Genomic DNA, 101589 nt, shown 5'->3' with positions numbered 1-101589 from the left:
ATATAATTGTCAAGAGTTTTAAATAAGTATAAGGGTAATATTTTCCAGGCATCAGTTTTATTTACTAAAAGCACTATGTACACTGGCACCTAGAAACTGCAGCGATATTGCTTTTTAACCTGTTTCCTATTCTATACCCGTACCAATCGGGTTTCAGACCTGGGTATAGCACGGAGACGGCATTGGTCGCGCTGGTGAATGATCTCTGGCGGGCCCGAGATAGAGGTTATTCCTCTGTCCTGGTCCTATTAGATCTCTCAGCGGCTTTTGATACCATCGACCACAGTATCTTACTGCGTCGTCTTGAGGGGTTGGGAGTGGGAGGCACCGTTCTGCGGTGGTTCTCCTACCTCTCGGGCCATTCGCAGACGGTGTTAGCAGGGGGGCAGAGGTCAAGCCCTAGGCCCCTTAGTTGTGGAGTGCCTCAGGGGTCAGTGCTCTCGCCCCTCCAGTTCAACATCTATATGAAGCCGCTGGGAGAGATCATCCATGGCTTCGGGGTGAAGTATCATCAATATGCTGATGATACCCAGTTTTTCATCTCCACCCCGAACCAACCCAGTGATGCCCTCGATGTGATGTCCCGTTGCCTGGAAGCGGTACAGGTTTGGATGGGAAAGAACAGGCTTCGGCTCAACCCGGCCAAGACTGAGTGGCTTTACGTACCGTCATCTCGTTTAGTCCAAGAGGTTCCATCTTTGATTATAGGAGGACAGATGTTACCTCCCGTTGATAGAGCACGCAATCTGGGCATCCTCCTAGATTCACAACTCAGTTTTGAAGATCATATTGGAGTCATAGCTAGGGGGGCATTTGCCCAGATTTGCCTAGTATACCAATTGCGCCCCTTTCTGGACCGAGATGCCCTACGTACAGTCACCCACGCACTCGTTACCTCCCGTATAGACTACTGCAATGCTCTCTACATGGGGCTGCCCTTGAAAACCACCCGGAGGCTTCAGCTGGTGCAGAATGCGGCTGCACGGGTAGTGATGGGAGCTCCCCGATACTCCCATATAACACCTCTGCTCCATGAGCTGCATTGGTTACCGGTTGCCCTCCGGGTGAGATTTAAGGTGCTGGTACTTACCTTTAAAGCCCTACATGGCTTAGGCCCGGGATACTTGCAGGACCATCTGCTACCGGGAACGAATTCCCATCGCCCAGTACGCTCACACAGAGAAGGCCTCCTCAGGGTACCGTCGGCTAGACAATGTCGGCTGGCGAACCCCAGGGGAAGGGCCTTCTCTGTGGGAGCGCCAGTCTTATGGAATCAGCTCCCCCCTGAGCTTCGGATGGCCCAAGATCTCCAGTCCTTTCGCCGCGGCCTCAAAACACTCCTTTTCCACCTGGCTGACCTGGACTGACAGGCATTTTAATTATGTTTACAATTTTTAATTTATTTTTAATTTTTAATTTTAATTTATTGCACAGAAGACTTTAATTTTAATTTTATCTTAATTTCTGTACTTATTATATGTTATTGTTGTTAGCCGCCCTGAGTCCTTCGGGAGATAGGGCGGGATATAAGTCCCATAAATAAATAAATAAATAAATAAATAAATAAATAAATAAATAATGACCTGTCTGCAGATGGATCCTATCCATATTTATCGGAGAAGCTCACTGAACTCAATGGTGATTCCCAAGTAAAAATAAGCATGGTTTCAGTCTTAATATTTTAAGAAGTGAGAAAAAAAATCAATTACCTTAGCAATAGGAATTATTTTGTGTGCAGTGGCAAGATCTAGACTCACTTTTCATTAGATTCATTTTGGGAACTGAAGTCCACAGGTTTTAAAGTTGCCACTCCTGCCTTAAGGTGTATCAGATTCATGCCCTGATCTCTTTTTATATTCTGCTATCATTGAGCTGACAGGAGGTCATCTGTCAGTTTGGAATCCAATATCATCAATACACCACTGATACTAATTCATATCTCAATTCTGGACTGCAAGTGAAGCTATCAATGTACTTACCTAATGACTCTAGAGGTTGTTCGGGTCTAGATGGGCAGAACAGATTTCAGCTCAGGTACTGACAAGACTTGAGTGGATGTAGCTGTCTGCCTGACCTCCAGACTTGAGTACGTTTCCATAGTTGGCTTTGGATGGGGTTGCAGTTCCCTATTCTAGACTGGTGAACACCTTGGGGGTCCTTCTGTACTCATAGTCACTTCTCAAAAAGCAGGTGGCAGTTATGGTGAGGAAGGTCTTTCCACAGGTTCATCTTCTGCACCAGTGGCAGCTCTTCAACTGGGAGGCTTTTCAGGTATTCATGCCCTGGTCACCTATGACTGGACTATTGTAATGCATTCTAATTTAAGATGCTCTTGAAGACCTTGCAAAAACTACATCTGGTATAAAATGTATTTATCATCAAACATATTTATATATTTATTTTATTTATTTATTTAATTAAATTTCTATACCGCCCTATTCCCGAAGGACTCAGGGCGGTTTACAGGGCAGCATAAAATACAATATAAAAATAATATAGAATTAAAATACATTAAATTAATTAAGCCCAATTAAACATTTAAAAAAGCTAAAACTCCTTCAGTCCAGGCCTGATAGATCGAAAAACCAGGTTTTCAGGTCCCGGCGAAACGAACACAGATCGGGGGCGGTTCTAAGTTCCACGGGTAAATAATTCCAGAGGGCAGGTGCGCCCATAGAGAACGCTCTTCCCCTAGGAATAACCCGCCAGCATTCCCTAACCGGCGGTATCCTGAGAAGGCCCTCCCTGTGGGAGCGCACGGGACGAAGGGAGCTTGATGCCGGCATATATCCACCCAACTCACACACAGTGACTCTAGGTGGTGTACAACATTTAAAGTTCATGCTTAAAAATTCAGTTTTAACTCCTCAATCCCCACCATACTGCAATGCAGTTGCATGCACAGTATTGGGTGCCTCATGGTATGCCCATGTGCCACCATTATTGCGGGAGCTGCATTAGTTGGCAGTTGGCTTCCAGGTGCAATTCAAAGTGCTGGTCCTAACCTATAAAGAACTTTACCACGCAGAACCAGGTTATTTGAAGGACCACCTGTCTCTGACTGTTGTTGCCACCAGATACATTAGGGCAGACATGTCAAACACAAGGCCCAGGGGCCAGATCCGGCCCGCGAAGTGGTTTCATGTGGCCCGCGAAACCATCCTGGAAACAGTGAGGGAATGGCCCCCACTGCCCTGGCCCTGAGACCCTCCTTCTGCCAGAGACCCTCAGATCTGTCCCACTCCTGCCCAGGCCCCCATAGGCACTCTTGATGTAGAGCTGGCCACGCCCACCCTGGCCATACCCACCCAGCCCCCTGAGGGCAACCGCAATGCTGATGCGGCCCTCAATGAAATTGAGTTTGACACCCCTGCATTAGGGCATAATGAAATGTCTATGGAGATTTTCAGTCATCCAGGTCATGGTTGTCCCAAAGGTGCTTTTTCAGGAGGCAACTTGACTTTCTTGTTTTTCTTTGAAGACACTTCCCTTCTCATCCAAGCAGCTTTTTCAGCTCTGACTGAAGTGAGTATCCACCAGACCTTCTCAATTAAACACTACTACTTGGCAGGACCAAGAAAGCCTGCCTTCTCCATCAGGGCTCCTGCCCTCTGGCACAGCTTCCCCCAGAGATAAGGAGGGCGCCCTCTCTTCTAGGCTTCTGACCCGGTTTTGGTTTCCGATCTTGGGTTGATGTGTTTGTGGTTTGCTTTATTTGAGTCTAAGCCAAGGGTGTCAAACTCAATTTCATTGAGGGCCACATCAGCATTACGGTTGCCCTCAGGGGGCCGGGTGGGTATGGCCTAGGTGGGCGTGGCCTACTGGGTGGGCGTGGCTAGAGTGCGTATGGCCTACTGGGTGGGCATGGCCAGCTCTACATCGTTTGCATCAAGGGTACCCATGGGGGCCTGGGCAGGAGTGGGACAGAACTGAGGGTCTCTGGCAGAAGGAGGGTCTCTGGGCCAGGGCCAAGGCAGTGGGGGCCGTTCCCTCACTGTTTCCAGGATGGCTTCGTGGGCCACATGAAACCACTTCGCGGGCCAGATCTGGCCCCCGGGCCTTGTGTTTGACATGTCTGGTCTAAGCTGTATGTTTCTAACTGCTTTTCTTTTGTATGCCTCCATCAGTCTATGGGAGTGAGCAGTTCCAAGTAATTTAAACACGTGTACACAATGAGGTTCCCTAAATTGATGCTATGCTACAAACCAAGAGCGGTATTAACTCAGCTTGCAGAAGGTTCCTACAGAAGTGGTTTTTTAATTATTATTTTTCTATGAACTATTTCACTGATGCATTTTATGTAAAGCTACGAAATAAAAAAAGCGACAGATTATAAGGGTGCTGTACATTTCCCAGCAGCAAACCTCTTGATGGGCTTGAAGTCATTTACCTCCAGGACTGCCATCTCCCCCCACCAGTATACACAGCACCCCGCGGGCCAATTAGGCACATGGAGCAATCAGACCGGCCGACTCACCCCGGCCGGTAACCCGGACCGAGGTGAGCAACGCAAGACTTCAGCTGCTCGGCGTGACCATCCGAAGAACTTGGAAGTATTCCCGTCCTTTCCTTGTGCCAGTTTTCTCACCTGCTTTTGTTATACGCGTAGATGTGGATTTGGGAACCGAAGCCCAAGAGACACGGATTGCCTCGGGCAGCGTTGCCTCTCGCCCATCCTTCCCGCTTTCTCACTTCGTCCCGCCAGCCGCCACAAATCCAGCGGCGGGCGGGGGGTCTCCTCGTGGTCCCGCTACGTCACAAGCGGCCATGGTTGCGCATGCGTCAGCTGCCCTCTGTGTTACTCTACCAGCCGGGCGACTCGAGACGTAAACAAACCTCGGCGAGCGAGCGCTCGAGCGAAGCACGTCCGCGCGCGCCCGCCCGCCTGCGAAGCCCTCTCGCTTCTCCTCCGCTTTCGCGCGCCCCCTTTGCCCGTTCCTGCCGCCGCCGCCCGCCGTCTCCGCCAGCTCTCTGGCGCCCGCAACGTCCGAGCCGTTTTTCCCGACGCCGGCGACTGCCCGCTTAGCCTGCAAGGGAAGCCGCCACCGTCGCCCCGTCTGTTTCACCCGAGAGCGGCTTTGGGGATCGGCAAGGCGGGTGAGGAGGGCTCTTCTCGCCTTTACCGCTTCTAGGTGGATGGAGTTCCTGGAAAAAAGCCGTAAAAAAGCACGAAATGCCTGCGCCGCGTCCCCCGCCCTCCTCCGCGCCGGTCTCGGGGAAGGGGAGGCGAAAGGTCGGGCTGGCGCAGATCCCGGCGTGGGGGGGGGGGGGGGGGTGGGAGGCGAGGACGCCCAGGGCTCGCCGGTGTAGCTGTATAGGTCGGCCTGGTTCTGGTCTTGGGAATGACCCCCGGTCCTGGAGCCAACGAGCCCCGCTAATTCAGAAGGAAAAGCGTCGCCTTTTACTTTCCCAACTAAGATGGAAACCGAGCAAAAAGGCTCTCTCGAAAGGTAGCAATGCAGAAGCCACAGCTGATTACTAGCAAAACTCCCGGGGCTAAAGCTTGACGATAGGCAGGCCATCTTCCCGAAGACAGGAGGGCGGGCGGGGGGGGGAGAGAGAAAAGGCCCAAATTTGTTGATTTGACCAAGCGGGAGCTTTCAGAAGTATTACTTGGGAGTAAATGCTGAGGGCATTCGTTTGGGGCACTTCACCTTTATTTTTATGGAAGGGGGAAAGGAGGGTCTTGTTTCCACTTTGCACCTAATCATTTCCCCAAATGTTTGCCTTTAGACTTTTATTAAATTGTCTCGTTCCTTACCTAGGTGTGAAATGGGTTGAAAATCAGCGATGATGTCAGTGGTTAGAAGAGCTTTCGCTTCAAATTAGGAAAATCCATCTGCTTGCAGTACAGGAGCTAGGAGTATAAAATTCGTTTTTGTTCCCTATTGCCTCAAAGGAAGAAAGAGGAGAGGCACGAGTAATGGGGCATCCAATTTCATGATGGTATAATTTTCTGCTGACCAAGAATAGGCTGATAGCTCTTGGCACCTATTCTCTTACAGCACAAGTTCAAGTATTATTTTGAACTCGATGCCCTCCTGTCTAGTAAATATCCGCTCAAAGCTTTTGGGGAAGACAAGGTTTTCTTTCCAATGCAGTAACAAAAGGATTGTTTTTATTGGATACTTCCTACTAATAATATAACATACCCTGTTCTATAATTTTAAAAAGGATTTTAGCTTTGGTGGGCTATTTGAACAATAAAATACATCCTGAGACAAAAAAAATAACACCTGCTTTGAGCCATAAATATAAACTAGCTCAGGGGTGTCAAACTCAATTTCATTGAGGGCCGCATCAGCATTGCGGTTGCACTCAGGGGGCCGGGTGGGTATGGCCAGGGTGGGTGTGGCCTAGTGGGTGGGCGTGGCTAGAGTGCGTATGGCCTACTGGGTGGGCATGGCTAGCTCTACATCGTTCGCATCAAGGGTGCCTATGGGGGCCTGGGCAGGAGTGGGACAGATCTGAGGGTCTTTGGCAAAAGGAGGGTCTCTGGGCCAGAGCCAAGGCAGTGGGGGCCGTTCCCTCACTGTTTCCAGGATGGCTTCGCGGGCCACATGAAACCACTTCGCGGGCCGGATCTGGCCCCCAGGCCTTGTGTTTGACATGTCTGAACTAGCTTATTAAACGGCAGCATCTAAAAAAATAGGGGAATATCATCCTTGTTACTTGTTTTCACCAGAAAGTAGAGAAATCATCTATATCTTATTTATATTTTTATAAAACAATACAGAACTTCTCTTAGATTCAGAGACTGAAAATTTAGTATAAACCATATTTTTATTAGATATTTCTGTGATTGCCAGACTAATTATATATCTTTCTAATTTAAATCCTTAAAACATCAACATAATATTTCCAGATAACTCTGTTAAAATCATTCTATATTCTTATGCAAGTCACTGGAAATAATCCACAAAGACTCTTTTACAGTTCTCACAAAGAAAAAAGTGTCAGCAGCTACTCTCCCAGTTCATCATCTAAATGAGTGGCAGGTTTGGAGAAGTAGCATTGCTATGTTTGCATTAGGGCTTAATATTTTAAGAAGAGAGGGCTGTATACACTGTCTCGAGTTCCTAACCATAAAAAGTAAAAAAAAAATGCCAGGAAATATGCATCACTTCATGAATCTTTGCTTTATATTTCCCAAGAATTATTTTGAGGTTTCATTTTGACTTTTTAAGTATTTTTATTTTGATTTTATGTGTTTTTTTTTCTTAGAAAAATTCCTACCATTTAGACAAGCTTCCTACAATTGTTTTTTGGGAAAAAAAACTACTACTGGTCATATTAATTATAAAAATATTTGCAGTTAGCAAAAGAATTTTTTCCCCCAAACTTGACAGCTGTAAAATTTGGGGACTTCAACTTGCAGAATTCCTCAGTCAGCATCCTGAAAATTTTAGGAGTTGAAGTTCCCACATCTTACAGTTGCCAAATTTGAAAAACACTGATTTAGAACCTTTCAGGATAACAGTTGTAGTAGGTAATACAGCTACCCTTATTGAAAAATTATTATTTTCCTGTATATGAGGCAAGTTAAGATTGAAATGTACTGTTAGGGTTTTTGATTGTGCTTTCTATGCCTGGTCAAACTGGATATGATTGTCATTCCATTTATGCTGAGCTATAGGGAGTCCATAATTTCCTATTATATTCTTGTTGTTCCAGGAAATACCGTGATTTGGAGGTCTGCTTTCAGACGCTTGCAGAACTAGAATGGCTTCCGCTGTAATTAGTTCAGTCCCTACGACTGCATCTCGATTTGCTCTTTTGCAAGTTGATAGTGGCAGTGGCTCTGATTCAGAATCTGGAAAGGGAAGAAGTAATCAGAGTGGTGGAAAGACTCACACTGCAGGCAACAAGTCAACTATCAATGAAAAGAAAAAGGAAAAGAGGAGGAAAAAGAAGGAGCAGCAGCAGAGTGAAGCAAATGAGGTTAAGTGTGGGTTAAATTGGAAAAAAAAACCTAAATGACCTTAATAAGAGAAATAAATCACCATACAGTTAAACCGTGAAAATGGTTTCAGCGAATCATTCTTTCATATGTGAAAATAGTTCATTCTTCTTTTTTTTTAGCTCAGAAATCTTGCTTTTAAAAAAATTCCTCCAAAAGCTTCCCATGGAGCCTGCTTCTCTCTGCACGAGCAAGCTATCAACCATACAGGGAGGAAAGACTCCCAGGAAGAGGATTGGCAACAGTGGAGACAACGAGATGAACAGGTACTTCAGTATTTTATTTTTCAGTATATTACTGTCAAATACTAGCATTCCCTCCTTCGTTATTTCCCCATAGCTACAACTTTAAGCAGTTTGGGCTCAAGTGAGAGTAACCAAAGTTACCTTGTGTGGTTCTGTGACTGAACGTAGACTTGGAACTCATGGCTCTCCAATGCCAACCTAGCATTATAATCACTATTTAATATTGGCTCTTACTTGTGCTTCTTAGATCTTCTGGCAAGCAAGTGGATATAAAACTGAAGCTTAAAGTTTGGATATACCTGAAATTAAGCCCTATGAATATAATTCTGAGGATGCATGCATAGAATTAGGATGCAATTGACTGCAGCCTTGAGCAAATTTATTTAGAGATCCCCAAACCTTTCAGCTCATCAACCTCTTTATTCAGTCTAAGGTTGTTTATCAACCCCCAAACATTAATTATATGAAAAAAAAATAGTTTGATATTATGAATAACAACGCCAACTATAATAGATAATACCTTTATAAAAATAATATTGGAAATATGAAAAGTAAAGGATTTACCATACCATTTTTGCTGTAACTTGATATCATTAATGGGAAGGATGACCGTCAAAATGGACACTGATATTTCATTGGAGATTGGTGAATTTTAGTCATAAATCACCACACTTCCAAGTTCAGTCTGTTCCTATTGTTCCCCATTTATTGACCTCCTTTTGACCCTCAACTATATCACTTTAGAGAACCCTTATTTACAGCAAAGTCTTCCTTAATTCAGAATTTGTGTCACTGGGTTTTTGAATTTGGAAGGGTTCAACATCAATAACTGTAACGCAATTGCCTTTAATATTCGCTACAAAATCTTACTAAAGATGTCGATGAGAAAAATATTTTGTAGATCCAGCATACATGGTATTTATACACATACTGCTATGTATATTTACTTCACAGAAGCAAGATTTTACCAATTTTATCCTGGTCTTGACTTAGTTTCACTTAAGGAATACAGTAAAGGACAGTGAAAAATAGTCTGAGTTCACTTCATCAAAGAATAGTTTTAAATTAAAGTGTATGTATATTAAATGTTTTCTAACAACATTTGCTTTTTTGCCTTGTTTTATCAGCTGACTTCTGAAATGTTTGAAGCAGACCTTGAAAAAGCTTTACTTTTAAGCAAACTGGAATATGAAGAACACAGAAAGGTATTTCTTACTTTCATTAAAATTAAAGCATAACAAACATCCACTCCAGATCCTGGATCTACCATAATATCAATTATTTTCTTAATGTGCAAAAGTTTTGAGGGGCTTAAAAATATTTAAATATTGGGTTAGGAAAGAAAGCCTCAGTTCGTTATATCATTTACTTAAAATGTGTTCCCAAATCTTGTCTGAACAACAAAAAATAAGAACAAGAGATATGACTTTGTCTTCCACTAAAAAAAGGAAACATTTTTAAATTTCTTCCTTCATAAAAGTAGTCATCAAATTACGACCACTCGTTCAGTGACCATTTAGAATTACAAGGGTGTCAAACTAGGGTGGACTTTCGATTTTCCTCGCAGAGCCCCTGCAGTCAAGATTGTAATACAGGCAACTGGCTTGTACTTAAAACTGTTTCAGGGTTCTGTGGTCATCCTTTCCTGCTGGCTTCCCTCAAAATCAGTGGGGAAACCGACAGGAGGATCACAGGTCACTCCCACTCTTGCCTCTTGTTCGCTTGCCTACTTGTTTTGTTCTGTAAGGTCCATCTGCTCACATTTCATAGTGCCTGCCCACAGCACCTGCCTGCCTGTGGCACACACTAATAGCTCTCACCTGCGCAGCTTGCTTGCCTGGGACACCCATCTCTTCTCATGCCATGGTCAAGTGAGTTCCTTGTTTAACAAGCAATACAGTCCTGGGGTTACAACAGCAACCTGCACTGCCGGGATTGCCACCACTAAGCAGTGTGATCATGTGTTGTTCACAACCACATCCTGTAACAGTGGAAATTCCAGTCCCAATTGCCAGTGAGTCCAGTCCTAAAGATTACCAGTACATACATGTATAGGTTTTATATGATTCAACATGAGTTGATTAAATAAACTGGCTTACTAATCTAACCTCAATGTTGTTTTTAAACATCCATTGAGAAAAATTATGTGTAAGTATATAAAAATATCAGAAGAGAAGGAATCATTAATCTTTTGTCATAGCTTATATTAAAATATGGTGTTATAAAATTGAAAATTAATTATAAAATGCCTGAATCAATTACTAAGATATTAATCTAAATTATATAATTTCAATTTAAACAAAGTGTATGCTAAACAGATTTATCAGTAAACTAGGCATTTTATCATTTCATGTGAAAAATACTAATCAAATCATAGAACCGTAAAGTAGAATTAACATATTCGCCAGCTGTGTATTAGAATACCTACAGTCTTCTCATTTCAGTTTTGTTCTGTTATTAGAATTAATAAACTAAGAAATGATAGCTTTCTGTTACATGCAATCTGGGATTCTGCTTGGTTCTCCAAAAAAATAAATAAATAATCAGTATCTGTAAACAACAAACTCTGCCTTGTCTGGGAACAACAAACTACATTTTTTGTTTAGGGCAGGGGAAAAATGAATAAAATATACACAACAATGTGAAACTTGTTCCTGAAAACTAGTGATACTGCCTTTCTGTTATAAATGTATTCAGACCTTTCTGATTTATTCCAATAGCAGGGTACTTGTAGAAAATACAATTACCTATCAATTTCTAATGTCCCATGTAAGAGAACGTAATCTATAAAAGAGTGGTTTTTCAGTATGGTAATGAAATTAGAGTAACAAAATGTAATTAGATCTTCTCTAATTTTAGATCATGGGTGGCAGGTATTCCATTATATATAACTGATTTTGTAAAAATAAATCATAAGCAGTCTTTGTAATAATATTGTAGTAAGATTGTCTTCTGTTTTAGTAGGAAAAGTATTGCCGGCATAATAGTAGAAATACTTAAATCTACCTACCTACCTACCTACCCCTCTCCTGTTAAAAAGAATCTCCATTTTTAAAAATGTTCCTATAAACATTTCCTAGCTATATCATTTTCTCTCTTTTAAAATACCTTTTTGCTAAGAACTCAGTGTAAGCAATGAGGAATGAATTGGGTCTTGAGTTTAAAATAGTATGATAGATCTTCCAAGGAGGAAGTCAAAACATGTAATTCTCCTGCACATATTTTAGGCATTCAAACAGGAATTTCCATTCACAGGGGCTAGGGTTGGTGATAAGTTCCAAGTCAGGACAAGGAAAAAGGAAGCAAAACCTATGTGCTTTGATTGTTCCTTCAATAAAGAGTCACTGCTGTTTGCTGTGATGCAGAAGAAGGTCCAGATGGCTCAGTGACCAGTTAGTGTGCCTCTGCTGAGTTAGTGATAAATGTACTTAGGATACTGATAAACATACTCAGAATACTAACTGAATCTTATTTGGAAATAGATAAGGTTTGAAAGAGAGGATTTGCTCAGGAAATATTTTCGAGCAGCAGCTTTGCCCTTTTTGATTTGAGATAAGGGATTCTTCCACTAAGACTGGATAAACCACCTACCATTAAGGAGCTGATAAAGGAAGAAGATTAAAAAACACTAAGCCCTAACTGATCACAATTAAACTTGCAAATATAAAGAGGCTCTTACAGCAAAATAAGATATTTTCTAAACTTATTAAATTGCTGAATAACTGATCCAGTAGTCAGTTAGCCCAACAGTCTCTTGTCTGAGGTTCCTTTGGTTTTCTCTCCAAATTCTGTTATATTTACAATAGATAACAGAATGAAAAATAATTCTAAATGCTTTCTGATGAGGAGATTTCCTTTTGGAAGATGTAGAGTCATCTGAGATGCAATTTCAGCTTCCAATAGAAATTTGTTTCCCAGAAAAGAATTCTGTGCAAGAGTTTACAGCATTCAGTAACTATATATACATTATCCAAGTGGTGAAAAGACACTACAAGGGACAGTAGGAGAAGTACAGTTTTTTAGAAATCAATTCTTAGGTCCTCATCTTCCTCCTCTTATAGTCAGTAGAGTAAGCCTCTCTTGATCAAATTACCCTCTACCAGGCTAAGAAACTCCATAGATTTCCATTAGGATATAACCTAATAGCTATAGATTGCGATCAAATTGTCTACGGGAGTAGCTGTGATGGGTTCTGATACCATGGGATTCAAGGATAAAAATGAGGCCATGAATTCTGATGACGAGAAGCTTTGTCCTCAAATCCTGTAAGCTTCAGTCTTAGTTATTAAGTCGACAACTATAATACCTTTTTCTTTTCAGAGAAGGAACTGCTTTCTTACAGCAGAGGAGACATTCATGACTGGGTTCTCTTCCTACATACTCCAGAACAGAGGTCCCCAACCTTTTGGGTACCGGGGACCAGTTTCGTGGAGAGAGGTTTTTCCACGGACCAGAGGGTGCGTGGTTTTGTGTGCTGCCTGCATCCCGTGGATGGGGCTTTGCTTGTTTGTGCGGACCGGTTGCTGGCATACCGCGGACCGGTACTGGTCCACGGACTGGAGGTTGGGGCCCCTGCTCCAGAAGTCAATGCCAAACTTTTTTATTGAGCTTCCTGTGTTGTGATATTATATAAGCTGCTGCAAAAGCTATGAGAGCTAATGATGTGACAGAATTTCTTATTAAAGAACTATCAAATTATTCTCCTTAATGGGGCATAGTGTCTTTGGAGCTTCTTCATGACATGCATGTTGAAATATAAGAGAGTATAAGAAGTCTCGAGAAAAGACTAGAATTACTTTTGCTCCAGTACACCTCAGCCAAGAAGCAGAAATAGTGAGCATGATTGGCGGATATTTTTATCCTTTCTTTCCAGGTTAGATAATTTTTATGTTTATTATAGCCCGATAACTATTTTCCTTTGTCATGAACATGCAATGAAAAGTATAAAAACTACTGGGTTAAACAATTCAAATAGTAAAATCAAGATAAAATGAGCAGCAAGAATAAAAACCAACCCCTGCTTCCTCAAGGTACAATAAATGATAGATCTTAGCATGATACGCTACACTTAGTAGTAGGAAAGATTCTAGTAGCTTGTAGTCTCTTGTGAAATGTTTATTTTAGATCGCTGAGCCCATGCACTGCCAAGGAGGGCTGTGCTCTTGAGCTGTTTTCAAAAGTTCAAAATGTTTTTCCTCTCTTTAAAATTTTAAAATGAATAAAAGTGCCATTCATCTGATAAGCAGCATTTCCTTCAAACAACAGGATCTCAGGCATATATTCAGTTTTTGCTTTAGTCCCAAAATAATGGAATGGAAGAGTCGTTAGATTCTAAAGACCTCAAGAAGCATGTAAAGTCACATCAGTTTATATGGAGATTTTCAGATCTTTCGAATGTGCTTTATTGAAAGGAGACATTATTTGGTGGATCTCATAGAGGCCTAAATGTATAGCTCTACCCTTTGAAGACATTGCAAGTTTCTCTGGTTTATGTATCAAGCACATTTCAATGCACATCCTCACCCTTTGAGTTCTTCTCAGCTTCCAAGATAGTTACAAAACTGCTGTCCATCTTAATTTCCCATCTTGGATATTGGGAATCTCGTGGCATTTCAATAAAATATAGCAGATACCACAGTCTTTCCTTGGAGAAGATAGTTCTGCAATTAGAACAGTTCTCACATCTTCTATTTTAGACCTCGTTTTCCTGCCCTCATTGGCAGGGAATCAAGACTAAAGAATCCTCACACAAATGAATCTTTCGGTGCTACAGTGCTACTCATCAGAGTCTTGTCTAAGTGAAAGTTTCCCTGACATTCTGGACATCAACAATTCTTGAGAAGAACAATTCCCCTAAAGGGAAGAAATTACAGAGTAAAAGAAATATTAGTATCAAAAGCTGAGGAATATATATTGGGAGGGCTTACTGGCACGAAACAGGGCACCTACCTCAGATTCCCACCATAGTGTAAAGTGATAAGAACTACTGGCTTTCCTGTTTGGGCTGAGGGGCAAGCATATGCTGATATTGGTGACAATGTAACTGCAAAGACTCATATCAACAGGAATGAAGCAGCTGCCAGTTGCAAGATATTTGGCCAAGGTCCTTTCTTCCATCTGGATACAGAATGGCTGAACCTTCATGACTGAAGACTGAAGAGCACATATTTAAGGCACAAGTAGGTGAGATGAGTTTTACAGACGTCTAAAGCACCTAGATGGAATCATATTAAACAGCTATGAAATCACCTAGAATTTTGTGTTTCTTTGGGATAAGAGAAAAGGTAAAAATTTTCTATCAGCTGTCATATTTCTTCTGTTTTCTGAATGATGCTGTCAAGCATGACAGATGCTATTAGGGAAGAGCTACAGCTTACTATTGCAAAGAGGTGATTACAGCTAAGTTTTGGGAGTTTGTCCATCACGTTGAACCAGGATGGAAGGCATTCTCTGGATGTATTTAAAGCTCTCAGTCTCTCAAACATTCAGGACATTCAGATGTGTAGATAACCTTTTTATATCCTCTTTCCTTGTAAGAACCAAGATGAATCTGGACACCTATAGTTGACATATTTTTTGTTTCCCCCCCAAGAAAAACCTCAGTGCTTCTACTCTGGCAACACTTAACATTGGTATTCTCACTGCATATATCTGTGAGCAGCCATTTGGCTGTTAGTGTCCATGTTTATTAAGATGCTACCTATGGGACACCTTTGCTTTTCTAACTTTTTTGATGGATGGGTATTACAGCATAGAATTGAAAGAGTTGAAAGCGGTTTGGGCTGCATAAGGCAGGGCTTTTCAAACAGTGGTACGGATACCACCTATGGTACATTGGCACCTGGCAGGTGATACGCGGCCATCCTAGAAAAGTGGTAGCGGGGGAGGGGAATGAGCTGAATCAGTGGCAGCACCGCACAAGCCTGAGCGAGAGACAGCTGGAGCTGCAGGGCTGTCAGGGCTCAGCGGAAGCGCCAGGATCAGCACCAGGCTCCAGCTGGAGCTCGGCACTGATCCTGGTGCTTCTGAGCCCAGAAGAAGTGCCAATCAGCTGGAATGTTGCAGCATCTCCAGGGTCTTGTGATTTACATTCAGATGCTTGGCAACTGATTCATATTTATGATGGTCACAGTGTCCCAGGGTCATGTGAATTGACCAAAACCTGCTGCAACCACCCAGCAGATGGGGGGAATAAAAACCAAATACCCTATACCCCACCCCCACTGCCAATCCTCAACAGAAATGCTCACAACAATGAAAACCTCAGACAGGAGGAAGAGCGCCGCCGGGAGGGCAGGCATCTTGCTTGGCTGTGGCTTGGGGGGCACTTTTTTCATTGCCATTGTAACTTTGAACAGTCACTAAGCGAACTGTTGTAAGTCGAGGCCTACCTGTACTTCATCACTTTTTTCCTTCTTTTTGGTCATCCAAGTTTTTGACACCTTGCTAGGTGACTGGTGGTACTCGGATGTTGCCATATCCTTAAAGTGGTACAATGGGTGAAAAGGTTGAAAAGCCCTGGCATGGCATATAATTATATGCATAATTTAAAGTATCCTTAATTGGTAGCTATCCATACTTTGCCTGAATATAGCGAAAGATATAAAACACTACCTCACTGAACATTCCATTACTGAATTGTTCTTAAGGAAGTTTTTTTCCTGATGATCAGTTGAAATCTGAAGTTACAGAAAATAGATTGACTTTTTTTGAATGACAGGTTTCAGGTACTTGATGCTTCATATTCTTGTTCAGTCTTTCTCTTGTCTAAGCCAAACTGATTCATTTCTCCATTTTTTTTATTTAAAGAGGATTTTGTTTATCCATTCCTTTATTTCCATCTTTGTTGAACTTCCTCGCATATATTGTAAGTTGCCTGGATTCTCTTTTTAAAAAACAAAAAACAAAATAAAATGTAATCATAAGAAATATGAGAAGTAATTGAAGTGCTAAATTTGTAGATTGTAGCTCCCAGTTGAATTTTCCTAGATTTGAAAGCTAAGCACAATTGTAACTGGTTAATACCTCATTGGTACACCACCAAGCAATCCCAGGTTTGTAAACTAGATTCTTGTGGAGAAATATAGACATCCATACTCAGTACTTCATTGTGTCAGTTTTTCACACATAGCAATTTCTCATTCTTCTAAATGCCAGTGCTCTAATGAAGATGTAGAATAGTTAGTGTCTTGCTGTAACAAATTTTATCAACTAACAATAAAAACAATCAGTTTCTTATGTTGCCTCAATTTATATGCTATATGAAATATGGACAATAAACTAGCAGGATTCATTGTAAATGACTGTTGGGTGTTTCTCATATTTTCTTTAAATATTTTGACCAGATGTAAGACTGACTATATTATAGGAGAGGACAATATGTATGTTTTTGTTTATATCTTCTCTAATGTAGTCCAGAAATTATATAGAATAATTCTGTTTGACAGCATTTATAAATTGCTCCAGTAAAAATATAAATAAAAATTATAGTAAATTCTCTCAAGACAGCAAGATTAAGAAGCTATTAGAAGAAAGATTCTTAACCTTGTGGTGTTGTGGCCCCTACGATAATAAATGTTGTGTAAGCCCCCTTCATAGGGACCATTAATATGACTAGTGATTGTATGGATTTTATGTTTATGCAATCAATATTTAAACAGACCACTTTTTATTAGCTTAAATTATTAAATTTTAAGCAATATATTATAGTGTGTCAGGCACAGACAATCACATGTGCAGAGTTCAATTAGTTGTTTTATTGCTCAAGCCTATACACAGGCTTCTCAGGAATCTTCTGAGTTATAGTTTGCACCTGGGTGAGACTAGATAAGGTTCAGTGGCATTCAAAGGGGGGGGGGGTATCAAACTTCACCTTCTTGGGCCATGTAGGCTAATTCCCCATTTGACTCCTTCCCCTGGTTTGGACAATCTCTCCAACACAGTGTTTCTCAAACGTTGGAGCACTGTGTATTTTGTCCAGGAAAAATGAAGAGCAAAGTCTAGTGGAAATTTTGACAGTGGTTCCATTTTGTCTATAGATGCCTGATCATTTTTTTTATTATTATTATGAACCCTCATATGTTATTCCTGATAGAACCCAATAATATTCAATGAAGCTAAACTATTGTGTCCACATAAATAATTTAATTTCACATTTCTTCTTTATAGTCTATAAAATTTGGTTAATCTACGTAATTCAGTAATACAAAAATACAACTTAGGCAACTGATTAGAGAAATTTATGGATGTTAAAACTATTATTGGCTACTCATGATGACACTTACATCCTGTTTATGTTCCCTTGAGTAGGATCTAGCTGGATACTATGACAACAGAATGCTAGACTAATTAATATATAGTACTGTCATTATTTAAGATATATAAAATAAATTTCATTGTTCAGCCTGTGAGTGAGTTCATTTCTATTCACTGAAGTAATATATTTGTGACAGTAAAACTATAGAATCATATTTGAAGTTATTTATTTATTAGATTTTTATCTCACTTTTATAACTTGACAAGTAATTCAAGGCGGCGAACATATCTAATACTCCTTCCTCCTATTTTCCCCACAACAACAATCCTGTGAGGTGGGTTGGGCTGAGAGAAAGTGACTGGTCCAGGGTCACCCAGTTGGCTTTGATGCCTAAGACACGACTAGAGCTACTTCATATGGAAGATAAAAGCATTTGGGACAATCAAGTGAATAGCAAATTAAGAAAATAGTGTTTATACTCATGTTACATAATGTTATGCAGTTCATTGTATAATGTTAAATAGAGTTCACCTATTTAGAGAAACATCCTGAAATAATAAATTGTATCAATCAAAATATTATACCATGTGTTTTATTTCCTTTTTGTGCTTAATTTCATTTTGATAGAGATTTACTGTATATATTTTTGAAATAATTAGAAAAAATATACATTTTTATTCTGTTATAGGAATATGAACATGTTGAAAATACATCTCTTCCACCAAAGGCTATACACAAAAAAGAGAAACGAAAAATTCATCAAGGAAAAGACAAACCTCTCACAGTATCTTTAAAAGATTTTCAGTCTGATTCCAACATAGGTATGTTTTTATTTGTAATTGTGAACCTGAATAGATGCTCAGAACAGTCTTTAAACTTAGAACTTTTGCCAGTTTGGGAAAACTGACTTTTAAGGCAATTAAAAGGAATTGCAGTTAGGAAGTTAATGGGAAATATTAAAATTACTGGAAATACCACACATACAGTACATTGCATATACTACTTGTTCAGAAGATCATGGATAACTGAGGAGACAGTTATTCCCATTATTACTTTATGGATCATCATTTAAATTTTAGAGCAGTTGAACCTGAGTGAAATCTATCATCCAGGAATTCAGAAGTCAGTGTAGAATGTAATCCTTGACTTAGAGAAATGGTTTAGGAAGATTATATTTTTGAAAGATGCCGAGAATTTCTAGCAAATCACCAGACTGAACTACAGTTGTTTTCCAGCTAAGGTCATTCCTCAAGATAAAGTCAGTTTATGTTTTATGTTTATGTCTTTTGGTTTGTGTTGTGATTGGTGGGGTAGATGTTGAAGGACATTAACTGTTAAGAACTAAGAAAATTAACAGAGATCTTGATGAGAGAGAAAAATCTAATTGTTTAATGGATTAGAATTTAAATAAAAACACATGGATGCTGGAAATTTAGTTGAATTGGAAAAATCTTCAGGAGAGCAGGCTGAAATTCTGTTTTCTTGAATCCTGCAGTTTCTAATCTCCTTTCCAATGCCCACTCAGTATTTCCAGTGAAAACGAGAAAAAGAGATTGGAGAACAAGTTTCAAAATGTCTCTATTTCCTCTACAGTTACTATGCAAAAATACTACTCCGCGTACTCTACAGTATTCCTATTTGTATGGTTAATGCTTAAGACTCAAAAAAACCCCTGCTAAATCAAGAAAAAAGGAATTTAAATTCAGGGTACCTTGCTTTATAATTTTTGTAAATATATGGTATTGAAATCTGATTTTTTTTTTGGCCTTCAGATTGATTTTAAAAATTAATCTGTGATATATCTCATGTTTCAGATCATTTCCCCAAAAGGCAAGAGGTAAGTTCTTGAGTTTAACATGGGACAGTTTAGATCAGATGACATTAATTATTCTAAATTTGTTGGTGGTGTACTTTTTATTTTTTGATTGCTATTTTGTATAACTTTTTCAATTATGTATGGTAAGTTACTGCTGAATACTTGCTTTTATATAATAGACCAGTTCTCAATAGTCCTGAGAACTACTTTATTTCAGCCCAACAAGATGGACTAGACTAAAAAATGAACATCTTATAGGTTCAGATTAATTTTATTGTAACAGCTATGGTAACAGAATCTTGTAAATTTGAGTATTCTTTCCCTCTCTCACTTTATCTTTGTGTGAACTAGGGAGGGGCTTGTCTGAGATGTATTCTCACATTATTTTCTTGACCAAATCTCAAGCCTTTCTTACCTGACCACTGCCTTGGTAACGGTTCTTCCTCCTGTTATCCAAGGCCATTCCATGTACCTCTACAGTTTAATATACAGGTTGTCCTCAACTTATGACTACAGTTGGGACTGGAATCTCAGTTGTTAAGAAGACACCCATATGACTGCTATGCTCAATGACTGAGCCTTGGGAATAGAGCTTCTCCCCACCCCACCACATCTTGGTCCACTTATTTTTGCCTTTTTCGACAGCTTCAGGCATGCCTAGTCGATGTGGAGCATGGTCCTCCAGCAAGGCCACCTCATACAATGCTGCAAACATTGACACCTGCAATGATTGTGATCGTTCGAAGGTTACTTCATCAACTTAACGTAGTTTGGAGAAGGGCCCTTCTGAGTGTTCATGTGGACAATTATATTTACTAGCTTCCCAGGGGAGGAAGGCTAGAAAGCTAGTGAATGCTACCATTCTAAAGGCCTGAAATCAGTACGCTGCAGGAATGCACCTACAGGCCTAAAACCAAGAATATGTGGTTATTCTTCCTAATTGAGTTCTTTATTTTTCCACTATAGACAGAATCTTGCCAGACTAAATACTCTTAATATCTGCATCTACCATATATACTTGTGAACTCTGAACTTTTAGGGAGGGGCTTTCTCTCACATAAAATAAGTGGATTGAGTTGTCTCTTAGTTCTCTGGAATACACCTCCCTCCCTCCTTCCTGGGAATTCAGTCAAATACATTCCATCACAACCTCAAATATTCCAAACCACATTTTTGTTCAGAGAATCTAAGTAACTGAGAATCCAAAAAAAATAAAGATTTTTTTTAAAATTTTCACACTAAATTAAATGAATAGCAATACAAATAGTTTAGTTCTGTTTCTTATACATTCTTTAGTTGTGAATAATGACTGATTAAACATTTTTCGGAATAAATTTGTAATGGACAATAGGGTTTCTTAAGGTGCAAAATACTAATCCCAAACTCCATTTCAGGGGTCTTCAAACTTGGCCTTTTATGACTGGGAGGAATTCTGGGAGTTGAAGTCTACAAGTCATAAAAGGGCCAAGTTTGAAGACTGCTGCTCCAGTTAGTTGTTGTGTATTGATTATGCTTGCTCACGTCTTACCTTTCTATTGATTCATCGCTACTTTTTTCTTCCTTCTTTGAGGACTCTTTCTTAATAACTATGTATGTCCAATTAGTTGGAGTCCACATAGCAAACATTACATAAGCAAACCTTGCTCCCCTTGGATTATGAGTTTTGTATCAATATAGCTTGTGAACAATTCAAGACCTATTTTCAATTGAGTTTTACAAGACAAACTATGATTAAATTTAATGAGACCTTGTTTGAGTCATAGCGGCTTAAAATCATTGGTTATGTCACTAGTTCATTTCAACAAATTAGAGTTAATGTTAGCTACAAGTAGTCCTTGACTTACAACCATTCATTTAATGACCGTTCCAAGTCACAGTGGCACTGGAAAAAATTACTTATGATCTATCCTCACACCTACAACCTTTGCAGTATTCCCATGGTCGGTCAAAATTTGGATGCTTGGCAACCAGCATGTATTTATAACAGTTGCAGCATTCCAGGGTCATGTGTTCACTATTTGCAATCTCAGCCAGCTTCTGACAAGCAAAGTATCTGGACCCCTACCAATCGGGTTTCAGGCCCGGGTACAGCACGGAGACGGCATTGGTCGCTCTGGTGAATGATCTCTGGAGGGCTCGGGACAGGGGATATTCCTCTGTCCTAGTCCTATTAGACCTCTCGGCGGCTTTCGATACCATCGACCATGGTATCTTGCTGCGGCGTCTCAGGGGATTGGGAGTGGGAGGCACGGTTCTTCGGTGGTTCTCCTCCTATCTCCTGGGACGTTCGCAGTCGGTGTTGGCAGGGGGTCAGAGATCGGCCCCTAGGTCTCTCGTTTGTGGAGTTCCTCAGGGGTCGGTTCTCTCGCCTCTCCTGTTCAACATCTACATGAAACCGCTGGGTGAGATCATTCGTGGTTTTGGAGTTGGGTATCATCAATATGCCGATGATACCCAACTTTTCTTTTCGACCCCAAACCACCCCAGTGATGCCCTCGCTGTGATGTCCCGTTGCCTGGAGGCGGTTCGGGTCTGGATGGGGAGGAACAGACTTCAGCTCAACCCTGACAAGACTGAGTGGCTGTGCATTCCGGCATCCCGGGACATTCAAAATGTTCCATCTCTTTCTATGGGGGGTGAGCTCTTACCCCCCGTGGATAGGGCTCGCAACTTGGGAGTCCTCCTAGATTCACGGCTTACCCTAGAAGATCATGTAGTGGCCGTGACTAGGGGGGCTTTTGCCCAGGTTCGCCTGGTGCGCCAGTTGCGGCCCTATCTGGACCGGGATGCCCTGTGCACGGTCACTCATGCGCTCGTGACCTCTCGCCTTGACTACTGTAATGCTCTCTACATGGGGCTTCCCTTGAAGACCACTCGGAGGCTCCAACTGGTACAGAATGCGGCCGCGAGAGTTGTCTTGGGAGTTTCCCGGTACTCCCATGTTACACCTTTGCTCCGCGAGCTGCATTGGCTGCCAGTTGTCTTCCGGGTGAGGTTCAAGGTCTTGGTTATGATCTTTAAGTCCTTACATGGCATGGGTCCGGGGTACCTCGGGGACCACCTGCTGCCGGCTTCAACTCCCCTCCGCCCTGTGCGTTCCCACAGAGAGGGCCTCCTCAGGGTGCCTCCGGTCAGGGAATGCCGACTGGCGGCCCCCAGGGGGAGAGCCTTCTCTGTGGGTGCCCCGGCTTTGTGGAACCAACTGCCGGTGGAGCTCCGGACGGCATCGGACCTCCGAACTTTCCGTCGTGGTCTGAAGACCCATTTGTTTGAATTGGCCGGTCTGGCCTGATGGGGGAGCTGGGTTTTAAATTGTTATTTTAGATTGTATTATTGTTTTTTAATTGGGCATTGATTTAATCTCTGTTTTAACTTTTGTATAGTATTGTATTTTTATTTATATGCCCTGTGAACCGCCCTGAGTCCCTAGGGAGAAGGGCGGTATATAAATTAAATAAAACGTAAACGTAAACGTAAAACGTAAAACGTAATGGAGAACTCTGGATTCACTTAATAGCTGACGTGATTTGCTTGACAACTGGCAAACAAAGTCATAAAATTTATTCACTTAACAACCACCTTTCCTAGCAATTCAAATTCTGGTCCCAATTGTGGTCATAAGTCAAGGACCACCTGTACTCTTTAGGCTTAAGGTTCTCAAACAGGTCATGACTCCCCCAGGGGATTATGAGCAGCTTGGGACAAAAATTTCTCTCTTGGTTTGAAAACTGAATCAGATTTAGTAACAGCAAAGCAGAAGTGATGTCAAAATTCACTCTCATTGACGTGATTTGCTTGACAACTGGCAAACAAAGTCATAAAATTTATTCACTTAACAACCACCTTTCCTAGCAATTCAAATTCTGGTCCCAATTGTGATCATAAGTCAAGGACCACCTGTACTCTTTAGGCTTAAGGTTCTCAAACAGGTCATGACTCCCCCAGGGGATTATGAGCAGCTTGGGACAAAAATTTCTCTCTTGGTTTGAAAACTGAATCAGATTTAGTAACAGCAAAGCAGAAGTGATGTCAAAATTCACTCTCATTTTGCCCTGATAAACCTATAACAAAGCACAGGGTGAATTTGAAGTAGTTCCTTTTGCCTCCACAAATTCCTTTCTTTTAGGAGGCACAGTATAATTTAAGATCCCTTGTTTTAGGTGGCTTATCTAAAATAGATGGAAAGCTGTAAAACGAGAGGACCACATATGTGGCTTTAAGGCTTATTATAACTTCTTATAACTATAGTTCAGCATTACTTTCAAATGCAGTTGGACACATATTTATCATATCCTGTTATGTAACGGCATGGGGAATTATTACAACTTGATCAACAGTGACAGTTCATATTTAAATCTATCCACAAGCAGAGGAGTTCTGGATAACAATTTATTACTTCTGTTTTGAAATTGATCCACGAGCCTTAAAACAATTATTGTCTAGCTGCTGGGTGGTTTTTGTTAGAAGTTAATTATAGTTTCTTTACAGGAATTGAACTCGCCACATAGTGTCTTGAATGATGGCGAATTCTTCAATAGACTGGAAGATGATATGCATAAAATTCTAAATAAAGAAAAAAGAAGGGAGCCTATCACAGATTATGGAATAGATAACAGTACATTTTGTGACCGCACACAGGTATATTTAAGAGGAATTAAATACATATAATATCAGCAGTTTAAGGAGTATAGATGAATTAGAGGAGTCAAAATTGATTATCTTAAACAACTCAAAGGAGAAACAAGCAGCATAAGGCTTGTCAAAAAAATAAATCAGTAAATTTTTTAATATTGGAAATTATCTGACAAACAATTACATCGTTTTAAGAATGGACCATGGTTTTGCTTGTTCTCTTTCTCTTCATCTTTGTTTTTATTGTGTCAAAAATATAGACAAAGTATCTATTAACCTTAGTTAAGTCACTCTTTTATATTTCAAGAGCATGATAAAAATATTTTAAATAAATATGAAACTAATATCTGGTTTGTTACGTCACAGAAAAGTCCACAAATAGAATACAATTGTTAGTTTCATATATCTGCCAATAATGTAAACTACGTTAGCAACAAAAGATTTTTAAATGCTTGGGAAAGCTAATGTTAATATTAGTTAGGATATTCTTACTGCCTTGCCAAGTCTGACAGTACATCAATTTTGAACCTGTCTTGAATGGAACCTGCATATTTGTCCTTCCAAAAACATCTCTCAGTAATCTTTCTTATATACTATTGAAATTCTTGTAATCTTTTAAGTGGGTGAAACAATATATGATAGGGCAGCAGTTTTTGAACCAAGGTACCTCAAATTGAGTAACTGACAGAATGCATCCAAAATCCAGGACCCCTGACTCCAGTGGAATTGAAATTTGACAAATTTATTTTATAAAACATTTGATGACATACAAATGATCATAAAACAGTTTATGATATCATACAAAATGTAGTGAAACTTTTGCGTGCTGATGTTTGACTCTGCTACATAGTTCAACCTGGGCTGTTTTTAAGGCAGCTACAACTCTGAATGTATCCCAACTTTAATAGTGAAAACAATAATTAGAAGTTCAGCAATTATTGAAGGCATTGAGGAATCTGGTAAGGAAATAATCTCTGAAAAGATGATCCCACAGGTTTCAGGTGGTCTGGTTACTGCTAAAATTCTCCTGTCTCTTTGTAACATTCTATTCTATGACTCAAGGTACAGGTAGTCCTCAACTTACAGCTGGTCACTTAGCAACCACTTGTTGTTCCAATGGGCCCTGAAAATGGGACTTACAACCCGGATTCTGTTGTGGCAAATTTGGGGGAGGTTTGGGTACTTGGCAGCTGGACTGCATTCACAGCTATTTGCAGTATCCCACAGTCACATGACTGCAATTTTCGATGGTAAGCTCAGATCTGACCCGATTAACAATCATCATGAATTATGATCAATTGTGGGCTCAACTATGGTTGTAAGTTGAGAATCATCTGTACTTCAAATGAGATAACTTAAAAAGAATGCATCCAAAGTCCAGAATCCATTACTGAATTAAATTCAATCCCATTGGATTAAAATTTGAAGGATCGTCAATATTGGCAAAATTGTAGCCCTTGCAGCATCTCTGCAGTCATTTTGGTCATATGATCATGATTTTCGATGCTCCCTGCCAGCTTCCCACTAGCAAAGTCAATAGGTAAGCCAGCAGGAAATTGGAAGTTGTTCCCATTCCGGCTGCTTTTTTTGCCCGCCCTTGGTGATTTTGTTTATCTGTTTAGGTAAGGATCTCTCTCTGAAATGATGGCCCAGTGAGTCATGGGTTGTCTAGTATACTGCTAAAACTCTCCTGTTTGTTAATTTGTAACATTTAACTAGGCAAAACAGTACATTGTAGGGGAACAATGCTTGAATTAAGTTACCTCAAATGGGTTAACTTATAGAATGCATCCCAAATCTGGGATCCATGACGCCAGTGGATTTGAAATTTGGCAAATGTTATAAAACATTCGATGAAACAATAGAAAATATTGAAACATTTCCTGTGTAAACTCCTGATGTTTTGCTATGTTATACATTTCAACATGGGTTATTTTCAAGACAGGTGTACATGCACACCCCCCCACTTGCGCTAGTACCACTGTGCAGGCGCTAGTGGCCCCATTTGCACATGTGCATGGGTGCTGTCCGTTTGTGCATACGTGTGGACACCAGCGCATCGCCAGCACAGCACAGTGAGTGCATGCAGCCTGCTTGTGCGAGGGGCCGCAGGCGCGTGCAGGGCTGCGCGTGCACACATTTCCCTGCTCCTCCCTTTCCTTCTGGGCCGCCAAGCAGGAAATGTTGGGGAGCTCTGCATTAGAAACTCTGTTATGGTAGTCACTGAGGAATCTGGTAAATAAATATCTCTGAAACTGACTTAAACATTCACAGATTGCCTAGTTACCTCTAAAATTCAGTTTCCATATAATGGTCAGATTGGTGCAGAATAATTAGGATTCTGGAAAGTCGCAGCTTATGGATGACATGTACTGATAAAAACAATCTATTCTTTCCTGTTCTATTTCTGTCTGCTAGCATTTCTTGCAAACAAACAAAAATATTTTGATGCCTTTTCAAACAAAATTCTGAATAATTTGATTCTTTGTAAACTAGGTTCAGAAACTAAACTTTCTCTTAATTTTCAAATGTCTGTTTAGAGTGAGAAAAGGTATCCTTTCCCTGAACAAAAGTCAATGTAAGGGCAGGCTATAATCACATATTGTAAAAATGTTACAATAAGACAAAATTTTGCTAATTTTGCTAACCTGATCAATTCTATTGATATAAGATGTTCTATTGTGTTTCTGAGTTATAATAAATGTGGATGTATAGCATCACTGAGCGTATTTCAGTGTTTGAAAATGCATTAATTATTAATATTTTATATTTCTGTAACTCTGATATAAACCTTTAAGTTTATATTCTTTAATTCTTTATAGGGTATTTTTCTAAAAGATGGAAGACTAGAGAGATCAAAATTGGAACTTGAAAAGAAAGATGCAGAAATCCAGCAATTAAAGAGTATAATCAATCAGTGGGAGGTATGTGTTTTCCTGAAAAGCATATAATTTATTAACCTGTCACATGACCCCATTTCAGGCACTTGGCAACCAGTTCACATTTATGACTGGTTGCCAAGTGTCCTGAGATAATATGATAATCATAGCAATCTTCTCTGCTGGTTTACCCAGAAAGGTAACTTTGGGCCGGACAGTAGCTTTTGGTCCAACTCAGATCACACTATAGTCATTATGGGGGGAAGAAGGAAGAAGGAATATTAGATGTCTTCGCTGCCTTACGTTGTTTATAAAAATAATAAAGGTGGGCAATAAATAAATAAATCTGGCAGGAAAGGTTGCAAGCAGAGAGGACATTGGATTTGACATTCGTTCTCCCAGCACTTCGAGGAATTTCCCCTCTCCTCCATGCAGTGAGATAAATCCTCTTGCATGCTGGAGGAACAAACCTCCACATCCTGTAAGAACACTAGCAAACGCCAGCATTCTGAGCCTTTCGGATCACTGACGTTCAGTATTCTTTGCCCTTCTTTTTACGGACCCCTTCTGAGCCTTCCAGAGAGTAGAGCAAAATGAAAATGCCGGTGGTCTGAAAGGCACAGATTGCTGGTGTTCAGTAGCATTTTTGACTAATTTGAGGTCCATTCCTCAGAATGGAAGTATTTCTCTAGAGGGAAAAATCCCTTGATGCCCTAGAGCAGGGGTAGGCAACCTCGGCTCTTTTATGACTCATGGACTTCAACTCTCAGAATTCTGGGAGTTGAAGTCCATGAGTCATAAAAGAGCCGAGGTTGCCTACCCTTGTCCTAGAGAAACAGACCTCAAATCTAATGAAAATGCTACTGAATTGTTTGAGATCCTTCTTCCCAGGGGCCTGGAAGAGGGCCCAGGCCTCTCAGATATAATGGGAGATTAAGCTGCTTTCCCACCCTACCACACTCAGGAGTCCTGGGTCCTCTCCCTGCCTCACTACTCGCTGGAGGTTCAGCCCCTCTTCCAGGTGACCTGCTTAATGACTGCAACTGTAAGAGCCAGTATTGTGATTGTTAAGCGTAGTAGTTATGTGGCATCTCACAAACAAGATTCAGACTCAATTATGGTTGTAACTGGGGGACTACCTGTAATAGCCTAAATATTAATTTTAATACTTGTTTTGAGTTTTGTTGAATCTACCCAGTCATTTCTCAATCTCTGTTTTTTCATTGTTTTCTCAAATATTTTAGTTAACAATTAGTATTGCAGTGGTAGGTAGGTTAATCATTTAATGAAAAGCAAATAGAAATCATGTACTAAGTAGAAAGGTTATAACTATATATACTATTGGATATGAGTAGTCCTCAATTTACAACTGTAATTGAGCCCTGACGTACAGTCATATGTTGTTGGGGTCAACTTCACCACGCCCAATTTTACAACACTTTTGCAGTGGTCATTAAGTGAATCTGTTTTTATCAAAGAGGTGTTTCTTGCCAGAAACCAGAAATACACTTTGAAAACCAGCAAAAGTCAAAAATTGTCACATAACCATGGATTGTTACAAATGGCCATAAAGATGACCCTGTTGCTTAGTGCTAGAATTTGATTGTGGGACTGTGGATGGATGTGGCTGTCTGAACTTTGAAATCGTGGTGCAGGTAGCTTATGGGGAATCCATCATACCTTTGATTATTGCTAAGCAACCAGTTGTAAGCAGGGACTACCTGTATGTTGCAGTGAAAGCTACCTTAAAAATAATCCAGTTCTTCCTCAATGCATTTAACAGAACTGAACTAACCCTAATACTCTTAATGTTGAAACAAACGGTGAAATGTATCACTTGTATTAACTATTTTTTAAAAAATAAATCAGGCAAAATACAAGGAAGTAAAAGCACGAAATGCCCAGCTACTGAAAATGCTTCAAGAAGGTGAAAGTAAGTACTGCTATATGTTTTAAAAGTTTTTACTTTAAAAAAAAAAACGAACAGTCACTAAACTATATGGAAGCAGTTTAGGAAAATACTGAGAAAAATAGTTTTATTTAGCTTTTACCTCAGATGAGATATATACAATGAGATTCAAGGTACTGGTAATGGTGTTTAAGGCCCTACATGGCATGGGGCAGGAATACCTTAGGGAGCACCTGCTGCCGGCATCAACTTCCCTCCGCCCTGTACGCTCCCACAGAGAGGGCCTCCTCAGGGTGCCACCGATCAGAGAATGTCGGTTGGTGGCCCCCAGGGGGAGGTCCTTCTCTGTGGGCGCCCCGGAGCTATGGAATCGGTTGCCGGTTGAGCTCCGGATGGTGCCCGACCTTCGCTCCTTCAGTCGCGAGCTGAAGACACATTTATTTGAACAAGCCGGCTTGGCCTGATGGGGGATGGGTGGGGTTTTTTATTGTCATTTTTAATATATTTTTATTTTATTTTTTATTTTAATTCCATTTATATCCCGCCCTCCTCCGAAGACTCAGGGCGGCTTACAAGCTTAGCAGTAGCCTTCATTCTATATATATGCCTGCTTATTAGGGCTTTCACACACACCCCAAGCGGCATTATTACAAAGTCAGCTTAACTGCCCCCAACAATCTGGTTCCTCATTTTACCTACCTCGGAAGGATGGAAGGCTGAGTCAACCTTGAGCCTGGTGGGATGCGAACCTGCACTAATTGCAGGCAGCTGGTGTTACTTAAGGAGGCATTAGCCCACTGCTCCACCAAGGCTCTGTATTTACTGTTTTTAGCTTGGGCATATGTTTAATATTTTTTAACTTTTGTATTTTTGTATTTTTATATCTATGCCCTGTTCACCGCCCTGAGTCCTTCGGGAGAAGGGCGGTATATAAATAAAATTATTATTATTATTATTATTATTATTATTATTATTATTATTATTATTATTATTATTATTATTATTATTATTATTATTATTATTATTATCTATTAAACTTAGTGCAGACCACCATTTTTCTTTTTTAGCTTGCCAGGGCTGACATACCATTCTATTCCATTTTTGAAGATGTGGGAAATAGACTTAATATTTTCTCTGTTTGACTTTTTAGTGAAAGATAAAGCTGAAATACTCCTTCAGGTTGATGAATCTCAGAGTATTAAGAATGAGTTAACTTTACAGGTAAATATTTCAGTGGCTTTTTTATATTTTGTTGTAAATTAGCAAGTCAGAATAGTTGTTGGAAGAATTCTAAAGGAGTTCTGTTCATAGAGTAGGACCTTCCCACTTAAACTGCAATCAAGCAAACACTATTCTTGAAGACCAGGGGATGTAGGATCCTTAGAAACATGTTCTTTGGTGAAGAAAGCACCTCTCCTGCTCATGAAGTCTGCCCTGGGCCTCTCTTACCCCCTGAAGTACTCCATGTCCACTTCCCTCCCCAATGGGTACCAGTCCCTTGGGCCTTCTCTCCCTTGTCATAGAACCAGGATATCTTGTTACAGAAACTGAACCAATTTCTACCACATCATATTCTAGAAAACAGGAGAGTGTACATCCTGCCTTAGACATGAAAACTGATTAGGTGACATTAGGCCAGTCACACACTCTCAGGGAACCCACTTTGCAGGGTTGTTGTTGTCGGAAAAATAGGAGGCCGATTAGGTATGTTCACTACCTTAAATTATCTATATAAGGTTTCATTTCACTGACCTTTTATGAAGATAGCCTTTGGGACGGAGAACCGGCTGATCTGCCACACGGTCTTCCTATGCAGAAGTTTCATGGTGCTGTCCCGGGAATGGGCGCCATTTTGAGAGTGGCAGATACTGCTCTGTGCCCTTGTCGCTGCTTCCAAATGGCACCCACTTCCAGGACAGTACCACACGGCCTCTGTATACAAAGACCATGTGGAGGATCATCCAGTCAGTGAAATGAAGCCTCATATAGATAATTTAAAGTGATGAAAATATGTAATATCCAGCCTCCTATTTTCCCACAGCAACAATATTGCAAGGTAGGTTGGCCTGAGAGAGAGTGACAGGCCTAATCAGCTTTCATGCTTAAGGCAGGACTTACATTTTCCTAATTTCTAGAGTATGAGGTGGTAGAAATTGCTTCAGTTTCTGTAATAGAATTGTAAGGTCCCAGTCCCTTACTTAAACTTGAGATACCATAGCAATCAGATAATCCAAGCGGAGACTTCTTGATCAAGCAGCACTTTATTTGATCAAATTAAGCAGCTGGGTGGCCAACAATCTGGAACGCTAGCAGAGTTAAATCCAGAAGTGCCACGCATTAGAAAATTGGTAGCATTGCTTTATAAACTTAGCCAATGAAAATCAGACAACAGAGCCATTACATCATAAAGAAGACATCAATCATTCCTGTACACTCCCTTATTCCTTCCTTTAGTACATCCCATCCATGTACATGTATCCCAAGCCTGCATGAGATTTCCCTGGTGCAAAAGCTGATTACAAAAAGCAAGAAAGCAACAGTTAGACTAAACAATTTCCCTTTGTTCCAGAACTCTTCAGAATCCTATTGAATCCTTGTAGAAAAATAATTTGACATAAAAATAATTTGCAGTTGTTTCTTTACATAATTCCAGGGAATTTTCAAAATTCTGTTTTAATTACTATCATAGATGGTCTAAATTGTAAAGTCATTTTCTTGAAGAGTCACCAACATGGAATTAGGTCTAATGTTTAACAACACACAATTTTTTTTCCTAGTGTTTGTCCCATTTGCTTACAAAATTTTGCAGTTTTACACTGTTCTCACTTTCTCCATACTGCAAAGCAATCAGTGCAAAATGCCACGGGAGGTTTTACTTTTCAGCCAGCTTGTTGCACAGTGTAACTATGGTGTAGGATTAAGGAGTGACTGGCCCAAGGTCACCAAGCTGGTTTCTGTGCCTAAGGAAAGACTAGAACCTGTCTTCCCATTCCTAATTCACTGCCTGAACGCTCATGTTGTAAAATAATATAAGCAAATTATATTTTTCACTCTAATAAGATATATGATGTCATCCTGTTTAAAATGTAACTTGGATTAAAAATGTAAAATCTGTTTTAATAAATCTGTTTTGGAGTAACTATTTGACTTTCTTTAAGGTTGCCAGTCTTCATGCTGCATTGGAACAAGAAAGATCTAAAGTGAAAATACTGCAAGCTGAATTAACAAGATACCAGGTAATATTTAACTTCATAATCAAACTAAATACCGTATTTTCCGGAGTATAAGACGACTGGGCGTATAAGACGACCCCCTATATTTCCTGTTAAATTATAGGGTTTGGGCTATACTCACCGTATAAGACTACCCCTCTTCCAACACACACCAAATAAAAATTTAAAAACATCAGATTTGATTTTAATGTGGTAATTTTAATTCAAATGCTTATGACATGCAGGTACTTAGTAGGAAAACTGTCACTTATAAACATAAGGCTGTTTGTCATCAAACATGTAAACATAAAACAGTACAAGTGGATTAAACTTAATAATAATAATAATAATAATAATAATAATAATAATAATAATAATAAGAAGAAGAAGAAGAAGAAGAAGAAGAAGAAGAAGAAGAAGGGTGCCTCCGGTCAGAGAATGCCGGCTGGTGGCCCCCAGGGGGAGAGCCTTCTCTGTGGGCGCCCCGGCTCTGTGGAATCAACTGCCGGTTGAGCTCCGGATGGCACCGGATCTCCGCTCCTTCCGGCGCGGGTTAAAGACCCACCTATTCGAACAAGCTGGCCTGGCCTGATGGGGAGTTAATTTAGGGTTTTAAATATTTGTATATTTTATTGTTTTATTTTGGGCATTAATTTAATTCTATTTTAACTTTTGTATTTTTGTATTTTTATTATATGCCCTGTTCACCGCCCTGAGTCCTTCGGGAGAAGGGCGGTATAAAAATTTAATAAAACTAAACTAAACTAAACTAAACTAAGAAGAAGAAGAAGAAGAAGAAGAAGAAGAAGAAGAAGAAGAAGAAGAAGAAGAAGAAGAAGAAGAAGAAGAAGAAGAAGAAGAAGAAGAAGAAGAAGAAGAAGAAGTAGTTGTTGTTGGAAGGGACCTTGGAGGTCATCTAGTCCAACCCCCTGCTAAGGCAGGAAACCCTATACCATTTCAGACAAATGGCTGTCCAGTCTCTTCTTAAAAACTTCCAGTATTGGAGCATTCACCACTTCTGGAGGCAGGTTGTTCCACTGGTTAATTGTTCTAACTGTCAGGAAGTTTCTCCTTAGTTCTAGGTTGCTTCTCTCCTTGACTAGTTTCCATCCATTGCTTCTTGTCCTGCTTTCAGGTGCTTTGGAGAATAGCTTGACTCCCTCTTCTTTGTGGCAGCCCCTGAGATATTGGATCACTGCTATCATGTCACCCCTCACCCTTCTCTTCGTTAAACTACACATACCCAATTCCAGCAACCGTTTCCTATTTTCCTAATTCACTTTTTCACTTTTCCTAATTCACTCTAAAGCTTTCCCTGCGCAGAGCCTTAAGTAACACCAGCTGCCTGCAATTAGTGCAGGTTCGCATCCCACCAGGCTCAAGGTTGACTCAGCCTTCCATCCTTCCGAGGTAGGTAAAATGAGGACCCAGATTGTTGGGGGCAATAAGCTGACTTTGTAATAATGCTGCTTGTGGGGTGGGGTGGGGTGAAAGCTCTAATAAGCAGGCATATACATAGAATGAAGGCTATTGCTAAGCACATTGATTTGTGCTTTAAATTGTAAGCTGCCCTGAGTCTTCGGAGAAGGGCGAGATATAAATGGGATTTAAAAAAAAAAGACCAAATGGGAGATCCGCTCCAGATTTTCTTTTATTGAAAAGTTTTAAAATACAATTTTCCTTTAAGAATTCCCCCTCCCTCCTCCCCCCTCCCTACCTCCCCCCTCCCCCCCCCGGACTTCCCAGAGCTAAATACAAGGTATATATATAAAAAGCAATCATAAACAATCATATACTAACAACTATAAACTCTAAAATCCATCACTCTCTAACTTATTTATTTATTTATTTATTTTATTTAGTTATATTTATATACCGCCCTATTCCCTGAGGACTCAGGGCGGTTTACAGGGAATTAAAAATCCAAAATACAAAAATTAAGAACAAATTAAAAAGTATTAAATTAACCCTGTAGTCAGTTAAAAAACCCCAAATTAAAAATTCTTCCTCAGTCTGGGCCCGAGAGCTGAAAAAGCCAGGTCTTCAGGCCCCGGCGGAATGATCGGAGGTCGGGGGCAGTCCTCAGCTCCACCGGCAGCTGGTTCCAGAGGGCAGGCGCTCCCACTGAGAAGGCCCTATCCCTGGGTGTCACCCGCCGGCAATCTCTCACCGGCGGAACCCTGAGCAGACCCTCCCTGTGGGAGCGCACTGGGCGAAGGGCGTTTGATGCCGGCAGCAAGTGTTCCCTCAAATATCCCGGACCCTGGCCATGTAGGGCTTTATAGGTGATAACCAGCACCTTGAATTTCACCCGGAGGGCAACCGGAAGCCAATGCAGCTCGCGGAGTAGAGGTGTTACATGGGAGTATCGGGAAACCCCCATTACAACTCGCGCGGCCGCATTCTGCACCAGTTGAAGCCTCCGAGTGGTCTTCAAGGGCAGCCCCATGTAGAGAGCGTTACAGTAGTCCAAACGGGAGGTCACAAGCGCATGAGTGACTGTGCGTAGGGCGTCCCGGTCCAGATAGGGACGCAACTGGCGCACCAGGCGAACCTGTGCAAAAGCCCCCCTGGTCACGGCTCCTATGTGATCTTCAAAATTGAGCCGTGAATCCAGGAGGACGCCCAAGTTGCGAGCCCTATCAACGGGGGGTAACACCTCACCCCCCATCATTAGAGGTGGAATAACATGGTTAACCCGGGACGCCGATACGCACAGCCACTCGGTCTTGGCGGGATTGAGACGAAGCCTGTTTCTCCCCATCCAGACCCGAACCGCCTCCAGGCACCGGGACATCACGGTGAGGGCATCACTGGGTTGGTTCGGGGTGGAAAGAAAGAGTTGGGTATCATCAGCGTACTGGTGATACCCCACCCCAAAACCACGAATGATCTCGCCCAGCGGCTTCATGTAGATGTTGAACAGGAGAGGTGAGAGAACCGACCCCTGAGGAACTCCACAAATGAGAGACCTCGGGGCGGATCTCTGCCCTCCTGTCAACACCGACTGCGAGCGGCCCCGGAGGTAGGAGGAGAACCACCGTAAAACGGTGCCTCCCACTCCCAACCCCCTGAGACGCCGCAGCAGGATACCATGGTCGATGGTATCAAAAGCCGCTGAGAGATCTAATAGGACCAGGACAGAGGAGCAACCCCTGTCCCTAGCCCTCCAGAGATCATTCACCAGCGCGACCAATGCCGTCTCCGTGCTGTATCCGGGCCTGAAGCCCGATTGGTACGGGTCCAGATAATCAGTCTCCTCCAGGAACAGAGGGAGCTGATGCGCCACCACACTCTCAACAACCTTCGCCAGAAAGCGAAGGTTGGAGACTGGACGATAGTTGTTTAAAACAGCCGGGTCCAAAGCAGGCTTCTTGAGAAGGGGCCTCACCACCGCCTCCTTCAAGGCGGCAGGGAAGACACCCTCCTTCAAAGAAGCAGTTATTACTGCATGGAACCAGCCTCGTGTTCCCTCCCGAGCCGCATAAGCTAGCCAGGAGGGGCACGGATCCAACAAACAGGTGGTGGTGCTCAGTCTCCCCATGATCCTGTCCACATCATCAGGGGAAACAGGGTCGAACTCAGTCCAGATAACATGCTCAAGACCGCCTGATTCCTCCACGTCGGACTCTGCCCAGTCAGAGTCCAAGCCGGTCCGGATCAGAGCGATTTTGTCCGCCAGATGGTGACTAAACTCCTCGGCTCGTCCCTGCAAGGGATCCTCTCTCACCTCCTGGTTAAGGAGGGAGCGAGTCACCCTAAACAGGGCGGCCGGGCGATTATCTGCGGACGCGACAAGGGCGGCAAAGTAGTTAGACTTCGCCGTCCTTATCGCCGCAAGATAAGACCTTATAAAGGTTCTTAACTGCAATCGGTCGGATTCGGACCGGCTGGATCTCCAACCGCTCTCTAGACCTCGTCTCCGACGCTTCATCTCCCGGAGCTCCACAGAGAACCATGGGGCCCAACGGGATCTGCGCCGAGTCAGAGGTCGCATGGGTACAACGCAGTCGAGTGCCCTGGTGGCAGCCGTTTCCCAGGCCTCCACCAGAGCATCGACTGGGCTGTGGGTAAGGGTGATAGGTATCGGCCCAAGCGCCCTCTGGAACCGGTCCGGGTCCATTAGGCGCCTGGGGCGGAACCACCTGGTCGGTTCCGCCGCCCAGCGGCGGGGGATGGCATGACGGAAAACCAGCCTCAGGAGGTGATGATCTGACCATGACAGAGGGGTGATGGACGGAGAACCCCCTCCCAGATCATCCAACCACTGTCCAGACAGGAACACCAGGTCGAGAGTATGATCCCCCTCGTGAGTAGGGCCCTCAATAACCTGGGTCAGGCCCATGGCTGTCATGGAAGCCATGAACTCCCGAGCTGACTCCGACGACCCCCCCAGTGATGGCAGGTTGAAGTCACCCAGGACTATAAGCCTGGGGAACTCCACCGCCAACCCTGAGAGGGTGTCGAGCAGCTCAGGCAGGGCTGTTGCCACACAGCTGGGCGCCAGGTATGTGAGCAACAAGCCCAACTGAACCCGAGGACCACATCTCAAGAGAAGGGATTCACTCCCGGCCATCTGGACAATGGTGGCCTCCCGGGGGCACAAAGTCTCCCGAATAACCACTGCCACCCCACCACCCCTGCCCTGAGCCCGTGGCTGGTGCAGCACCCGGAAACCCGGCGGGCATAACTCGGTGAGAGGCACCCCTCCCTCCGAGCCCAGCCAAGTTTCCGTGATGCACGCTAGATCCGCACGTTCCTCCTCGATCAGATCACGGATGAGGGGAGCTTTGTTAACTACGGATCTAGCGTTAAAGTAGACCAACCTGAGCTCAGGGGCCTGATCACCCTCATCCCCGGGTAAGAGGGTGCTAACCGGAGGGTCGGAGCGCGCCACCGCTCGGAGATAGCGGGGGCGCGATCCCAGATGTTGATATGGCCCTCCGCGCAAACACCTGCTGCCATACCCTATCGCTGTGGGAATTCGATGCCCCACCCCCACACTCCCAGCGCCAGCCGCCACCTCTCCCGACCCCGTCCCGTCGGGACCTCTAACAGGTCCAGACTGAGTGCCGGTTACTGAGTGCCGGTTATATAGGATAAAACAAGCCTTAATAATATTAAATATGTAAAAAAAGAAACTAAGATAAGAAAAGAAAAAAAGACGAAAGAAGACTTATTCAAATGCTACATAAAACTTCTTAACCCTATACTTATTCTGGATAAACTCAATCCATTTTGTCCATTCCATAATATAGCGTTCTTGCGAATGATCTTTCAAATAGGCCGAAATCTTCGCCATCTCTGCCAGGTCGGAAACCTTTAAAGTCCACTCCTCTATGGTCGGCAGTTCCTCTTTCTTCCAATATTGGCCTATCAAAAGTCTTGCCGCCGTAATTAAGTTCAACATCAACTTGGTGTCCACAACTGTAGCGTCTGTAATTATTCCCAACAAAAAAAGTTGCGGACAAAACTTTATCCTCTGTTTAAAAATCTTCTGCATATTCCACCAGACTTTTATCCAAAAAGCCTTAACCTTCTTACATGTCCACCATATGTGAAAATATGTTGCATCTTCATCCCCACACCTCCAACATTTAGGCTGATAATTCGGATACATACTTGCAAGCTTTTTAGGATCTAAATGCCATCTATAAAACATTTTGTAAAAGTTCTCTCTTAGATTTTGAGCTTGAGTAAATTTTACGTTCCTCACCCAAATCTTTTCCCACGTGTCCATTGTGATAACTTCCTGAATGTTTTGGGCCTATTTTATCATACAATCCTTAACAAGCTCTGTTTCTGAGTCAATCTCTATCAATGCAAGATATATCCGTTTGATATGTGCTGGTCCCTGATTTCTAATTTGCTTTATCAAATTTTCATCAGTCATTGTAAATCCATTTTTCTGGTCTTCTTTCCACCTGGCCCGTAACTGAGTATATTGAAACCAATTTTGAACAACCTTCTCTTCTCGCAAGAGGCTATATGATTTCAAACACCAAACATTTCTTTCCAAACTGAGGATCTCCTTGTACGTAGTCACATCGTGTTTAAAGCCAGCATGTATATTTTCTATTGCGTGTTTTGGAATTGCCCACAATGGTATCTTGCAACTTAACTTATGTCTATACTTCTTTCAAACTCTCAGCAATGCCTGTCTTAAAATATGCACCCTAAACACGTTATCTACCTTCTTATCATACAACAAATATGCATGCCAGCCAAACAACAAATCGTGGCCCTCAAGATTTAATAACCTCCCTTGCGTCAAATTAATCCAGTCACTTATTCCTACTAATGCAGCAGCTTCATAATATAATTTAAAATTAGGCAATTTAAGGCCACCTCTCTCACGAGTATCCTGCATAATCTTAAGTTTAACTCGTGGTTTTTTCCCTGCCCACACAAATTTATTGATACCTCGCTGCCATTCCTCCAGATTAGAATCTTTCTTAAGAATCGGTATCATTTGAAATAAAAATAAAAATTTAGGCAGGACATTCATTTTAACTGCTGCAATCCGTCCCAACAAAGACAATTGCAATTTTTCCCAACTCTCCAATTCTTTTTGAATTTTCCCCCATAGTTTTTCATAATTATTTTTATATAGCTTTGTATTAGAGGGTGACAAAATCACCCCCAAATATTTAACCCTTTTAACAATCTCAAATCCAGTTAATCCTTCCAAGAGAGCCTTTTGCGAAACTGTCATATTTCTGGCCAAAATTTTGGTTTTCTGTGTATTAACTTTAAATCCAGAAACCTTCCCATATTGTGTTATTATCTCCATCAGGTCCACAACAGAGTTCTCTGGCTGGGTCACTGTAACAACCAGATCGTTCCGCTCCAGGTTTTCCAGCCAGCCCGCCCAGTTCCTGAGTCAAATGTGTCCTTAGAGCTAAGCAGCTGCTCTGACTGCGGCATTCCCCACCTGCCTTTCAAGTTGGGATAGACTACAGCTGCTCTTCAACTTTAGAAGGAAAGACGCCTAGACCCTAGCCTGTAAAAAAATCACAGACTGCAGCTTCTACTCCAATTGGTCCCGCTTTCCCTGCACAGACTAAATGGGAGATCCGCTCCAGGTTTTCCAGCCAGCCCTGTCCCTAAAGTTTCAGCACCCATTGTATAAGACGACCCCTGACTTTTGAGAAGATTTTCATGGGTTAAAAAGTCGTCTTATACACCGGAAAATATGGTAATGCAAGCTATTAAAAATTAGTTTTATATTCCTTTTTTTTAGTTGCAATTTCTTTACTAAAATGCTACTCTGATGGATTGGAAATTGCTGAACTACATGGAATAGAAAGAACATAAGAACTATTATGGGAGAGATAGACTATCCTAAACAGGGACAATAATTTTTCATACAGTTAGTACTCGTGTTATGTTGGTAATTGAGATACCGTAAGTATTTCCTTCAATAAGCAATGTGGTCTTAAAGCATGACATCATGAGACTGCATTACTTAATGATGGCAATTCCAGTATTCCCTGTTATACCATTATATATCATGGTTGTTAGGGAAGGACCTGTCCCAGTCTAAGCTATTTCTGACTTTGTTCCTTGCAGTTCTGAGGCTCAATAAGATAAGAGCTGTCTTTTTTTCAACTTCCCCACACCTGCCTATTTTCCCCTGCCATCTCTGCTCTTTTGTCCACCTTGGATTCTGCAGCCTCTGCTGGCCTATCCGCCCTACACTCCACTAGGCCTATTATTCTACTGATCTTGCTGGCCTTGCCATCCTGTACACCGTTGACTGTGCTACCTTGCTGGCTTTGCCATCCTGTACTCCGCTGGTCCTTTCAGGCTGCCAGGCTTGCCTGTCCTGCACTCACCAGCCTTGCCATCGTGTGCCCAGCCCACACAATTTGAAGAATGGCAGCCATAGTGTTATCTTGAGAATTTAGAAGGCTTCAGAAGTCTGCCAAACTTTTGGGAGTAAAGGGCACACTATTTAAGAGTAGCAAAAGGGACCTCAAGAAGAAAGCCTGGAAGCTGCTTGCATAGGCCTAGGCCAGGCGCTCCTCATCAATAGTAGGTAGAAGAGGATAAAGGGCAGCTGAGGGCAGCAGAGCTAGGAAGTATGGGCCAGTGAGTGCAGGTGGCAGGACCAGTGAATGCAGGACCAGCAGAGCACAAGGCAGCAAGACTAACGGTGGCAGGGCATAAAGGAACATAAAGCAGCACGGCCAGCAGGATATGGGAGTAGCTGGGGCTGTGATCCTGGGTAGCTAACTGTAGCACAGGACTTGAGGTGGCACTCCTTGGCAAAGGTGGAGTTGAAGTAGAGACCGGTAGCTGCCACCTGAGACTGCTGAAGCCTCAGGGCCTCTACTTCAGCCCCATGCTACTGCCATCAAGGAATACCATTATGTACAGTGGTCCAAAAAACAAAGATAAATGGTTGAAGATAGTTGAATCACCCCTGCAGTTGTCATGCAGGTGAGCTCCCAAATGCCTGAATTTTGATCAAATGTCTGCAGGGGCATTGCAACAGCTGTAACTTTGGGGGATGGCTATAAGCACCATTTGTTCAATGCTACCATGACTTTGAACAGTCACTGAGTAAATGGTTTTAATTTGAGGACTATCTGTACTTTGAACTTCACTTGGATCTAGAATAGTTAAACAAACTTGCACTTCCGTGTGCTCTAAAAGTGCATTTTTATATAGTAGTTCTCAACCTTTTCTTCACCATGGACCTCCTTTACATACCTTTCCAGCTTTGCAGACTGGGGAGGGGAGAGGGGATGGTTCCACCCAAGTCGTGGACAAGCATGCACGCACAGCTCCATTTGCATGAGTGACAGGCATGCACACAAATGGAGCTTTGCATGTGTATACCCGCTGCTTACACAAGTGGAGCTGCAGGCATGCATGCTCGACCACCACTTCTGCAACCCAGTTCTGAAAAGGCTGTGGCCCAGTATTGGGCCCTAACTCTAAGCCTAACCTGGGAGTTGGGGACCCTTGCCATAGATCATAGCCACAGACCTCCAAGATTTAACTCAAGATTTAAATCATAACATTTCTTCAAGCCTTTGCGGACCCACTGTAACATCGTGGATCCCCCAGTGGTTTATGGACCACAGGCTAAGAACCACTGTTACCGTGTTTCCCTGAAAATAAGACCTACCCCCCAAAATAAGATGTAGCGGGATTTTGGGGGTTGGGCCTAATATAAGCCCTACTCCCAAAATAAACCTTACTTAAGAGCCTGTGCCACCAGCCGGCTGCCTATTTTGTCACACCGTCTGGTTGCTGGACACAAAGCAGAGGAGAACTGCCCTATGCGCTACGCAGCCGCTTACCGTACTTAAAGGCCCCCGCAGCCGGGCCTATCACACCTGACAACTGTTGTACCTTGGATGTTCAGAAGTGGCTTCTCCCACTTTCTCCTTCCTCCTCGTTTGAACAGCCCTTCACTCCCGTTGCTGCTTTTTCAGACCCGGATCTTGGTTTATCTGGAGCCTGTTCAGATGGTCTTTGGAAATGAAGCCCTGCAGTGATCGGGCGGGATAGGAACCCTTTCCCTTTAGACTGGCTCAGAAATTGGCTGGAAGGAGTAGCCTAAATGCTCTAATCTGGCTTTGCAGCAAGCAAGGGGATTGGAGGCACGTGACTACACGCTAATCTGGCATCTCAAAAAAACAGGAAGGATTCTGCATCAAGTAAACTTTAAAGAAAGTTATACAGTATGGCAGTGAAAATCTGGCAGTGAGGAAAATAAACCCCGTTGTTTTTTTTGTTTTTTTTTTGAGCAATGGTACTGGTGCGATGCAGAAGTGGGGCGGCAGCACCACAGCTTCTGGACAGGGCTGTTGGTATCACTGCCGCGAGGCAAGTGTCAGGAAAAAAAATAAGACATCCACTGAAAATAAGACCTAATGCCTCTTTTGGAGGAAAAGAAATACATAAGATCAGGTCTTATTTTCAGGGAAACACGGAATATAGAATTAGAGAGTTGGAAAACAATTTAGGCTATTGATTCCAGGCCCTTGCTTATCACCCTCCCTCCTCCAGGAGTTTAAGATAGCACTCCCTGCCCCAATTTTTCCCCTTAACTCTCTTGTAAGATTGCTTGGATCAATAAAGTCCTTTTTAATGTATATCACAAAGGTCAGCAGATGAGAAGGAAGTTTTTTTAAAAGAGAATTTCCTTTTTTGGTATGCTCTTGTGAGAATAGCTGCTGGTGCTCTACAGACATTTTAAGAAACATTGTATTGCTTTCTTCCTCCCCCCCTTTTCCTGTTCCCCTTCCTGTTATCATTAGCATTATTAATTCAATATCCCTTCATTTGTTTTTTTTCAGGGTGGAAGAAAAGGGAAAAGAAACTCAGAATCTGACCAGGGCAGATGATTTCCTTTGTACTAAATTCAGAGCCAAAAAGAGGAATATTGTTCTTCAGGGTTTTGCAGAAATGTATATTTGTACTACTGCTTAACTATGCAGATTTGGGGGGGGGGTGTTAGTTATTAAAATTTAATTAACTAACAGTTAAGTCCTGCTATTTAGTTTAAATTTGGAAATGAAATACATTAATGCTGTGTCTAATGCTGCAGATCTAATTTTTCATCAATAAATTTGTCATTTTTATTATTCTAGTGTGCATAATTTCATTGAAAAATAAATAATGGTTAATGGCTCTTCTTCCAAGATTGTTTTTACGTTTTTATATTTTCATTATCTTTATCTTGTGTGTGTGTGTGTGTGTTTTACTGATGGGCAGTTACAAATAATATTTGGGTTGTGCTGGAAGAAATAAGACAGAAAAGAATGTGATAATACTGTCATAGCTCAAAGCATAGGTTTGTAAAAAGAATTCAATCAGCTGTAAAGGCAAAATGATAAGACACTTTAATACAACACATATATTTTGGAGGTCTTAATATAAACATTTTATATTGTATAATTTTATTTATCCTTTCACCAGTCAGTTGAACTTCCATTGGTGCAGGAAAAAAACTCCATTAAAAATCCTTCATTTTTAAAAAAATACTATTTTAGATAACATGCACATTTAATTTTCTATTTAGTTTCAACATGTAGTTTATAAACCCATTTGAATACAATTGTTTATAGCTGCAATAGAAATGCAGCTTTCCTAAAATAAGGACACAGGTTTTCATCCTACACTAGACATCTATTGCTTGCAATGATATCAGGTAATGAGTAATTTTTGCTAAGTAGGCTGCCTTCTCTTTAGGCATAGTTCAGAAAAGAACTAGATAGATAATGATAATTCTGTTTTAGTTCTCATAATCTCATAGAAAGCAAAGTAGAATTGTTCTTTTCCTTTACCAATGAAATGTCTTTGGAGATTCTCAGTCATCCAGGCCATCATTGTCCAAGTTGTTCTTGGATAAGAAGCAAAACTTTCAAGGGAAAAATACCAAGGAAGTCCAGTTGCCTTTTTGAAAAGCACCTTTAGGTTTACCAGGGAAACAAATAAAGGATGATTTTGATCTTGGCTGCATTATCCCACCTTAATGCATTTTCCTGACATATAGGTATTTTAATCATGGGTTATTCCATTCAGGCTGGGTTCACAGAATAGCTAAACAAAGTTCAACTAGATAGTAAGCCTGTATCATGTTGATCTGTCTTAATGAGGTTGTTTGCTTCATAGAGATGCATTTCCAAGTGCCTCTTAGAGTTGAGGTGTTCCAGCTTCATGCAGTGTTGTAATAGGTCTGATCTGTCAGCTTCAACAGATGTGGTTTTATGTATATGCAGAACCCACTGTGACAAGTGAAATGTCACAACTGCTCAATAGGAAGCAGCTATCACAGCATTTCATAGAAATGTGACATAGAACTCGCCATCACTCCAATCTTTGTTCAAATAAAGTGCTGCTTTGAAGATTTGCACGACGTAGTGCGCCTATGTTGTGCAAATTCTATCTTGCTAATAGCTGAGAAGTAGGTAGTCCATGAGATTTCTGTGGCCCCAACTTTGCCTTTTTTAAATACCCCTCAGTACTTTCAAGCTGAATTGCCAAATTTAATAGTACTAGATGTTTTCTGCCACTATGGGATGTAAACTAAAAGTGCGAGACAGATTTGAAATGAATCAACACTTCAGGTAGAATAAACCATGCCAGTCGCCTAAATTCATTGCTATTATTAAGACTATTATTATGATCTCCTCCCCAGACTCTTTTGCATCCTATTTGATCCTAGCTAGATTGGCCACCGCACAAGCGGGTAGATAAGTAGACTCCTTGTATTTGGAGCGTCAATAAAAAGTGGCTTACGGGTTTACTTTTCTCTTGTTGGCATTATAATTCATTGTGGACTCCCGATTCCAGCGGCTTATGCCTTCAGACATACTCCTGAGCCGATACATATTCAAAGAAGTCAAATAAAAAATCTCTTAAAAACAATTATGAATAATGATTTCAGAAACTTTAATAAAGAGTTCCTCCTCCCGAACCACTTGGAGAGAGTATTAAAGAAACACCCCCTTAGCTTTTAAAATGCAAAGCCTTCCACGAAGCAAACACGAGCCAAAAAACTGCGCCACAACCATCCATGAGTCGTCAAAAAATACGTCAGCAAGCGGCGCGCAAGTCCTTCCCCCCCCCCCACGACGTCAAAGCACCCGCTCACCTAACAATGCCAACTTAGGCCTTTCGGCTCAACTGCGTTTGCGCAGTAAAAAAAATAAAAGTCCCAATGCGCACGCGTTCTCAGTCCCCCCCCATAGCCTCCTTCTACGCACGCGCGTAAGTGCCTCTTAAATTTCTCCTGCGCCGGCCAAGTCAGTTCCTCTTTTCTAGTAACTTCCCCGATCCGTGACGTCATCGGCAGGCGCCACAATCGAGCCGGGCTGTTTCCGTTGAACTCTCCGAGAGTGGGAGAGCTTTACCAGCGGTGGGAGGTGTGTGCGCGCGCGCGCGCGAGCGAGCGAGACGGTGAGAAGAGCGAAGAGGGTCGACCTTACCCGGCATTCGCTGCGCGGCTCGGCTAACGAGCGCAGGAGGCCGCCCCGCCGCCGTTCGTCTACCCGCCCCGCGCGCGCGCCATGTCTGAGAGCGGCGAGAACCCTCCTGGGCCCCAGAGCCCCGCCGATCCCCCCGTCCCGGCCGCGTCCGCCTCAGCGTCGGCATCGGAGCCGCGGATCATTAAAGTCACGGTGAAAACCCCGAAAGAGAAGGAGGAGTTCGCGGTGCCAGAAACGAGCAGCATCCGGCAGGTGAGGCGGGCAGCGAGAGCTGCTAGGCAGGGGGAGGGGCGTGGCCGATCCCACCGCCCGTCGGAGAGGGAAGCGCTTGACCCCTCGCTTCTTTCTACCGGCGGCGTCTAGGCCGCCGGAAGGCCGGGTGGGTTTGCGCGGCGCTTCTGCCCAGTCACCGGCCCAGTCGTTGGCACGGGCCGGGGAGCTGGTTTGCCTCGTCGAAGGCCTGGTAAGGGACTGGACGGACTAGGTCAGGGGTAGGGCAACCTCGGCTCTTTTATGACTCATGGACTTCAACTCCCAGAATTCCTGAGCCAGCTTGGCTGGCTCAGGAATTCTGGGAGTTGAAGTCCATGAGTCATAAAAGAGCCGAGGTTGCCCTACCCCTGAACTAGGTCCAAAGTGGAAGTGGAGCGCTTTATCTTCCAAGGTGGGTTTGTGGAGAGAACTGTGGCTTGTGTTGCTCAGAGGATTTTACTTCACAAGTCAGCCTTTTCCTGGAGACAGGCCCTTGAAGGGGGGTTGGCTGACCGATGGAAACACTTCGATGTAGTTCTTGGAGGCCGGAAATGCTTAATGAGGGACCTCTCGGCTTTGGTCTAGAAAGGAACAAAAAAAAGGGCGAAATCTAGGCTTCTGAATACAGTCCTAACGTGCTAGCAGGCCTCGAAGTTTAGCATGGGAAGCCAATGGAAGGTATGGAGTTATTTCCAAACAGGCTGGTTTTCTACTTTACATTAGCCCCGAGATCTTTATTGAAAGGGCTGCTGGTGATGGTTTAGGCCTCTGGACATACAAGTGGGAGAATGCTGTAGTAGCTCTGCCTCCGGCCTTCCCAGAGGAACGAAATGGTGCACCAAAAGACCTTTGGTCTGATTCGGCTCAACGGTTCCTATGGTCTACATTAACAAGTAGATGGTTATACAGTCTGTTGGTTTGGAACATGGATTTTGTTTTCTTTACACGTTTACATATTGGAAGAATTGTAGTAATTGATACATACCTTCTTTTGTAGAAGAATGCTTTCTGGAAGCGATGTGTCATATAGAAGTAACTCGCAATACATATCGGATACAGAATTATAGCGGTGCATTATCTGTACCGGTCGTCTTGATGGTCTACCACTTGCATACAAGGAGTCCTTGGCTTACCACAGTTCATTTAGTGACCATTCAAAGTTAAAATGGCACTGGAAAAAGTTACTAATGACCATTGCAGCATCCCCATGGTCACATAATTAAAATTCAGATGCTTGTCAGCTGACTCATATTTATGACAATTGCAGTGTCCCAGGGTCACCTTTTGTGACCTTTTGACAGTCAAAACGGGGAAGCCAGATCCACTTAACAATCATGTTACTAACTTAACAATTGCAGTAATTCAGTTAACCTGTGGCAAGAAAGGTCGTAAAATGGGGGCAAAACTCACTTAACAAATGTCTCTCTTAGCAACATAAATTTTGGGCTTAATTGTAGTTGTAAGTTGAGGATTACCTGTATTTCAAAATCCATGTATTGCAGATATGTTTAAACATCTGTACGTGTGGCATTTTGCTCTTAAGCATACTATCTGCCAGCTTGTTGACATAACTGTCTTTATGCTGTGCCCTGTATAGAAAAATAATATGGTATGTTGGAATTGTAATTTGAATTAGGCCTAATTTCAGTTTTCAGATGGAAACTTTTATGAGCGAAACATCATTGTAGGATAAAGACAAATTTAGAAGTTATTGACAAAATCTGGAATGCTGTGAATAATTTAAATTTAGTCAACAGAATAAAAATTTACCAAACCAGGGAAATTTACTGATGCTAAATAAAGTGAATATTCATTAGATCAGTAAATTTGGGGTATTTTTTATTTTATCACTCTAGTTTTATCCTTTCTAAGAATAGACTGGTTAACATTCTGGTGTCCAACCTTTTAGCTTGCCCGTGCCACATTGAGTGAAGAGAAATTGTCTTGGGACAAATGTAAAATAGATAATGTATATAAAACAACATAAAAGTTTATGATCTTGCAGGGCTGCATTATTAGCTGACCAGTGCCGTGGGCTATGGATTGGAGCTAAAGTTTTGGTTCATACTGCTTTCAAAGAGAAGTTTCACTTTTATCTTACATTAAATTCTTTGTAACAGACACAGAATCGCCTTATTATTTGGTTTAAATCATGTCTTTGAGAGGAAATGTACAAGCTGCTCACAAATATTTGTTTTTAAAAGTATTTTTAATTTGAAATATTAGGCATGTATAAATTTGTAACAGCTTATTTAGTTAAAGTGAAACTATGTTTAGTCTGAAAACTGAAGACTTTGATCACAAGCATTATGTCCAACGTAATAACCTTTTTCCTATTTTTTTGAAATAATAAATTTTACAGATGTTAGAAACCAATTTGTATAGATTATTTTTCTCTGGCATACTGGCATTGAAGCTTTCAAAATTTCATGATTTATTTAAATGACGCTTCATTGTATGTTTTGCTACAATAAACAGTTACTGTCATATCTGTGGGGACAAAACTCATCTGTAGAATACAGTAAGAAGTTACAGCAAGAAAGGAACCAAATTAAATGGATTAAAATGCCTGTGAGAAATCATGAATAAATTCTCTTGTTAGATAAGTGTGTCTGGAGAAATGTTTCAAAAGCAGAATTTATTCTTTTACATTCTTGTGTACCTTAAGGTGCCAAGACCTTTTACATTTTAACTTCTGCATATTTCAATCATATCATTTACATATGACTGAAAAAATGTTTTCATATTGAGAAACCATGTTTCAGAAAACTGCATGTCAATGTCTAAGGGTGTTTTAAAATTATTTTTTGCTAAGATTCTATGCTGTTTATGAAGAGAGAAGCACATTTTTTATCTGTACTACAGGTGAGTTTTTATTACATTCTGTTGACTGGAAGAAGAAGTATTCATAGCGTTTGCCTTCTTTATCAAACAAATCTTAAGCTGTCATAGAAGTGGAAAATTCTCTTTTACCAGTATTAAAAAGGCAGTAGATTATGACTCTGAATAATATAGGACTTCCTATAGTATCTTACTGTTTGGTTCAGCAAGGAATAAGCTTTTTGATATAGCCTGCCCTATTATCAGAATTCTGATTCATGTTTTTTGTACAATAATATGCGGATTCTAGGAAGACTACAGCAAGGATTAAATTTAGTTATTAAACTAAGAAATTGGTTTATCATATTTAATTGTGTTTCTTCATTTGAGAACTCATGTAAGTTTTCAAAACCAGTTAGGCAAAGTTGCAAAAAAAACAATTAATTTGCCATCTCACAGAATCATCCCATATTAGCAGAATGTTTGGGCTAAAAACTGACATACTGAGCATCTAAACTTTGGATGATAAATTTATTATAAATTTGATTTAACCTAAAAAAGCTAAAATATTTTTCCTAGTCTCTGAAACCTTCATGTTAGATTGCATTGAAAGAATACAAAAAACACTATTGGTTAGTCCAGGGGTAGGCAATCTTGGCTCTTTTATGACTCGTGGACTTCAACTCCCAGAATTCCTGAGCCAGCTCAGGAATTCTGGGAGTTGAAGTCCACGAGTCATAAAAGAGCCAAGGTTGCCTACCCCTGGGTTAGTCAAACCAAAGTGTTGTAATATTTCATGGAATTTACATATAATTATTTGTGTAAGTGTACAGAGGGTATTTTAAAATGTGAATAATGCAAACATTCTTAAGTAAATAGTTACTAGATTAAATACTATATTCATAAAAAATTTTCCTAACCTCATAATAAGTTGCAGTGAGGCGTTTCATCTTGTGTTCCCCAAATAGAGGGAGACAATATCTAAAGGGAAAGTGCTGGCAGCAGGTGGAGGCTCATACCTGAACTTAAGCATGCATATGTTTATGAGTTCAATATCTGTACAACAGATATACAATCTGTACAACAGATGTACAATCTGTACATCTTTCTACAGTTAATTTCCCCTTGCCTTAATTCTATCTTGTTTTTCTTCCCTTCCCTTCCCATTGTTTTCCCCTCATTTCATCTTTCTCTTGTTTTCTTTGTACTCTTTCAATTTCTGTCATTTCTGTGAAGAGAAGGAAGGTCTTTATAAAAGTATACTTGTAGTTATGTATGTGTTGAAGAGAATAGTGTTTGTAAAAATTCATTTAGTTTTACATTTAATTACTCATTTACAGAGTATTAATCGGTTATTAACTCCATGAATATTTTTTTGATCTGACACTGGGTGTTTTTTTTAAATGCCCAATGTACATATGTACACATTACATAGACATACCCTTTAGAAGTATATCATTTACTGTGAGGAGTTGGCAATTAGCTGGTTGCAAACAATGTTGTCATTGTTTTAGATATTGATACAAATTTCTGTATGTTGGATTCAGTCTCTGAGCAAGTTCTTAAATATTCACTTTCCTATTTCACACTGTGTTACTTGAAGCTTCTCTACTTCAGATTTTCTTAGGTCACATGCTTTGCAGCTGTAAATCATTATTGGGATAGACAGGGGTTTGAATATTTGCACTTGCTTTACTGTTTTCCACATGGTATAGGTAGGATATCTATTTGTTCACTGTGTGCATGGCATTTATTCCCAGCCAACGTGAGGTGTAGGATTCACATTCTATGTCAACTCATCTTCTAGTTTCTTTTCATGGAATAAATTTTACAAGTGTTCAGGGTTTTTTTGTGCTGATTTCCAAGCCAACTGCTCTGTTTACCAAGCAGCAGGTAAACTCAGTTAGCTGCTACTTGGTATCTTGGAAATTGTGGCTGATTATTACAGTATCATCTGCTAAAACTGCAGGTAGGTGAGCTTCTTGCCATTGTTGTTAATACCTTTTAACTGCACAGTTGAGCCATCTGAAAATTTCATCGAGCCATTGTGAAAAGCTTCATGGATATTGTGTCACTTGTTCCATAACTTGGTGTAATAGGATGGGCAGTAAAAGAAAATGGTGTTGCCTTCTATTAGCTGGGTGTAGCTCTTATTAATATCTTGATTTCTCAATGTATTTCTGATTGGAGTCATTTATATACTGTCAAAAAGCATTTGACAGTCATCAAATACAAAGCATGTTGTTGTTAGCTGCGAAGTCGTGTCCGACTCATTGCGACCCTATGGACAACGTTCCTCCAGGCCTTCCTGTCCTCTACCATCTTCTGGAGTCCATTTAAGCTCACGCCTACTGCTTCAGTGACTCCATCCAGCCACCTCATTCTCTGTTGTCCCATTCTTCTATTGCCCTCAATCTTTCCCAGCATTAGGCTCTTCTCCAGTGAGTCCTTCCTTCTCATTAGGTGGCCAAAGTATTTGAGTTTCAACTTTAGAATCTGGCCTTCTAAAGAGCAGTCAGGGTTGATCTCCTCTAGGACTGATCTGTTTGATCGCCTTGCAGTCTAAGGGACTCGCAGGAGTCTTCTCCAGCACCAGAGGTCAAAGGCCTTAATTCTTTGGCGCTCAGCCTTTTTTATGCTCCAGCTTTCACTGCCATACATTGTAACTGGGCTTGACTATACGCACTTTTGTTGACAGGGTGATGTCTCTGCTTTTTAATGTGCTGTCTAGATTTGCCATTGCTTTCCTCCCCAGGAGCAAGCGTCTTTTAATTTCTTGGCTACAGTCCCCATCTGCAGTGATCTTGGAGCCCAGGAAAATAAAATCTGTCACTACCTCCATTTCTTCCCCATCTGTTTGCCAGGAATTGAGAGGGCCGGATGCCATGATCTTGCTTTTCTTAATGTTAAGTTTCAACCCAAGTGTTGCACTCTCCTTCTTCACCCGCAACAAGAGGCTCTTTAGTTCCTCTTCACTTTCTGCCATTAGAGTGGTATCATCTGCATATCTTAGGTTGTTGATGTTTCTTCCGGCAATCTTAATTCCAACTTTTGATTCATCTAGCCCTGCCTTTCTCATGATGTGCTCTGCATATGTTAAATAGGCAGGGTGACAATATACAGCCTTGCTGGACTCCTTTCCCAATTTTGAACCAATCAGTGGTTCCGTGTCCAGTTCTCACTGTTGCTTCTTGGATACAAAGCATAGGGACACATATTTCTCCTGTTTGTTTCAGTAACTTGTTAATTGTGAGGGGGATCATTGATGGTTGAGTATCCTTTGTGAAATTTGGTTTCCTTTCATAATGTGTTAGCTTTTTAATATTCTAATCATTATAACTTGAATGAACTTAAGAGTTGATGAGAAATTATGTTGGATGATAATTAGCAAATTTTTGGAGTCCCTTTTTTAAAAGGACTTTGAAAGAGTCTTTGAAGAGGTCCATTGGTCAGGGATATCACCTGTGTCTAGGTAGTTATTAAAGAATGTGGTCAGTTGCTTTTCTAGCTTTGTAAACTTCAAAGATAATGTGTGGCTCTCGTGTCTTACGTCATCTAGCTTGATTTTTGATAATTTGAATATTTACATACATGTTGGTGTTTGGACATAGCTACCAGTATTTTTGAGACAAAGATCATAATATGAAAATGCTTGTATTTTTTCAAATATTCATTGATCATTTGTGCTGGTATCATCCTTCTTGAAGGCCCTTCTTTCGGTTACATTTCCTTCTGGCATTTTTTTAATGCTGATTCTCACCTCTTCCTTGTTTTCACAAGTTGTAATTCAGTCATTTTCATAGTCTTCTTTTAGCTTCACTTTGCATTTCTGCTTATAGAATTTAATCCTTTTGAGTGTATTTTCTCCTTTGACCTCCTTCCTCTTCTCTAAGAGCTGTCTAACTCTGTTGCTAATGCAAGAGCTTCTTTCAGCTATTATCTGAATTTTTGCTGCCACTCTGCAGTTTTTGAGTTTTGTAATGAGATGGGATGACACTAAGGTTATGATTCCAAATTTTTTCAAAATCTTTTTTTAAGTACAGTTGTATATATTGTCATTATACTATCAATGTTGAGTCAGTGTACTGTTTTGACACTTTTATATGATTGCCCAATATGTAGTAGGTCTGATTTATTTTATAACATAGCCACCCATCTTTCAGTCAGCTCGGGCGGCTTCAAGCCTTGGTTTCCTTGTTTGGAAAATGCCAAGTCCAGCATTTCCTTGCTGATTTTTCAAATTAGGTATTCATCACATACAGGATTTGTAGCTTAGAGAAGGTTGCTAGTTGTTCATCATTTTCATTTGCTTCACATGAGAATTTGCCTATGAAGCTTTTACTTACTTGGCTTGAGCTTACTCAAGCATTTATATCTGTGATTTGCTTTTTATAGACTGGTTGGGTTAACTGTTATTCAGGTTTTTGGAGAAGCATTTGTTTTCATCTTTGTTATTGCTATTGTGGGGAGAATGACATTGACCAATGAATGGTAGGTCTTTGGGGCCTTTTTATTTTGAGGGTTGCAAGATACGGAAAATACTATAATGATTGTTTTGTGTATATTGGTTGGCAGCAGTGTGTTTAGATCAACCAGTGCGCTGTCAGCTTGCACCTATGTATGTTTCATTACCATTATTATGCCAGTTGTGTGTTTTAATTGATAGTCCTTTTTTGTTCAGGCCAGTGACAGTGATGTTGATTTTTGTGAGATCTTACTTGAGATGGTTTTGGTCTGGGATGGCCTATTGAATCTGTCCTTTTGTTCTACATCTTTCCTCCAAAGAAATTGCTTATATCTCTTATGACTCACTATTCCAGCACTCTGGGGTTTGTTTTTAAGCATTGTAGGTTGGTGGTTTCCTCCTTGCAGCTTGTTAGGCCTGGGGAAGGTTCAAACATCAGACATTTCTTTGTCAGCATTTTGTTTGCTGTTAGATGGTCAGTAGTTAACTTTTTGTCATGTTGGTGTCCATTTAGCTTTCTCTTTAAGCCTTCCCATAACTACCACTTGGAGAAGTTGACATTGGCAGTAGATGGGAGATAGAGCATGTAAAGGTTACATTGTCTAGCACATTTCTGGTGATGTGTTATTTTCCCCATACAACAATTCAGAACAAATTGTTTTTGCCAAAGGGCTAATCTATTTGCTTAGAAAGGTTTTTGAAATTAGGTTAAGGGATGCAAGTTTTCCACTGTTGGGGCCAATTACTGTACTACCATGTTTCCCCAAAAGTTAAACCCAGCCCGATAGTAAGCACTAGCTTGATTTTTGGGGGTGGGCCTAATATAAGCCCTACTCCAAAATTAAGCCCCTGTTTTAGGGTGAAGTGCACCCCTAATAATCAAGCTAGGGTGGGGGCATGGGGGGTGAAGCTGCCACACACACCCTGAACCCGCCTACCTTACCTGTAGGACCACCACAGCCAGGCCTCCCACACCCCGACAACTGTTGCACCACTCCTTGACTTCTGCGGCCACTTGTGGCTGACCGCCATATGGCACATTGTGCCATTGCTGCTCCTCCAGGCAGGATGCCACATGGCGCTTCGGGCCGCTTCCACTGCTTGCACATTTTGGGCCGCTTCCACTGCTTGTGTGGCGCTTTGGGCAGCTTCTGTTGCTCATGCACTTTGGGCCGCTTTTGTTGCTTGCAGCAGGAGACCATGGCGCTCTGGGCCATTTCTACTTCAGAAATGGCCCAAATAGCCATATAATGTCCTGCCACAAGCAGCAGAAACGGCGCAAAGCACCGTGAGGAGCGGCAACGGTACAGTGCGCCACATGGCATCTGGCCGCAAGTGGTGGCAAGCAGCCGCAGAAGAAGTCAAGCAGCGGCACGAGAGGTGTCGGGGTGTGGGGAGGCCTGGCTGTAGTGGTCCTAAGGTAAGACATTCTCTGAAATTAAATCCTAGTGCCTCTTTTGGAGGCAAAAAAAATATAAGACCGGATCTTAATTTCAGGGAAACACGGTCTCAGTTGAGACTTACTTAGCATGTGTTGTGTTTGCAGAATTTGGGGAAGGATTTGGTGATTCCCTTTCTGTTAGAAAACTGGGCAGATAGTTCTTTAAAAAAATGTATAGATATTGCTGGTGACTTGACTGCCTTTGTGGATTCCAGGTAAGGATGAAAGGATTGTTCACATTTGATGAACATCATTATGTTTTTTTATTTGCCATTTAGTGATTTTTCAGTTAAAAATTTGAATAGATTCCATTGAGAAAAATTTACCTTGAGTTCATGAAAATTGAAGAGATTATCAATATTCAAGTAATTCTTACTTATTATAGTCAGTAAGTTGCAAACAAATGCACAAAGCAGGCAAAGGTTTCAAATCCATTCTATTTTAATTGGGAACCTCGGATTAGGTTGAAGTTGCTTCATGTAAATGCCTATAGGATCACTTTGATTAAATAATTGGATATTGCCATTTATGTTATATGATATATGTCATAATCATGGTTTAGTGCTAGACTTTAATGAATAAGATTTTCTAAAAAAATATATTTAGCAAAGACATAGTAATTGTGCAAGTTATTTTCCAACTGTGAGATAAAATTTAAAAAAATCAAATTGAATACAAACAAAACAATTTCTAATGTTATTCTTCCTTTCCCTTGGTTTTCTTTTATTTGTGCATCTGATTCCTGATAAAATACTATGTTATTTCTACTTCTCTGTGGCCTTCTTTCTAACTCCATATAGCTTGATTATAGCTGGGCTACATTACTTATTTTTAACAAGCAAACATTTTGTTTTGTTTTGAGGTTTGAGGCCAGAATTGTTGTCCTATATTGCTCACAGTAAGATCAAGACTGTATTCTTTGTGTTACAAGTAAAAGAAATGCCATGTTAAAAGAAGAATTCTGCATGCTGTATAAACTGTACTATAATTAAAAAATACTGAATCTGGAATTGGAATGTCTGCTTAGGCTTTTATACGTATCACTTTAGAGTATAGGGTGATCTTCTAAAAATTAAAGCAAATTAAAGAAAAATTAAATTCTAAATCCAGTGGTAAAATATGTAGTTGATTGTTTTAATTGCAAGATTATGGCAGTTTCTATTATAATATTCTGCTTGCCAATAGAGATTAATATTTCTATAGGGAATATGCATGAATTCTTGAATATTATAATTGCTACATTATCCAAAGTATATCCTCTCCAATCTTCTACTTAGTGCAGGGGTAGGCAACCTTGGGACTTGCTCAGGAATTCTGGGAGTTGAAGTCACGAGTCATAAAAGAGCCAAGGTTGCCTACCCCTGGCTTAGCATTTCAGAGGATTGTATTTTCAGTATGACATAGCTGTTTCAGTGACCACCAAATATTATCAGATCACACATACTTGGAAAACACTTAAGCATGATTACTGCTGATTATAATCTGTGGCTGCATATGCATATTCACATGCAATGGCAAGTAACTGGATTTTCAGTGGTAATTTTTCTTTTAGATTTTAAATCCTGGTTTTATGCTTTTTATAAATAACTCTTAATGTTTAGTTTCAGACTAAACATTGAAACTAAACATTAAGAAAACCAAGATCATGGCATCCAGTCCTCTCAATTCCTGGCAAATAGATGGGGAAGAAATGGAGGTAGTGACAGATTTTATTTTCCTGGGCTCCAAGATCATCGCAGATGGGGACTGCAGCCAAGAAATTAAAAGACGCTCCTGGGGAGGAAAGTCATGGCAAACCTAGACAACACACTAAAAAGCAGAGATATCACCCTACCAACAAAAGTGCGTATAGTCAAGGCTATGGTCTCCCCACTTGCAATGTATGGCTGTGAAAGTTGGACCATAAAAAAGGCTGAGCGCCAAAGAATTGAAGCCTTTGAACTATGGTGCTGGAGAAGACTCCTGTGAGTCCCTTGGACTGCAAGGCGATCAAACCGGTCAGTCCTAGAGGAGGTCAACCCTGACTGCTCTTTAGAAGGCCAGATCCTGAAGCTAAAACTCAAATACTTTGGCCACCTAATGAGAAGGAAGGACTCCCTGGAGAAGAGCCTAATGCTAGGAAAGGTTGAGGGCAAGAAAAGAAAGGGACAACAGAGAATGAGGTGGCTGGATGGAGTCACTGAAGCAGTAGGCGTGAGCCTAAATGGACTCCAGAAGGTGGTAGAGGACAGGAAGGCCTGGAGGAACGTTGTCCATGGGGTCGCGATGGGTCGGACACGACTTCGCAACTAACAACAACAACAATAAATAACTCAAGGCAGTGAGCATACCCAATATTCCTTCTTCCTCCTATTTTCTCCACAATACCCCTGTAAGATGAGTCTGGTTGTGAAAGAGTGATTGGCCCAGAGTCACCCAGCTGGCTTGTATGCCTAAGGCAGGACTAGAATTCACAGTTTCCTGGTTTCTACTCTGGGATCTTACTTAGACCAAACTGGCTCTACGCTGCTAACTTTTGAAGAGGACACAGCCTTTCAACGTTTTGGTTAGCAAAGAGATCCTTCCTCATTTTTAAGGCTGAAGAACAATATGGCATTTGAAGGGCTGCTTAAGTTGAGCCTGTAAATACATTTATATGGCATGCATTCCCATTTAGATTGGCAACTTTTGTATTGGCAAAACATTTGCAATTTCTGATTTTTTTGTATCATTGGAAGGAATTTGAAAGGTGTTGGGAAAGATGAGACTTCCATGCTTTTGTATTCTCTGTTGTCTTGGTCTTGTGACTTTCCTTGTATCCTCACTCATTTCCCTGGTGAACTAATGGCTGGTAAATTATGTTAGTTTTGTTTGGGTAATGAGGTGAATTATAGTTAAATGTAGGTGAAATTTTAAACCAGTAAATAGTTACATTTAAAGTTTTTTGTGTTGACCACAGTGTTATCCATAGCTCAATTTGTGTACCACATAAATCAAACCAAATCACATTTCCATGTGATATGTAAACCTGGCTATTTAAGTCTGCAGAATGAAGCTCTAAATCAGAGGTCCCCAACGCCCGGTCTGTGGTTCAGTACCGGGCCGTGGCATACCATTAATCAATCCGCACAAACAAGCAAAGCCCCATCCGCAGGATGCAGGCAGCACACAAAAACCACGCACCCTCCGGTCCATGGAAAAACCTCTCCATGGAACTGGTCCCTGGTGCCAAAAGGTTGGGGACCTTTGTTCTAAATCATGAGTATCCAACCTTTTGTCTTGCTAGCACCACATTGAATGAAGAATAATTGTCTTGGGCTGCATATAAAATATACAATATAGTTTGTGTGTTTGTTTGTTTGTTTGTTTAGCTGCCCATCTTAACCATACGGCAACTCTAGGTAGCTGAAAATATTAAAAGGATAAAACTATGTAAAAGCTATATACAATAAAATAGTATAAAAATAAAAATACTTAACCCTAACTAAAAGATGAGGAAGGAATAGGATGAGCAGCGGGGGGAGATAGGATCTGTTATTAATCTGTCAACCACCTCCAATGTGAAGCTCCCCCATTGGATCCCCAAACCTACTGTAAGTTCTTGTGGAAGGTCAGAAGGGCTGGAACCAATTTCACTCTGGGGGCAGGATGTTCCAAAATGCAGGAGCAACGGCAGAGAAGGCTCTTCTCCTGGACCCCTCCAGCCAGAATACCTTGGCTGATGGGGCCTGCAGTATGCCTCCTCTGCTGGCATGGGAGGGATGGGCCAATCCCATTGGGATGAGACAAATCACATAAAGGTTTATGAACTTGTGGGGCCACGTTACTAGCTCTCCAGGGTCACATGAGGGCCATGGGCTGAACATGCCTGCTCTAAGTACTCAGACACCCTTCCTTATCTCCAGTATACATTTTCTACAAAGATGGTTTATATAGTTTTCATGTGTATTGTACGTATATGGATTGTATAAACATTTTGTCTTATAAAATATTTGGCATCTGAATGGGGCAAATTTCTGCAGTTGATATAATTGTGTGGTAACGTTTTATTGAGCATGGGAGCAACTCATGTTAATTGAACAAATTAATGCACTATCTAAACTATATTTCCCCCTTTTTTTTAGTTTAAAGAAGAAATCTCCAAACGCTTTAAGGCTCACTCTGACCAACTTGTGTTGATATTTGCTGGAAAAATCTTAAAAGATCAAGATACATTAACCCAACATGGAATTCATGATGGACTTACTGTGCACCTTGTCATCAAGACACAAAACAGGTAGGCTGGCTTGTGTAGCCTCTGATTAATACTTTCTTATCATCTTAATGATTTACATTGTTTTAGATGTTTTTTAAAAATAATCTAATAAAACCAAATAGAAACAAATGTGCTTAATTCCGTCAGTTTTGAAGTATATATGCTTTCTACAATAAGCCCCAGGAGCAAATATCCTTCTGGAATATGTTTCTGAACAAGCTGAACAATTATAGCAATTTGTTCATTATCTTGCATCATGTTATGGCAGTTCTAGGATTTCATATCTTTTTTCATCAGACAATAACTACTAATTAGGTTTGTATCCTTTCTGTTTGATCAGTTGAATAGTTATTGTAACAGCATTAATATTTTAACTATGAGGGGTCCTTGGTACTGATCTTTGTTGATTTCTTGCAGATGTTTAATTACCCAAAGTAGGTAACATCAGTGCTATTGATTTAAGTATATTTTAAGTAAGTTACAGATATCTTAATTGCAATTAATTTAGAGTCAGACAAGAGAGAAACATTAACTTAGAGAATACTATATATTACACTGATTTGTAATCAATAATACCTTTGTTGGAAAAGTGTGCAAATCATCAAATTGATCTGAATTTTTTTTAAGAACACAGATGTGATGTGTATCCATTTTAAATGTCCTTTAAATAGAAAATAGGTTATAAATCAAATGATGCCATATCTTTTGTTGTACTTTAATTGATATGTTAAGTACCTTGGAAATACAGTAATGAAGGAAGTGAAATTTTCTGTGTATAATTTTGAGCAGAACAGAATTTTGTTTTTTTTTTTTGCAGCTAATTTATGAAACACCAGTGATTATATATCTCTGATAAATATTGATCGTCCACTCATCAGCTTCTTTAATAGCAGTTGATGCAGTTTTAGTGCTCTTGATTTCATTTTCCTCCCTTTTTTGTCAGTGTAACCTATGGCATTCCAAATACTGCACAACTACAATTCAGAACATTATTCTCACAATTTGCAGTGCTTGCTAGGGATGCTGAAAAGTGCTGCTCAGCATTACATGGTTCATCTTAGTTTGACTATTCTGCTGTAGGCATACAGTGCATTCAGAAAGTATTCAGACCTCCTTCACTTTTGTCAATTTTGTTATTCTGCAGCCTGATTCTACAGTTGTTGAAATTCATTTTTTTCTCATTAATTTACACTCTGTATCCTATAATGACAAAGTGAAAACAGAATTGTAGAAATGTCTGTAAATTTATTAAAAAGAAAAAAATGAAATATCACATTGGCAAAAGTATTCAGACCCTTCACTCAGTACTTTGTTGAAACACTTTTGGCAGCAATTACAGCCTCTAGTCTTTTTGGGTGTGACACAACAAGCTTTGCACACCTGGATTGGGGGATATTCTGCTATTCTTCCTTGCAAATCTTCTCCAGCTCAGTCAGGTTGGATGGCAACTGTCAGTGGACAGCCATTTTCAGAGCCCTTCAGAGATGTTCAATAGGGTTCAAGTCAAAGCTCTGGCTGGGCCACTCTAGGGCATTCAGAGAGTTGGAAAATAAACCTTCGGCCCAGTCTGAGGTTCTGAGAGCTGTGGAGCAGGTTTTCACTGAGGATATCCGTGTGCTTTGCTCCATTTAGCTTTCCCTGACCAGTCTCCCATTCACTGCTGCTGAAAAACACCCCCACAGCATGATGCTGTCACTACATATGTTTCAATGTTGGGATGGTATTGGGCAGGTGATGAGCAGTGCCTGTTTTTCTCCAGACATAACGTTTAAAATTGAGGCCAAACACTTCAATCTCGGTTTCATCAGGCCAGAGAATCTTGTTCCTCACAGTCTGAAAATCATTCCGGTGCATTTTTGCAAACTATCAAGTGGGCTTTCATGTGTTTTGCACTGAGGAGAGGCTTCCATCTAGCTGTTCTGCTATAAGGCCCAGATCGGTGGAGGTTTGCAATGATGGAACTCTGTCCCATCTTCACACAGGATCTCTGGAGTTCAGTCAGTGCCCATGGGGTTCTTGATCACCTCTCTTACTAAAACCCTTCTCCCCCAATTGCTCAGTTTGATCAGGCAACCATCTCTTGGAAGAGTCCTGGTTGTGCCAAATTTCTTCCATTTGAAAATTATGGAGGCCACTGGGCTCTTAGGAACCTTGTCCAATCAATTTAATTTACCACAGGTGGACTCCAATCAAGGTGTAGAAACATGGCAGCAATGATCAAGAGAAACCGGAGGCACCAGAGCTAAATTTCATGTGTTGTTGCAAAGGGTCTGAATACTTATGCCAATGTGATATTTCAGTTTTTTAAAATAAATTTACGGGCATTTCTAAAATTCTGTTTTTACTTTGTCATCATTTACTTTGTCATTAATCTACTGAGTGTAGATTAATGAGAAAAAAATGAATTTCAACAACTGTAGAATCAGGCTGCAGCATAAGAAAAAGGAGATATGAATACTTTCTGGATGCACTGTAGTTATTTCAGATCACAGTTACGGTAATTTGTTCTGCATGCACAATGGTACTGATCAAATTCAACTAACTTGATGAATATCTCTTCTATAGTTCCTTCGTATTTCTATGCACAAAATTATCTCATTCAAAACTATAAAAATGTAGTGTACAGGTAGTCCTTGTCTTTTGATCACAAGTGAGACCAAAATTTCCATTAAACGAGGTTAGGTCGCACCAAATTTTATGACTGTTATGCCATGGTTGTTAAGTGAATCACTGCCATTGTTAAGTGAATTACACAATCATTAAACAAATCTAGGTTCCCCCATTGACTTTGCTTATCAGAACCCAGCTGGAAAGGTCACACATGGTGATCACATGACCCCGGGATGCTGCAACCTTCATAAATACATGCCGGTTGCCAAGAGTCTATATTTTCATATATCCTGAGACACTGGAAGTGCTGACACAGATGTAAGTGCGAAGACCAGTTGTAAGTCACTTTTTTCCAACTTTTGTAATGGTTCATAACTGTTGTAATTTTGAACGGTCCCAAATAAATGGTTGCGAGTCAAGGACTACCTGTACACTCTTTAAAAATACTTACGTGATATTTATAATTGAAAGTAACGAAGTCCATTCTCCGTGCATATGGCCATCTTTATTTCCCTTTGGTTTTTTTCTTTCCTCTTTTTTTAAAAAAAGAAAGTAAATTGCAATGCACCCTGTTTACATTGGAATGTGTGGATTCTCGTGACTCATCAGTTGAGGACTGGCCTGATGTTACAAGAGCCTCTAAATCCAACTGTAATTACTTTGGATAAGGGTAACTTAATCAGATATTTTTATGATAAATGAAAACTGAGCTGCTGCTTTCAAACACCTTTTTCTTCCTCATTCAGTTCCTCATTTTGACTAAATTTGTTCATTGCAGAAATGTTTTTTTAATGTTTTATAGATCACATGATAATTCAGCTCAACAAACAAGTACTTCAGGGAGTACTACTACCATAACAGCATCAACCAATAGTACCTCTACAAATCCAACAAATACCAGCCCATTTGGTTTAGGTAAGGCCCTTAGTAAGAAGGATATTCTCTAAATAAGCTCTAATTTGGGGTGTGTGTACACACACACACACACACACACACACACACACACACGGCTATTGCTAAATGGTAACTGATCTTACAAGTGTATGTGTATTGGGCATTCTTGTGAAATTTGGAAATACTGGTCCAAAATTCCCCATTACACCGGTTGTACACACAGGGATACTGTATGGAAAACTGTAAAACTGAATTTAAATAGATTAGGGCCAAGAGGATTCAAAGTAACAATGGCGCGGAACAAGGGGAACTTACGACAGGTCCTCATTGCAGCAGTTGCAAAATCATTGCAGTCACATGATTGTGATTTAGGCACTTGGTAACCAGCTTGCAATTACGATGTTGCAATGTCACACGATCATGCAGTCGCCATTTGCAACCTTCACTGTTGGTTTCCAACAAGCACAGTTATTGGGAAGCTGGCATTTTTATGAGAAGTCTCATGATATAAATGATTAAATAAATTAAAAAAATCAATGTTCTCCATTCTACCAGATTTCTTTTACTTGTGCTATATTGTATGCTCTGTTACAAACAAGAATATAATTCTGCTTTTCTAAACTATTAAATAAACCATTATTTGACGTTAAGGTAAGAAGAAACAATTCCTTAAGGAATACCTTACTATTTTGTCATGACCAAAAGAGGGAGAACCATATAGGCACAAACTGGTTTTCAGCTGAAAAGACAATTACTTTTAACAATGTCAGCAATCTTGCTGAATCACATATTGTCATCAGACTTTCTTTTACATATTTTAGTGCAAATGACAGTGACATTATTCCTAAAGTATTGGACACAGTTAACTCGAAAAATGGCACAAAACAAAATTGGACAGCTAACAAGAAAGCATACTAACCAAAGTTTGAAAAGAAATTTGATAACATGAAATCTCCTTTAACTAAAAAAACCCTTATTAATAAAAAGTGATACAGAAATAAATCCTGAAGCAATATTTAGTACTTTTGTTGTTTCTTGAAGGTGGTCTTGGAGGACTTGCAAGTCTGAGTAGCCTAGGTCTGAGTACCTCAAACTTCTCAGAATTACAAAGTCAGATGCAGCGACAGCTCATGTCCAATCCAGAAATGATGGTTCAGATTATGGAGAATCCCTTCGTTCAAAGCATGCTTTCAAATCCAGACTTAATGCGACAATTAATTATGGCCAATCCTCAAATGCAGCAACTGATACAGAGAAATCCAGAAATCAGTCATATGCTCAATAACCCTGATATTATGCGACAGGTAAGTAAAATTTTGATCATCTAATACAGACATGTCAAACACAAGGCCTGGGGACCAGATCCGGCCCGCAAAGTGGTTTCATGTGGCCCGCGAAGCCATCCTGGAAACAGTGAGGGAACGGCCCCCACTGCCTTGGCCCTGGCCCAGAGACCCTCCTTCTGCCAGAGACGCTCAGATCTGTCCCACTCCTGCCTAGGCCCCCATAGGCACCCTTGATGCGAACGATGTAGAGCTGGCCACGCCCACCCAGTAGGCCACGCCCACCCTGGCCATACCCACCCGGCCCCCTGAGGGCAACCGCAATGCTGATGTGGCCCTCAATGAAATTGAGTTTGACACCCCTGATCTAATAGGTATTAGATCATGATTTGTCCCCATATACAGTAAATTAATGGCTTATAACACATAAAATATAAGTATGGTTCATTTAGTAATTAAACATGAATTAGATAGTTACATATTTTATTATGAATTAGATAGTTTACATATATTAATTTTATCATTGCTTTATATTTATACAGATGAACTCAAAGTTAGTTTATAATGATTTATGCCTTGGGTCAATCTAAATATTGCCAACTGTCTGCACTTACTCCAACATTTCAAAATCCTTTCAAGTTCTTCCATTGGAGAAGATTTGATAGGAAGTTATTTGGATAACCTTGGAATCTCAAAATACAATCTTAATCACAGAATATTTATATTTTAAGCATGTTCAGATGAGCACAGTTCAAGCACTTATCATACCTAATCAATAAAGTTTGGTTAACCCTAGATATTGTGAATAGCCATTGCATTCCAGTAGTGGGATAGCCATTGTATTTTACTATATATCATTACATATTTAAAGATACAGTCTGTTTGTTTATCTATCAAATTTATACAGCACTCATCTCAACTAAGAGACCCTGGGCAATTTACAAATACAAGCCATGCAGACATATAAAAGAGACATAGGTAAAAACCAAGTTAAAAATAGAAACAAAAGGTTTTTTTAAAATGCAGAAGGAGCACCCTCAAGTCACCCAAAATCCCCCAAAGATGCATGCCATTCTTAGATCCCAGTGTTGGTTGGCAGAGCCAGAACTTGATGGTTTCCAGAAGGCCAGAAGAGTGGGGGGGGCTGCCTCCTTCTTTCATGGGGCAGGGGCAATGGCAGAGATGGCTATCTTCCTAGACCCCACAATCAAAATTGTTTAGTCAACAAGATCCACAACATACCCTCTCTGCCTGATTGGGTGGGATGGGTTGATGTAATTAGAATGAGATGTTTCTCAGGTAGCCTGGTTATGCCGTGATGAACTTTAAAGATAATCAACACTTTTAATTGGACCTGGAAGCAGGGCAGAGTTGTTACATGTGCAGCCGTAGGGGGACTCAAAATGCCCGCTCTGCTGCATTCTGCACCGGCTGCAGCTCTCAGATACTCATCAAATGTAGAGCACAGTCCATGTTTGCGCTGCAGCTCCAGAAGATCCTGGATATCTATATTCTCCCTTTCCTAAAAAGAGAAGCAGGGAGGCTGGGCAAAAATTATTCAGAATGGTGGGTCCAATAACGGCTTCTTGAAAAATGGGTTCAGTAGCACCTTTTTAAATGGTGCCAAGAGCGCCTCTGCCTTCAAGGATGAATTTACCCTGCTGTTATTACCTGCATCCAGACGTAAGAACATAAGAGCTGCTCTGGATTAGCGTCTTTTCTAACACTAAAGCTAATCATGTAGATTCAGGAAACTCACAAATGTAGATAGGACAGAATAGCAATTGTTCAGTGTTGTTTGTAGCAATAGGCATTTACAGTATGTTGTGATTTAGGAAGGTAATATATAGCTATTGATAGCCCAAATTCAGTGGGCCTTATTTATCAGCTATAGTTGGAATTGGCAGCTTGGTCATTAAGTGAAGTGGTTGCTAAGTGAAAATCATATGACCCCAACTCTGCTTTGCTTCACCTTTTCTTTGCTTTACAGCATTAGAAGGATATGACCTCAAACAATTGGGTGAGCCAAAATGGCAGAGAAAATTTCCAGAATGCAATTTATAAGGACGCTGAATAAAATAGCAAATCTTACAGTTCTTTTCCCTATTCCTTTGCCCCTTGGAATGCTCACCCTGAGGTTGGGATAATTAGCAAGAAGTGAATTAATGTTTGTATTTACATCCATTGGAGAGGAAAGGATTATAGAGAATAAGCAAACACAATACATATGAAAAGGAACATTTTCCATCTTCCTTATTTTTCGCGATTCAGACTGAGATGCCATTTATGAGATGAACTATCAAAAATCTTCTTCCCTGTCAGATGTTTCTGTCTGGAATATCTCCTTATTCTTTCTTAACCTCTTCAGCAGTCTCACAATGAATCTTAATTACAAAGCCATTCTACCTTTGTAGGTTTTGAATAAGCATGAAGGGGGTCTTTGGCTCCTGATTACATATTTGTTGGCAGAATTGTTCTTTTCTAATAGAGCTTACTTAACTTTTTTAGACTTTGGAACTTGCTAGAAACCCTGCAATGATGCAAGAAATGATGAGAAATCAGGATCGTGCCTTGAGTAATCTTGAAAGTATACCTGGTGGCTATAATGCTTTGAGACGAATGTACACAGATATACAGGAGCCGATGCTGAACGCAGCACAGGAGCAGGTGAGTAATCCTAGAACTTTAATTAAGCTGAAATTAACTGTCGTAACTTTGTCCTTATTTTCATTTTATGTGATAAGGGCCAAAACTGAGCTCTTTTGACTTGCCTTCTAGTATTTTGGTATAGCTTTCCTGCTAAACTGTTGAATGAAGAAATAGTCTGCTGTGATGGTGCAATTAGACTCATAATTACTTAGCATGTGATGCTTTAGTTTTGGAGAATTTTTTGGGGGGAGAAACCCCTGTAAATGGTGCTTAAAATACGAAATGTTTAGCAATGAATGTCTAGCTTGTGTTTTATTTTTTCCCCTTGATGCTATGATGGATTGCTGAACATAATAGCCTGCTTACTTAAAAAATCAAAACCCTTGTCTGAAACACTTTAAAGTAATTTATAAAGGTATTTCATACTATTGCTCAAACATTTTGTTCAGATAAAGATTCTCCTTAACGTAGAAACCTGTGGACAGTATTGTGCAATCATGCAAAATAGTACAACAATCAAAAAGTCTGTTTAAAAATTGCAGGTTTATTGTGAGTTTGTCAAGAAACTCACTCTCGGGATTTCATGTAATTATATAAAAACATCAAAAGTACATGTCTTGAATGAGATGAGAACAATGAAATCACGTGAGATTTGATCTTGTAACCCTGGTGACCATTTTTAATTAAATAATAATTTTTATTTAAACTTCAGGGTTCAGTGGATATCACCTTGGGTGGGGAAATCATAGACATGTTGGCACCTCATGTGGCAAGGAGGTTTGTTTGCACGCTCTTGCCTGCTTTCCATATATAAGGCAAACATTCGCAGAAGATCTCTTAACAAAGCAGAAAATCTTCAACTCTTATCTGATCAGTCTTAATGCAAAATCTTAGATAACAGTTTTGAATAGGTTGGTGTGGGTGAGGCCATCCAGGGAACAATTGGGTCACTCTGGTTCTGCAAGACAAATGTTCTGGTGTTTAGTGAACCACTCTGTTTCCAGAGGAATTGGTTTTTTTCCTGCTGGGTAACTCTGTTTGTTTCTTAACTTTTTTATAGTTTGGGGGAAATCCATTTGCTTCATTAGTGAGCAATTCATCAGGTGGGGAAAGCCAACCATCTCGCACAGAAAACCGAGACCCTTTACCAAATCCTTGGGCTCCTCAAGCTACCACACAGAGCTCTCCAAACAGCAGCAGTAGCAACAGTGGAGACAGTGGAGGAGGCAGTAGTGTTGGAAGCAGCAGCACTGGAAGCACAGGACAAAGCTCAGCAGTGCCAAATTTGGGACCTGGGCTAGGAGGTATGTTTGTCATACTTGATTTTTTTGAAATAACGATAGCACTCAGACTTATATACCGCTCCACAGTGCTTTACAGCCCTCTCTAAGCAGTTTACAGAGTCAGCATGTTGCCCCCAGTAATCTGGCTCCTCGTTTTACCCACCTTGGAAGGATGGAAGGCTGAGTCAACCTTGAGCCGGTGAGGATCAAACGGCTGGCAGTCGGCAGTCAGCAGAATTAGCCTGCAATACTGCATTCTAACCACTGTGCCACCAACTCATTGTTTCAATTACAAATTACCTATCCAGAAAGGCATGCATGTTAATGCTGTTCTAAAGTTATCCCCAGCAGGATTGTTTTATTGTTCACGTCCCCTTCTTTATTTCTCTGCCCGTATTTTCATTGGATGGTGTGACTCCCAGCTAGTGACGCAAGATGCACTCAAAATGGTGACCCGGCTTGAAAAATAGACCAACTAACTTGCAGACTTGTTTCAAAACAAGATCTTAATAAACTCTGGGAACCTATTAGTACTACTGATAGAATATTTGATTTGATTTACCCTACTGGGTAACTTCATCGGTGCTAGAAGGGAGTGGGAAAATAAATAAATAGAGCCTTGGTGGAGCAGTGGGCTAATGCCTCCTTAAGTAACACCAGCTGCCTGCCATTAGTGCAGGTTCGAGTCCCACCAGGCTCAAGGTTGACTCAGCCTTCCATCCTTCCGAGGTAGGTAAAATGAGGGCCCAGATTGTTGGGGGCAATAAGCTGACTTTGTAATAATGCCGCTGGGGGGGGGCGAAAGCCCTAATAACCAGGCATATACATAGAATGAAGGCTATTGCTAAGCACATTGAGTTGTGCTTTAGATTGTAAGCCGCCCTGAGTCTTCAGAGAAGGGCGGGATATAAATGGGATTAAATAAAATAAAATTAAATAAATTCAATTGAGCGTTAAACGAATTTGGATTGCAAATTAAATACTGGTTATTGACTATTATTAAACATCATGGTATCTCTTTATTTGGACTTTGAATTGCATGGTTTGGTCTTGGGTGATGAAAATAATTGCACTGATTAGATGGATGATCATCGAAGTCAGAGACAGAGATGGTGCCATAGCACTGTGTGGCTGAAACTTTTTCCCCCCTTTCAAGCTGGTATGTTCAACACACCTGGCATGCAGAGCTTGTTGCAGCAAATTACTGAAAACCCCCAGTTGATGCAGAACATGTTGTCGGCGCCTTACATGAGAAGCATGATGCAGTCATTGAGCCAGAATCCTGATCTTGCAGCCCAGGTAAGTCTATGACTAAAATCCATACTGAATTAAAGTTCACCTGTGGTCTTTCCCATAATTAGTAAAATGTGGGCTTCTATTAATCTATTATATTTCATTTAGATATAAATAGTTGCCACTTTGTTCCTTATCCTCTGCTTTAGTAAAGGTAAAGGTTCCCCCGCACATGTGTGGTAGTCATTTCCGACTCTAGGGGCTGGTGCTCATCTCCATTTCAAAGCCAAAGAGCCAGCGTTTGACCAAGGACGTCTCCGTGGTCATGTGGCCGGCATGACTAGACGCCAAAGGCGCACGGAATGCTGTTACCTTCCCACCGGAGTGGTCCCTATTTTTCTACTTGCATTTTTACGTGCTTTCGAACTGCTAGGTTGGCAGAAGCTGGGACGAGTAACAGGCGCTCACTCTGTTACGCGGCACTTGGGATTCGACCCGCCAAACTGCTGACCTGATCGACAAAGCTCAGCGTCCTAACCCACTGGGCCACCACGTCCCCCTACCCTACCCTATCCTATCCTATCCCCTATCCTATCCTCTGCTTTAGGTCGTAGTAATTACAAATACCCAGTATTTTCTCTTGAATTCTACAAAAGTTGTAATGACCATTTTGCCTTCATTGTTTCTAGCCACAGTCACTTTTGACTTGTTTTTAAATTGTTTTTATTTATATTTGACTTTTCAAAGACCTTTAAAGACATCCTGTGAAATTCAAATGCACCTTTGCTTCTATCTCTTACAGTGTCAAGTTCTTCCTTTTAGCTGCTTTAAAAAGCTGCTTTAATAAATATTGTAACATGCTAATACAAATTTGAATTGCCTGAATTACATGTCTGAGAAGTCAGAGCAGGCCTAATGATTGGTGCTGTTACTTTTGTAGATCCCTTATAGAATGTTTTCAAGAACTAAAGAATAAGGCACATGGGTGGGTTAATTTAGAGAATTTTAGGAATCCCTCCTTTTTCTTAGGCAGGGTATCTTTTATTGATTTGCCTTGTATGCACTTACTACTAGTAGTAACAGTGAGCATATATAGACTTTTACCATTGGGGAAAACAAGCTGTTTTCCCAACCCATTCATCTATAGAATAAAAACTAAGCATTTGAAGAGAAGACATCAAAGTAGGCTTAAACATAGTGGCTGACAAAAGGATGCTCAAGTGGGAAAAATCGGGAGGAAATGTATAAACATTTGTGCTCAGTGAAGAGGATAAAAGAAATTAATAGGTTGAGGGACATGGTGAATGATGAAAGGAGGTGTGATAGTTTGAAAGATGAGACAATAGGTAGGCATAATAGTAATAGGCCTGTGGAATTCTGTGGGTTGGGATGAATTAAGAAGTAAGAATATAGAAGCTTTGTTCCTGCCAGTTGTTTGAGTCTTGCAATATACTGAGCTGTAATTTATTTTAATTATTGTTTGAACAGTAGATTCATATAGAATACTGATCCATTAACCATGGTTTCCAAACTACACACTGGATTTATACATTGCAAATCTTATTACCATGATAAGTGCAGCCATTATCTATAATATGTATACATTGCTTTGCTTAACAATAGTCCTTTATTTATGACTGTAATTAAGCCTGGAATTACAGTTGTAAGTTGTGCTGGTCATTAAGCCGGTCACATATGACTGTGCTTTATTTTACATTCCTTTTTGCTGTGGACATTAAGTGGATCATTGCAGCCATTAAGCAAACACTTTAGTCGTTAAGCAAATCCATTGTCCACAATTGGTCTTTTCACAGGAAATCAGAAGTTAATGCAAGTTTCCAGCAAAAACCATAAGTTGCAGTCACATGAGCTTGAGTCACTGCAAACAGCTATAAATGCCAGCTGCTAAGTTCCCAAAATTTGATCATGTAGGGGGGAGGGCATGGTAACTTCAAATTTGGGTCATAAGTATCCTTGGGGAGGTTCATCATAATTTCAAATGATCACTAAGCAACCGATCATAAATCAAGGACTCCATGTATGTGACTGCGCCTCTTGTCTTGCCAAGTAAGGAGAGAGTTCAGCATATGTTTGCTAAGTAGAAGCTTAGCTGAGGGTTTATTTTATTTTATTTATTTATTTATTGGTGATAAATGTCTGTTTGGTTTTATGATGATAAAATGTCTGTTTATCCTTATAGATGATGTTGAATAACCCTTTGTTTGCTGGGAATCCTCAGCTACAAGAACAAATGAGACAACAAATTCCAACTTTCCTTCAACAAGTAAGTCAAAAGAGATTAGCATTGCACATGATAATCGTATTAAAATGTTATACTATTTAGATGAAACTTTTCACAGATCATTCATCTACAATCTGATCACCTCTGGTATTTAAGAAAAGGGATAATTCATCCTTTTGAACTTTCCTGTACTACGAGGATATGTATTGTTACAAGTTGCTTTTTTGTGAGTCCTTTAAAAAGTCTTCCGATCTGCACTGCTGAAAATTCTTGTAAATAGTTTTCACTAGTTTCAGCCACAAAATGCATAAAAACTAATGTAAGTCCAAGTCCAATGGTAGTCTCATTATAGCTTCAGAAAGTCTTTCCTAAAGCTAAAAAAGTAATTAACGCTCCTTAAATCATTGCTACATTCAGTGTTGTCCTCAAGCTCCCAGAAGGTTGCCCATTTTTGAAGAATTTTATTGTATTTTGGTGGTACAATTTGCATAATGAAATATTTCTTTCTTCTTCGTGTGCATTTGTGCATATTGCCAAATGTGTAAGTCCTTAAAGTATTTAAAATGTATTTAGTTAGGATTGAAGGCAATGCACACGGTGCTGTGAAACACTGCTATTAAGCAATTTCCAAAAGTGATTAGAAAAGGAAGTATTGGCAATCTCTAGGCTAAGAATGGCCAACCTATGGACAACCTGTACTTGGGAACAGGCTGCCTGTTACTAAAAGTGGCAAACGCCAATGTCTTTCCTTGAGCTGACAAGCTGCCGAAGCCGCCTGTTTTTAATATACAGCTTGTTTTCAGAGATTAATAAAACTCTGCAGTTTCAGCAGTTTATCTGCTCAAGGAAGGAAAATGTCATCTGCCATTTTTAGTAATAGGCAGTACATAAGTACAAGTTTCAACTTACATACAAATTCAAGTTAAAGACAGAGTTAGGAATGGAACTTGTTCTTAACTGAAGGGTTGCCTGTATGCGAACCTAGTGTCCTTCTGAAGGTACTGACCACGGTTTGAGCAAGATGGCTATTCCCTTACCTACCAGAGCTTTAAACCAGCCAGAGGTGGGTCATCTTACTGGGAGCAGCTGTCTGGAGCGCTTGTGGGTGATCTTGATTATTGGTCTGCTCTTTGGCCCTTCGTTCTGCTGCAGTTGTTGGCTCTGCTTTTTCTGCAGTTGTCTTTGGTCTGCCATTTCTTCCCTGGAAGTCTACACTATGTACTTCTCTTTCTTCTCCTCCCTTCATGGCGTGAGATAAATAATGTTTGCTCTCCTTGAAAGCTCAATTCTTCATTAAGATTTTGAGCTTGGGAGAACTGTAACAATGATAGAACGGAAGGTTTGGCACTTCCTCTTTCTTCTTCAAAAAGAAAATGAAAAGATTGGCTGTTTATTTACAGTTTTGAAGGGAGACCTGCTCAGTCATTCTCAAATGAACATTTCTTCTCATAGATGCAGAACCCAGATACTTTATCTGCAATGTCAAATCCTAGAGCGATGCAGGCTTTGCTTCAGATTCAGCAAGGTTTACAGACTCTAGCAACAGAAGCTCCAGGCCTTATACCTGGGTAAGTTTGGACAAGAATTTTATTTGTACAATTTGTGATTTTCCCCATACGCTTTCGTGCCCATATTGAATATATTGGCTGCTTGCATTTCTATGCATGATTCTTAGTGTTCACTGTATAAATAATTTATTTCCATGTTTCTTTTTGTTCAGGTTTAATACTGGTATAGCTGGACTAGGAAATTCTGGTTTAGGAAGTGCTGGATTAGGAAACACTGCTATTCCTACCGGAACAACAGTGCCCACTTCAATTGCAAATGAAAATACAAACCCAGCTTCAGGAACTGGTGAAACTGGACACCAGCAGTTTGTTCAACAGATGTTACAGGCCCTTGCTGGAGCAAATGCTCAGGTAAAAGAGTTGATCAACTTTCAATTTAGGAAGGAATTGTAGAAGCAGAGAGCTTAGTCAATAGAAACTGTTGATATAAATGGCTCAAAGCAATGGTGGTGCAGCTTTGATTCCCAAATCACTGAGGTGCATACAGGCCCATTGCTCCAAATTTGGTTTAAATGTTCAATCAAACCATTATATATGTATTCAGAAACTTTAAATATTTATTTATCCTTGGATGAGGTAGCTGGCTTTACCTCCTAGTCACTGAAACAAAGTAATAATTGTGTCTTTATATTCAAGTTGTAATTTATCCATTCTTGGTTTGGCGTGACGTTCGTGCTAGCCAATATAACTTGTAAATTTTGTTACCTAAGCCCCATCTCCCTTATGATATATTAAAAACCCCTGACATAATTCAGCATGTGCATCAAGCCTGAGGGATAATTGGAATCTGGCAGATTTTTTAAAAAATCAGCTGTAGGACACACTCTTTATGAGCTTTTTGTGGGAATTCTTATTATCCAGTTCTTATTATGTTATTATTATCCAAGTTCTCAGGATGGAAATCTTTTAAATGTATTCTGTATTACTGTATTCTTCACATGGTGTTTTGGGAAATAAGAGGATATTTGATTACAAAAGAGTGATTGAAGTTAACTTTCTAATTAACTTTTTTTTTCCAAAGTGCATCGAATGGAAAGGTACAAAAATATTAAAAACGTTTTTATTTATTTCTGTTTAGCAACTACAAAATCCTGAAATCAGATTTCAGCAGCAACTGGAGCAGCTCAGCGCAATGGGCTTCTTGAACCGTGAAGCCAACTTACAAGCTCTAATAGCAACAGGAGGTGACATCAATGCAGCCATTGAAAGGCTACTGGGTTCCCAGCCATCATAGCAACGTTTCTGAAACTTGAAAAATGTAATTTATTTTTGATAACAGCTCTTAAATCTTTAAAATTATCAGCTTTATTTCATTCTGACTCTTGGGAATTGTCTTGTTCTAACTAAGCCCAGTCTGATGCATTTAAGGTGGAGTGCAGTAGTTTTCTTCAAACAGTGGGAATCAATGCTTTTCACTTGGTTGTTGCATGCATCAAACACTTCTTCATTTCGCATTTATTGTGATTTTTTTTTAAGAAAAAGGAAATCTGTTTCAAAGTTGAGTGACCAGGTTTTATCTGACCTCCAACTGTCCAATTTAGTTGCTTCTTTAAACATTAGCCTTTGATAATAATTTATGTAGAATACAAATTAAAGAGGAAACTAATTGAAGCTATGATTTGTTGGTACATATTGCTTATTGTGACTTGGCATGTCTCTCTTACTAGCAAAATGCTGCAAGATTTATACCACTTGATTTAGCTATTATTCTTGCTCTTTTATCTCTACAAAATATATACATTTGGAAAAAGGTTTTTTTCCAAGCAGATTTTTTTTCATTGCAATAATATAAAATATCTCAAAGCCCAGAATGAATGAAATGTGCAAGATATCTCCAGTGTAATAGAATCTTACAGCATCTTTAGCGAGCATCTCTTGATAAAAGTGCTTTGACAGAGTCTTTTGAAATACTGAGATTGCTGATCTGATCTTGTTAAATGTACAGAATTGTAACATTGTCTCAATATTCACAAGGATTGATTGTAATTACCTTCATCTTTGTGCAGATTGGAGGAGCACATTTGATCTGAGATTGCTTTTGGCTAAAGCTTCTCAACTTTATCCCCTTGAGATTCTAACTTGCATTATGATTTGTAATTGACGCATATTTTCACTGACCCTGTCATGTGATACTCTAATTACTTTTAACCACCATGTAAAAATACTGTATATCTTTTGGGTTTTTATTGGTAGTTATTTCTCTTGTGCACAGGTAATAAATAAATTAAACTTCTTTGTGAGCAACAATTTAAAGTCATTTTATCCTGATAAATTCAGACTCTACAGTGTTAAAGCTGAGACCATCTTATTCAGCTTCTCTCTCTCCCAGTCCAAATAATTTGCATTTAGGATGCTCTTTCTGGAAATGAAGTATTTATCTGAAACACTATTGCAATGGAAGCTTCCTTCACAGATTTGAACATTTTACATTTTCTCAAATCAGCTTATCTGGATTTTTGCTGGATTTTTAATGTTAACTAAATAGATTTATCGTGACATTGAGTTTTAAATATTACTGTGATAAACACCAATCATTTGTTTTTTCCCCTCGTACCACATTAAAGATTACGGTAGTACATTTTGGGAGATCGTATTTAGTTCTGAGGTCTAAAGCTGCATTCTTTGCTCTAAACAAATATTCCTGTGTCCAATAATAGATTTCTTAGCTGACCTTTCACATGAATTGAGCTGGAAGATGCTGGCAGTGTGAAAACCTAGAACTACTTGCTTTAGATCAAATTGTTTGTCCATCTAGCCATCTCTGGCTGTATCTCTGATTTTTTCAGATCAAATATTAATCTTTTCTTTAAAACAAGGTACGAGAATTACTGTATGGAGCCCTATCCTGGGAATAAATTTCTATACTTATTGTTGTGCTCAGGACTTGAGGGAAAGAACCATTCTACTTTACTCTCTTAGAGACACCCTTGACTGCCAGAGGGAATCTTCAATTGCCCAGAGACTGTTAGATGTGATGTCAACTATGTAGTTTTTGCTGTTGTAGTTTGGCTTAGAAGGAAAAGGGATTTTGTCTTTACACCATTTTTGTACAAAAATAGATGAAAAGTTAAGAAAAGGCCAAAACTGAATACTGACTTTAATACATCTTCAGTTGTGTATTCTTTCCTTGGCTGATGTCTCCACTCCAATTTTTAATAATGCCACAATTGTAATTTATTTAATGAAACATACCTCATAGAACAGATACTACCACAACACTTCCCATATATTATTTCAGTGATCAATATAAATGATATCCTATAATATATAGATGTACAAGATTGGATTCATATATCCTCAATCAACATTTATCCATGTTTACTAAGTAAACCAATTTTCCCCCATATGGAAAGCAAATCTTATTACAGTAGAATGGAATGTGTGAAATGAATAATTATTGGCAGACTTGTCTCACATAGAGCATTTCCCCCCCCCCCCCAAAAAAAAATGTTTGGGCTGTTGGTTTGGAATTTGTAGGTTCGATTAGTTTACAGTTAATTGGCAGAGGCAGTATTGAGGAACATGATCTCCAGATGTTACTCAAATGGAAAGTTGGAGGGGGGTGGTCACAGGTCTCCCATTCTGAATTTTGCTCAAAACATTAAACTTGTTTAATGCTTGATATACTTTCAGATATGAAGAACTTGTCGGATGGCATAATAAAATATATCATGGAAATGCGTGATAATTTTAAGCATATTCAGAATGTTTCTAATCTTCAAACAACATGCCCGCATTGGGATACATCAAGTAACAATGTTTTGCTAATAATTCCACCACAAGAGGGCACATTTTATGTAAGTCTAAGTCTGCAATGCTTTGAACATAACATCGGTAGCTATCTTTGAAGTTCTGCAATCTCAGCATTCTACAGTAATGCATTTTAACAGAAAAACAACGTTTCATCTTCAAGGCTGTAGCTTTATGACTACAAGTTGTAACATTTGTGATTCTCCATCTATCCTGTGATGTAATAATCTTTGTAACAATTATTACAGCTGCCAATATCTGTGGAACAAAAGGTTAGAAAAAAGGTCATTTCCTTCCAATAGCAGGCCACCCGTGGAATTAAGACCAAAACTTTCTGGTTTATTCTAGATTTATGTGAATAACAAACCATAATTGTTGATTTGGCTCAGTTAACATAGTGCTGCCTTTTCCCTTTTAGCTATAGCTCCTATTTAACCTGTTTCCTTTTTTCAAAACAATGTAGCGTAACTAGTATTTCCAGTCTCTCTATCTCCTGTTACTCTAATTAAAAGTCACAGCTATGACACTTGCTGTGGGCCATTACTTTGAGCAACACTCTTTTCTGTTGGAGGTAATAAAGCACAAATTCACCACGTATTATATTGTGAAGTTTTGACGCAGTATATTTTTCTGGGTGTGATAACATATTATTGTAGTAAGCAAGCATTGCATAAGACAAAAGTGTCTCAAGTTGTTTGGTTTTGGCAAATGTGCCAGAAATTTTCAATCATCACGAAGTGGGTTCTATTATATGGATCATAATTCAGTTATATATCATGCTGTAAGGGTGGTGAAATGTCAGTAATTTTAGAAAACCCATGGTTGAAGGGTCATCTGCAAGGTTGCTGAACTGTTGGATATCTGTTGCATAAGGTCCCTTACCTTTGTTCCAAGTTGGACTCTGACTGTGAAGCAGATTCTATGTGGATGATTGAAACTTCAAATGCCTTGGTTATCTGGAAGGAGTTTGAACTTACCAGGTATGATAAAGTGGATAAAGTTGCTTAATGATCAGTCAGTGTTACAATATTCTCTAGGGGTACTTACAACCCAATTCCAGTGATCTCTCTCACACACTGCAGTCACGTGGCCACATTTTTGGCACTTGGCAATGGGCTCACGTTTATGGCCATTTGCAGCCTCCCACGGTCACACAATTGTTTTATGGCATTTCTGCCAAAACCTGGCATTTCTGATTTTAGAAAAAATTGGCTCATAGCAAAAAAATGGACTCGCTTAATGACTGGCATAAAATAGGTCAGTCACATGGATAACCCATTTTACAACTGTCATGACTTTTGACCGTACAGGCTGTATTGCAGTCATAAGTCAAGAAATATCTGTAGGATTTTTGGGCTACAGGTAGCGCTGGATTATATGTATAGGGAGGTAGGAGCAATAAATGGATATAGGGGAACATAGGAAATTAAATATAATAAGGCACTATACCAAAAAACTAGATACTCATTAAAGCTGGTGTGTGGCACAGGTTATCTGATTAATTTTAAGTGCAGCTGTGCAGAACCTGACAACATTATGTTGTGGCAGGTTTGGTATCCGAGACCTGCAGGGAGGTATAAAATTGTCCTGTTTTTTATGCAATAATGGTGAAAAAAGGCTAGTACAAATACCTGTAGAATAGGCAGTGGAAAAGTGCTGTGGTTTCTGTTCTGTGGTTTCTACGGATCCAGAGTCACAGGCCTTGTTTCTCTGGGTAGGGATCTTGTATTGGCCTTCAAGGACAAATGAGAGGTAGGTGTGCCAGAGTAAAGGTCCTGATGGTTAGGTACTTCAAGATGATTTAAGCACGCCTTAGGAGAGTAAGTATTAACAATAGTAATTGGGACCAGGAATTCCATCACTAAGCAACGGAGTCATAAAGTACAATGTCTTATGATTACACTGATGGTTGCATCCATTACAATAGTAGTTAAGCAGTTCCAGTTGTTAGGCACAATGTCATGTATTTGCAATTGCACTTGCCACTTCCCCATTGACTGTCAAGTCAGCAGTGAAAGTTGCAAATGGCAATCATGACCGCAGGGCACTCTGATGGCCATAACTTTGAGGACTGGCTGCAAGTCTCATTCAGCGCCTTCATAGCTTCAAATGTTAACGGAATGAATGGATATTAACTGAAGGCTACCTACACTAGCTCAACCACCTGTATATTTAGAACTATATCCTGGGAGGTGACGTGATTGGATTTTAACCATTGTCTCTTTAAAAGGGAAGGTTAACAGAAGCAAATTATCTTTTAGTTGGGATTCAGATCTGGGCATGAGACCGAGCATCCTGTTTTAGGTTTTAAACATATACCCACAGTTGCTAGGTGATAATAGGAATTTACTCAAGGCTGAGTAGATAAACAGCAGATAAGGAAAGGAGTGTAAAACAAAACAGAGTCTCTGGGAAAGAAAGCTTGTCTAGGTACTTTTGCTTTCAACAGGAATACACAAGGAGGTTGAAATCCAGTCCAGAGTTAGCCAAATCAGATTTGTCACCTAGTTCCAAAGTCAAGAGTTTTAGGATTTTATATGACCAGAATTCACAGGAATGACAAAAAAGAATAGGAGATCACTTAATTGTTTCCAACAGAATAATATGGTTCACAACTGGTCTGGTTTTAACATCTCAGTGGCTTTCCATACAATCATGGTAGCCTTCTGAATCAACTTTGTTGGCTGGGAGTGAGCAGCACAGTGCTATGTTGGTGCTCTCCTTCCTCTAGGGCTGATTCTAGATGGTGCCAGCTCATAGCTCAGCGTTCTCTCCACTAACATTTATATGAAACTGCTAGTGAGGTTATCTGAAAGCACAGGATGAAATAGCAATATACCTGGCTTTCTCTCTTTCCTCTTGGCCAAGGGATGCTCTGGATGTTTTCTCCGTGTTGGAGATTGGGGGTGGGGGCGGATGAAGAAGAGTTCACCTCTACCTATCAGATCCTTCAAAGTAGATCAGACTAGGAATCTAATGTCATGCAGGTACGACTTTTAATGTAAAGCTGTAGTGATGGTTCTAGGCTCAAGCGAAGGTGCTGCTTGCAGGCTACAAGACCCTCAAATAATGAGTCCCAACTGGTGGGACTGAGAAAGAGTATCTTGGTGGCTGTGCCTGCTGTTTGGAACATTATGAATTATCCTCAATCCTGTTGGCCTTTGGTAAGGCTTTGAAGAGGTAGCTATGAATCTGAGCTTGGGATCAGAATGTGTGGAAGAATCCATGAGGTGGTGATGTTGAGGGGTGTTTGTGGTTTTATCTCAGAGGCCAATTATGTATTTATTATGGTGTTTATTATGTTGGATTTTAACCACCGTTAGCCTCCCCAAGTCATCATGCTGAGATGATAATAATAATAATAATAATAATAATAATAATAATAATAATAATAATAATAATAATAATAATAAAGTTGGAAGGGACCTTGGAGGTCTTCTAGTCCAAAGCCCTGCTTAGGCAGGAAACCTTATACCATTTCAGGCAAATGGCTGTCCAGTCTCTTCATAAAAACCTCCAGTGTTGGAGCATTCACCACCTCTGGAGGCAGGTTGTTCCACTGGTTAATTGTTCTAACTGTCAGGAAGTTTCTCCTTAGTTCTAGGTTGCTTCTCTCCTTGACTAGTTTCCATCCATTGCATCTTGTCCTGCTTTCAGGTGCTTTGGAGAATAGCTTGACTCCCTCTGCTTTGTGGTAGCCCCTGAGATATTGGAACACTGCTATCATGTCACCCCTCACCCTTCTCTTCATTAAACTACACATATCCAATTCCAGCAACCGTTCCCTATATGTTTTAGCCTCCAGCCCCCCCTCCAGATAAGTGACTACATAATTTAAAATAAAATAAGGTGACAAAGTGGTGAGTTTTAATGTTATGATTTTGCCTTTTAATACAAATTAAAATGTATAGACAGATACAGAGTAGGATTTTGCATTAGTCATCCTAGAATAAAAGGTCCTGATGCTTTCAATATTCCTATTGTCCTTTTTTGGCAGCATTTTACTCCTATGAAATTACATTTTCAGCTGATTCAAGGATACTGTTATGTGTTTTCTGATACTCCACTTTACGAAATGCAACAGCAGTCTTCTCTCACTCAGCAAGTATAAATGAAATATATGATAAGCAATATCAAGTGTTTGTTTAAACTTTCAATTGCAGTTTTTAAAATAAATGACAATGTTACGATATTAAAAAAATCTTAAATTAGATATAAGATAATGAATAAATCAAAACCTAAGCAGGCTTAATTTTCTATTCATGCTACAAGTATAGTAAATAAAACATAAATATGTTGCTTAATCAGGAGAATAAATTATATGAGCAACATTTTATTTGGGGTTATCCAGCTTCAAAACAAGAAAACCTGGAGAAACATCAGTACAAACTTCTAAGATGTCTTTCAAGGTCAGATACTATTTCTGAAACAGACTTTTCCAAATTAACAGTGATAAAGTTTTCTGGCACACGTGGCGGTTCAAGAGTATCAAACTGAGACTGTAGTAGACTTGGTGGCATGAAATGTCCCCTTCTTTTTTCTAGACGACTGGCAATGAGCTCTATTGGACCTGCCAGGTGGACAAAAAGGATCTTTCTTGGCGTGGACTCTTTTTCTTCTTGTTGATTATTCAAACTCTGACAACCAGCCTCTCCCTTCTCCAAAATACACCGATATAGTTTTTTCAGAGCTGAGCAAGCTAAAATGACATTTTGTCCAGATGCATGTGCTCTGCAAAAATTAGAATTTGACAATATCTATGCATTAGGAAAAAAACAGTGGTTGTGTGTGTTTTAACTTTTGTCCCAATTCATCAGTTTATTTAATTAGTTTGCAGCTAAATAATTTGTAACAAACCACATAATTCCCCCACTTTTTCAGTTGCTACCTTTTTGGAACCCTCTGTTATAGTCCATCCCTTATTAACAATGTTCAGCAAATCCTTATCCAACACTGAAAAGTCCCAAAGCTAACAGTACACTTTGATTATGAACAGATTAAATGTATTAAAAATCAATGTACTGCAAACCTTAAGATGATAGAAGTTTGCAAGTATTTTGCTTCTGACAGTGATGAAGAAACAGTGCTACTCAAGGGATTTAGGACATCTCTTTCTCTATGGGATAGCTTACTCTACTCCAAGCCATGTCCCCAAAATTGTTCATATTTAATTCTTAGCATTTATGCTTAGGTTTAGAGCTGAGAGTTTTGAAGTTGTTCACCAAACTCAGGACACTAAAGCTAGATGAACTGCATTCTCATCAACAGAATCCACTCAAAACCAATTTCATGTTGCAATGGGAACATTCTTTTACCTCATTAATATATCATGCAGGTGGCAAAGCCATGGTATCCTATCCTGAAAAAAGAGAAAAAGACCAGTTTAAGCAAATGATGCAGATTCACCTGAAATAATCTCTTATCATTTGCAAAAGCTTGGAGTTTGTAATATTTTCTGTCAGAAATTTTGAAGTGTATCAGAGCATCATTATACTAGTGAAGATTACATATCAGCTTCAACATACAGTCTGTCTTTATGGCAGCAATTTCTGCCTCCTGTCTCACGTGACTCATATGAATCAGGTAAGTCACCCAAAATGATTAATACATTTCTTGGTATAATCCAATTAAGCTCTAACTTATTTAGATTTCATAGTTGCTTATGAAAGCATCACATTTTCACGTAAATGACATTAGTCAATTTTTTATAACTTGACAATTTTAAAGTTTACCAGTGTTGCAAGGTGGATGGAATATGCCGGGGGTGTCAAACTCAATTTCATTGAGGGCTGCATCAACATTGTGGTTGCCCTCAGGGGGCTGGGTGGGCGTGGCCAGGGTGGGCGTGGCCTAATGGGTGGGCGTGGCTAGAGTGCCTGTGGCCTACTGGGTGGGCGTGGCCAGCTCTACATCACTGGCATCAAGGGTGCCTATGGGGGCCTGGGCAGGAGTGGGACAGAACTGAGGGTCTCTGGCAGAAGGAGGGTCTCTGGGCCAGGGTCAAGGCAGTGGGGGCCGTTCCCTCACTGTTTCCAGGATGGCTTCGCGGGCCACATGAAACCACTTTGCGGGCCGGATTTGGCCCCCGGGCCTTGTGTTTGACATGTCTGGAATATGCATTCATTCACTAAAAAAGAAAGCGGTCATCGTTTCAGTTTTATATATGTAAGAAATCATATGCTGTCTGCACTGGAACAGAAAACAAACCACATATAGAAGTAATTCATAAGTCTATGGAGATTCTCAGTCATCCAGGTCATAGTTATCCCGAAGATGTTTTTTCACGAGGCCACTGGACTTTGTTTTTTCTTTCAAGACGTTTCGCTTCTCATCTAAGAAGCGAAATGTCTTGAAAGAAAAAAAGTTCAGTGGCCTCGTGAAAAAGCTCCTTTGGGATAATCTTGATCTTTTGGGGGGAGGGAGAAACATCAGTTCAAGCTGTATAAGTGGCACATTGTACCAAGCACATTTGGTAAGAGCCATCAAAGTGCTATTGCCAACATTCTGTCATAGTTTGGCTTCCCCCAGCAATTTCAATTCCAACTTCTATTCATTATTTCAGCATGTATCAGGGTAAATATGTTAAATAATGTGAAAGTATAAATCTTGCACTTCTGTCCCAATCTGAATCATGTATAAAATTGCTCCATATTCCATCTAACTCTTCTTTCTTAGTCATCATACAATTTATTTATTTAATAAGCAGATGATGTGACCTGGTACACCCATGTTTTCAAGGGCTATTGACAATTTGTTCTGGTCTATCATGTGAAAAGCCTTCGAATAAGCAATAAAGTAAAAATAGATGTATTTTTGGAACTCTTTCATTATCTGCTCAGTGTTAGCAATGTGACCTCAAGTGCCTCTGCCTCTTCTGAAATCAAATTCTGTACCTTGAAGTTCTCATTCCATGTATTTTTGAAATCTAGATACGGAGTCTCAATTGTTGGCTTACTCGCATGCGAGACAGGTGCAAATGTTTAGTAGTAGTTTAGTAACCTCTTTTGATATTGAAACACAAATCCTTTCCATTCCCTAGGCCATTGCTATATCTTCCATATTTTCTTGTAACTCCAAGCAGCATATTAACTGCATAGCATTTTCAAACTGCATGGTTTTTTGTTAATTCTTGCAACTTATAGCACTATTTTCTGAGTCCATTTAAGGTCATATTCCTGAATGTCTGTCTTGTTGAATAATTAAATCTTTGTACATAATGTATGATCAATATTGAGATTTTTTTAATGCAGTTTATTGAGGTAGCAAAGGAATGACTAGCCAATTATCAGTTTGGGAGAATCTGGATGAAAAGACTCCTCTCAAAGCCAGCTGAATTACAATCAGATGATCTAGAACAGGGGTGTCAAACTGCCGGCTCGCAGACCAATTACATCATGTGGAGGCTGCGCCCACCCCAGCTCCAGCAATGCAAAAAGTTGTGATGCATCACAACACATCACGTGACATGGTGAGTTTGACACCTGTGATCTAGAACTATTTTATACAATGCTATGCAAGAAGGACTGACCCCCAGTGGAAACAGAGATATCAAATGACATGGCTTTGAAGGACAGTATTTAATTCACTGATCTGTTATCTTCAGATTATTCAGTTTTTGTGCTAATAAAGTTTCTCCAACTCCACCACTAGCAATTTTGTTTATTAGATGAAAGTGACCTCAAGACTGTACAATACCTGGTCAGTTAGAGGTATTCCTTCAGCCATTTTCTTTCTGTTCTCCTCTGGATGATAATCATCACCCTCATAGAATTTCCAGCCTAGCTACATAATGATGGGATTAGTTTTAATAAAAATAGAATATGCTTATAGAGCAAAGGCAATTGTTATAGCAATTGTATATCATATGATTCACATTGATACTAATAGACTGTATCCCCACTTGAAATATATGTGTGTGTGTGTGTAAAAATTTTTTGGATTGCTAACAAAGAATTAAAGGGAGACTGATATGCATTTCAAACTTATTTGTTCTCATCAGTCAGCCATACCCTTCTGAGATTCGAACCTGGGCCGATTGCAACTTAAGCAATTGTTCTAACCTTTAGGCCACTGGCTCTTTCTCGCTTTGTTAGCTGAGAAGCAAGGGAGATATGTGTTAAGTATTTGGAATACCTTGCTAGGCCCCAAACATGGGACAAATCTTATTTCCTGTTTCGGCCTAACCCAAGGCTATCCACAGGCAGTAGTCACAGTAGTGACAGCTCATATTTGTGTAAATTTTTTTGGATTGCTAACAAAGAATTAAAGGGAGACTGATATGCATTTCAAATTTATTTGTTCTCATCAGTCAGCCATACCCTTCTGAGCTACCCTTCCCTTGCTTCTCAGCTAACAAAGCGAGAAAGAGCCAGTGGCCTAAAGGTTAGAACAATTGCCTAAGGTGCAATCGGCCCAGGTTCAAATCTCAGAAGGGTCTCCCTTTATTCTTTGTTAGCAAGCCAAAAAATTTACACACACACACACACACACACACACACACGAACTATATTTATGACGATATTTTTTCTTGTCTCAGGTACTTCCTGCCTTCCTAACCTTGCACCTTCCAGCTACATTTGGGGATTATAAGAATTAAGACCAACTTGCTTCATGTGCATCTGTGGGAGGGAGGCAAAAGATGGTATGTGTGATGATATAATCATGTAAATGCTGTAACTTGTGTCAGATATCCTGATGTACATATGAAGTATAGTACAGGTAATCGCTGAGTTACGAGCATTCACTTAACGCTTGTTCAAAGTTACGTGATGAGCACCCCCCAGTGCTCATAAGCAAGTCCTGAAATTACAAACACTGCATCACCATGGCAGTCATTTGCCCTTATGAGCAACTGCAGTGGCTCTGCAACATTCACCCTGGTTATTCCCTCCCTTCCCATCCCCGCCCAGGTCTCCCTAGGCAGCAGGCCTTCAATACTCGCCCTGCGAAAATCGAGATCCTTCACTTTCTTGACTGCTCCAGGCCTTCGGTGCATTCATAACGCAAGATCACGTGAGATCCGTGGGACGAGATCTCATGCTACTGATCTTGTGTGATCTCATGGTACTTTAGGCTTCTGTTTTCTGCAACAGGGAATGAAACCGAAGCCGGGGGACACTTCCACGTGCCTCCGGAGGGTGGATTGGGGCACTGGAGGCCTGACACTGGGGGACACTTCTATGCCCCTCCCCAGCCTGATCTGGGCTCCGGAGGCTTTTTCCAGTCTGCTGCTGCATGGATCTGACGCCCAGGGACGCTTACGTAGCCCTCCAACGGCCTGCTTCCAGGCAGCAGCAGCAGCCTGGAAAAGGCCTCCAGAGCCCGGATCGGGCCACAGGGGTGCAGAAGCATTCCCTACTGCAGATCTGGCTATCAGCCTGGAAAAGGCCTTCAGAGCCCGGATCAGGCCACAGGGGTGCGGAAGCATTTCCCGCCTGTAGATCTGGTGGCAGCAGCCTGGAAAAGGCCTCCGGAGCCCGGATTGGGCTACGGGGAGGGGGGCTCAGAAGCATTCCCTAGCCTCAGATCCGTGTGGCAGCAAGAACTGCGGCAGAGAGGAGACGGATCTTTTCCAGGTAAGTCGGCACGGCAGGAAGGAGGGGGAAGCATGAGGTATCTTAGTGGGTTGGGGAGGCCTTGGGGGCCTGTTCCATTACTAGGCCCTCCATGGCCTTCCCCACCCTCATGTTCAGTTAATGAGCCATGTGCGTTTTAACGAGCAAGGGAATGATCTCGTTTGAGGTAGAGTAGTGATCATCGAGGCAGGGTCCATTACACTCATAACTCAAGGGCTACCTGTATTTACATGGTTATATAATCACATGCATAATGTCATTTTGTTACCAAGATGATTTGCTGTGGCTGTTGGGACCTGGAAGACATGGAAAATCAATCTAGGCTACAACTCTGCTGTCTGCAATGTCAAAAGAAATATAATTAATGGGTTGTGTCACTATTTTTGCCTGTGCATGTCAAGGCAAACAGGATGGGTGCAAAAATCAAGGCTACTTTTGAATGTATAAACAGTGTGAATGATCAAGGAACAATACTCTTTAAGAATTTCATATTTGGATGTTATGATTTCACTGAGCTATTACAGTTCTTATATACCTTCAAAGATACTTATAAGAAATGATGAATACACAATCAACAGTTTTACAAATAACTACCTTATCTGCCAGAAGTGAGCCCACTGTGGATCTGTAAAATAAAACAAGTATGTATAAAAACTACATCCAAAGAAGAAAACATTAAATCTAGAAAAACACATCATGATAAGGTGGTTTAGTTTGATTTAGCATCTTGCATGAATCCGGTCTTGTAAAACACAGGGGTTTGTAGTCCATCTGTGGCCTCCAAACACCCCCAGGTGGACAGGGATACAATTTTACAATTGTTTATTGGTTGAACAGCCCACTCATAAGTAAAGAATTCTAATTTCTAATATAGTATATTAGTTTCTTCAAATTATATGGGTAGGGAATGAGAATACAAGTTTTCACTATTTCAAATATTTCTAAGAACAAAAAACGTGCAGTCCTATTGAATGTTTTTCTGACTCCTTTTTCCCTGTAACTATACTCCCTGAAAAAGATGGTTTAAAAGATTCTCTAGAAAAATAGGGGAAATAGAATTAAGAATTGTGAAATTAAGACTTCCCAACCCCACAACAGAACACATACTCTAGAACTTAGCATGAAGTCTGAGCCAGTTCTCAGTCTTATTAATTTTCAGGCCTGTGATGGAGTTAATGCCACAGAGGATAGCATAAATGATGGGATATAAATATAACAATTTAAAATGAAATTACATACATAATTCTGTTAAAAGTTGATAGTCACCAACACAGGTACCCACACAGTTGACACTTTAATGCTACCTTACTTAGGGATTGTTTCTGATGGTGGATTTGGCAAATAATTCATATATGAACAACTAGCGTAGATATTATCTCTATTGTGAAATGTATATGAAATACTAGTTCTGCCCAATAATCAGATGAAAAATGTCATGAATGCATCTTTGGATCATCATACGCAGCCATCATGAAAGAGTGTGCTTGGTATATAAATCTCACACTTCCATGGGTACGATGGAAAGTGAATAATTTTAATAGATAACCAAGAACACAAAGTGTACTAGCTGCAGAAGACTACAACAATCTTTAACAACTTCATCAAAGAAGCTAGTCACAACTCCTTGCAAATTTATTCTTTCAATGCTCTGCACTATTCTTTGGTAACTATTTGGGCTGTCTCTATTCTGAAAAATCCAAAAGCAATTAGTCATATTTAGACAGTAATCCTATATAATATACGGTAGCTACTTTGATTAAACAGAACTTTAACAGGGAGTTTGAGTAAGAATGTTTGCCCGTTCTTTCAAGGCAATATTTGGTAATATGGTGCCAGATTAATTTTACATATTTGTGTGGGTGGTGAACACACCCATATAATAGTTCCTTCATGCAATACAAAATTACATTTTCACATCAGAAGATTCTCCCAACAAAGCTATTAGGAAAAAGAATGCTAAACAATGTAGACTAAGTATATATACGTGTGAAGTATGTGCAGTCAACATAGTGTAAAATAAATTACCGGTATATGTTTTATGTTTTTTCACCCTATATTTGTAAACCTTTCTTATATTTTTAACCTCAATTGGCTAAATGCTAAAATAAATAAATTTTTCTATTTTAGTAAATTGTAGGAATTCTCAGTATGAACATGTCTTAATTACAAATAACTAATAACTGACTGATCAAGGACCTGAGTATAAGTGCTATTTCTATAATAACCAAGACTACATGATTTCATCTGACTCAATATTGCTGTTATTCAGATGGTCTGCTGCTTTTTTCTCTTGGGGAAAAAAAGCTGTTTGAGCCACACAAGTATCAGTAAACCTCATTCAGTGAAATATTTTAGAGCCAGATATGAAGACCCAGGCCAAACATACTCTCTGCATCTGCTAGTCCTGCTGTAAATGTCTTGGTCACAATATGCCTGTTCTTCATAAGGTTAACTGCATAATTATGGCAAGGCTGTAAACAAAGAAATGAGTGTGTCACTCTTTTTCCCAAAAGTGCTTGGGCTTAAGTACTAAAGAGAGTACTTACAAGTAAAGAATGGTGCCATACTATTCTGGAATCTAGATTCAAATAATATATTTGCAAATAAATACGTGAATGTATTTTTATACATATATTTGTAGCATTTCTATCCCACTTTTTACTGATAAATAATTCAGTGGCAAACTAATCCGTTCAGTACTTCAGATTCAAAGGCAAAAAAGCCTGCTCCATAATGTGCAGGGGTGTAAACCAAATGGATCTTTTCCTGGCTTTGTGTAGGAAAGACACTTTTGGTTTAAGGAGATACTGATGTTCATTCTATAACCTTGTATCTTACAGCCTATGAATCTTCAGTCCTATTAATTCAATGCCCATGACATACAGATTCATCTCCTGGCCATGATGGAATATGATTTGGAGTAATCCAATGGTGTTTTTGTTATTAAGGCAAATTTTGCCAAAGTTAACCGTGCCACATACACGGAAAAATGTTTGAACAGACAAGTCCCGGAGCACCTCGATTTATCTCCCAAACATGGGAACACACCCTGAAGTGGCCCCAAATCAAGCAGTAAGGTGTTATTTCTCAGATCCCTACATGTAATCATTATAGGGGATTATGATGCATTTTGTTTTCCTATACAATAAGAAGAACAACAACAACAATAATAAAGAGTTGGAAGGGACCTTGGCGGTCTTCTAGAAATCTAGACCAACCGCCAGCTCAAGCAGGAAAACCTATACCATTTCAGACAAATGGTTGTCCAATCTCTTCTCAAAAAAACCTCCAGGTTTTGAATACCTTCAGTTGTTTATCCTGAATGAGCGCGGCAAGATGTATCATCTAGTTCAGGGGTAGGGCAACCTCGGCTCTTTTATGACTCATGGACTACAACTCCCAGAATTCCTGAGCCAGCCAAGCTGGCTCAGGAATTCTGGGAGTTGAAGTCCATGAGTCATAAAAGAGCCGAGGTTGCCTACCCCTGATCTAGTTAGTTCCAAGCATCGTTGAAGACTAGATACACAAAGGGAGCCGGACCTGCCTGAGAGAGAGAGAGCGAGAGAGAGAGAGAGAGAGAGAGAGAGAGCGCCGAAAGCAAACTTCCCTCCCTTGCCATCGACGAAAGCAGCGCGGCCTTTTTTGTACTTCCGGCCGCGTATCTCTCTCTCTCTCCCCCCGCCCCCCCCCACCACCATCAAGAGCTGCGCTTACTTCCCGGAGCCGCTCACTCCCATGACCACCACTAAGACCATCGCGGGGCGCTCGGGCAGCAAGCAGTGGTTCCTTTTCTTCGGCTTGCCTTCCTCGACGCCGAGCTTTTCGCCCTGCCCCTTCCCTTCCCTTCCCTTCCCCGCCTCTTGCTCAGAGGTGCGGCTGCTGGGTTTTTAAACCCAGATCTGGCTTTTTCGATCCCTGTCCGGGTTTCCGTATTTGCTTATTTTATTTTATTTTTAAATTGAATGGAAAATCTCAGGTTTTTCTAGACGTCACGTTATAGCCTGTGTATTAAATAGGTACAACTTTGTTGTTCAAACACTTAAGTTGTGTGTCCATATACATAGAATGAAGGCTATTGCTAAGCACATTGGTTTGTGCTTAAATTGTAAGCCGCCCTGAGTCTTCGGAGAAGGGCGGGATATAAATGGGATTAAAATAAATAAAAATAAAAAAATAACTCTTCTCAACCCCCTGCATGCCGGACCACCTTGACCTCCACTGTCTTCCCAGAGTTTGCCCAATCCACGTTCATGACACACTGTCTCCTCTCATCCTCTGCCATGTCGTCCTTTCGCATTCAGCCTTTCCCAACATCAGGGTCTTTTCCAATGAGCCCTATTTTCTCATCAGGTGAGCAAAATATTTGAGCTTCAGCTTCAGTATCTGTCCTTCCAAAGGCCGGTTAGGGCTGTGAGGTTTTTTTGTTGTTGTTCGTTTTTGGTGTAGAATCAGTTTATTTGAATGGAACCTTTCTTTTTCTTTTTTTTTTGAGGAAAGCCCCACTGGCAAGTCTGTTCTTGCTGCTTCCAAACAATTCCACAGATCCTGATGGACATCAGCTGATGAGCTTTTTCGGGAGCTTGAACTGGTCTACAGATAGGGACCGAATGTTGTACTGGGATCTTCCCCCCCACCGTCCCATTTTTTTTATCTAATGCTGTCCTCAAACTTAATTTCTGTATATTTTTATATAGCAAAATTTAATTCTTTTGTGTGCGTGCTGGAAGGCTACAATCCTATTTAATCTGAATCCTTGTGTTTGTTGAACAAAAACTTATCTAAGTTGAATCTGGGAGCCTTGCCATCGTTTTCTGTATTAAATGCCTAAATGGCTTGGGTCCGGGATATCTGAGGGAACACCTGCTGCCGGCATCAAGCTCCCTTTGTCCTGTGCGCTCCCACAGGGAGGGTGTTCTCAGGGGTCAATATAATCTTTTTAATTGATTTTAAGTTTTGTAATTCGTTGTATTGTTTTTAAAAACCTTGTGAACTGCCCTGAGTCCTACGGGAGAAGGGTGGTATATAAATCTAATAAATAAAATAAATAAATAAATGTGAGGCAGAGAATTGACAAAAAAGTAGGAATGTCATATTAATAAAATCCCATTACCATTAGTTATTTCAATAATAACATCAGCTTCAATGCAAATACTGGTAGTCCTTGACTTACAGCCATTCATTTAGTGACCAAACTTACAATGGCACTGAAAAAAGTGATTTACAATGGTCACAGCATCCCTATAGTCATGTGATCAGAATTTGGGTGCTTGGCAACCAGCATGTATGTATGACAGTTGCAGTGTTGTAGGGACATGTGATCACCAATTGGCTTCCAACAAGCAAAGTCAATGAAGCCATATATTTGCTTAATGAGCATGTGATTTATTTAACAACTGCAGTGCTTTGCTTAACAGCAGTGGCAAAAAAGGTAGTAAAATTGGGTACAACACACTTAAGTATCTTGCTTAGCAATGGAAATTCTGGTCCCCATTGTGATTGTAAGGTAAGGACTACTGTTAACAGTTCAGAGTAGCACTATTGTACAGGATAATATGATGAGAAATGACATAAATTGGCAGCTGTCCAAGTATTGTTGAAGCAAAACAATATTAAAAACTATACTGACTTAGAACAAGGTATTGATCTAGCATGGTGGCCATATTTGCAAATTCAAATGAGATATGAACAAGATGTTAAAACAACGGGATTTTATAAAGAACAGACAGAATTTGATCAGATACTGTTAAAAACAGATGAAAAGTTGATTAAGAAACTAGATTTCTGTTATACTTAAAGATGGAGGAATAACAAGTAAAAGAAACAATGATAAGATGGGCAAAGAACTTTGGATATAATATAGAATTAGAAGATTGGCAAAAGTTATGGGAAAGAAATATTAAATCAACTAAAGCAGTGGCATATAAAGAAAACTTATATAAAATGTTTTACAGGTGGCATATGACACCAGTGAGATTAGCAAAAATGTTTAAAAATATTTAAAACCACTGTTGGAAATGCAAACAAAGACTAGGTGCTTATTATCATATCTGGTGGTCATGCCCTAAAGCAAAAAGATTTTGGGTTAAAATACATTTATGGTTGAAGAAAATGACTAAAAAACAAATAGACTTTAAGCCAGAATTATTTTTGTTAGGAATAATAGGAGCAAATTATGAGAAAGATTGCAGATATTTAATACTACAAGTAATAAAGGGAAGCAAGAATTGTATTTGCCCAACATTGGAAAAATGAAAATTCACCAGCTGAAGAAGTACTAATTAAGAAAATTTTAAAGTGAGCAGAAATGGATAGACTTTAAAGATAAAAGAGAAAGAAGACTCGGTGTATTTTAGAACATGGGATAATTTCTATCAATGGCTAGAAAATGAGTTAGAGAAAAAGGAATGTGATATGTAATTTTGAATATATACTAGCAAGAAGAGGGCTATTGAGCGATTAACATATTGTTTATGATAATTAACTATTATCTATTATTGTTTGTTAAACACATGAACCCAGACATTATGCTGTTTGCTAAATATTGAGAATGTTATTTGGAAAAAAACCAACCCTAACCCTAACCCAAATCCCAACCCCGACCCCACCTTATGCCTAACCCTATAAAAACTAATAAAATCTGTACCAAAAAACCCCCAATACTGACTTCAATGTAATGTTTTACCATGCTCCTAAAGTAAATAATGATTTCCAGATTGGTCCCGAATTATTTGCACTGGAAATAATAAAACATATTATCAATTCACACAACATGCTAATTTAGGAATAATGTAACAAGAAACTTATTTACTCTGGTTACCCTATGTGCTGTCCCACTCATGCATGCACGCATACACCATAGGTGTAAGGAGTCTTTATTAAGGCTTCCAAGCCTGAATTGGTATTCCTCAGCAATTCCCTGTGCCGGCACCAGCTCAACCCCAATGAATTCCACAGGCTACTCAAATGAAGCCAACACCAGTCCTCAAGGCAAAGCTGAGTCCAGTCTACTAGGTCAGGGGTCTCCAACCTTGGCAACTTTAAGACTTGTGGACTTCAACTCCCAGAATTCCTCAGCCAGCAAAGCTGGCTGCAGAATTCTTGCAGATAAAGTCCACAAGTCTTAAAGTTACCAAGGTTGGAGACTCCTGCACTAGGCCAAAGCAAGTTCCCAAGGCAAAGCAAATCCACAGGCAAGGGCAAGGTAAAGGAAACAGCTGGAGACATGATCTAAAGTTCAAGGCAAGTGTTATGTACTGGGCTTTTTAAGGGAATACCACGTGGGTTGCTGGAGCAGCTAACGGCTCTCCAGCAACCCAGACTACAAGTCTCCTGTGCTGCAATTTGCTATCTCCAGGCAGCAATGGTTGATTCAAACCTATTGGCTGCTGCCTAGGGGCTAGACCACGGGTCGGCAACCTGCGGCTCTGGAGCCGCATGCGGCTCTTTGAGCCGTCCCCTGCGGCTCCCAGCCGCCCGGTGCGCGCGCACCTCTTCGAACGGGCAGTGGTGCGCGCGCACCTCTCCAAATGGAGAGTGGCACCGCCCATTTGGAGAGGTGCGCGTGCACCTCTCCAATTGGGCGCAGGTGCGCGCGCACCTCCCCAAACCTTTGGAGAGGTGCGCACGGACCTCTGCGCGAACGGGCAGCGGTGCTGCTCGTTGGGAAAGCTGCCGCGGCCCGTTTGCAGAGCTGCCGCTTTCGGCAGCTCTGCAAACGGGCCGTGGCAGCTTTCCCAACAAGCAGCGCCGCTTCCCTTTCCAAGAGGTGCGCGCGCACCTCTCCGAATGGGCAGAGGTGCGCGCGGACCTCCGCGCGAACGGGCAGCGGTGCCGCTCGTTGGGAAAGCTGCCGCGGCCCGTTTGCAGGCTGCCGAAAGCGGCAGCTCTGCAAACGGGCCGTGGCAGCTTTCCCAACGAGCGGCGCCGCTGCCCATTCCAAGAGGTGCGCGTGCACCTCTCCGAACGAGCGGAGGTGCGCGCGCACCTCCCCAAACCTTTGGAGAGGTGCGCGCGGACCTCCGCGCGAACGGGCAGCGGCGCCGCTGTTAAGCGGTGAGAGGGCAGATGAAAGAAAGCATGCTGTATTCTCATCTTCGCCGTTTTGAAATCCCTGAATCTCTCTTCTTCCACCGACCCCCCCCCCTGCCCCCGGGCACGCCAAAGAAACCAAACAGAGCCAAATCAGAACCTCGTTAAAACGGGATAGAAAACCAAAAAAGTCCCAAAAAGTTGAAACGATTCGCCTTTTAAAAGACACACGTTCCTCAAGCCCAGCTTTAAAGCGGTCTCAGCCTCACCGAGTATATTGGGGGACACTATCTCCCCTCCCTCTTGCGTGAATCCTTTATCATCAGGACGCGATTACACGCGAGTCGTTCGAGGCGGGCAAAAAAAAACAAACCCGACGCGGCCTCGGGACGGTGAGGCCGGTCCAAAGCTGACAGGTTGGCTCCCTCAACCCCGTAACGCAATCAAGGGGAAGCAGGAGATCATAAAGGCTGCGGTCCTACATTGCTCAGTCGACCCAAAGCCCTATCAACCATTTTATGGCTGGCGACGAGCGGGAACGCAGCTGGAGCGTGGAAAGCAGCTTTGCAACTGACAAAAATATTCCCCAGTAACCGAAGCGCCGTGAACTGCAGTCCCCGACACTATTAACATGCAACCAGCGTGGGTGCAACTACTGCCCTTCCCCCTCTCCCCACCCCGTATCGCGGATCTCTTTTCCTTGGCGGAGTTATCTTGGGAGTCGCTGCAAGCAGCAAATCTTTTTAAGATGTTTCTGACAGAGGCTTGAGAGTGGGGATGGGGAGAGGAACTACACCTGGGGTGTTGGGAATTATTTTCTCCTTTATTCAGAATTACGGATCCATTTACTTCCAGCACCGGATCAGTGGTGCCACCGCCGTTGCCATGACAGCAGGAGGGGCAGGGCCTCCGCGATTTACAACCCCCCCTTCCCCACCCAAATGAGCAGCCCCGGGAAAGTGGCTTCGGGACTTCTTTTTCTTGCTTCTAAGCGTAGGCACCAATCTGGGAAAAGTAACGCGCGCGTCTTTCTCGTCTCCCGCCACGCCTCCCATTGGCGTCTGCTACGGCATACATAGGAAAAGCGAAGTTAGCTGGGGCGGTTCCCCACGGCGGAGAGATTCTTGAACAGGATTCTTGAACCCGCGGTCCATCTTGGCTCCTCTCGGGGAGGGGGGAGGCGGCTGTGTAGCCGGCACCATGGACAAGGCCTACGACGTGATCGTGCTGGGCACCGGCTTGACCATGAGTCCTTCGGAGCCACTCACCCTGCCTCTTCCTCTCCCCATCCCGGCATCTTCCACCCCTTGCGCTCCTCCGTGCAATTTTGCATTCCTTTCCCTCCGGCTCCTGCATCCATGTCCGTCATCAGCAAACCATCACACATTAAAAAAATGGCAACCGCGTGCGTCCTCGCATGCACAAGAAAAACCCATTTTGCACATGCGCAAAATGTTTTTTTGCGCATGCGCATGCATGGACGCACGCATGCGGCTCCCACTTTCTTTTATGTGTCATGGAACCGGTTCCCAGTGGCTCTTTACCTTTTTTAGGTTGCCAACCCCTGGGCTAGACTATATATTGTGGCTGGTTGCAGCCATTTTCTCCAGTATAGTCACAGCATGAAATAAATGATGAGTTACCCTGCACTCTGTTTTGCGTCTTCATTCCTGCGTTAAAGAACCCACTATTTAACAGCAAGAACACAAAGCATGTTGTTCCCAGCAGCATCTCCATCTGTCTGTTGTACTAAATAGCCAACTTCTGGTGAAGCCTATCAAGAGGGGTGAGGCTACCTTCTCATGAGTAATTTGGCTGACCTTTGCTGCTCCTGTCTTTTCTCTGCCTTACGTCTTCTTGAATCAGTTGCTGAAGGCAGTTCCTCTTCCTCATCGCTGACCAGCTGCAGCTGCAGGCTTTCTCCACTTGAAGCCTCAGGGCTGTCCCGCTGCATCTGTGCTTCTGCCAAATCACTCTCAGATGGCTGCTTGGAGCCATTGACTAGCTCCCCTCCCGACATATCTGCAGCTGGTTATCTTCCTCCGAGCTGACATCTGGAAAGCTATCTGGGGAAGCATCTGGGGCAGTCATCATACCCTACTGTACTAAGATATTAGCATTGCATTGTACAGGCTTTGTATAAAAAAATTAAGTGATCACACTCGCTGAAATCTGCATGTACCAAGCCACAAGCTAGTTAACCCACTGTAGGTAGTTCTCTATATTATCTTACCACCAATAATGAATGAACCTTTATTGTCAAAGTACAACCATGTATACATTGAGATTGGCTGAGCCTCCCTTCAGATTTAACAGTTAATAGTGCAAATTTCAGGACAAGTGATTTCACCTTTCTTAATAATCTGAAGGAATTGTAATATTGTTGATAAAATACTGTTTTTAAATATCCTTATAATTGTGCATGGATTTAAAACAAATATTGGAATGAATCATTTGGTTTTTTTCCAATTTTTAAGGCCACCCAATCGCAAATCAATTCAAGGCAGTATACAAGGAGGTTAACACAGCAAAGATCCTAAAAGATAAAATCATCATACGTGGGGAAATCAGAAACTTCAAACACATCACACTTTAATTGATTCACAAATCACTCAGTCCCTGCCAGAAGTGTTTTAAGGCATTCTGGAATGATAGCAGGGTGAGGCCATACAGCCTCAAGGGGAATGTGATCCAGAGATAATGTTGAATCCAAGTTAACTTTATACAGTGCTTTTTTTGTAAAAGAAAAAGGTGCCGGAACTCACACGTTATACAACCTGCCTTGCCTACCCTAAAAGGTTCCATCCAAAAAAGGTGCCGGAACTCCGTTCTGAGCATTCTATGAGAAAAAAAGCCCTGACTTTATATCATTTTAATATAGAAATGGTGGATTCCAACACATTTCTATTCAGAAGACAACTATGTTAATTTCCTCTGCATTAACTGTGTTAACTGACTTCTCAGTAATTGGATATACTGTATAACACGGGTGTCAAACTCGATCACGTCACGTGACATATTGTGACGTTTTTTGCCTTTGCGGAGCTGGGTAGGCGTGGCCTGCACATGACATATCCGGCCTGCAGGCTGTCAGTTTAACACCCCTGCTGTATAAGATATGTGAATGTGTGTTTTTGAATCAGTGTTGACTCCTGGTGATTGCCTGAACTAGTCCTTTCTGTTTTCTTGGCAAGATTTCGGAAGTACTTTGCCATTACCTCCTTCCTTGGGCTGAGAGTGTTTGAGCCAAGGTCACCAATCTAGCTTTGTGCCTCAGACAGGACGATAAAAAGTGAGCACTCCTTTCTAGCACTGATGATGTTACCTTGTTTGGTAATGAAACATCTGCAAGAAAGCAATCAAGCTCAAAGAGCACCAAGGATCCCACAGTTCAACCCTGAGGGACAAATATTCTCTTCCACCAGTACAGGACTCAGTGGTTTCTCAGTTTTTACTACTATACCAATCTGGCTCTTTACAATGTGAATACAGTCCCTGACTTCTCCACCCTTTTAAAAACTCATCTAAGACATCATGTCAAATGATCTGCCAAGCCGTTTCGTTACTGAGTGGTATATCCTGAGCTGGAGCAGTATTGCTTCTTTTCCTTTAATGCCACAGCCAGCCAGCTCTTATAGCTCACAAATAAGTATCCAAGATTCTCTATATCATTAAAATATGAAAACAAAAGGCCTCTTGCTTTTTTTTTAAGGAAGGGGATTAAAAACTGAAAATAAAGGAGTACGGGGCTTAGAGCATGTACATAAAGGAGTGTTCATGGGCTGTCATTTGATTCCTCCCTCTCATGCAATGCAACTGTGACCAAATAAATAGAATTATTTTAAAATGGCTCATCTCATTTTGAGTTGTGTTCCAATGGTCCAGCTGTTTAGATTACTACAATGCATTCTAATCTTGAAGACAAATCAGAAGTTCCATCTTGTCCAGACTTTGGCAGCAGAAGTAGTTATGGGCGCACAGTGGTAGACTATGGCACTATTAGTGTGCAAGCTGCACTGGTTGCCACTTAACTTTCTGGGGGCAATTCAAGTTATTAAGTTTAAAGTTGTTGATGGTTATTTGCAGGACTGCCTCTCTTTAATTGTCTGTCTGTTCCAAATGATCCAACAGAGTCAGCATACTCCAATTTTCTTACTGAAGAAATGTTATCTTGTGGGAGTCCCATAATATTGACACATCACTTCGCCCGCCATCTGAAACTACATTTCCTCAGAGGTTTGCATACACCTTCAGGAATGCTATCAGAATCTGGCTTTTTCAGCAAGTCCTGCACTTAGTAGTTTTGTTAATATATTGGTATACTACATGTGTTTAATCTTTAATTTTTTTTCCTGGGTAGTTGTTTGCCACGTGGTTCTTCTTTTAAAGTTATATCATTTATTTTAACTTGCCTGAATGCTGTGTTGGGTTTTTCGCTAATTAAATAGCCTTGCATACCATTTTAAACAGACATAAATATTATATAATTTGGAAGATTCCCTCTCTGAGGGACATGGGTGGTTCAGAAATGGGATATCTGCTTGACCAATGGCAATCCAGTCCAATCCAAGCAAACAAACCAATAAATAAATATTATAGAGTTAGAAGGGGGAATTTAGTTCAAGTCTCTGTTTACCACAGAGATTTTACAAAACTGTTACTTCAAGGCAAATGACTAAAGAGTTGACTAGAAGTACAACCATGTGTTGAAATTGATAAAAAAATCAAACTAATCTTGATTTAGGCATTGTATACCATTGACTTTCTTAGGCAGTTAAGTTCTGTCCTTAACTTGCATCCCTTCTTTAAGTAAAAATTTACATACTGTAAACAACATGCTATTTATCCCAATGAGAGATTCATTATCTTGGCAAGATAAAATTGAGACAGAGCTCAATATTACATACATGTCTTCATAGTGATTAAAGATAGTAACTCTAATTTAAAAAGTATATTTCATAAGTACATAATATGCACAAGATAAATATCTAAATATAACATGAGGAGCTCTCAGTACTAACCTGTTATTTGCATTCACTTTGTTTCATATACTTCCAGAATAACATACTAATTTAGATTAGATCAGTGAATCATTTTCAGCCACTCCTCTTTGTGACCTTTTTACACCAATGTTAGATTTGTGTTTGCATTTTCCCATAACAACATTATCATATGGGGAAACTATATAAAGGAGATTGTGTTTTCTTCTGGCATCTAAAGGAGATATAAATACTACTTCATTTGGAAGATGCAATCCATTTGACTGCAGCTCCCTGGCCTGTAGCCCCAATCAAATCAATTTAAGAGAGAATTCTTTCACTTTGCTTCTTCCTTATTTATTGGGCCTGCAATTTCCAATTAATCTAGTGCAGACATGTCAAACACAAGGCCCGGGGGCCAGATCCGGCCCGCGAAGTGGTTTCATGTGGCCCGCGAAGCCATCCTGGAAACAGTGAGGGAACGGCCCCCACTGCCTTGGCTGTGGCCCAGAGACCCTCCTTCTGCCAGAGACCCTCAGATCTGTCCCACTCCTGCCCAGGCCCCCATAGGCACCCTTGATGCGAACGATGTAGAGCTGGCCATGCCCACCCAGTAGGCCATACGCACTCTAGCCACGCCCACCCAGTAGGTCACGCCCACCCAGGTCATACCCACCCGGCCCCCTGAGGGCAACTGCAATGCTGATGCGGCCTTCAATGAAATTGAGTTTGACACCCCTGATCTAGTGAGTTCCAGATACTAAGAACATGACAAATAATTAACATTTTGGTGGCAAGAATAATTCTAGCTCAGCTACAGAGCCATCTTTCAAGAACCATCTTCTAGTATAATCGCATTGTTTTTTGTTACTCTATCTGCTTGACCAATGACAATCAGGAAGTGAAGTTTTTCCCATCCTCATACTGTGTTCCTGTTTGTTAATTCTATATTGAACATTATATGAAGGGGCTACTGCCTCTAACCATCAATTAAACAAGGGAGAAAGAAACACAGAACTTTTCACCTTGTGGGAAATAAGATATAAGACAAAATGTTCAGGCACGAATATGTGAGAAACAAGCTGACTATCACCTTTCAGAGTACATAGCCAATGAAATCACAATCAGTACTGATAATTTATGTACAGTGCCAGCTACAAAGATAAATTCTACTTTTTTTGCAGAAGAAACTTCTGATTTATTCTGAACACAATTTTTAGTCTACGCCTGTGAGAAATTAATGATCTCCATGGAAAAATACTTCTAGCCAGGAAAACTTCCCAGTATTTTTCATTAAAATACATTGTAAAATGTTATTGCAGTAGAATTTTATATAACATAGATCTTCCTGTGCATATGCTGAAATGCTACGTTGCTTTAGCACATCACAAAACATAATGTGCTATCCCCAGGGCTATCATGGCTGTGATTGGGACTTGCTAATGCTGAAAGACTGTAGCTGGCAACTTGTTTATAAGCTCATAAGCTCTGCAGATGATACCCTATATTACCTTGTATTTTATCCATATTCAGCTGAAACATATCTTCAAATCAGGATGAATGAAGTGTACAGGCCACTAAGAATCCCATAGCACATTTTATATGGTAATAAATCCTTTAGGCAAATTCATTTTATTGATAAACATTATTCACATTCTGCTTTTCTAAATGTCCCATTTGGGAATGAGGATAAGTCTATAAATTTTGTTGTTTTCACTTTGCTTTTCTCAAACTTGATGCTATGGGATGCTTAGCCCTTGTTTCCTTCTGGGAGTTTTTCCTCATTTTAGAAAGTCAGTAACACCAGATAATATTTTAAAAAAACACAACTCTCCCAGAATATCATTGCCAATCTTTTATAATATGCTAGGACTACCAGATTTCAATTGCAAAAATGAGGATAATTACAAAAATATTGCCATCTAGTGAGAAAGTGGATTTCTGCAGCCTAAATATATCATTATAGTACAATATGTGAGACTAGAATTCTCTTTGAAATTAGTTATACTGTACCACAAAAAAAACCAAAACCCAACAACCTGGATGAAGAGTACATAGTACTTATGAATTAGCATTTTCTATATCTCTTTGCTGAAATCTAATACTCATTCATATTTTTACATGAGGGATTTAACTGAAATTGCAGTTTGTATTGCTTCTACCAATTGTTCTAGAATAATCTATCTGATTCTTAAAATGAGTCTGTTTAAATGTCTTATATGTGATAACTAACTTTAGCATATTTGATTCTGTTAATTCTATTTATTTTTTAAATATGAACATAATGGATAAAGTTACTTTTATTTAATTTTATTTTGGATCTTATTAATTTGTAATTTTAAAATAAAATACAAATTCTAAAAGGGACGCAGTGGCTCAGTGGGTTAGGACGCTGAGCTTGTCGATCAGAAGGTCGGCAGTTTGGCGGGTTGAATCCCGAGTGCCACGTAACAGAGTGAGCACCTGTTACTTGTCCCAGCTTCTGCCAACCTAGCAATTCGAAAGCACGTAAAAATGCAAGTAGAAAAATAGGGACCGCTCCGGTGGGAAGGTAACAGCGTTCCATGCGCCTTTGGCGTCTAGTCATGCCGGCCACATGACCACGGAGACGTCCTCGGACAAGCGCCGGCTCTTCGGCTTTGAAACGGAGATGAGCACCGGCTCCTAGTCGGAAACGACTAGCACACATGTGCAGGGGAACCTTTACCTTTACCTTACAGATTCTAAATGATGTATAAAATAAAATGCCTTGCTCAATAAATGAAATATTTTTAAACAATTATAATAAAATAGCATTAATGAATAATAAAGCTAGTTTTAAAAATAGAGAATAGAGAATAAAATAGTTTTAACAGAATGTTTAAAAGATCTTGAAAGAAAAAGCACTATTTTTCCTAGTGCTATAAAAATATTATATTGCTTCTCGGGGGTAAGTTTCACTTTTATATCCAGTGGGTACAACCAAAAAGGAAGCACCTTTGATGAAGTATAAAAGCATTCACCTTTTCAGTTATTAATTTGTTACCAGAATAACATAATTGTGCAATTATGAGAGATTGGAATTTTATGAGTGTCACAGCTTTCAAATTACTGTGTTAACATCATCATTTCGTCCATTTAATGAAGTAGCCTGTGATCCACAAAATCTTCCATGATAATAAATGCGAGTCTTTTAAGACTTTTTTGCTGCAGAATAACATGCTCACAATACCTCTCTAGAAACTTGTACAGTTCAATATGTGAATGGTATTCTTTTGATTATTTCTCCTTTCAAAGGAGGAGAGGGAAATTACTCATCATAAAACTGTCAGCAGACTAAGTACATTTTTCTGCCACTGTGAAATATCTAAGTTAGATGGCTAAGTAAATATAGGGTACATGTGCTGAACAATTGAACAGAATTATTGGGATATGGGTTCAGAAC

General features: G+C 40.5%; 3 protein-coding genes across 10 annotated transcripts; 2 read left to right on the top strand and 1 right to left on the bottom strand.

Annotated features, from left to right (window-relative positions):
- Positions 1–4817: 4817 nt before the first annotated feature.
- On the top strand, positions 4818–42570 carry GKAP1 (G kinase anchoring protein 1). 3 transcript variants are annotated; one of them, XM_083355880.1, is made up of 12 exons: positions 4820–5097; positions 7675–7941; positions 8083–8226; positions 9333–9410; positions 18150–18282; positions 19276–19298; positions 23766–23915; positions 26732–26833; positions 28658–28721; positions 29848–29918; positions 31856–31933; positions 42226–42570. In XM_083355880.1, exons 2-12 carry the CDS (start codon positions 7723–7725, stop codon positions 42271–42273), a joined length of 1110 nt encoding a protein of 369 aa, XP_083212006.1. In that variant the 5' UTR covers positions 4820–5097; positions 7675–7722; the 3' UTR covers positions 42274–42570. The 3 variants fall into 3 exon arrangements, with proteins under 3 accessions (XP_083212008.1, XP_083212006.1, XP_083212007.1); XM_083355882.1 differs by lacking the exon at positions 23766–23915 and having other exon boundaries at positions 4818–5097; XM_083355881.1 differs by lacking the exon at positions 4820–5097 and having other exon boundaries at positions 7036–7941.
- Positions 42571–42800: 230 nt separating this feature from the next.
- UBQLN1 (ubiquilin 1) lies at positions 42801–85956 on the top strand. Of its 4 annotated transcripts, none has more exons than XR_014491646.1 (13): positions 42801–45111; positions 57941–58092; positions 61484–61596; positions 62617–62879; positions 65367–65525; positions 66568–66811; positions 67947–68089; positions 70224–70307; positions 71718–71833; positions 71986–72184; positions 72912–73091; positions 75467–75630; positions 84120–85956. XR_014491646.1 is itself a non-coding variant. In XM_083355868.1 (12 exons), the coding sequence occupies exons 1-11, from the start codon at positions 44941–44943 to the stop codon at positions 73065–73067; spliced, it is 1800 nt and encodes a 599-aa protein (XP_083211994.1). In that variant the 5' UTR covers positions 42801–44940; the 3' UTR covers positions 73068–73091; positions 75467–77457. The 4 variants fall into 4 exon arrangements, 2 of the variants coding, with proteins under 2 accessions (XP_083211994.1, XP_083211995.1); XR_014491647.1 differs by lacking the exon at positions 84120–85956 and adding an exon at positions 79241–79298; XM_083355868.1 differs by lacking the exon at positions 84120–85956 and having other exon boundaries at positions 75467–77457.
- IDNK (IDNK gluconokinase) lies at positions 79486–89090 on the bottom strand. Of its 3 annotated transcripts, XM_083355889.1 has the most exons (7): positions 88873–88909; positions 87705–87736; positions 85753–85783; positions 85427–85496; positions 83279–83365; positions 80899–80942; positions 79486–80314 (listed from the first exon to the last, which is right to left on the bottom strand). In XM_083355889.1, the coding sequence occupies exons 4-7, from the start codon at positions 85463–85465 to the stop codon at positions 79963–79965; spliced, it is 522 nt and encodes a 173-aa protein (XP_083212015.1). In that variant the 5' UTR covers positions 85466–85496; positions 85753–85783; positions 87705–87736; positions 88873–88909; the 3' UTR covers positions 79486–79962. The 3 variants fall into 3 exon arrangements, with proteins under 3 accessions (XP_083212015.1, XP_083212014.1, XP_083212013.1); XM_083355888.1 differs by lacking the exon at positions 87705–87736 and having other exon boundaries at positions 88873–88965; XM_083355887.1 differs by lacking the exons at positions 85427–85496; positions 87705–87736 and having other exon boundaries at positions 88873–89090.
- Between the last annotated feature and the right edge of the window lie 12499 nt (positions 89091–101589).

The sequence above is a fragment of the Vipera ursinii genome (genome assembly GCF_947247035.1).
Source record: "Vipera ursinii genome assembly, chromosome: 2".
NCBI lineage: Eukaryota > Metazoa > Chordata > Lepidosauria > Squamata > Viperidae > Vipera > Vipera ursinii.
This window is presented reverse-complemented; position numbering and strand designations above follow the sequence as displayed.

Bases quoted from the DNA above. Each gene is read 5' to 3' on its own strand.
- UBQLN1 (XM_083355868.1), top strand. From the start codon at position 44,941: ATGTCTGAGAGCGGCGAGAACCCTCCTGGGCCCCAGAGCCCCGCCGAT. The intron at 66,812-67,946 runs GTATGTTTGTCA...CCCCCTTTCAAG, and splicing joins TTTGGGACCTGGGCTAGGAG to CTGGTATGTTCAACACACCT. The intron at 72,185-72,911 runs GTAAAAGAGTTG...ATTTCTGTTTAG, and splicing joins TTGCTGGAGCAAATGCTCAG to CAACTACAAAATCCTGAAAT.
- GKAP1 (XM_083355880.1), top strand. From the start codon at position 7,723: ATGGCTTCCGCTGTAATTAGTTCAGTCCCTACGACTGCATCTCGATTT. The intron at 8,227-9,332 runs GTACTTCAGTAT...TTGTTTTATCAG, and splicing joins GGAGACAACGAGATGAACAG to CTGACTTCTGAAATGTTTGA. The intron at 9,411-18,149 runs GTATTTCTTACT...ATTCTGTTATAG, and splicing joins AATATGAAGAACACAGAAAG to GAATATGAACATGTTGAAAA.
- IDNK (XM_083355887.1), bottom strand. From the start codon at position 88,913: ATGGTCTTAGTGGTGGTCATGGGAGTGAGCGGCTCCGGGAA. The intron at 80,943-83,278 runs GTATTGTACAGT...CTCTTTTTTCAG, and splicing joins GAATACCTCTAACTGACCAG to GATAGGATACCATGGCTTTG. The intron at 80,315-80,898 runs GTAAAAGAATGT...TAATTTTTGCAG, and splicing joins CTGCATGATATATTAATGAG to AGCACATGCATCTGGACAAA.